This window comes from Lygodium microphyllum, chromosome 19 (assembly GCF_053477565.2).
Source record: "Lygodium microphyllum isolate KBCC chromosome 19, Lygodium_microphyllum_v1.1.10, whole genome shotgun sequence".
Classification (NCBI taxonomy): Eukaryota; Viridiplantae; Streptophyta; class Polypodiopsida; order Schizaeales; family Lygodiaceae; genus Lygodium; species Lygodium microphyllum.
The window spans coordinates 56,726,066-56,870,244 of NC_141153.1; the positions used below are offsets into that span (position 1 = coordinate 56,726,066).

At 40.4% G+C, this 144,179-nt stretch overlaps 1 protein-coding gene across 3 annotated transcripts; it reads right to left on the minus strand.

The window, feature by feature from the left end:
• Window positions 1-11,292: 11,292 nt before the first annotated feature.
• On the minus strand, window positions 11,293-72,447 carry LOC148019904 (uncharacterized). Of its 3 annotated transcripts, XR_015694888.1 has the most exons (5): window positions 72,116-72,447; window positions 59,176-59,230; window positions 45,625-45,714; window positions 12,366-12,583; window positions 12,048-12,182 (listed from the first exon to the last, which is right to left on the minus strand). XR_015694888.1 is itself a non-coding variant. In XM_087700097.1 (4 exons), the coding sequence occupies exons 1-4, from the start codon at window positions 72,227-72,229 to the stop codon at window positions 11,929-11,931; spliced, it is 513 nt and encodes a 170-aa protein (XP_087556223.1). In that variant the 5' UTR covers window positions 72,230-72,426; the 3' UTR covers window positions 11,293-11,928. The 3 variants fall into 3 exon arrangements, 2 of the variants coding, with proteins under 2 accessions (XP_087556223.1, XP_087556224.1); XM_087700097.1 differs by lacking the exon at window positions 12,366-12,583 and having other exon boundaries at window positions 11,293-12,182; window positions 72,116-72,426; XM_087700098.1 differs by lacking the exons at window positions 12,366-12,583; window positions 45,625-45,714 and having other exon boundaries at window positions 11,314-12,182; window positions 72,116-72,401.
• Between the last annotated feature and the right edge of the window lie 71,732 nt (window positions 72,448-144,179).

Here is a 144,179-nt window from a genome sequence, read left to right on the forward strand (position 1 = left end):
TAGGAGGCAAGTGCAAAGGTGCTGAGGAGAGGAGAAGCAATTGGAGAGTCAGAAAATGAAAATGATGCCAAGTTATTTATCTTTATAGGCAATGGACTTAAAACTCTAGTTTTTAAGAAATCCAGTTTTGAGAAGGCTGCAGAAAGCACAAGTGTTGGCTACTATGTTGGATTATGGACATCACTACATTATCAAGGTTATATTACTTTGTGAGAGCCGGGCTCACTCCCATGCACATTTGTATTTATCTCCCGTGGTTGTATATTTAGGCTAAGGTTGAAGCATGCTTCAAGGATTAATCGGCCTAGAGCCCACTAAGTGAGTAGGACACCCAACAGAGGATGCAAAACCTAATTCATAGTTGTGGAAACCCTAAATGCAAAACACAAAAGGGGCGCAAATCCTAAACGCAAACCCTAACCCTAACCCTAATTCTTGGTCTATATAAGGGTGGGAGGTCTCAGTTGTATTCACCCTTTTGGCACATCCATGCCACAGAAGCTCTATCAGTGTGACTACTCAAGCTTTCTATTCTATCATCTTGCTTCCATTGTGTTGAGAGTGACTGAGAGGGAGAGAGTGAGAGGTGTGTTGAGCGAGGGATTGAGGAAAGGTAAAGCTATTCATCGTTGTCTTGCTTTTCTCATCTTCTCTACTAGCTCTTTGACTCGTTGGTGTGCTCGGTGGTGGATGCAAAGGAGCGGCACATTAGATCGTGTTGATCGTGGCCATGGAACCATCTTCAAGCCTTCAAAAGGTAAGTTAGGTGAGTTCACTACAACTCGAGCTAGTCTTGTATTCTTGCTTTCTTGGGTTGGAGAGAAAGATGCTTGGTTAGTTAGAGCGGAGTGTTGAGAGACAAGGTGAGAGATTGTCGCCAACGTGAGTTGCAGCTTCTGAAACAATAGAAGTCCATTCCAAAGTCCCGATTGTTAGTGCGTTTGGCTCAACATTTTGGTTTCGTTGCCGAGACCTACGACGATGCAACTGCTGAGGTTCTCACACACTACTACCGTGTGGAGGAATAGGAGGCTTGTGCATGGGCATGGATGGGATCAATGAGATTCCAATCGTTTGGTTTGTGGCTAGCATTCTGAAACCCATGTGGGTAGGTTAGGAAGACCGAATCAAAAGGAACCGGTTCGTTGGATTAAGATTGTGCAGATAGGCATTGTTAGGGTAGGAAAAAACACAAAACACAAACTTTTAAAAAAACACACACAAAAACTCAAATCTCAAATCTCAAACACAAAATGCAAAATTCAAACTCTTCTTGCTTGGACAACGTGTGTGGTAACATTGCGGATGATGGTTTATGTTGCTTCTCTTGTGATCGATTGCATATGTGCATTTAGGGTTTGCGCCCCTTTTGCATTTAGGGTTTAGTGGGCTCTAGGGTGGTCAATCATCATTGCATGCTTCAACCTTGGCCTAAATAGACCAATCCTATGCTAATCTAATCACAAATCCTTGTGGCAACCCATGCAACACTTACGGGTGGTGCGACAAATACAACTATATGGGAGAAATTACAATGTGCACCGAAAGTGATCCCAGCTCTCACAAAGGAATACAACCATGATAATGTGGTGATGTCCATAATCCAAAATAGTAGCCGACAGTTGTGCTTTCTGTAGCCTTCTTAAAATACCGTTAACACACTTAGACTCAAATAAACCAACACTCAAACTCACATTATAGTAGATTCAGACTATAGAGTTCCACTTGGACTCTAACTATAGAGTTTCATTCAAACTCAAAGGAACCGACACTCAAACTCAGACAAACCAAGGCCACATCGAACATCAATCCACTTGGATTCTCATCCTTCTCATGGATGATCAAATTAGCTGCTCCCTTCCTCAAACTCAAAGGCAGTAGCACTCAAACCTCAGACAAACCAAGGCCACATCGAACATCAATCCACTTGGATTCTCATCCTTCTCATGGATTATCAAATTAGCTATTCCCTCCCTTAAACACACATGCTATAATTAGGCAATGAATTTGTTGAAACTTCAAGCTCAACTACTCATATGTATGTGTGTGTGACCGACATTACCTACAACTGTGTCTAGTTGCACTCATGTGTGGGACATTAAATAAGTCAGTGCTGACCTAACCACAATTAGTCATGGTTAGTGGTAACCTAGTTATACTATCTCTTTCATATTAGTAGATATTGAATAATGAAGATGAATGAGATGAGCTGACTACTCACTCTTTGGATCCACTTTGTCTCTCTTATCTTTGAACATGGTATCAGAGCCAACACGAATGGGCTCTCTAGAGCATGGCATTGAAGGAGTCTAGATCTAGAGCTTGAAGATAAGAGTCTCTACTGAAGAAGAAAGGCTGTCATTGTTCTTGTCAAGGTATGCATCAGGGTTTATGCTTTGTGCTTGTGCAAGAGCTTGTTGTGGCTTGTTTGGGAGCTTCATAAGGCTTCATTGAGCACTTGTGAGTGGCCATTTGACATCAAAGACATCAGATCTGAAAAAAAAAGTCATCAAATGAAACTGTGCCTACATCTCGTTTTTTTGCAGAAGCCATATCTTGCTACAGAAATGGATTTTGGAGAAATGGCCCACTAATTTAGACTGTTTCAACGTGGTCTAAAACTTTGCATAATAATTTTTTTCCAATTCTTCACAAATTTTGAGATATTTAGCACAGACCTATGCAAACATGTTGTTTACTGCAATAAACAGCAGGTGTTTCTGGGACACTTGTGGCTTTCATCCTAACAATGTATATGCCCTTATTCTCATGCATTTAAGAATGGTTCTGGAGTGTCAAATGCTCAACTTTGGAAGGTTTGATGGGCATATGTATGTTGGATGTTGTATGAATTCAAAAGGGCATTGAATAATAACTTTTGGAGCTGAAAATCAATTGTATTGACATGATTATTGGATGTACATGAATAGTACAGGAGTTATACGACATTGGTTCTTGAAGACAAGGCATGTATGAATGTCGGTATGATCATGTCTTGGCCTCTACATGTGTTGGCATATCTATGCTATGATTCGGGAAGCTTTTGAGCTTGGATTACCCTTGTTTTGGCTGTGTACTGGCTGATTATTATTAGCTGGAAAGATGTTGGGCATTTGTACTTGATGTACATATACTATAGTGTGCCCGAAAGGTCATGTATGGACTCCCACATATAGTGGCAAATGTCTAGGATGTTTTGGGACATGTTTGACACATAAATATCTATGTTTTGACTAAGAAAAGGCTATTGGTCATTTACTAGTTGCTAATTGCAGACTGTATGTTTCTCTACTGTTAGTAAGATTGAATGTACACAAGGTATGCAGCAACTACATGCTCTATGAACTGGTTGATGTACCTACATGCTATGCCACTTGATTGTGGATGTATTTGACATGCTTGTGGGTTGAAATATTGTGATTTCAGCAAGGATTTTTTCGCACAAAACTGTCATAAAAGTTGAAAGTTGAAATTGGTCAGTAAGACATCTTAATCATAAAACCAGTTGACTGGCTAACATATAGTGGATATTTAGCCTGTCATTATGCTTACATGACTAGAGTAACAGGTTTCAAAGAACCTATGACGTTTGATGATGCAATTGCAGATGAGAATTGGTGTGCTGCCATGGATGAAGAATATGCAGCGCTGGCTAAAAATAAAACATGGGATTTGGTCAAGTTGCCTGAAGGCAAAGTACCCATTGGCTGCAAATGTGTCTACAAAGTAAAATGCAAGTCAAATGGTTCGCCAAAATGGTATAAAGCCAAGCTAGTTGCAAAGGGATATGCACAGTAGTATGGCTTGGATTATGAAGAGACTTTCAGTCCAGTTGCCAAGATGGCAACAATGAGAATGATCATTGCATTGGCAGCGTCTAAGGGCTAGAAATTGTGGCAGATGGATGTTAAAAATGCTTTTTTGAATGGTAAATTGCTTGAAGAAGTGTATATGGAGTAGGTTGAAGGCTATTTTCATCCTAAAAAAAAGTTGTATATGGGTTGAAACAAGCATCAAGAGCATAGAATGCTCGGATAAGCAGATATTTACCGCAGCATGGATTTCAGATAGCTCATGCAGATCACAGTCTATTCACGAAGAAGACAGATCATGGTTATGTTTTTCTAGTGGTTTATGTAGATGATCTTATCATCACTAGAGATGATGATCAAGGGATTGCTGAAATTAAATCATTGCTACATGTTGAATTTAAAGTTAAAGATCTTGCTGAGCAGAAGTATTTTCTTAGGATTGAAGTTATACCTACACTACAGGGTATATGGATGTTGCAAAAATAGTATGCTCATGATATGTTGCAGAAGTATGGCATGATGAAGTGTAAATCTATGGAGACACCCTTGGATCAAAATGTCAAGCTAGCAATTGATATTGGGACTAAAATAGAGAATGTAACTATGTATAGATAGATGGTGGCCATCTTGATCTACCTTACTATCACTCGTCCTAACTTGAGTTATGCAGTGGGGTTGATCAGTCGATTCATGTAGAAGCCTCGTAAGCCACATCTAGATGCAGTCAGAAGGATTATGCGGTACACATGAAGAGTACTGAAAATTATGGGTTGTTTTGTGAGTATGGGAAATCCCTTGACTTGACAGGTTACACTGATGCTAATTGGGCTAGTTGTGCCTATGACAGAAGGTCAACCAGTGGTTATGCATTTGGTTTGGGCAGTAGTATGATCAGCTGGAGTAGTAAGAAATAGCCTACCGTCGCTTTGTCTAGCACAGAAGCAAAATACAAGGGTGTAGCATTACCGGCATGTGGAGCAATTTGGTTGATGAAACTGTTGAATGACTTGGGGATACACTTGGACAGCAAAGTCAGATTGCATTGTGATAATCACAACAGCATGATGTTAGCTAGCAATCCCGTCTATCATGCTAAATTCAAACATATCGAGGTTCATTACCATTTCATCATAGAAATGATACTTGTAGGGTAGATTGACTTGTCGCATGTGAAGACTGAAGACCAGGTAGTAGATATCTTTACCAAATCACTTGGTAAAGAGAAGTTTACCTACTTTAGATAGCTACTTGGAGTTCCACATTTAGTTTGAGCTTGAGAGGGAGTGTTAAGACTTCAAGCTCAAACTAGTACCTATTTAAAAAAGTAAAAATTCAAGTCAGCATTTTATGACTTTTAAAAAATCTATGGAATTGGTGTTCAAGAGGGAGATTTTTTCATTATAGTGATCCACAAAGTCCTCAATTTCTCAAAGCTATGCAATATATCTATGTAATAGTCTTGCCTAAGCCTTTTCAATGTCTTACCGTCATTTACCTAAAGAAATCTATTTCCAAATATAAAAAGGAGAGATTTGCTTGAGTGAGTAACTAAGTAGTCAAGAAGCACACAAACCAATAATAAAATTCATACAACTTATACTTCACACAACCAATGTTGCTTTAGAATCTTGAGGAAGCTTCTATAGCCTTCTCTTTATAGTCCTTTAAATGTGGAATCTTCCTTGAAATGGATAGTCTATAAAAGTCTAGGATCTTTGAACCAATTTTTTTCATCTCTATTATTTTCTTAAAGCTCTAAAACTCCTCAAGAAATTACAAAATTTATTATAATATTACATGCCATGTGATGAATGGTAAATTATTGGATATCTATCTAAATTATTACAGAAAAAAGTTTTCCAACTTTATAAATGCAAAAAATAATTTGGATCAAGATTGCTCTTCACAAAATATTTCCTCTCCAATATGATTGGCCTATATGATAGGGACCTCCAACACTTTTGCATCAAACTCCTCTCTCTCCAATGTTTGAATAATCTAGAGGCTCTATATCACCAAATAGTGTGGTTGTTATCATGTTCTCCTCTAGGATCTCCATTTCTAATTAAATTATTGACATATGTGCTAATTTTAACTTATTCATCTTCATGATTTCATTCTTTTGATAATTCCGCCAATGTCCTAGGTGGTCAATCCATTTTTTAGCAAGGGAGATTTACATAGCAGCCTAAAGAGTGGGGAGGAGTGAAATACTAAGCCAAATTGAGTCCTAGCCCACCCAGTGGAGGGCTTTAACTTGGTCTTTCAAGGACAAATAGTTTTTAGCCATGTTTCCCATATCCTTATAATAAGGGGGGATGAACCCTTAGCTCTAAATTTGCAAGGGGATAGCAGGATTGTGTGAATTGATAGGTTTTTAATCCAAGTGCAATTTTAGTTTGGAAAGTTTTGAGACTCTCATAAAGCAATATAGCCCACTCCTCGTCCACGTTTTCAAGACTCATAATAATCCACTTGCCAGCAAGTCTATTGGCCAATGCACAATTGTCTAGGACTCCAAGATCTCCTTGTCTATTATGAAGTGTGTAGGCTTGTCAAGCTCCTTTGGGCAGTTTGAACTTGTTTAGGTCACCTCTCCTGACAAAAAGTTCTAGTATAGGCCTTCAAGTTGTCTCAACTTGCACCTTTTAGGGGTCTCCAATAGGTGAGGAAATATACACAACTAGGAATCACAATATGGGTCACTATAACACACTTGAAAGCTAGAGCATCTTTCTAGTTTCTTTTGGATTCTTCCTAGCACCCAACTTCACCTTTATTTTAGTGTGACCCCAAAGCCCATTGGCATGCCCAACAGCCTGAAAAATCTCCCTTTAGGGATTACTTGATAGCCAACTTCTAGGTTCCATTCAAGGGCTCCTTGATCAATGTTTTTATACATGTTTTACCCTGACACTTCATAAAAGGTTTCCAAGCAATCCCAAAAAGTTGCGATGGACTCTAGATCATTATTAAGAGTAGCATTAATGAAAATCTGCAAAAATATTGAGGATCATCTCCTTGTTGCATGTGGGAGGTGGATCCCTCTGATTTTCCCTATATGCACTTGATCTTGTATTAGCCATCCAAGCCCATCTGTAGTAATGGCACAAAGCAAGGGTACTAGGGGGCGCCCTTGCCTAATAGATCTTCTTAGAGGCAAAGCCCTTGTTAGTTCACCATTTATTGCTATTGTAGTGGATGCATTCCCAAAAAGTACTGAGACTTGGATGCCTAGACCCATGTCAAGTATGGACTTGAGTATAAAATCCCATTTGAGTCTATCGTATACCCTGTCAAAGTCAATTTTGGATGACAACGTCTTGATTCTTCTTTTGTGCATATTCAAGTCCCTCCCAAAGCTTTATAATGGCATCCAAGATGTATCTACCTTTTCTAACTCCTTTTTAACCCATTTGTTGAGGTGGATTGTGAGTCTTCTAACAATGGTCTCGATGTATATTTTATATGCTCATGTGAGCAAGTAACTAGACTCCAATTCTCTAAGAGGTCTTTCTCTCCTTTTTTGTGTATGTGTCTCACCACTCCATTAATGGAGGAGGGGAGGGCCCCATACTATGTCGCTTCTCACCATACCTCCATCAAGGGAACAAAATTAAGGCTTAATACTACTACAATAATTTGTTAGGGAGGTCGTATAGGCCTGAGGACTTCCCTTTGGCAAGGAAGTCTATTGTATCAACAAGCTCAATAGGGGAGAGATCCAATTATAGAATGGGTACCAGTTCAAAGGGTACTAGCTTCTTCCTACATCTAGACACCCTACCTTTAGCTATTACATGTTTGTCATTGGTGGAAACCCTAGGCGTGCTAAAAATTTTGAAGAAGTGCTCATAGCTACCCCTAAGTTCTCTTCGTGATTGGCAGTTATGGTCCTATCTTTCTTACATTCAAGGGGAATTCTGTCCTTGGCTTGTTTCGGTCTTAGAGTTTTGAAGCACTCCGTAGTGGTTCTGTGCCCCTTGGCAGCCCACCACTCCCTCATGTACAGATGTAGGCTTTTGGGTTCTAGGAGCTCTTTCTATCTTAGCTTGGCTTTAGCACTCAAGAGTTGGGGTTGTAGAGTCGTTTCCCCTTCTTCCACCCTTTTTCCTAGAGTGGTTAACTCCACATAGGTCTTAGCTTTATGTTCTTGTCTAACCCTAGTCAACATGTTTTTGCCTTATTAAGGAATAGTTGTGATTCCTTGATGGATATTTCCCATGCTCTAGCTAGGGTAACTTTGGCTAGGAATTGTGTTTCCCATATCTCCTTGATACATAGCCAGATATGTCTAGATTTTAAGAGGTTGGGGTCAACATGGAACTAGCCTACCTTGGGAGTCGCAAACACATCCCTAACGAGGGTGGTGAGAATGGGCTTATGGTCTGAGAGGGAGTGGTAAAGCTTTTGGTGAAAGTTCCCATATGCATTCAAAAGCCGAGTTGATATGCAACACTTGTCTAGCCTAGCTTTGTGCAAGTAGGGGGGTTTCTAGTTATTAAACAAGGTGAATTCCAAATGAAGATTGGTATTAGCTAGACCACGAAATCATTTTAGGCTCTCCAAGGCTACCTTTTCCATTCCATTGATAGTTGTTCCCGTCCCTTCCAATCTATTAGTGAGACTCTCTACCATGTTAAAGTCACCTGTAAGGATGATAGGGCAAACTATAGCCTTTAGGGAGTTCCATATCCTAACCCTAGAGTTATAAGGCCAAAGGGCATAGATTGAAACAATAGCTATTTCATCTTCAGTATTCAAGTGCACAACTACCCATTTATTTTCAAGATCTTTACTAATCTCTTTAACCATAAGCTTGATTTTTTTAAAGGTATCCTATTATCATATCCCCACTAGCCCCTTCATGGTCTATTGAGTTCCATTCATATTCTTTAGAGATTAGGTTTAGGTTTTCCTCAAAAAAGGCCTTTGCTACTTTAATCTCTGAATACATATAGTCAATGGCCTAAGATTATCTTGGTAAAACCACAAATTAATTACTCTGGCCCTGGATGGGTCAGTTAGACCCTTCAAGTTATACAACATTATTCTTAATTTGTTGCACATCATTTCTTACTTGATTTAGAGTGAGTGTTTTTACCTATGGAGCCTTTGTTGTTAGCCAAGGGCCGTACTTAAATCCACCTTGGAGTCTCTTCTCTTATTTCCACTTGAGTTGTTAATTGGGTGAGGGGGAGGAGTTAGGAATATCTTACCAACAAGGTTTGCTTTGGGTGGACCTGACCCTACTAGCAATGTTTCCTCTTCCGCCTGCAATTTGTCTATGTCCTCCAGATCTTTTGTTGCATCCTCTTGCATTTTTCTCATATCAAAATCATTAATTTCTTCTTCAAATGAGTCCTCCTACATAAGGGTGTTGTGAAAGAACTGGGTGTCATCGACGAACTCCTCATCAAAACTGAGTCTACCTCTAAATTAAGATTTTGTTAGCCTTTATACTTTTGTTCTCCATGTCCAAATTGATGAGCAACACAACATATCTATTGTTGTTACTCGTCTTGTTTGGGGCCTTTCTTGACCCATTCTCCCTGCTACCATTTCATTTTGTTTCTTATTCTAGACTTTCCTAAAACCCTACTCGTCTACCTTAGGGGAATTTGCTTTCTTTTCTTCCTTTTTATCTAGTTTTCCTCATTTAGGGAAATCCCTAATGAAGTGGCTTTGCTTTATACATTTGAAGCAGGCATTGGATAGGTTCTTATAGACCAATGGTTACGCTCTAATCGATTGACCCTATGATTTCCTAATCATGATTGTTTCTTTGAGTTTGTTGCTACTATCTATTTCTACTAGCACCTATGGGTGCTAACAAGGATTTATGTTAGCAATGGGTGGTTTCCCAAGAACATTGCCTAATGGGGCTGTAATAAAATCCAACACCTGGCAAAAGGGGTTTGGAAGGTCCACGAACTCTACCCAAATAGGCACATTGGTTGGCTTGGGGCAATGTAAATTGAATTGAGGAAGCCATTTGAATAAGGTCAAGGGTGAGTTCTAAAGCGTCCATTAGACATAGGCCAATATATTCACTACTATTTGCTTGGTTTGGAAAAGGAAGATGAAGTTGTTGGAAAAGATACCTAGCCAATTTAACCGTACTCCCCAGAGGCCACCTGTTATCCCTGATCCACCCTCTCAAGACTTCCGTCAAGGGCCTAGCTCCATGACAGAGACCTATCAATGCCTGAAAATGGTATTCTAAAAAGACCTCATCTATTATTTCATCGGAGAGAGTAACGGGGCACATACCTTCATACAATGGAGAATTTTCTTGGTGGTGGTTCAAAGGCTACGCTTCCTTATCGTAGGATAGATTGGTGTTGTGGGGGCCTTCCTTCTGATTTGCGGATGCTTGGGGGGAGCTAGTGTCATGGCGCCGACGTTTGTTACGCAGAGCTTCCGTGCATGCCAATGGTATGTGGGCTATAGCGTGATCCTCCAAGCAAGGGAGGAGAGCCTACGGAGGAGTGGAGTTATTAAGGAACAAAGGATTACCTTGTATCAAGGTGAAGGATTATCGAAGGTTCTCAAGATGGCATGGCAGGCTTGATTTGCACTGCCCCTCGATATGTGATCATGAATCCGTTAGCACTCATTGGAGGATCAAACCGTTCAAGAGATGATGCTGCAATATCGTATGGGTAGTCAAGCATGGATGCGAGGCTGCGCCACTGACACAGGCATGAACGAGAGCGGTGACGATGTGCCCGAGCCAACAAAGGCGGTTGCATTCCGTAGGTTTGGGCTCCCTTTGGAGGGGAAGGGTAGCATGTCAATTTGACGCATGACAAGATCTGTTTTTCCTACTACTACATGTTAGGTAATGCCATCCCAACTAGACGCCACAGAGGTGCTCCTGCCCCCTTCCATGCGCCACACTGTGTGTTTAACTTGCGAGCGAGAGCGCGATTCTGCACATGTTCTTAAAGCTGAAGAAGTCTGGAGTGCACCATGGGCTTCAGGCGATTGTTCAGAAGCTATGGCCACTGAAAAGAGTACATAGTCACACTAGTCCATGCATGCATTTTACATTCCATTTAAGAACATAACTTATATTTATTTCTTGTTGCGAGATTGAGTAAAAGTTGCTACACGAGGATTTTACCATTGTATTAGTCCACCAAAAAGCCACTACACAAGAATGAGATTTTTGTGGAAGGATTTTACCATTCTATTAGTTTTCTTATTAGGGATCTCATAGCCTATGGTTCATGTCTTCTATAACTTAGCTTGTCAGTATGTTTGTACTTCATATTCGGATACCAAATGTAAATTTCATAGGCTCACACAAGTATTTTACTCCTCTTCTTTGTCGTCATATCCTAGACATTGATTCATAGGTATAAGATCTTTTTCTCTCATGAGTTGTTTCAAGTACTATTGCATATTGTTAGTTTTTGTGTCATAATTAATTGGTTCAAGTACTCTTTAAGTGTGCATACGCGTACCTAGGACTTAAGAAACGAGTGCCATGCCACCCGAACAACAATCCATACATATGAGGGAAGGCACCCTTTCAAAAACCCACACAGCATTACAGCTGATGTGACAGCCATTTAGATGGGCAATTTGGTTATTTCTCTAAAACAAGTATCACGATACAAAAGGGCACAACCCATCATATTGTGCAAACTTCATGTAGGGTAAGGTCAATAATGTTTGTGCCTAGAACAGAAGAGCGCCACAATCTGTCTAAAGACCAGTTTGGAATCCCAGTCTTATAGATCTAACTGCACAGCTAAGTTACTACTGGTATGCAAAAAACCAAGTAACTCGGTTGACTATAGGGATAAACCCAACACATCAGCACAGCCTTCAGCTGTCAATAAGTTTTGATTGTCATGCCAATAGGATTGCACTCAAAAGGTCCCCAGAAATATCGCATGTCCATCACAAAAAAGAAATGCATACCCCCTAACATTTCAAACATCGCCTCACCTGCCTTGCCGGCTTCCAAACATTCAGGTTAGCTTCATTGGACGTGCCCAAGCACCTCCTTCATCTATCATAATATAACCTCCTTGCAGAAAGTACTCAAAAGACAATTCCACTGAAGGGTGACGAACTTGCTGCAAAGTTCATCAGAAATAGTTCAAACCGTGTCTTTTCCTGGCAAGTGTCTAATTAGGATGAAGTTCCAGCCAACTGGAGAACAGCCCACCAATGGTGGCCCTGGATCATCAACAGAAATCAGAGTTTCTGCTTGAACTTCCACTTGCTTTGGAACAGCTGACTCTTCCAAATTCTCCTTTACGGAAGGTGGGGCATCACTTCCTTTCTTTTGCTTTGCCAATAGCATGGTCTCTGCTCTCAGCTGCTTGCACAACTCCTTAACCTGCCTCATGCCTGGACATGCATATTACAGAAATTACTGAACTATTTCCACATCTTAAGCTTCCAGAATAACTACATCAATTCTCACAAACCCAAAAACCAAAAAAAGCAAAACCGCCCAAAATTTTATTTATAAATGTGAATAAAACAGGACACAGACAGACAAAACACACACAAGATGTGTCTTCAAAGTACCTGCATAAAATCAAGTCTGATCCGAGCTTCACCTTTGTTTAAAGGTTCACTACTGTTACTTGTATCACATCCGATCAGCTAAAATTCATCCCCTCCATTCCCTACAATGCTACGGCCTTTCATTTCACCCTTGTGCAACTAAGATGTGTTGCAAAAAAAAAAGGCACTGCAATGTTCCTTGATCAACGTGAGGGAACAAATGACTGCATCACTAGGCACTGCACACACCCACCAACAATGCACTCCTTTTATTGTGATAAATAGTACACTGACAAGAGCCCTCAAAGCAAGAATATACATATCGCTAACACAGTAGCTATCATATAGGGATTGCTACAAGAATCGTCTATAAAAATACAGACATCAAAAGGTTGGGCTCCAAGCTGTATGGTTTCTTTCCATACTGTCCAAAGCAAAGATGCCAATATCTAATCCAACAGATGAACTTGGAGAAACTTTTCTAAACTAGAAGAAAATCTACCAAACAGCCAACTGTTTCCAGGAAGCAATCTAGCATGTAACTAACCCAAGCCTTTGTAGACTATAACAAGCAATGAACTCCAAAGAAATAGTCTCTGTTTTAAAGGCATCTTCTTTTCCATATTTTGCCTATATTTGGTTTTCTGCACAATCATACTCTTTGTTTCTTGTAACACCAATGTTCTAATCAAGTTAAATCACAAGGGGTGATGATACTAGAAGGTGAACCCAAGGCACATGCACTCTTTTTGTTGCACTATATTACTAGTGGGAAACCTTCACTAGAGCCTGGAGAGGAAAATTCACAAATTTTGGAATGAAGAAGATTCGAGTAAAATTGCAATGAGGTGTTACAATTTGAGACCATGGGAACCACATGCATGGAAGAGTCTAAGAATACGTCACTTGGAAATAAAACAGAATCACTCTTAAAATTCATGAAGTGATCATGTGCTTCGATCCAACTTCCAAGTTTCACCAGTAAAACCACTCTCCTCAACCAAGTAAGCCCATCATTCAAACAAGACTTGATAAATGCAAGATCACATTCTGCAAGAAGAAGTCACATATTACAACTCTTTACTGTAATAGACCTATATAATCCCTGTAATTGATCAATGAAACCCTAATCAATGCTCTTCAGCTGAAATCTTTGGGTCTTCAATGACTCCACTCATGGTATCTGTGGTGAGGGATATAATGGCATGACAAGCTCCCTGCACGGGCTCCGAATCACCAAGAGGTGGGCAAAGTTCCCCCCAAGTCGGTTGGTTGCACCCCTTTGGGATCTTTAATAGTGGGGAAGGGTCACCTCTCTATTGTCCCACTATCTCCCCTTATATCCACCTTTTTCCTCGGTAAGATTAGCAACATGGCAGGAGCATTCTATTTAAGTAAACAAGGATGAAATGCATAACTGAAAATTTCTTTCAGCCTTCAATGATATGCGAGATTTGATCAATGAAAAATGAAATCAAAAAATAGAGATTGGCTGAGGGTCTTACCAATGCAATTCAATGACTCAGTGATTGCAAGAACTTACCCTTTACAATATTTCTTTCTTGAGTACAAGAGGATCACACAATCAAATCAGAGTTATGCATCAAGACAATGTAAACAGTAATCATGATGAAAGACTGCTTCTTAGAGATGAAACTTGGGTTCTTGGACTTGGGCTTTTGAGATTGCATCATCTTTATACCACAAAAGCAGTAAATGGACTTGAAATGAAAACCATAGACACATCGATCTCCTCACCTTGCCTTACTAGGATAATCTAGTGTGTATATGAAAGTAAATGAAATTGATTCACCACATTGATGATAAGATTCATGCTGGAGATGGAGAGCTGCTGTGAGCAGTTTCCAGCCAGCCAAGAGGAGATTGGGGGCTGTACCAGCTAGTAGAAGACCCAAAAACAGCAAGCAACTGCATCTAGAGGCCGCCTTGAGGCTGGCGACAGCTGATTGTGCAACATGACAAGACAGGGCAATAGGTTTCCTTCTCCACATCAATGAGAGGTGGGGATAGAAGAGGAGGGCTTGCCAGTCACACTTGGGTTTTAACCTCCTTTCAAAGCTACCTCCTTGCTCTTCTATTGAATGATAAGCTTCATGGTCCTGATTATCGCACTTGCAATGCTGCAATGAAAACTTGGTTTGTGCACAAGCCTCTATGGTACATAGTCTCAAGAGCTTTTGTGTATCCTCGAATTTTAGATCCTCTTCCGAGTGATTGGGACTGCCACAACTATGAGGCGACAATTCTTACATGGGAGTCAGATGATGCATGTGCTTATTCTGTCCTTTTCGCTTGCATATCTAAAGAGGTCCTTCTGACAGTTACCTCCTATTAGACAACTTCAGAAGCCTGGGAGAAGTTATAGATGTTGTCCAAGGCTCCATCGACCATGCGAGCTATAACCCTCTATGGTCAGCTCCAACAAATGAAGTTTGAGCCAAAAGATACCATTCCAGCTTTTTTATTTCGTGTTATAGGTGCAAGATCAACTTCAGCACATGCAATTCACTCTTCCAAAAGCTGTTGTGGGGATTGCACTATTAGCTCCCTCCAAAGTTTGATGGAGTAGCCAATGTTCTACAGGCCCAGACATCATCAACACCAATTAGCTTTGATCATATGTCCTCATTGTCATTGCTCAATGCTACTTGAGCATGAGGCATCTTTGAGGCTATAAGGGGGCCTTCCATCTTGGTATGGTGGTCATGAGAAGGCTTTTGCAACTTCAAAGAGGGGTGACAAAAAGAAGAAAAAGGCCCAATGCTATCACTATGGTAAGAAGGGACATTTACACAAGGATTGCAAGGAACTAGTGGCATCCTAGAATAAGAAGACGACAAAGAAAAAGCAAGATATGAACTCTTCTAACAAGAAGTCATCGTTGTCCTCTGACTCCAATTCCGATTCTGACTCTTAGTAAGGGCAAAGTCCAAGGCACAAAAGGGCTCATCTACTGTAGTGAAGGGAAAGGGCATAGCAGCCCCTTCCTCTGCTACCTTCTAGTGCTGGTGATGCAAGTCATCCCTCATGACTCTCATATGCCAAAGGACAGTCTGAGAGGGTGGTAGAGGTGGGGTAGTTGAGCCTCATCCATATGTTCCACATAGGTGCAAAGGAACCAAAAAGGGGCTTCCACTACGCATTGACCAAAGTCTGACAAATTGAAATCCAAGAGGTAGGATTGACATCCAAGCTCATGATGGGTTGCTTCTTGACAAAGAGTGAGATTTGCTCCTAGTCTGAGCTCACATGAGTTGAGAATTTGGCAGTTTGGCTGAAGGCAGGGAATCCATAGTCATGTATGCTACTGCAAAGGCATTGTTGGCAAACATAGAGAGTTGCTATGACTACTTTCTATTTTCAAGGGCTGGTATGATCAACAACGACGACAAGTTTTCTTGGAGGCATCTTGGCATTGGCTTGATCACCCATTGCTTGCATATCCATGGTACATTCCGATGGTTATTATTGTAAGCACTATAATGAGTCATTATCATTGTACATTGTATCATCCCAAATCACCCATGATCTAAGAGACGGTGTTAGCAAATTAGTGAGTTTATGTCCAAGTCTCTACATGTATTTGTGGGCTAGCCATTTTATTTCCACTTGTGATGTAGCCGCCAGTTTATTTGGGTCAAAGTTTGGTTGCATGGTCACTATTTTGGTAGCCAAACTAATCATTTTGTGGCCCACCAACTAGTTGATTTGTTCATTTTCCTTTCTAACTTAAATAAAAAGAAAGCACGAGCAATGATTCTTTTCTGCTTTTTAGGTTGTCAAGGCCAAGGAGAGCTTTTACAAAACCTTTGTAGATTCATATGTCATTGTTCAAATGGATTTTATAAATGGGCTCTTCCTAAATAGACAAGCCAAATGTTCATGGGTTAGCTATCCTTGTGAAACCAAACAAAATAACTAATATTTCATCACTACTTCAGTGGAAAATGCTGCCACAAAATAAAGATTTTCATCTTGCTGATGATGACCGAGGCATTCCAATCTAATGTGAAACCTATTTGTTTAATGTGATGGATAAATATTTGTTCCAAGGGAGAAGTTGGTTCAAATGCCCACACAACTGATGACTCACTATTGTATCTGTATGCTCTCTTGTCATGGTATATGGATTCCGTTTCCCAAGCATCTCCTCCTTGAGTTCTTTTGCAATGTTTATGTTTATTTTCAGTCTCTCTCTTCTCTTGTGTTGTGTGGAACCAAAGAAACCAAAGAAACTAAACCCCTCTGGCAGTAACTCCCTAAAAAGAATAGGTTTTGCATGCACTACTATCTCTCAAGTCATGTCGACGAGGAGAGTTATACTAAGGCCCATGGTCTTCCAACTAAGAAACCACAACAAAACACATCCACAAACAACACTTCACTTGGACAATTGAGTGTGACTACACCTTTAGCTATTGCACAACTTTCTCTTCCTCCTCACACACAACCACCTCAGTGACACACTGCTAGACATCTAGCATATAAACAACCCCTTCTACCCCAACCTTGTAAGTCTCCTAAAGGATTGGATGAGTGGTTTGCTAACCCCTCTCCATTAGATTTTCACCACTATCTACAAGCACTTCTAGCCACCATTTTGGGGTCTCCTATACCCTCACCTAGGACCACTTCTCCACCTCGCTTTGAGATTCATTAGTAGAGACCTACTGATGGAGTCTAGACGTGTGCAATGATAGCTACTCATATCACCAATCGGTGAATATTAGATGCTTTGCTTAGCATTTGATTGAAGCTGTTAATCAATTGTGCAAATGTGAGATATACACGTGATGTGCAAGTTAGTTATTTCAGAATGTTGAGCAAAAGATCTCGAGATATTAACCGGTGCCAAAGGCAAAAGTTCTAGTAAGTTGTTCTTGACAAGTATTAGGTGGTACTTGGTGAGAAATTTTTAGCAGAGAGAATTTTATTAACCATTGTCAATGGTGAGATTGGAAACTAGGTATTAATTAATTATTTAAATGCTACAAGTGAGAGGAGACTGGGCAAGTGAAAGGAGGCTAATTGGAGACTCGAAGAGAGAGGAGAGAGTAATTCTAGAGTAAGGAACTAGAGGAGAGGTTGAATGAGCAAGTCGCTAACAAATCAAGCCCATTTGGAAACCACCAAGAGCATTGACCCTGCGTAGGCAAGAGCAACCCAAGGTGCAAAGAACAACAAGCGACGGTTGGGCAGTGGAGATTTTGGGCAAGCGAAATCCTCCTATCTCAATTTTCTCTCTCCTCAACATTCTCTATTATTCTCCAGTCATCTCTCAAGTTATGTTAGCTTATCTCAATCATTTCAATCATTGGACATGAAGAATTCAAAGATTCACTGCTGAAACTCTAATTTACAACAAAAATTAGGGTTTGACAGCCACCTCGAGAAGCATGCTTAGAATTTAAGGCCTAGTACTTGAAATTCAAAGGCTAAGATTTGTGAAGATTAAAACACTTCAAGAGGCCAGCAAGCCAGCATTAAACTTTGGAAAAAAATCATAATCCAAGGAGCAAATTCAAGGCCAATCTCCAAGCCAATCGAGGAGCAAATTGATTTGAAGGCTTGTTGGTTACTATGGACAACAAGATGTTTTAAAGATTGAAGGAGATCAAGCTGGATCTCAATGTAATTCAACCTTTAGCAATACAAGTTAAAGAAATACTGCAGGGAAAGCCAGTTCTAGAGTTAACAGTGTGAAGAAATACCCTAAACACAGAAAGCACAAAACCAATAGCACAACAAAGCACAAACCGATAACAAAATTTAGGGTTAGGATAACTCAAAGACAATCAACACAATGAATAATGAAGTGAATGACTATTGAATTTACAAGACTCATGCAACAAACACACTATGCAATAAATACTGAACCTCGAACTCTTGCATCTCTAGAATCAAGGCAGAGGTTATGAGTTGGAGAGTTTGTCGCACTCTAAAACGGATCCTGAAATGTAGCAAGGCAACCTCCTGTTCAAAGTCAAAGACAGAGACAGAGAGTTGGAGTAACAGTGTAGAGCAGTGTACTCTCTCCACCTTCCATTATACATTCTCACACATAACTTAAGTGAATAGTACAACCTAAGGTCTCAAGGACCATTCACACCAAAGACTGCTAAGGCCTAAAACACCGACTTATTCAATGTCCGCATAGTGTGGTACAGCTAGACATCCTAAGTGTCGGGTACAATCATAACTAAAGACAAATAGATGAGCTTAAAGTCTAACACTCCCCCTCAAGCTCAAGACAACATCTGGACACCAAGCAGCTATCTAAAAACACTGAACTTATCTTTACCCAGAGACTTGGTAAAGATATCTACAACCTGCTCATCAGTCTTCACATGCATGAGATCAACTCTCCCTGCAAGAACCATCTCTCTGATGAAGTGGTAGTGTACCTCTATGTGTTTTGTCCTGACATGGTAAACTGGATTCATAGCCAGGAGTACACTACTCAGATTATCACATAACAAGGTCACTGGAGCATCCACGTGTATATCCAAATCAGCCATAAGCTTGAGCAACCATGCAATCTCACATGCTGCCAATGTAGCACCCCTATTCTCTGCCTCAGTACTCAATAAAGCAACCATAGGCTGCTTCTTGCTCCTCCAACTGATCATGCCGCTACCAAACCCGAAAGCATAGCCACTAGTAGATCTATGGTCATATGAGCATCCTGCTCAATCTGCATCCGTATATCCAATCAGTTTCAAGGGCTTATCTCTAACATAGAACAAGCCATAATCTACAATGGACTTAACATATCTCATAATGCGTCTAACTGCATCCAAATGCGGCTTTCTGGGCTTCTGCATAAACTGGCTTATGAGCCCTACAGCACAGCTCAAGTCAGGCCTAGTGATGGTCAAGTAAATCAGACTGCCAACCATCTGCCTGTACATAGTCACGTCCTCTACTTCAGCCCTAGTACTCATGTCTAGCTTAACGTTCTGATCAAGAGGTGTATCCAATGGTTTGCATTCAGCCATTCCATACTTCTTCAGCATTTCTATGGCATAGCGCTTCTGCATCAACCATAAACCATTTTCAGCTGGAACTACCTCAATGCCCAAAAAATACTTCAATTCTCCTAGGTCCTTCATGTCAAATTCAGATTTCAACATCTTCAGTACATGCTATATGCCCAAGTCATCATCACCAGTGATTATCAAATCATCAACATATATGACCAGCACTACCAAGCCACTATCAGTCTTTTTTCGTAAATAGGCTGTGATCAGCCCTACCAACAGCAAATCCCAAGCTCTACAAGTAGTTATTGATCCTTGCATGCCACGCTCTCGGAGCCTGCTTCAGCCCATACAATGCCTTTTTCAGCCTGCATACATAATGCTGAAAATCAAGGTGTACATACCCTTCTGACTGAACCATATAGACATTCTCTGCCAAGTCACCGTTAAGAAAGGCATTCTTCACGTCCATCTGCTGCAATTTCCAGGCTCTAGCAGCAGCCAAAGCAATCATAGTGCGTATGGTTGCCATCTTGGCAACAGGGCTGAATGTTTCCTCATAATCAAGTCCATACTGTTGGGCATACCCCTTAGCAACCAGCCTGGCTTTGTATCTTTCAACACTGCCATCCGATTTGCATTTGATCTTGTAGACCCATTTGCAGCCAATAGTCTTTTTCCCTTCAGGCAGTGGCACAAGATCCCATGTCTTATTTTCAGCCAAGGCATTCATTTCTTCATCCATAACTGCACACCAGTTCTCATCTTTCACTGCTTCAGCATATGTACCTGGTTCTTTGATCTCCATCACTTTTGTCATGTAAGCATAATGATTTGCAGAGTAGCCACTGTATGTCAACCTGTTAACAGGATATTTGACTCTCTGCGATCGTCTAGGCTATGGTGCACTGCTCGATTCCCCTCTCTCATGAGGCGGAATGTACCTACTTTGCCTCGTGCCAGGCATATAGACAGTCGAAATACCAAGTTCACTGTCTAAAGTGTCAGCAGACTCATATCCAAAAGTCATTCTACCAAGTATCATCATACCAGATGCATCCTAAATAACTTTCTCTTTTCCTTTACTGTCCAAGACATCATATCTCCCCCTCACTGACATACTGGTGTCAGCGGATGGTGAGCTCCTCAATCTCCCTGTCCATGGGGATATTGTCTAACCACTAGGACTTGTCATAGCAGTGCTCTGCTGCGAATCAACTGTAGATACATGAGTGAAAGGCATATCAGATGGCACTGCAACCGGTGATACATACCAAGAGCCCATCTCATCAAAGATAACATCCCTGCTCACCAAAGTCTCCTTGGTAGAGGGATCATAGCATTTGTATGCCTTCTCCTACGAATATCCAATGAAAACACACTTATGTGCTTTTGGATCCAACTTCTTCCTTTTCTCATCTGGAATGTACACATAAGCAAGACAACCAAAGACTTTCATGTGACTTACATCCGGCTTATAGCCATACAGCTTCTCAAACGGTGTCATCTCATGAATACCTGCAGTGGGAGTCCAATTCAAGATATACATGGCTGTCATAACAGCCTCAGCCCAATAATAGAGCGGCATCTTCTTCTTATTCATCATGGCACGAGCAGCTTCCATCAAGACCCTGTTCTTTCTTTCAACTACCCCATTCTACTGAGGAGTGTAGCTGCAGGTAAGCTGCCTACGTATGCCATTTTCAGCCAGAAAATTATCAAACTCATTTGACACATACTCCCCACTGCTATCTGATCTCAAGCAAGAGATATAGCACTCTAATTCCTTTTCAACTTGCTTTTTAAACTGCTGAAAAATAGCAAACACTTCATCCTTTGTCGTCACAATGTAAACACAAGTATAGCGACTATAATCATCAATAAATGTCACATAATACTTTGAGCCTCCCATAGATGCATTATGGGCTGGCCCCCAAACATCAAAGTGCGCTAACTACAACGAACGTATACTCTATCTTACATGCCTGACAAACGGCAACCTTGATTGCTTACCAAACTGGCAAGCATCGCATACATGACCAATATCTGAGTATTGGAACTTGGGTAAACCTGTAATAACCTGTTTTTCCTCCATAATTTGCAGCCTTTGCAAATTCACATGCCCCACTCTCTTGTGCCAAATTTTCAAATCTTTGATAGTGCCAGAACCATGGGTAAACATAGCTGAATTCAGCTCTGGCAAAGTAGCATCAAGAGTAAACATTCTACCATTCATGTGACCGCGAGCTATTAACTTGCATCCATTGCCAAACTCTTCAATAAAGCAACCATGCTTATTGAATCTAACCTGCAAGTTCTGCTCTGTCAGACAAACAGTATGTTCTTCGTAATCAGTGGAACATGCAGTATATCATGCAAATTTCTCTTTCTGCCATCATGAACCACAAGAGGCACTTTGCCTTTATACTCAATGCTATGTTACGTGTCATCACCTGTACATACATAGCCATGTTTTTCAGCCACCATGTCAGTGAACCAATCACCGTGAGGGGTCATGTGGTTCGATACCCTTGAATCAATATACCAAACTGCATCATCAGTGGATTTTTCAACAGCCCTGTCTTTTACATACTGCATGGCAAACAGTCTATCACCTGAAGCATCATTTGCCTGACTAGACGTAGCAAAATGTCCATGTTGTTTGCCCTTTTGATTGCCCTGCTTCTTCCAGCAGTACTTGGCATATGCCCATATTTCCCACAGTAATGACAATCCTTATCCTTATTCGGATTGTCAGATGGGCACTGCTGCAGCCAAGAGCCTCTATCTCTAGGGCTAGATCTCCCCCTGCCTCTAAAGTTTCCACCACCTCTTGCATTCAATACCTGCTAGTTGTTACATCCATAGAATGCATTCTGCTGGCCTCCTCTGCCAGTCCCATAGCCTCTACCACGGCTGCCACGGCCGTGTTGATTGGAATTAAAACTGCATCCTTTTTTTAAGAACTTCTTGACCCTGTAGCCAAGCCAAGTTTAACCTCCTCGTGGATAAGCAATGCAACTAGCTCATTGAAATCAAGCATTTCAGCCCGCACATACACAGAAGTGTCAAAAGACTTATACTCAGGTCCCAAACCATTCAAAGTCACAGCAACCATGTCTTCATCTTCAACCTGTGAACCAACAGATGCCAGCTGATCTGCAATGGTCCTGATCTCCGTGACATAATCCTATATGGATCTGCTCTTTCTCTCCATGTTGTTGAACTTCTGCTTCAACTGTATCTTTCTGGCACTTGTGGTTGTGCCATAGTACTTGACCAGGATGTCCCAAGCATCCTTAGAAGAGCTGCAATTCATTATCTGCATTACCATGGCATCTGATATACATAGAGACAACCAGTGCAAGACCCTGCAAGCTCTTTCTGTCCAAGCTCGATGTAGTCGTCTCTGATCAGCTGTAGGTCGATCTGGGAGCTTAGGTTCAGCTTCGACTCCAGTCACCAACTCCTAGTATCCTTTACCTATCAGGAAGTTTTCCATTCTGAACTTCCAGATGGCATAGTTATGGCTGCCCAACTTCTCCCCCTCAATCTGGGTAATATTGTCTATCCTTTCTGCATTTGCCATGTTGTAGACCCTGTCTGGCTACCTGCAAACCAATTCTTCTTAACAGTTCAGTTTCAGCCTGCAACTAATTATGACAGTTTTCAGCACTCTATGTGCTCAAACACTCAGTTATTCCAGCCTGAAGACAATGGTACATGTACCTCCTGACACTTGGCAATCACCTAGGTATTGTGTAGGGAAAGGTTAGGCTCGGAGATCGAAGCAGACAATCGTTACACGCAATGAGAGAGACAGAGAGAGTGCGAGAGAGAAGAGTAGAGAGTGAACACGTTTTTCGGTACAATGACGAGTGTACCACTTTAGGTTTTTTTAGATAGATATATGTATGAAAGTACAACGTGCTAAGGGTGTGTTCACACCTGTGCACATATAAAATACACGATGGCCCTTTATTCCCAACAACCTCCCACCTAAAGGCAATGTGTCTTAAGAGGAGAAAAGAATCAGCTAAGTCTAAGTATGTACAAAGCTGAAATAAATATATCTATCCAACTCCCATCATCTATCGGCAATGAGCAAACCGCTCTACTGGAAGACCCTTCGTGAGAAGGTCTGCACGGTTATCATCTGTATGCACTTTGACAAGCTCAATGCCCTTGCTGTCAAGTACATCTCTAATGAAGTGGTACTTCACCTGTATGTGCTTTGTCTTTGCATGAAAGACAGGATTCCGTGCTAGCATGATAGCACTCTGACTATCACAATGGAGAACAGGTAACTCTGAGATGCCAAGTTCTCCTACCAAATGTGAAAGCCATAAAGCCTCCTTGCATGCCTCAGTAGCAGCCACATACTCTGCCTCTGTAGTAGACAATGCAACACACTTTTGTAGCCTGGAGATCCAAGAGACTGCTCCTCCTGTGAAAGTAAACACATACCCGGAAGTGGACTTCCTACAGTCAGCATGACCAGCATAGTCTGCATCTGTAAAGCCAACAACAGATGCCTTCTGCTTTCCAAAGCAGATGCACAACTCCTTTGTGCCTTTGAGGTATCTCATAATACCTTTCACTACATCCCAATGCTTCTTGCCAGGGGTTGCCATGTATCTACTAGCAACTCCCACTGCAAAAGCAATGTCAGGACGTGTAGCAACCATAGCATACATCAAACTGCCAACAGCTGAAGCATATGGTATCTTGGCCATTTAAGCCTTCTCATCATCAGATGTAGGACTATCCTCTGCACTGAGTTTCACATATGGAGACAATGGAACCCCAATTGTTTTTCCCCCTCCATATTAAAACGCTGCAAAACTTTGGAGATATACTCCTGCTGAGACAGATAGAGTAAGCCTTTCGATCTATCTCTGAGTATTCGCATGCCAAAAATGTGATTTGCATCAACCAGATCCTTCATGTCAAAGCTACCATGAAGACTTTGCTTCAATGAATCCAAGGCATGAGTATCCCTGCCAGCAATCAGCATGTCATAAACATACAAAACCAAGACAATCAGGCCGTCATCTGCTGCCTTCTTGGTGTACAAGCAATGATTCACTTGACTTCTATGAAAGCCTTGGGACTGCATGAATGTATCAAACTTATGATACCATTCTCTTGGTGCTTGTTTCAGCCCATACAAACTTCTTTTGAGTTTACATACCATTTTTTCTTTCCCTTGCTCAACAAACCCTTCAGGCTGCTGCATATATGTCTTCATGCAAATCACCATGTAAAAACGCAGTCTTTACATCCATTTGTATGAGTTCCATATCTTCAACTGCAACCAAGCCCAAAATGGTTCTCAATGTAGTCATCTTGACTACAGGAGAGAAAATCTCATCAAAATCAATTCCATGCTCCTGCTTGTACCCTTTTGCAACCAATCTTGCTTTGCACTTTGGTGAGGAACCAGAAGCGACCTTCGTCTTGTAAACCCATTTGCATGGAAGGGTTTTCTGCCCTTTAGGCAACTGCACCAAGTCCCAAGTGCCATTTTTTTCAAGAGATTCCATCTCTGACAGTATGGCTTTATACCATTTCTTGCTGTCATGTCTGTCCATTGCTTCCTTGAAGCAAGACGGTTCACCACAGTCTGTCAACATGACATACTCAGCCATATTAATTGCACCAGGAAGAAATCTGTCAGGTTGTCTAGTAGCCCTAGACGATCTCTTAACCCAATGGTCATTGTTTGCTAGCTGTTCCTGCAAAATTTCATTTTCAGCATGATGTCTTGGTATTTCAGCCTGCAAATCAGCATTAACAACTTGCTGTCCTGGCTGTTCCTGCACATGTAATGGCTCATTTTCATGGGCAATAACTGGCTGATCATTTTCAGCATCATTTTCTGCATTCATAGGTTCATTTACAGCAGGTATTTGCTGCTGTACAACTGACACATTTTGCTATCCAAAAGGTATTTCTTCCCGGAATACAACCCTACGGACCTCCTCAGTCTTTTTGGGCTGTTTGTGCATGCGATCTTCCCGAAAGATAACGTCATTGCTGCGTACTACTTTCCTTTTCTCGGGATCCCACAATTTATAACCCATTTCACCCTTGTCACCATATCCTAGGAAAATGCATTTACAGGACTTTGGCTCAAGTTTGCTGCGTTTTTCTTTACGAATGTGCACAAAAGCCTCACAGCCAAACACTTTCAAATGAGCATATGAAGGTGGCTTGCCCGACCACGCTTCTTCGGGAAACCCCCCCCCCAAGACCTGTTTGGTGACCGATTAATTAGGTGAACGGCTGTCATAACACCCCCTGCCCAAAAACCATGGGGTAATACATCATAAGACAATATCATACGGACCTTATCCTGTATGGTCCGATTCATATGCTCTGCAACTCCATTTTGGGGTGGATTATGAGGGGTAGTAAGGTTCCTCTTTATCCCTTTGCTGTCAAAAAATGCCTGAAAGGCTTGGGACACATATTCCCCACCATTGTCAGAGCGAAGACACTTAAGTGTCTTATATGTCTGATTTTCAACCAATGCCAAGAATTTTTTAAACTCGTCAAACACTTCATCCTTGCTACGAATAGGGTAAACCTATACTTTCCGTGTAGCATCATCGACAAAGGTGATAAAATATTTCTTTCCCCCTAAAGATAATCCTGGCATTTGACATAAATCCGAATGTACCAACTCTAGAGGAGAAGATTTCAAAGAAAGAGACTTTTTGTGATACGTCTGTGCATGTTTGCCATAAATGCAATGATCACAATGCTCAAAATCAGTATAACGAAGACAAGGCAAGTAACCCAAACAAGAGAGCACTTTCATTCATGTTTGACTCATGTGTCTCAACCAGCCATGCCACAAAGAAACGCTTGGCTGCTCGGTCACGGAAACAACATGGTCAGGCACACTAGATACATGAAGTGGATACAAAGTATCACTCTTGTAACCTCTGGTAATAACCCTAGATCCCTTACAGATCTTCCGTTTTCCATCAACAAAGGTGGTATGAAAACCATCATCATCTAGTTGCCCTGTGCTAATCAAGCTCTTCTTAAGCTGAGGTACATGCCGTACATGCTGAAATGTAAAGACAGAGCCATGCTGAAACTGTAACTGCACACTGCCAATACCTATAATCTCACATGCATAGTTGTCCCCAAGATGAACAACACCATGTCGACCCCCTATATAGACAAAAAACCACTCACGATGAGAGGTGACATGAAAGGAAGCACCTGAATCAAGAATCCAAGTATGCATGTCATCATTTGTATCTACAAGTAGAGCATGTGCACCAAAGTGTGAGGAGACAAAGAGTACATCACTCCCACTGTCACTGTCGTGAGTGACTACATTCACCTCTTCAATTTTTACACTGCTCTTCTTAGGCTGACTGTCTTTCTTCTCTTTTTTGCAATCATCTGTCTTCTTGCCTTTTCCTTTCTCTTTCTTCCATTTGTAGCAGTCACGTTTAAAGTAACCCTTCTTGCCACAATGATGGCATTCAACATCTTTGCCACGTGATTTACTGCGTCCCTTGCTATCATATTTGCCATTTTGCTATGATCTACTCCTAGTATACAAAGCACTGGAAGACTTACTGGATGCACTGTTCTGCCGATTCATCTCTTCCATAAGTAGAGCAGTCTCTACATCAGCATACAATCAGCATACAAAAGGATTACATCAGAATTGCTCATAGCAGTCCCGAATGTATCCCAACTCTCTGGTAGAGTGCAAAGCAAGAAAGTAGCCTTAAATTCCTCATCAATCATGAACTTCAAGGCAACGAGCTGGCTGAAAATGGAGTTAAACTTACTCAAGTGAGTAGACATTGCTGTACCTTCTTTCATACGCAAATCCATAAGCTTTTTCAGCCAATACACTTTGCTTGCAGCACTCTTCTGTGCATATAGTTCTTCCAGTCTAGTCCATATAGCATATGCAAAATCCAAACCTTCAATGTTGAACAGCAAGGCATCAGAAATTGATAGCTCTATGGTTGAGCGTGCAAGCTCATTCAGCTCATCCCAATCATCCTAATCCATGTCCGCGGGCTTTGCTCCTTTGGTTTTGATCGACTTTGCTTGCTTCTTTTGTAACAGGATATTGTAGCATTGCTTTTGCCAAACTGCAAAATTCTGTGCGCCTTCAAGCTTCTTTATGTGCATCAGATTACTGCTGTCATTGCTGCCAGCCATGATTTTCAGCCCAAATGTGACCAAAAAACCAGTAAATGCAAGCCCAAACTGTCACCCAAGTGACCAAGGTACAAACAAGTACCAATCAGCAATAAATGACCACGCAGTAGTACAGATTTCAGATCTGTAATTAAATTTTCAGAAGTGCCAAACCAAGTGCTACAGCATTATCCAACTGATTACAGCTGTTCCAAGGACATGTGCATCACATTACATGAGAAATCCCAAAATTTCAGCTGCAATTTCTGTTGTACATGTACCTACGAGCATAAAATTTGACACGAACGGTCAAAAGCCCCAAAATTTTGTGCTCAAAGCATCAAACACACATCTACATTTCCTCTGCCATGCATAGGACAGTCCAATTTTGCCAAAATAGAGCAATTTCAGCAAAAACCCCAAAATCTTACCAAGTGTTAATGTCCAAATTGCGCGGAATTCAACCTGCATGTACATAAAATGACCAAATGCTGCACAAATTTTGCCCAAATCGCAAAAGCCCCAAATTGCACGAGGTCCAAACTGCCTCAATGTCGAGAAATTGGGTTAATTTCAGCCCAATTTGTGCATGTACATGAAAAGCCCCAAATGTTGGGGACAAAATGTCACAAATTCCTGCAATTTCTAAGAGAAATATCATTGTTGCATCTTGCTCACACCAAATCTGGACAAATCCCCAAATTTTCCAAGTCCTGCGTGCATTAATTTCAGTGAAATTGAAAGAATTTCACTGAAATGTAAAAAGCCCCAAATTTCTGGGACAATTTTGCACAAACCTGAGATATTGTGCTTGCGCACGTGAAACCTTGGTTAGAGGGGGGAATTTCAAACGATTTTGAAGAGGAAAAAAAAAATTTGATAACATCGCCTGTTTGTCGTTCGCGCTGGTCGCTCCGCTAGACACGGTGCCTGTCGCAGGTCCCTCACGCCACGTGTCAGCTGGTCACCGTGCAATCGCCCCGTCGTTCTACAAATCGATAGTTCGTGTGGAGCCCCCGTCGTGCAGCCTGTCACCTGTCACGCAGCTCGACTGGTCACACAGCTGTCGCCCGCTCCTCAACAATCCACAAGACTGTTACACGAGACTCTGCTTGTCACGTGCACCTCTCAACAGTCCACAAGACTATTACACCTGTTGATCTACCCCTCAACAGCTTGAGTAAGCCATTGGCTCTGATACCAGTTTGTAGGGAAAGGTTAGGCGCGGAGATCGAGGCAGACAGTCATTACGCGCAGTGAGAGAGACAGAGAAAGTGCGAGAGAGCAGAGTAGAGAGTGAACGCGTTTTTCGGTACAATGACGAGTGTACCACTTAAGGTTTTTTAGATAGATATATGTATGAAAGTACAATGTGCTAAGGGTGTGTTCACACCCGTGCACATATAAAAGGCACGATGGCCCTTTATTCCCAACATATTGCAGCCTGCATGTACGGACTGCATTCAATGCAAAACCAGCATGTATTTGGGCAACCTGTTCATGTACAGACAAGCAGTCTGTAGGCTGAAAAATGACAATAACCAGCAGCTCTTTTTGAGCTCAACACAGAGGGTACGTGCCCCAAGATCACTTACAGCAGTTCAGAGTTATATCTTTGCATATGGGGTTCCAGACATATCAGTCTGACACTGAATGCAACATGAACTGCAAGTACAAAAGCAAGGTACACTTGCTGTAAATTTCAGTCAAGCATAAACAGTCAATGACAATGTATTTCAGTCCAAACTCTTCAAAACATCATAGACATGTACCACCATACATGGGATCCAATACATGAGCCTGACCGCTTCCAAGTTGTCCCGTCTTCAAGAGCAATATCAAACAATGCATTCACACTTCATGACCATCCAATAGAGTGTCAAAGCATTTGTTTTCTGATCCAAATTTCAGTTTCCAAGAGCATCCAATGCTCATGTCAATCCTCAAACAATTTTGCAAACATATCCAATGTCATACATGTCATCAAGACCAACAAAAAAAACATGTAATCTTCCAGTGTAGATGAATGCTTGTTATAGACTGTGAATGACAGTTTTCAGCCTGTCAAGAACTCACAAATCTGAATTCTTTTGACACCAAACTTCAGTTTATAAGCATGGCATTCAATACATATGTCTTCTTTGCATGTACAGAAGCTTGGGTGATTGTTTTGGACATGTTTGAAGGCTCCATCCTCATGTTTGACATGCATACATGCTGTATGTACCCTGTATACAGCAGACTGAACATTTCCAGACCTGCAAATAGTCCTTTCAGCTCATTGATGAGTCCCTAACCAAGTATTGACATGTCCAAGCTTTCAATAACCTCTCAAAGAGCAAAGGCAAGCTCTATATCAGTCTGTGAATGGTGTAAGTGACAGTTTGCAGACATTTATGACAGCAGCAGAACCAGGCGCAATCACGCAGGCAGTAGATCTGATGGCAGCAGCATATGTTGATGATGATGATAAAGATGAACACTTGGATGTGCTCAAGGGTGCTCCCCAAAGCTCCCACAAAAGCCTCAAACACTAACATGAAGCATAGACTCCATCTGACCAAAATGCATACCTTGTTGCACAGACAATGACAGTCAATGGCAGTCAGCCCTCTTCACTTCAAGAACCTGTGTCTTCACTCCCGAATGCTTCACTCCACAGAGCCCAGTCATGGATGCTCTGATACCATGTTCATAGTCAGAGACAGAGACAGAGAGTTGGAGTAACAATGTAGAGCAGTGTGCTCTCTCTACCTTCCATTATACATTCTCACACATAACTAAAGTGAATAGTACAACCTAAGGTCTCAAGGACCATTCACACCAAAGACTGCTAAGTCCTAAAACACCGACTTATTCAATGTTCGCATAGTGTGGTACAGCTGGACATCCTAAGTGTCGGGTACAGTCATAACTGAAGACAGATAGATGAGCTTGAAGTCTAACACCTCCGTGTGTCAAACACTAGTGAACGCAATCTTGGAGGCTGGAACTGATGTAAGCAACAATGAGGAGAGAGAATATGCAGCAAACACAAACAAAAAAGTACCTGGCCACCATGCAAAGGAAAGTAATAAACAAATGCAAGCTGACTAATGTTGAGCGACAGGTGCAAGCTGATGGCAATAGTGCAGATCATGATGATGGCTGCTAGAGGAGAGGGAATAAGTGCAATCGCAAGTATAGACACCAAACACAAGCAAGAAGATGATGGCAATAGATCCTACTGATTGCAACAGGATGCAAATGATAGCGACTATGTGTGGATGCCTTGATAGCAGCAAACACAAGCACTCTGATAATGGCCACAACTCTAGGAGGTAGATGACAGTAAGAAGATGATGAAAGAGCCTGGAATCAGCCACCAGATGGATGCAAATTGCAATGGGAAGCTCTAATTGTGATGTCCGCCGCAATGGAGCATGGGCATCAAGGATACAGGCACTAAAACCTGCAAAAACGACATTGAGGTAGAGTGGTCGATTGCATGCCTATTTATAGAGAGTTTGAGGACACCCAAATTAAAGTTTGGCATGCGGAACATAGTTACTCTCTAGGATTACATTTCTTTTTTTTTAATAAGATTTTTTCATTAATTAAGCATGTTTTGAGACTGTTTGAGTCAAGCTAATGCAATTTTAGCTCAATACCCCCTCTCAAGCCCAAAATTGAGCCATGAGAAATAAGCCCTTTTGTTTATTTTATTTTACCCCAAGGCATCCTATCCCAATGCAATCAAGGTATCAAGCAAAGGATGCACGTCGGCTGCCGAACAACCTACCAAGACTACAAAGGTGATAAGTGATCATCCCAAAGAGGTTAGGGCATTGAACCAAGGGTGCTTGTCGACTGCCCAAGGATCTACCAAGTCCTCTAAAGGCGGATGGAATCAACAATGAACTTAATTCTTCTTTTTTAAGAGCTTTCTTTAGTTTGTCACGAGATTTAGCATTAAGGGTTTTAAAGCAGTGTTTATTCCATTGAGTCACTATGCCCCAAGGTACATGAAATAAAAAATGGTAAGCTACTACCTTCATAAAACAGGCAAACCTATCACACACACTACTAGGATAAGTGCCTAGAAATTACCTAAGAGTTTATGTGTGCCAATCATATGAAAAATATGTGGAGAGAAAATCAATACAACATGCAGAGTTGACCACTCCAAGGGTGATAGAAAAGGGATAAATACACAGATATATATTTACATGAACAAAATGCCAATGCATGGGATAATACAAAGGAAGATGCAAGTTGGCGTCCTCATGCAAATACGATGCAACGGTGCCACTTAGACTAGACAACACCCTCATAGAAAATTTGTTTACTTGTCCAAGCACCCTTTTATAATCATGTCATCCTAGCACTGCAAATGAGGTTACAAATATCCATAATGTAAATTACAAAGTAAATAAATGTGTGAGAGTGAAAAAAAAAACTGTAAGTATCATCACTGTCACTATTAACAGAAAGAAACCACCCCCTCTCAAACTGAAAGGAGAAGTAAGAGGGAAGCATCCTCTTCCCATCAATCTGAAGAAGTAGAGAAGGGTGTACCCAAGCCGATCTAAGGTAGAAGGTACAACCGGCCTATTGACTACCTTCGTCAAAATATCTACAAAATTATCACTAGAAGGCACAAACTCTAGGCGAATAGTGCCTAGCTCAACCTATTCTCTAGTGAAGTGGAAGTAAACCGCCACATGCCCTGTCTAAGGTGTGATGATCAGATTGTCCCCAAGGGCAATGGCACACTTGTTGTCACAGTAGACAACGGTAGGTGCCTCACAAGAAAACTGAAGCACACCCAACAAGCTCCTCAAATATATGGCCTCAATGATACTATCAAAGAGAGCATGATTCTCTGCCTTGGCCGTGGAAACCAACACCATCTCTTGCTTATAGCTAGTCTAAGAGATGGGTGTCATACCCAAGGTAAAGAGGTAGCCACCATGGAAACGCTGGATGTTAGAATCTCTCGTCCAGTCAAAATCAATGTATCCCTACAAGCATAAATTGTGACCATAAGTTAGTCCATAGTTATAAGTATACCTTAAATATCTTAACTCATGAAGTTAAACAATCCAATAAGACATCCTAGGTGCATTAAAATACTAACTAAGCAAACTAACTGAGTATACAAGATCTGGTCTAGTATGTATTAACCAAAGTAGCTTCCCTACAACAAAGCAATAGATGTGAGTCTCAAAGGATTGGCTTGATGTATCCGCAAGCGAAATATCTTATCGTTCCAATTAGTAGAAAAAAAACATGTAGATTGCTCCATATAGACTTCGTCCTCCAAATAACCATTCAGAAAGGCATGAGCAATAGGTGCAAAGGTTTCTTCATAGTCAATGTCGTGTTCTTACCTAAAAACTTATACTACAAGGCGAGGCTTGTATTTGTCTAAAGTACCGTCAACCTTTAGCTTGCTCCTAAAAATCCACTTCATCTTAATGATCGATTTGTGATGACAAGGATAATCCACCAAGTTCAAAGTTCCATTTCAATCAATCAACAGTGATGCATATGAAGCTTGAGGGGCGAGCCAAGCACACCTTCTAAGGCCCTCCAAAGTGGAATTTGATGGAAGGATCCCCAATCCCACATGGTCTACTGGTACCAATGATATAACGGGTCTCGCAAAGGGGCCCTAGGAACAGAGTGTCTGTAGAAAGATCAAGAGCGGGCAATAGGCCCAACTCAAAAGGTATGATCTTATGAGATGTGAGAGAGAGATAAGAACACAAAGTCCAGTGTAAAAGACTGCATGTTGACCCTCTTATCAAAGACAACATCCCTCCACAACAATCACCTTGTTCGTTGGAGAATTGAACAAACGGTAGACTTACGCTTCTGAAAAATAACCCACAAAGATCAACTCGAGGGGTAAGCTTTCCCATCTTATCATCAAGGGTGTGCATATAAGCACAACTATTGAAGACTCTGAAGTGAGAAACAACAGACTAAGAGCTAAAAAATGCCTCGTACGAAGTCCTTTTAGGAACCGCTGGAGTCGGACATCGATTAAGAATGTACACCGAAGTGTTAACAGCCTCAACCCAAAAGCACTCAAGAAGCTCTGCTACGAAACAACATAAAGCCTGCCATATTCATGATTGTTCAGTTCCTACGGTCTACGATTCCATTTTGGGCAGTGGAGTTGATAGAGATAAGCTGGTATACAGTGTCTTGCTCCTATAGAAACTCAAAGAACTCGTGGGAGGTAAACTTGTGAGAGTGCGCTGCGGAAGAGGAAATACGAACACGGAGGGAGAGAGAGAGAGAAAGCAGAAAATAAGGAAGAGAAATCTGCACTGACTGAAATGAATGCTGAATACACTGAAATGAACTGATCAGTCCCTGCACGCAGCCCGAAGCGTCAGTGAGGGCACCAGATCAAGCTGATGATGATGGCAGCACCACCACGGGGGAGGAGGAGTGTGGGAATCTGCAAGAAGACAAGTGATCAAGTGGGGAGGGGGGCTGCCAATAAATAGGCAAAAGGACAAACCCTAACCCTAACCCTAAAATGGGCGCAAACCCTAAAATGCCCTAAAATGGGCGCCCCACAACAGTGACCAAAAAGTGGCCGGGCAGCCAGTGACTGCCCACTAAAAGAGGCCAAAAAGAAATACACATCCTAAGACAGCCAGTCGAGAGTGACTAGCCTCCCCCATCATAACACATGACAGACATGTCAAAGCTCCTAATGTCCTCGTCTGACTCAGACTGAGGCTCACAGGCAGGAGATGACAAGGCATGACAAACATGACTACTAACACCCCCTCTCAGATCCTGGATGTGGCTGAAGGCCGAAGAGGAAATAGATCCTGGGGTGGCAAGAGGAATGCCAATGTCGATGAAGTCCGTCGATGTAGACTGCCGCTGAAGGAGCTCCTCACAATCCTGGGAATCCCCCTCTAAAACACGAGGGGCCAGGGAATCCACAGCCGCATCACCGAGATCGTCCCCCTCTGAAAGGGATAGGGGGTACGAGGGAACCACCGGAGGAGAAGGTGGGGGATGGGAAGGAACCTGTGGAAAAGAGGGTGCACAAGTGGAAACGGGTGTAGCAATAGACTGCTGCGGAGGACCCTGCATCAAAGAAGGGGAATGGAGCCTGTAAAGCCCGCTCTCCTGCCAACCTGTAGATAAGACAGCTCCTGTAGAAGAATCCTCAATAACAACGGCATGCTCGGTGAAGATCACTCGTGTGCCAAGCCTCGTAAGGCCATAAACTGAGAAGAGGGGAAGGCCCAAATCCGGAACATGTAGGGCCTGTGAAAAGGAGCTCGAAGGTCGGTCGGTAAACAAAGGCAATGTGCCAACACCACTAATAGGCACCGATAAAATGTCACCAACAGTGACTGAACCCTCTGATGGACGGAGATCCTGTAACAAATCACCTCGGGGAGTCATATGACTCGAAGCACCACTGTCCACTAACCAAGGCTGCGCAGAAGATACTGCAGCCACGGAAGAAGAATCCTCCTCCAAAGCATGGATATGAAGGAACACTGACTCATGGGTAACAGCTGGTGTAGAGGTAGAAGAAGGCTCCGATGTAGATCCACCCTTCGCTCCCGGACGAAGGTGAGGGTACTTCTGTGAGAGTGCGCAGCGAAAGAAGAACACGAACACAGAGGAGAGGAGAGAGGAAGCAGAGAATGAAGGAAGAAAGTCTGCACTGACTGAGATGAATGCTGAATACACTGGAATGGACAGAACAGTCCCTGCACGCAGCCCGGAGCGTCAGTGAGGGAACCAGGACAGACTGGAAGCAGAGGCAGCACCAATGCCGGAGACGGAGACGGAGGAAGCAGTGCTGTACCTGCAGAGAGTGAATGCTGGACTGACTGGGGGGGCTGCTATAAATAGCCCCCAGCCAGCAAACTGGCCGACCAGCCAAACTGGCCGACCTGGCCAGATTTGGCCGACCAGCCAGATCTGGCCGACTATGGCCAGATCTGGTCCGACTGCCCAAAATAATGGGCAGTCAGCCCAGAAACAGCCCAGATTGGGCTGTAAAATGCCCAAGGCTGCATGCTGACTAAAGCAGCCTAAAAACACACTGACAGAGCTCCTCTGTCTCCTGTCAGACTCTGACAGGAGCTCACAACCAGGAGATGACAGACTGAGACTGAATAAGAGCAGGCTAACACCCCCTCTCAACTCCTGGGAGAGTCTGAAGACCCAAGAACCGCATGTGATGAAGCAAAGAAGCCTGAGGCAACGGCTTCGTAAAGAGATCAGCTGCATTGGCCGCCGTAGGACAATAGACCACCACCAGCTCCGAATCCACGATCCGCTCTCGAACATAGTGATACTGAACCTCAATGTGCTTCGTACGAGCATGAAACACCGGGTTCTTGGCCAGAGCAAGAGCACTCTGGTTATCCACGCGCAGCTCCGTAGGTCCGGTCTGGGAAAAACCAATCTCCGCGAGTAAGCGACGGAGCCAAACGGCCTCCATAGCGGTCGAACATAGGGCCCGATACTCAGCCTCTGTAGAAGAAAGTGCCACAGTAGGCTGCTTCTTGCTGCTCCAAGAGACAGCACCAGATCCAAGGGTGAAAGCATAACCTGTAGTGGATCGTCGCGAATCCACATCACCTGCCCAATCAGAATCACTCCAACCAGAAAGGGTAATTCCATCTCCATACATGATCCCAAAGGATCGAGTCCCCTGCAAATAGCGAAGAACCCGCAAGGCCGCCTGCCAGTGATCCTGGGTAGGAGTCTGCATAAAGGAAGACAATAAAGCCACCACAAAAGAGATATCCGGCCGAGTGTGAAGCAGCCAGATAAGAGAGCCGACAAGGCACCTGTAACGGGTGGGATCGGTAAGAGGAACTCCAGCTGTCAAAAGCTTGGACTCAGGGTCCATAGGGCATGAGATAGGCCGACACTCAGCCATATCAAACTCCGAAAGAAGCTCGGAGATGTACCTGTGCTGCGAGATAAAAATGCCCTGTGCCATCTGATAGATCTCCAGACCTAGAAAGAAGTGAAGGATCCCTAGATCCGTCATGTCAAACTCCTGCTATAGAATGGACCGTGTATGCTCCACCTGCTGAGTGTCGCTCCCTGTAATGATAAGATCATCCACATACAAGATGAGGAACACTGAAAGAGAATCCACAACCCGTAAGTAGAGGTTGGGATCATAAGCGGAGCGCGCAAAGCCACTCTGTAGAAAGAAGCGGTCAATCCACTGGTACCAAGCACGAGGAGCCTGCTTTAGGCCATAAAGAGCCTTCCACAGCCTGTAGACATGATCCTCCTTCCCCTGCACAAGAAAACCAGGAGGCTGTGAAACATAAATCTCCTCCTCAAGAACGCCATTCAAAAAAGCAAACTTGACGTCCATCTGATAGACAGGCCAACGGTGGTGAGCAGCAAGAGCCAAAAGCACTCGGATGGTGGACATCCTAGCTGTAGGAGCAAAAGTCTCAAAGTAATCCAACCCTGCACGCTGGGCAAAACCCTTGGCAACAAGCCTAGCTTTATGCTTGTCCAAGGAGCCATCTGCAAGATATTTGGTCTTAAAGACCCATTTCACACCAATCACCTTCCGCTTCGCGGGACGCGGTACAAGCTCCCACGTATGGTTTCGCTCGATGGAGTCGAGCTCGGCCTGCATAGCCTGTCTCCAAATATCCTGTGCAAGAGCCTCCTCTACAGTGGAAGGCTCGGAATCCTGAAGAATCTGTGACATAAGAGCATAGTTCACACATAGTGAACTGTCCCGCTGGGCCTATAAACGGGCTGATCGACGTGGACCTGAAGAAGAAGCAGGAAAGTGAGTAACACCTGAATCCTGCATGAGCCGGCGATACCATAAAGGAATCCTGAGAGACTCCTTCGGCTGTGAGGGAGACCGGGGGGTCTCCGGAACCTGTAAAGCACCCAAATCGGAGAGGGACTCCCCCTCACCGAGTGAAGGTAGATCCTCCGCATCTGAAGAAGGCTGTATATCCCGTGAAGATCCCGAAGTGGCGGTAGAAGAGCTCGTAGAAGACGAAGGCACATCCACCAAAGGGGAAAGGGAAGCCGAAGGAGGAGGAATAGGGGGGGTGCTAAGGGTGATCCTGGAAGGAAGTGAAGGGAGAGAAGGTGGGGGGGGTCCGTCGATGATGAAGAAACATCTGAAATAGAACCATCAATCGGATCCTCAGAGGCCGAAGCCTCATCAAAGATCACATCCCTGCTCACCTCAACCTGCCGCGTCGTCGGGTCGTAGAGCCGATATCCCTTCGTGGTCGTACTATAACCAACGAAGATAAGCTTTCTCGACTTAGAGTCGAACTTCGTCTTCCTCTTCTTCTTGTCCACATGGACAAAAGCATCGCACCCAAAGATGCGAAAATGGGACACGGAAGGCTTCTTCCCAAAGAAAGCCTCATATGGAGTCATGTCTTGTAACGCCGAAGTCGGAGAGCGGTTGCGTATATGCACCGCTGTAGCCACTGCCTCACCCCAAAGGAAATGAGGAAGACTCCTATGCTCCAGCATAGATCGGGCCATCTCAATCATGGTCCGATTCGCACGCTCCACCACACCATTCTCGGATGGTGTGTTCGGATGGGAATACTCCACCCGAATACCATGATCCCTGCAAAACTGAGAGAAAAGGTGAGAAGTGAACTCTCCACCGTGATCAGCTCGAACACCACGAACCTTGGAAGTTGTTTGGGTCTCCACAAACACCTGCCACTCACAGAAACGGGAGTACGCCTCGCTCTTGTACTCCAAGAAATAAGGCCACACATAACGACTAAAGTCGTCCACAATCAGCATCAAATACTTGGCCTTCCCAAGGGAGGCCGTGCCCATAGGTCCGCAAAGGTCGGTATGAACCAACTCAAGCGGAGAAGTAGCCCGCCTAGAAGCAACCTGCGGGTGAGGCTGCCGGTGCTGCTTGCCCCTCAAGCAGCTAGGGCACAGAGTGTGAAGAGGAGGGAAATCAAGAAGTCCCTCCACCATCGTCCTCCTAGAAGCCCGGCGAAGAGAATCGAGGTTCAAATGACCATACCGAGCATGCCAGAGCAGCCCAAGCTCATGGGAAGTCCGCGCAGCCAAGGCTGTGAGCGTATAAAGCCCACCCTCCTGTGTACCTGTCCAAAGAGCATCACCTGTAGAAGCATCCTCCACTGTGACTGCATCCTGAGTAAAAATGACTCGGGTACCTAACTGAGTAAGACCATGCACAGATAATAGGTTAAAACCCAAATCAGGCACATAGAGAACTTTGGCGGAGGAAGACCGCCTGTCAGAAAACATAGGTAAAGTCCCCACTCCATGAACAGGAACTGTAGAATTGTCACCAATGGTGACTGTACCCCCTCTGGAACGAAGATCCTGAAGCCAATCCTGACGGAAGGTCATATGTGAAGATGCTCCACTGTCGACGAGCCAAGGCTTCTCCTGTGTGGTAGAAGCTAGGGCAGTGTCTTCCTCAACAAAGAGATGCACAAACGCAGATTCTGTTGTGGCTGGGGCCGCCTTCGAGTCCTTCTCCTTAGGCTTCAAATGGGGATACTTCTGCCAACACTTCTCCTCGGGATGAGTGCCCTTCCCACAATGGGGACACTTGGGCTTCTTCTCCTTCGCATCCTTCTTGTCCTCCTCCTTCTTGTCCTTGGCCTTCTCCTTCTTTTGTTTCTTCTTCTTGCCACCACCTGTGCCAGCCGTAAATGCCTTGGTGGAGCCACTGGCTCCCACCTCTTTGAGTCGCTCGTCATACTCCAAGACAAGCGGGGAAAGCTCCTCCCATAGGAGAGTCTCACGGGTCCTCGAAGTGATGAGGCTGGTGTAGAAGACATCATAACGGGGTGATGGCAGCTGAGTCAACAGAATCATCGCCATATCCTCAGACGATATCAAACGACCAAGAGAGGCTAGCTCGCCTCGCATATCCTCCATCTTCGTGATGTGCCCCTTCATAGAAGAAGAACCATCAAGACTGAGCATCCGCAACTTCTTCTCCAGGGAAATCTTGTGGGCAAATGTCTTGTGCTGATATAAAGACGCAAGCTTTGTCCATACTTCCGCCGCGGTCTTTAACCTGTGAACATGTACAAGAACAGAATCATGGAGACTCATAAAAAGAAAGGAACGGGCTCGAGAGTTGAGCCTATCCCATAAGGCTGCACGGTCCATAGAGGTGCCATCGGACGAATCCACGGGGGATCGGTCGACGGGCGAAGAAACAAGCTCCCACAGATCAAAGGTATCAAGGATGCAAGCCACCTTGCATGACCATAGGGAGTAGTTGGAACCATCCAACTTGTCTTCCTTCGGAAAGGAAGGGAGAATCGGCACCTGGATAGAGGGAATCAAGGAAGGCATCCGCACATTTGATGCAGTCTTCACTGAAGAAACCTTCGCAGTAGATGGAACCCTCTAAGATGCATGGACTGAAGAAGGACGAGTGCGAGGAGGGTCTTCCCGATGTCGAACTTCACGATAGTCCCGCCTCCGCTCAGAGGAGTGATGAGAAAGAAGCTCATCCTCTGAGTCTTCAAAGCCTGAAAACTGTTAAGACATCTTCCAATCTGCAAAATACCAAAGAAAGTTGTGCCGCTGACGAAATAGGACCAGCAATGTGGTCACCAACCACCAAGACGCAGGCAGAGAGTGCCTACAAACACCTGGATCTGCAAAACGCAAATAGATCTGATGTCGAACACCAGAATCGAGACCACCAGCACCGGGAACAAGCCCAGACAAAGGTTGCCTGCAGGAAAGGAGCAGCCGGGGGTAGAAGCGACCTGCAGAGCAGCAAAACGCAGGCTGTAGGAAGGTCGCCCTGCAGCAGAAGAGGTCGCCAGGCAGCAAACGCAGGGATGCTGCGTCACTGGATGACGTGGCAGTCCATGTGTACAGCAAACGCAGACTGGACAGCTTCCTGATGCAGTCGCCTGGCTGGGATGGACCTGTTGGCAGCCGCCTGAAGCAATCGCCTGGCTGTTGTGGAACTGTGGGCAGCAGCAGTAAGGTATTTCTCTCGTCCTCCATGCTCTCAATCAGGCGATGATACCATGTGAGAGTGCGCAGCGAAAGAAGAACACGAACACAGAGGAGAGGAGAGAGGAAGCAGAGAATGAAGGAAGAAAGTCTGCACTGACTGAGATGAATGCTGAATACACTGGAATGGACAGAACAGTCCCTGCACGCAGCCCGGAGCGTCAGTGAGGGAACCAGGACAGACTGGAAGCAGAGGCAGCACCAATGCCGGAGACGGAGACGGAGGAAGCAGTGCTGTACCTGCAGAGAGTGAATGCTGGACTGACTGGGGGGGCTGCTATAAATAGCCCCCAGCCAGCAAACTGGCCGACCAGCCAAACTGGCCGACCTGGCCAGATTTGGCCGACCAGCCAGATCTGGCCGACTATGGCCAGATCTGGTCCGACTGCCCAAAATAATGGGCAGTCAGCCCAGAAACAGCCCAGATTGGGCTGTAAAATGCCCAAGGCTGCATGCTGACTAAAGCAGCCTAAAAACACACTGACAGAGCTCCTCTGTCTCCTGTCAGACTCTGACAGGAGCTCACAACCAGGAGATGACAGACTGAGACTGAATAAGAGCAGGCTAACAACTTCTTCCAGCATTTCTCCTCGGGATGTGTCCCTTTCCCACAGTGTGGACACTTCGGTCTCTCTGAATCTGAGTCAGAGCCTGAAGAACTGTCCTTCTGCTTAGCCTTTGACTTCGTCTTCTTCTTCTTCTGTCCTCCCGAACCTGCAACAAAGGCTCTAGTGGAGTCGGATCCACTAGCACTGACCTCTCTGAGTCGCTCATCATGCTCCAAGACAAGCGGGGATAGCTCCTCCCATAGAAGCTGCTCACGGGTCCTCGATGTAAGAAGGCTGGTGTAGAAGACATCAAACTGAGGCGATGGCAGCTGAGTCAAAAGAATCATAGCTATGTCTTCAGAAGATATCGTCCGACCGAGGGATGCAAGCTCATCCCTCATATCCTGTAATCTGTTGATGTGGTCCTTCATGGAAGGACTATCATCAATAGCGAGCATCCGCAACTTCTTTTCGAGAGATATCCGGTGGGCAAACGTCTTCTGTTGATAGAGAGACGCGAGCTTTCTCCACACGTCTGCTGCAGTCTTCAACCTATGAACATGAACAAGGACAAAATCCTGCAAACTCAGAAAGAGGAAAGATCTAGCTCTAGAATTAAGCTGATCCCATAAGGCTGCACGATCCATAGATGTCCCATCTGCGGGATCCACCTTAGGCCGGGGAATAGGAACAGAAACAAGCTCCCAAAGATCGAAGGAGTCCAAGATACACTCCACCTTGCAGGACCATAGAGAAAAGTTGGAGCCATCCAACCGGTCCTCTTTGGGCAGCTGAGGAAGTACGGGTACCTGTACAGGGGGTACCAAAGGCTGCATCGTCAGCCCACTGGAAGGGGATCGCCGAGATACATGAATAGAAGGGGGACGGGAAAGAGGAATAGACTCCGGACGATGGTCCTCGTGATAGAAATCACGCCTCCGTTCAGATGAGTGTCGAGACAAAAGCTCGTCATCTGAGTCATCAAAGCCCGTAAACTGATGAGAAGATATCTTCCAATCTGCAAAACACCAAAACAAAACAAGGGAAGGTTGCCGATGCCGAAACACAAACACCAGAAGCTCCTGCGCTGGCCGCCTTGCACAGAACGCAAGGATGATGTCAAACGCAAATGCTAACAATGCAATCACCACAGAAAAACAGCCTCCTGCCTCAAAACGCAGCCTGGGAATAGGTCGCTAGCAGGAAAAGAGCCGCCTGAAGATGGAACAACAGCCAGAACAGCAAGGCGCAGGCTGGAGGAGTGTCACCCAGCTGGAGGAGGGCCGCCCAGGCTGAAAACGCAAATTTGGGGATGACGCCAACAGCAAACGCAAATAAGTGGACACCAAAACAGGCCGCCTTGATCGAGGAGATGGTGCTGAAGGTGACGCCTCAGCTGTTGGAGACGTCTTGACCAGCAAACGCAAGGTTGTGGGTGTTCTCCCGCGTAAAACTCAGCTCCGTGTACTCTCCTTCGGCTCTGATACCATGTGAGAGTGCGCTGCGGAAGAGGGAACTGATACCATGTGAGAGTGCGCTGCGGAAGAGGGAATACGAACACGGAGGGAGAGAGAGAAAAAGCAGAAAATAAGGAAGAGAAATCTGCACTAACTGAAATGAATGCTGAATACACTGAAATGAACTGATCAGTCCCTGCACGCAGCCCGAAGCGTCAGTGAGGGCACCAGATCAGGCTGATGATGATGGCAGCACCACCACGGGGGAGAAGGAGTGTCGGAATCTGCAAGAAGATAAGTGATCAAGTGGGGAGGGGGGCTGCCAATAAATAGGCAAAAGGACAAACCCTAACCCTAACCCTAAAATGGGCGCAAACCCTAAAATGCCCTAAAATGGGCGCCCCACAACAGTGACCAAAAAGTGGCCGGGCAGCCAGTGGCTGCCCACTAAAAGAGGCCAAAAAGAAATACACATCCTAAGACAGCCAGTCGAGAGTGACTAGCCTCCCCCATCATAACACATGACAGACATGTCAGAGCTCCTAATGTCCTCGTCTGACTCAGACTGAGGCTCACAGGCAGGAGATGACAAGGCATGACAAACATGACTGCTAACAAAACTCACTACCAAAATCACTCCTCATAGTACCCATACGACGATCAGTCTGGTTATGAACCAGTAATACCCAAGCATTGAAATAAGTCAAGGCATCTAACTAATACTTAAGAAAGTACATACACATATACCTAGAGAAATCATCCACTATCAAAAAGAAGTACATCGCACCATTTAAGGCAGCAGTGAATGTAGGACCACAAAGATCTACGTGAATGAGTCTAAGGAAGTCCTCAGTACAGGTGGTAGACTACCAAGAAAAGGATGTGCAATGTTGCTTACCTAGCTGACATGCTTTACAAATCTCTCGGTATTTTAGGCATGGAAGACCCTCAATCATCCCTTGACGCAACAGCTCATAAAGAGAGTCGTAGCCGAGATGGCCTAAGCATAAATGCCAAAGACACTCAGAGTATGTGGGCTCCCGTGTGGTGGTCAAGGGCCTGGAAGCGATGAAACTCCGAATCAGTGGCAATCAACTCAATAAGAAAATGGGTCATGCATTAAAGGCCGTTAGGCTGTGCCTTGCCTCCAGTAATTACTAAACCCGTCTAAGAGTCTAGGACCTCGAGTGTGGTCGCTAGGGAGAAAAATGCTCCCCCCCCCCCCCCCCTTCTAAACAGGCAAAGTTGTTGAACAGACAAGAAGTTCATCCCAAGCTAGGAAACATAATAGACATCATCCAACAAAGCCAAATCTGGAACTATGGTTAGTTATTTCCTATGCGGACTCTCCCCACTACAAGGGTACGACAAATGAAAATATCCTCTATAGGAGTCACGTGATGAGTAGCTCCACTGTCTCCACAAGCCAAACAAGTATTGATCTGCTCGACTCTGACGAGTTGACCTTTGTAGTCACCTCATCAAGAGACAACTCAGAATTGTGAACAAGACTTGTATCCAATGTCTCTAAGGAGACGATGTGGACCTCTACAGACTTATCAGACAAACCCTCTCAAGTTGAGAAGTTCCTCGATTGTGATGGCTAACCGGTGGCAATGTAAATTTGGCCTCGCCACTATCCCTGCTGAGAGTTGCCACCATCCTACTTTCCTTGCTGGGGGTTACCCGACTAGGATGCGAGGGTCTGATTCTTGGATTTTGGCTATGTGCCTCTTGCCTTAGATCGACACTCATCATCAAAATAAGTAGCCTTTTGACAATGTTGATAATACATATTCTTCTTTGATACATTCTATCATCTAGATTTGAGAATTGATTGTGTGGTTCCTTGGGATTCACTAGCCTTGCTCTGATTTTGATTTTGATTTGAGTTCGAATTTTATTTATCCTTGCTCTCTTGCTCCTCCTAAGAAGATGCAACGAGAGCCCCCTCTACTGGGACATTTTTGTGAAATTAATCGAACAATTGCGCATAACACAACAACTGACACTCAAACTCATAAAATGTGGGCATATGAGACTATGAAATCACCTGTTGCACAAAATGAAAATATTTTCTCAACAGCTTGTTAAGAAATTGGGTAACCTGATCGATAGATAACTTAGAAGCCCAATTATTAACTCAACGAGATGCCAATACTCAACCAATTTGACTTTGAAGTCATCCTTGTTTGTGATTTTTAAGTTTTGGAGCTCATGATCCAAATTGATACGATAGATCCTATCGTAAGCCGCATAGCGATCATGTCTCATCAAGTTAGACCAAGTGATATAGTTTGACCTGTTAAAAGGAGTCTTGTCATTAAAAGCATGCTTGGAGGGTGAGGAGCTAGAACCATGAGGCGTCTGTGAAGGTGGATAGGTGGGGTAGAGTTGAGGATAAGATGGTAGTAGTAAGGAGGAGGGGGTAATCATGGAAAGGCAGAAATAGGCTACTAATGTCCAATAAATGTCGATTGATGTAAAGGTACCGAAATTCTCATTATTCCATATGGTACTGAAGGTGGAGGTGGAGGCACTCGGACACAATAGCCCTATCCAAATGTTGGCTAGGGCACAACATAATGACCGGATGGTCCACTAGGTAATGCCATAGAGGCAAACTATGGTACCAAACGATCCACACTCGAGTTATGTCTGGGATACACTCCAAGAAAGATAACCCGAAAGTGTGTGGTATGGGAGGTTTAGTCTCCGTCACAATTATACCACCCAAAAATGGATATATAGATGTCCTAAAGGTTGTGCCTAAGTGTGGAGAACCCCTCCATGTGGTATGTAGTGGTAAATGTGGTGCACTTACTGGAAGCAGAAAGGAAGGTGCAATAGAAGATGAGGGAGGCATGGATGGAAGCCCAAATGAATTAGTAATAGATGTTGTGGGAAACATGATTGGTTCCTTTTGTCCATTAAAAGTATTTAAATTGAGAATTGGATCAAGATGCACCTACTCCAAATTGACCATGAGAAACAAAATTGTTTAAAAGGAAAAAAAAAAAAGGAATACTTACAAGTTCTTCTTTCAGCTTCTTACCTAGTTTTGAGTTTATAAAGAAATGCATGGCTTCGTCATTACTTAGAAACCAAAGGTTATTTTGAAAAGTCCATTCTTCACGAGCATCCCCTGATCCAACAAAAAAGACAATGAGTTGGCATAGAATCCGAAATAAGAGGGTTCATACCTAGCATTGGAGAAAAGAAGTACTGTGGAAGGAGTGTAATCCGAGCTTAGGTTCCACTTGCAGATGGCCAATCTGAAGTGGAGATTTTGAAGACCCTGCAAAATCATTAGTTCTGTGCATCGAATCTAAAGAAAATAACTCTGGCTTACCTTCAACCTCCTGCTGAGCCCTATACATAAGGATGAGACCATACTCGACAACGGAAATCTAATATTGTCTTTAGACTCCATGATCATCCGATGATTCTCCGCCCATGTCTAATCAAGCAATAGCAAGTTGGAGGGCCTGCTCCTAATCGTTTATGTCCATGCTTGACTGTGGAGACTTGAGCAATGATGTGAATGCGTTGGAAGTCATATGACCCTTCTATTATTCCCGCTTTTACATATAAGCTTTCTGATCAAAGACCAAGGTTTCTCAGAGAGCACCTAGCTCTAATACCATGTGAAAAAATGCTCTTAAACACAAAAAACACAAAACCAATCGTACAACAAAGCAAAAACTAATAACACAGAACACGGTTAGGTTAGGATAACTCAAAGATAATAAATACAATGAATAATGAAGTGAATACACAATTTGGAAGATTCTTATGATCGTGTTGAATATATTCAGAGTTAGCAAAGTCTAACATATGCTCCCAATCCAAGTTTGGGAAACCATAGGAATGATTGGTAGCCTACGCATAGGAAAACGGCTAGGAATCCAAAGGGGCAAGACTCTCAGCAATCATCATAGAGGCATCCACTTCATGTTTACTAGGTTTCACTACAGCAGTGCATCCAAACATGGATGCCATCTCCTCAATACGCAGGACCATCTCATCTTCGCCCTCTGAATCCGGCCCCAAAGCGTCAATCACCTGGTCTATGAAAGCTGTATTGAGCTCAGACATGATGATTGCCGATCAATCTTCAGCGTACTGCCCGTCTCTCTCTCTCTCTCTCTCTCTCTCTCTCTCTCTGCCTGCAAGAAAAGGCCAACGTGGGGTCGCTGTTCAGCCCGCAGGGTACTGAAGTAATCTGCAGCCCCAGGTCAGCACAGCCTCAGAGTGAATCAGATGGGGGGGGGGGGTGGGTGGGGGCGCCAGGCAGCAGCATGCACAGAGCAGCCTCTCGATTCCTCTCTCTCTCTCTCTCTCTCTCTCTCTCTCTCTCTCTCTGTGACATTAATGTGACATTAAAAGTGATATTTAATGTCACATTAAGGTCATAAGTGTGGAATGTGACATTAAAAGGGATATTTAATGTCACATTAAGGTAAATTTAGGGGAACATGCACGAGAATGACCGTCCGGGCTCTTGGGCGCCCGAACGGGGTTAAGGGGAGCCTAGAGAGTAAGGGAGTCCAGGAATAGTAGGACTCCAGGAAGTTGACGGCTGGCAAAGAGATTAGCTTGGAGGGCCAGCACTTATCTAGGCGTGGCTGGGAGGATAAACACACTCGTGCTTTCCATCGTTCATCTAACATTGGTATCAGAGCCTATGTTTCTGATCATTAATCGAACAGAAATCCGTCAGGCTGTCAGTCGCTAGTCAGGCCGTCAGTTTTTGTAACGCCGCGTGAGCATCAGGCGACGGGCCGAGAAGAAAAAAAAAGGACGGAAGAAGTGCTACGTCATATCGCGTGAGCATCTGGAACCAGGCGCCGTGAAGACGCGACGGGCCGTCAAAGAAAATTAAAAAGAATTCCAGCGCCACGTCACATTAATGTGACCTTCAACGTTACGGCAGAAACGTTACGGGCAGAAACGTTACGTTACGGGCAGAAAAAATAATAAAAAAAGCGAGGACCAGGGTCGCGAGGACCAACCAGATCAAACGTGGAGCTGCCAGCATCCGCGAGAACCAGATCAGAAGTGGAGCCGCCAGCATCAGACGTGGGTCATATATATAAAAAAACGTGATTCTGTCATGATTACTGCTGACGTGTAAATCCGACTGCTTCTGAGACGGATAGGACTGCGATTGCTGTGAGACAGACAGAAAAATATTATACACGACTGAAGCCACAGCCTGCCATTAAAAATCAGGGAAGTATTTTATCTTGTATGCAAATTTCTTATTTTTGCTTTCCAATTCCAGTGTATTAATGGCAGAAAAAGGGAAAGAAAGACTAATGGAAAGTTCTAGTTCCGGGGATCAACCCATGGTAGATCCCCATGAACCAGACATACAAGAAGAACAATGGGAAGAATTTTTTGCCATGCGAGAGCAATTTGATGATCTTTCTGCTCGTGTGCAAACTCAGGGGGTTCAAATGGAATTTTTAACTCAAACACTTACTGAAATAAAATCTCAGTTAACTTTATTGTTGGAAAAAGATAAAAATAAGATAGAAATCTCAGATGTCCCATCTTCATCGAAAGATTTAGATGTGACTATACGAGATCCTAAAGAACCCCAAACTTATCATAAATTGAGGGATAATCCGGTTTTAAAGGATATGAAACCACCTCAATTTTACGGGGAGGAAAAAGATAGGAATAAAGATACAATCTTTAATTTCCTCCAAAAATGGGAAGATTTACATAAATTGAAAAATACCCCACCACATCTCCAAGCACTGGAGGCCAGTTTAACTTTGGGGCCCAAAGCATATAAGTGGTGGCGAACTTTAAAGGAGGCGAATAAAATACCTGAAACTTGGGCTCAATTTGAATCCGTCTTTTTAAAAGAATTTCTTCCTGAAAATGAAATGGAAAGAAATTGGGAAGATTGGGATTATGTCAGACAAAAGGGACGGCCCCTACTGACATATCTGGAGGAATATCGTGAGATAATCCTCAAACTGGAAGGAATTGATGAATTCCAAAAAACAAGAGGATTCATTAGGGGACTGGATAAAGCCTGTAAAAAGGAAGTAAAACGGAGTTTACCTAAGACGCTTGAAGAGGCAATTAAATTTGCATTAATTTATGAAGATAGTACGCGTCCAGGTACACTCACCAGTCTCACTGATATGGAGCCCAAGTCTAAGGAATTAGAAACCTCAAAATTTGTGGGCAAATTTAAAAGAAAAATGCCATTTTTCAAGGGTAAAAAACAACCTTTTGAAAAGAAACCATATATGAGGCCAAAGTTAAGTCCTGATGACTTTGATAAGGCCAAAAAAGAAAAATTGTGTTTTAATTGCCTATCCCCTAACCATGCTGCTTGGAATTGCCCTCAAAAGAAAAAGGGGGAAGACAAAGGAAAGGACAAGGGCAAGGGAAAAGAAAAACAAATCCATGTAGTGCAGACTTTAGAATTAAAGGGCCATGAAAAGTATAAATCTTTAGAGGTCTTGCACATGGATATACAACATAAGTGTTGTATGTCAACTTCTTTGTGGCAGCCTACTTTTGGGCCACATGATTTACTTAGAGTACATGGATTGATAGCTGGAAAACGGGTTAGAGTCATGATTGATGACTCTGCCACACATAATTTTATAAATTATGCACTTGTCAAAAAATTGAAACTTCCCCAACAAAACAGTGAGCATCAATATGTTGTTCGTATGATGCAAGGCCAAGACAATAAAATATGGGATACAATGGTATCCAATTTGGAAATCGAGATTCAAGGATATAAAGATAAGCTTGATTTCCAAATAATGAACATGGAAAGAGCTGATATTGCTCTAGGGAGGGAGTGGCTATGGGGATTGGAACCATCCTTAAAACGTAGCTATCACCATAATACACTGGAATTTGAAAGGGATGGTAAGACTTTTGTCATTCAAGGTGAACATGAAGTATCTGATAATCCTTTGCTGTGTTCTACTGAAGTTCAGAAGCTGATAAAGAAGGAAGTTTGTGAGGTATATATGCTATGGTCTCTTCCTATACAGAATACTTTTACTTTCTGTAATATAAAGCAACAATTTTCTTATGTTTGCGAATTGAATATTAATAATGAATTGAACAGTTTGTTAGATGATTTTAAAGATGTGTTTCCTTCTGATTTACCAAGTGGCCTTCCACCTGATAGGGGTGAAATAAATCACCCAATTGATATAAATAAGGATACACACCCAATTTCAAAACCACCGTATAGGTTAAGCGAAACACAGCATCAAGAAGTTGAGAGACAAATTAAGGATTACCTGGATAAAGGATTTATTCAACCTAGTAATTCACCTTGGGCTTCACCAATTTTATTGGTAAAGAAAAAAAATGGTTCTATGCGACTTTGTGTTGACTATAGAGCACTTAATAAAATAACGGTGAAGAATAAATTTCCTATGCCCAGAATGGAAGATCTTTTTGATCAATTGCAAGGGGCAAAATTCTTCACAAAGATAGACTTAAGATCAGGTTATCACCAAATAAGAATTAAGGCACAAGATGTTTCCAAGACGGCATTTCGTACTAGATACGGGCATTATGATTTTTTGGTGATGCCTTTTGGCCTCACTAATGCACCAGCTACTTTTATGAAGCTAATGAATAGTGTTTTACGGCCCTATCTAGGACATTTTGTAGTAGTCTTTTTGGATGATATCTTGATCTTTAGTAAATCAAGAGAAGAACATTTGGAACACTTACAATTAGTATTCCAACTGTTAAGAACACATTCCCTTTATGCAAAGAAAACTAAATGTGAATTCTTTGCACAAGAGGTCAAATATTTAGGGCATATAATCTCGAAAGAGGGAATCAACATGGATCCAGAAAAAGTAAGGGCAATTATTGAATGGCCACCTCCACGGAACCTGGAAGAGCTGCAGATCTTCCTAGGTTTATCTGGATTTTATCGTAGATTCATTCGAGATTATGCCAAAATAGCTGTTCCAATGACAGACCAACTTAAAGGGAAAGGGAAAAGTTTTAATTGGGGAACAGACCAAAATGAAAGTTTTCAAAAACTTAAGGTAGCTATTGCTACAGCTCCAGTATTATTAATAGTGGATCCCAATAAACCATTTGTGGTTGAAGCTGATGCCAGTGATAAGGCAATAGGCGCGGTCTTATTACAAGAAGGTCGACCAGTTGCTTTTGAAAGTAAGAAATTAGATCGTGCAAAACAGAATTATTCTGTTTATGAGAGGGAGCTGTATGCAATAGTACATGCAATGAAGAAATGGAGGCACTATTTGTATGGTGCCAAACTTTTGATTTTATCGGATCATGAAAGCATTAAGTGGCTTAATGATCAACCAGATTTACACGGGCGTAAAGCCAGATGGGCCGAACTCCTCCAAGAGTTCGACTATGAGATAAGATATAGAAAAGGAAAGTATAATATAGTAGCTGATGCACTCAGCAGAATGCCCATCATTAATGAATTGAGTTTTACTCAGTTCACTTCCAACTTGCTTGAATCTTTAAAAGGGAAATGCCAGGTTGATCCGGCATATTCCAACATATGGGAAGCAATAAAAAATGGGGATCCAAATGAAAGTGCTTCTACTGAGGAAGGAATATCTGAGGATGTTCAACTAGGAAATGGAGCATCAGGGGTTGCTCAAACTGGATTCAAGTGGAAGAATTTTACCATTGATAATGGTTATTTACTCTACAAGGGTAGGGTATGTGTCCCGAAAGATATAGAAATAAGGCGCCAGATACTCTTTGAGTGTCATGATACCCCTAGTGCGGGACATCCAGGAGTTAATAAGACTTATAGTCTTATTAAAAGGCAGTTCTATTGGCCTGGAATGAATAAGGACGCCCTTGACTATGTGGTCAAATGTAATAAATGCCAGGTTAATAAAGCTGAAAAATTAAAAATGGGAGGACTTCTCCATCCATTAGAAATTCCTTCGGGAAAATGGGAGAGTATCTCCATGGACTTTATTGTTGCTCTACCTAGAACACCGAGGGGGCACGACTCTGTGTGGGTGATTGTGGATAGGTTAACCAAAATGGCTAGGTTTATTCCAACTTCAACTGATGTTAAAACACCAGAATTGGCTAGATTGTTCGTAGAGAACATATACCGATTGTATGGCCTTCCGGCAAATATAGTTTCTGATCGGGATAGAAAATTTGATAGCCATTTTTGACGTGCGGTATTTAGGAAATTGGATACTAAACTTAGCATGAGTACGGCGGATCACCCGCAAACAGATGGGCAAACTGAAAGGGTTAACCAAATTCTTGAAGATATGCTTAGAGCATATGTAAGTAAAAGGCAAACTAATTGGGAAGAGTATTTACCGATAGCAGAGTTTCCATATAACAGTGCCAAACACTCTTCCACTGGATATAATCCATTTATGTTGATGTATGGGTTTCAGCCCAGAGCTCCTTTTGCAGTAGGACTGCATAAGGAAAAGGTTCAGGCAGCTAAAGACTTTTTGGAAGATATGAATAGTATGTTAAAAATTGCTCAAGAAAATATTAAAAAAGCTCAAAATCGAGCTAGAGCATATGCAGATCCTCACCGAAGAGACATCTCCTTTGAAGAAGGAGAATTGGTCTATCTTAAGGTGCCTGAACAAACTAAAACTATGAAAAAGGGACATTGTCCAAAGCTTTCACCAAGGTATTGTGGTCCTTTCATAATACTTAAAAGGGTGGGAGAATTGGCTTACAAGCTCCAACTACCTATTGGTAGTAAAATACATCCAGTTTTTCATGTAAGCAAACTAAGGAAGAAGCTGAGTGATTTGGACAATCTAATCTTAAATGATGATATTGAGGAGTTATTCTATGACCAATCTAATCCACATGAACCAGAAAAAATATTAAATGTTCGTAATAGACGAACGAGGAATACTATTTATCAAGAATATTTGGTTAAGTGGAAAGATTGTTCAGAAGAAAGCTCAACATGGGAGCGAGTAAGTACTTTAAAGAAAAGGTTTCCCGATTTACAGTTAGACCTTCCAAATATCGTTTTCGAGGACGAAACCGATTCTTAAGGGGAAGGAAATGTGACATTAATGTGACATTAAAAGTGATATTTAATGTCACATTAAGGTCATAAGTGTGGAATGTGACATTAAAAGGGATATTTAATGTCACATTAAGGTAAATTTAGGGGAACATGCACGAGAATGACCGTCCGGGCTCTTGGGCGCCCGAACGGGGTTAAGGGGAGCCTAGAGAGTAAGGGAGTCCAGGAATAGTAGGACTCCAGGAAGTTGACGGCTGGCAAAGAGATTAGCTTGGAGGGCCAGCACTTATCTAGGCGTGGCTGGGAGGATAAACACACTCGTGCTTTCCATCGTTCATCTAACACTCTCTCTCTCTCATCTGCAACCCCAGGTCAGCATAGCCTCAGAGAAAATCAGATGGGGGGGCGCCAGGCAGCAACACGCAAAGAGCAGTCTCTCTCTCTCTCTCTCTCTCTCTCTCTCTCTCTCTCTCTCTCTCTCTCTCTCTCTCTCTGTGTGTGTGGTGTGACGAGTCGGGATGCTGGCGTGAGTGACGGGATGTTGGCGTGACGAGACATGCCTGGGGTGACGGATGTGTCTGGCGTGAGTGACAAGATGCTGGCGTGACGAGGCATGTCTAGCGTGACGCACGTGTCTGGCATGAGTGACAAGAGCTGATGTGACTGTCATGTTCGTCCTACAAGAGGCGGCAGTCTGGTGGGAGCAACGGCAATGACAGTAATCTGGCGGGACTGCCATGAGTGCTGACCCGAAGGAGCTGCTCTGCAAGGTCACGTCTCTGCATAGGGAGACAGCCACTGTCCTTCAGGGACACGAATGTACTCAGAATGACATGAATGCAGACCTGGGTGAATGTATTGATGCACTGGCTTGTGGACTAGGCAATGATGCATTGACTTTGATTTTGATCATGTCATGGAGTATCCAGTAATGCACTGATTGGGGCTGCAATTTGTATTTCTGCAGTGACTATAAACAGTGTGAAGGCATTTGGGCTCGTAAAAGATTACTGGGCTTGCAAAAATTTAGTGAGGGGTTAGGGAACCTGGAAATTTGCAGGAATCACAACAATTGCTCTGATTTTGACAGTACAAAGTACAAGCTGAGTGGCTTTGCACACATTGTGTGAGAGATGGATTATGTAGACAAATGCAAGCATCAAACTGTGGAAAATGAATATCTAGGAGATCAAGAACTAACACAACCGTCCATGGAAGCAATGTTCAATACCCCTTCTAAGAACACACGGTACAAGACGTATTGCCGTAGGGTCCGTGATTGGACCGTCTCCCCAACATCTGATAGGCATGGAAAGACCTCACGCACCATGAATGAAAAGAAACACGAAGAAATTCATCTCATGATTCGCTCTGAACTACGAATTATGAGACAAGAATTGGAGAAAGAAATACGAGAGCAGGTCAAAGCCGAACTAACAGTAAATCAAATGGCAGAAATGCAAGACATGCAGATAAAGATTAAGAATGACTTACAGGCACAAATGCTGTCCAAAATGCACATGCTGAAAACTGAAATGCTGAAAGTGGTAGATGCCTACAAATCTGAAATCTTAAAACTAGGTGAAGAATTGAATACATTTAAGAAAAAAGAAATGAACGTGCAAGAAGAACTACAAAAAGAGAAAGAGACTTTGAAGGCATGTGAAAGGGAGGTTCACTCATGGGCAAAAGTGGCAAAGACAACACAAAAGCAGATAGAAGAAGCCAGCCCATGGATTGAGGTAGTAAAAAAGAATAAGGGAACATCCGTGAACAAGACTGAAGTAATGAATGCTACCTTGGAAGAAGAGGCTAGGAGACGGGCTAGGGTTTTACATGTACGGGTAGTAGGATGAGAGGAGAAGAGCAGCCCACAGGAAGATGCTAAGACACTTGCTGACAAAATTGGTGCTTCAAATGTACCTATCGTCAACGCTTGGAGAGTGGGGAAAGAGAACTCTAAGTCCAAGACTCTAATTCTTCGCTTTGGGGACATAGAGAAAAAAAAACCTTCCTCTCCAAGAGGAGACCCCTCAAGGGTGAGAAGATTTATTTGGATGAGGACCTTACCCAAGCACAAATAGCGCATCACAGAGAACACATGCCCAAGGTATTGGAGGCTCCCAAAGAGGGAAAGTGGGTGTTTATAGGGATGGATGAGTTATCATCACTGACAAAAGGACTTCATGACAGTACGAGGCATATGAGACACTTCAGATGTCAATATGGAATTGTACTAGAGCCCTACGTTTGGATGCTAGTTACTTTGAAGATAGCTTCTGAAACATAGATGTAGCAATGTACACAGAAACACACCAATGTAGAGGTAGCCAACTACCAAACGTGTGGGGATATAGGTGGGAAAGTGCATTTCATCCAGCAGCTAAAAAACCAGGAAGCACTAGGGGTTCTGGAGGTGTGGCCATACTATACTGAGAAGACCTCAAAGGGATAGTGCAAGTAATGAAAAGAGATAATGATGCACAATAGTTATGGATTAGGATACATGCAAGAAGACCACGGGATATATTCATCGCAATATGCTACTTTCCTCTTGCAAATTCTACCTGTGCCACACGAGATGGATCTCCCTTTGATGTACTTTATGAGGATATCATGATATATGCTAGCATTGGGGACATATTATTAGTAGGAGATTTCAATGCATGCACTAGATATAGACAGAGTGATTTGTATATGCATGATAATGCCATGTTCAAAGATATCGACATAGATGAAATAGGCCTACGTAGGAGAGCCCAGGATAAAGAAGTGAGTACCTATGGAACACACCTATTGACTTTGGGAAGTGCACATAGACTAGCCATCTTTAATGGTCTGCCACAATGGCCAAGATCTAACAATTTGACATGTTGGAATCACAAAGGAGAGGCAAGTACTATGGACTACTTAATAGACACACCAGCATTGATACCAGACATCCAAATATCTAAGAGACCAATTGGCATAGTAGCAAATCATGCTATTTTGACATTCATGCTCTCTTGTGTACATATGAAACATGAAACACCATGTCTCCCTAGACATCCCGAATACTACTTCACAGAAGACGCCTCACACATCTACAACGGTTCTCTGCAAACCAATTTACATACATTGAACTTGAGTAGATCGTTGGAAGAATGTACAAGGGATTTAGCAGAGGCCATACATGGATCAGCCACGTATGCATTCCCACACACCTTGGCCCAATGTAGACCCACACGATTTATTGCTCCCCAAAATAGCTGGTATAATGATGAGTGTAGAGTCACCCGAGCTCGCTTACAGAGAGAAGTGGAGCTAGGCACTCAGACACATCGCCAAGCAAAGGCATTCTTCAAACATCTTGTGCGGAAGAAGAAACGAGACTACTTGGCGAAAGCATAAGCAGAGATATATCAGCTATTTTTGCAACGGGACAGCAAGAGCGTATGGAAGATGTTTCATGAAAGACAGCCCCCCATACAGATTACATCACCAAATGCTTGGCTTGACTATGGGAGACAATTGTATGACCTGCCAGGACAGCCACCTATTCAGCCTCCACAAGCTTGTAGGCCAACACAGTGGTCTTTCTTCACATGGAAAATGGTTAGGGATGCAATTTATAGATTACAGAATGGGAGGGCACAGGATGAGGATGGACTAGTAGCAGAACATTTCGCAAATGATTGTGACATAATAGCACCCATATTAGCACATATGTTAAATAGAGCAGTATGTGAAGGTTTCCCTATGAGTTGGTCAAACAATACTATAATCCCACTATTTAAAAGTGGTGATCCCCTAATTCCTAGCAACTACACGACTATCATGATCGGTCATACTTTGGCCAAGATATATGGATCTATATTAGAGCATGAACTCAGTGAGTGAGCTGAAATGCAAGGCAAGAGAGTACAAGGACAGGCGGGTTTCAAACGAGGATATACCACGTTGGACCATATTCTCACACTTCGAGCCATTATGGAGGGTCTAGCCCGAGACAAGAGGATCTATTATTGGTTTGTAGACTTTTGCAGAGAGGTTTGACAGTACCATAGGAGTGAAACAAGGATGTCCACTTTCACCCACATTGTTTGGTCTATACATAGATGAAGTGTTTGATTACATAGACCGAGGAGGAGGAGCTGGAGCCAGCCTAGCAGGGGTGCTAATGCCGATATTACTGTATGCAAATGATATTGTTCTCATTTCAGATTCACTGAAGGGATTGCAGTGCCATCTAGATGCTTTGCACATCTTCTGTAGAGATAAAGACCTCACAGTGAACCTTGGGAAGACCAAAACCATGGTTTTCAATACTTCAGTAGCATGGGTGAATAGATCTATGTACCAGTTCACATTTGGGAGAGACATACTAGAGCATGTGAGGGAATGTCTATTTGGGAGTCACCTTCTCTGGCCCACGCTTTTGGTTGAGAGAGGCATCAGAGGCACGTTTGGCACATGGATACGCAGTACTAGGGGCACTCGAGAGTCAATGTGCTCACATACAGTTTTAGGAGCCCCGCACCAAACTCTGGTTGCTTGACACCCTAGTCACACCTACATTACTATATGGAGCAAAGGTATGGGGCTGCAGCTTGTACCACAGGCATCTTAGCCCACTCATTGATCAAATTGGAGTAGAGAGGGATTATTATGATGGTTGGGATAGCATGAAAAGGCCATTGATCATGATGATAGCACGCATAATTAGGAGTAAGCCGTCCACCCCACATCCATTGTCAGAGCAAAGCTAGGGGCAACACCTATAGTTACGGAGGCACTCTTCAAGGCAATGACCTTTTGGCACAAACTATGGGAACTTCCACGCCATAGATACTCTAGATTGGCACTAACCTCATCTAGACAACTAGCAATAGGAGGCAAGAAGAATTGTTGGTTTTCACAGATGGCTATTTGGATGAGCCTACATGGTTTGGATATTAACCGTCTTCCACCTTTGGATTATAGCCTTGACTGCCCTACACTTTCTCTCAACCGATCAAAGCTAAACCAAGTGATCAAAGTTGATATCTTGAGGATTGAGATAGCAAGGACATGGATCCATCCACCACCCTCTAGGATCGAGAATGGAGTTCTACAGGAGTCATTACTTGTGTCTCTCTAATGATGGTTTCTCTAATGATGGTTTCACTATTCGGCCAGCATATATGGACACCCATCTCTCCCATAGCATACGGATTGCTATCGAACGGATTCGCACCTCCTCACATAGGCTTCAGATAGAGACAGGCAGATGGACAAATACCCTAGCAGAGGATAGGACTTGCCAGCTTTGTGGTCGAGAGCCTGAGACGGAGGAGCACTACATATGCAAATGCACAGTATACTATGGCATATGAGGACGGTACCACTGCCTCTTCCGTGATGGATTTGGACCCCTTCGTCGCGTCATGGAGTACGAGGACCAGAGATACCTAGGCCTTTTCCTCCTGGAGCTTGAGAGGCGCCCAACTACACTACTACGAGACAGGAGGCCAGCTCATCCAACAGACTTCTTCTACAGAGCCAACCCTACTGACACTACTAGCCTAGCAGAGACAGAGCCACCCCGCCAGACACCTTACAGGCCACGCCATGGAGTCACATTGGATAGAGCCATTTCCCCTCGTCAAGCATGACGGCCCCGTCTACCAAGACCGCGTCCGAGGAGGCCACACCACAGTCGGATTAGAGCCATTATCACGAGACACTGAAGACTCACCACCAGGCATATCAATGAAGCAGCTAGGGACCGCATCATAGCTGAGATCATGTGCAAATCTTAAGATCAGCTACATCCCATAGTCTCCACCACACTTTTGTACATGGCTCTATCAGATCTAGTTCTCCTTTCCTTTCCTTTTCTTTTCTATCGATGGAACAACACTACACGTGGTTCAATCCTAGTGTAGTCCCATCGTATAGTTATTTTCAGTATTGTTTCATAAGCCACCCACTTATTTGTAATGTTATCTTTACCTTACTGATGAGATGACATTAGACATGGATGTACTCTGGATTTTGTCTCATAGGCCACATTGGCCTTATGTAGACATTAATATCTCTCTCTCTCTCTCTCTCTCTCTCTCTCTCTCTCTCTCTCTCTCTCATATAAAGAGTAGTCATATTAATCTCATAATGATAACTATCTTGCTTTGTATATTTGGCCTACTCAATGGTAACATAGGCATTCACTATGTTACCATATTTTGTCTTTGGGAATAAAGCTATATCATCTTGGATACAAAGCTTTATTTGCCTTTGATTCTTTGATCTAGAATCAACTTATCAGTTTATAATGTTAAATGCCATTGTAATTGGCTCTAATCGTTCAATGTTTAACATGATTGTTTTTTTTGTATAACACAACTAATTAATGACAGTTATTACAGTGTGCATAAAATCTCGATATAGTCTAGACCAACAATTGTTTACAATATCATCATAATATAAAAAACTTTGTGTGATAACAATAAAATGATTATGGACTTTCAATTGTGTGTTGGCACAAGTGCATTTGCAAACTCTACCCTTGTAAAACATGAAATGGAAAGAACAAAACTTAAAAATGCATGACCTTACCTTGTTGTATTACAGGAGTGCTTCTATTGTTATACATATCACCATTCCGTAGCACCTAATAAATGGATAAAGGTAAACAACATAACCAAGAGGCCATCATTCAATGATGTAAAAAACAAAGCTCAACATTTGGATACTTCATGTTAGACCATCGAAATATAGCATACCTAAGGAGAATGCACAATTAAGTCATGTTACAGCTTGTAAAACCTCAGAGTGGATCTAAATCTAGACTAATCTTTTAGTGTAATGCACGACTGCACTCTTGAATTGAGCATGAAGTGCATCATACATGAAATTTGGAACTACATGCATTACTTTTACCATATCAACCAATCATAGTTCATTAAAATAAACAACACAATACAGTCCATTTTAACTAAGATTTGCACTACAGTATTACTTTATGGTTTTCGATTTTCTACATGACTAGTATATTGGTGTTACTTCTTAATGAATTCAAGATGATATGCACATTTAAGAATGTATTGATAATGCAATTAGGGAACAATTATTTCGGGCATCCTGCTCCTCTATTGGAAGTGTGTTACACACTCAATAAAAAGCCAAGACACCTGGTCAGGGATCTCCCAGTTCACTCATTTTTCTTCTTCCAATTCAAAGTGCAGTTTTCAGCCTATCAACAGCGATTGCGATGCGCACGATTTCGTCCAACTTTCTTTTTTATGAAAAATCCAATAACTGGCTGAAAAAGCCACATGCTTTTTACATGCCATCTTAATCTAGAAGCTTTTCTATCTTTTTCAAATTTTCACAATAAATAATATCAAAAATAGTCTAAAATTGTCCAAAAATCTATTATTTTTGGACCATCTATGCCACGGACACTAGCACTAATGACTCAAATCACATTGACTCTCTGCATTAATAAGAAAGTCGGATGATAATGCATTCCAGAGTTTTTCACACCATGTCCGCGTAGTGGTACGACATCCCACCCCTCTGAATATGCACATCCTCCGATATGTGCCAAAATCCTAGTTACCAAATTCTGAGTCCTCCTCATCCTCTGCAACCATATCCTTTACTTCTTCATCTTCCATATCTTCTTGGCTACCCCCTGTATCATGGCCACTATTTTCTTCTAATTCTGGCAACTCATAAGCATTAGATTCCCGCCTCTTAAATAATTTGATTCTTTTCCCTGCTACCGGAAGTTTTATGGCCGTCCCATCCAATTCATTTAATGCATAAGTAGCATTATCAAACACCTGCCTTACCACATAGGATCCAAACCATCTTTTGGAAACTTTACGCATAGCACTATGCTGGTTGTCTAAACTACTATCATAAACCAATACCCAATCCCCATCTTGTATGGTTCTTGGCCTCAATCTATGTCTTTTATCAAACCGTTTCTTGTTCTGTATCCTTGCTGCCCTTAGCTTTGCAATTGTTGTCTCTATGTCTTCTGACTTTCTTTCCAACTGTCTAATGCGTAAGACCAACAACTCCTCTCGATTCAACTCCTCCTCCCAAGGTAGCACACTCCATATGACTATCATCTCTTCTATCGGCATGATAGATTTTTTACCATACATCAATTCTGCAAGCATATATCTTGTAACAGCACTATGAGTTATTCAGCCAGCCCACAAAGCATAAGGGAGCAATCGTACCCACTCTTTTACCTTCTCTCCACATGCTTTTTCCAATGCCTTCACAATAGGTGGATGACCTCTTTCACTTTTGCCATTTTCTTCAAGATTATAGGCTGAAGTTAAAGCAAGCTTTATCCCCAACCGTGCAAAGAAATCATGAGCCTCATCTGCATCTAGCTCACCCCTATTTGCTATAATTTTTCCCACACAGCCATACCGACAAAAGATCTCTTCTAAGAGAAAAGTACACACTACATTTGTTGTCTTAATACGAAGAGCTCTCCCTTCTACTTGATTAGTCAAGCCTTCACGGGCAAGTACAAGATACCTCATTTGCCAAAGACCTGTAGGCATCGTGACTAAATCCACAACCCACTTAAAATGAAAAGACAATGGATATGTGGGCTACAATCCATCTCGATGTCTCACAGATGAATACATTTGTCATGTCGTACATGTTTCCACAAAGTGAGCAACATCCTTACACATACCCTGCCACTAATATCTTTCTTTGATCTTTGTGAAAGTACCCCAAACACCTCTATGACCAGCCCATAAGCTTTCATGAAATTCTTGCATAACATTTACTTGTGAAGCTCTATCACCCAAAACTCGCAATGGCATACCCTGTTTCTTTTTAGCATCTTCCATAAGTATCCATCTTTTAAGAAAAACCCATAGGCTTTCCTCTTTATCTTCTTAAACTTCTCATCTGACAATTCATCTCTTTTTGTTAATGTGCTGAGGTATTGACCAATTCTCAGCCACTCTCCTGCATATTTGTCTTCCAAAAACACTTCTACACAATATGCAAAACATCTTAAGTGTCTTCTCTTTGTTGTCCAAGCTTCTGTTAATGCTGTAGCAACACCTTGCATTGCTAATTCACTCTTACAACATCATTTTCAGCCACAAGAAAGTCCTCTTCTTCCTCCTCATTCATCATCCCTTCTTCATTCTCATAGCGTGCTCGAGATAACATGTATGCCACTGGGTTATCTCTTCCTGCAATATACTGAAATTCAAGGTTTAAAGATTTGATGTACGCAATCCACCGGAGCATAGCAATATTCGGGGTAGCACAACTAGTAATCATACCCAATACTCGCAAACAATCGATCTCAATGCCTACACGAGCACCCATAAAATACTCCTTATCACATTTAAGAGCTGTCACAATTCCCCATAATTCTCTTTTTACCTGTGGATACCTTCTCATTCGTTCAGTCAATACTTTAGCACAAAAGCGAATTGCATATCTTTGCTCTTCCTCATCATCTTGCCCAATTGCCCATCCAATCCCGATTGGGCTTGTATCAACAGTAATAATGATAGGCTTTCCATGTGACTAGTCAACCTTTCTCAATGTAGGAGCAGATTTTAAGAGCTGCTTTAATTTCTTCATTGCTTTTTCATGTTTCCTTTCCCAATGAAATCTCTGACATTTCCTCAGAATTGATATAGAACATCAGCTACTTGTGCAAAGTGAGGAATCCATATCAAATAGAACACACATGCACCCAAGAATCTACGCACCTCTGATACATTCGTGCATACATCTTGCATTCTATCAATCCCATCTATTTTTGCTGATGATGGTCTTCGCCCATAGGGCCCACACATATGCCCAACAATCAAAACCTCTTCAACTCCAAACACAAACTTTTGTCCAAAAAGAATTAAATGCACCTCTTCTAGACGCGTCAAAATCCTCTCACAATCCACAATATCATCTACAACAAACTGTCTACATCCATGAGCATCCATCTCTTCATTCTTTTCATCCACTGCACAACCTTTGATTGGAACATCATCCAAGAAGGACATTGTCAATTGTGGTATAAAATCCCTGAGTACCCTATTCATAGCATTTGTCATGTGTGCCACTGAGTTTGTTGCACCCTGTAGGAAAGTACACATCCGTACTAATCCCAAGGGGGTCTTTATGGTTGTGATGCCCGAGCACATCTCTGAGTTCTCTTTGTTGGCCCAGGCGTGGAGTAATTGTGCAATTAATTTAACGGAAAATGAATGAGAATGAAAGAATTACTCGATGCACAACAATACTCAATCACGAATGAGAAGTAATGAATTAATGAGTGAGAGAGAGTACAACGCTCTAGGTGATCACATTGAATAATGCCACACGTGCAAAATGAGATACTAAGTGTCTTTAAATAATAAAATATGAAACCCTATAGGCTTAATCATCATAGGAAACCCTTAAATAAACAATAACCGTAGTGTCACTTAGTGATAGGACACTAGGGGCAACAACTGCATTTAATGACAGTTTAAATGCTAGGGAGCCCAAATCATGGATCAAAGGGCATCAACACGTAGCCCACAAGATGACCTACAAAACCCCCCCCCCCCCCAATGAAATGGATAGACTAATCTAGAAATAAATAACAAAATCCTAGGAAATAGAGGAAAATATAACGTCATGGTTGCACAAGTTCATCCAAGTGGATATAGCACCCTATGACAATACAAAATATGACAGATCATGAAACAAATGGAATCAAGTTCAAGGCGTGCCGAAAAGCTTGGAACTTTGGTTGAGGAAGAACCTTCATGAAAAGATTTGCCAAGTTGTCTTCGGTGGGTAGGTATGTAAGACAACTCTATTTCTCCAACTAACATCTGCTTACGAACATAATGATAATGAACTTCTATATGCTTTGTGTGAGCATAGAACACTAGGTTCCATGCAATGGCCAAAGCACTCTTACTGTCAATGTAGATAAGTGGCAGAGCCGTCTGGTGCACATAAGGATTTGCAAGTAACTTGCAGAGCCAAACACACTCCACTGTGGCTGTGAACGCTGCTGTGTACTCGGCTTCACAACTGGAAGTAGTAACTATAGTTTGTTTTCTTGCTGAACCAAGAAACAAGGGATGTACCCAAGAAGAAGCAATTGCCACTATAAGAGGGACGAGAATTTGAACATCCAGCCCAATCACTATCCATGCGAAGAGAGTAAAGAATCAGCCTCATAGAAAAGGCCAAGATCTTGGGTGCCTTTAAGATACCGAAAGACATGCTTCACTGCTTGCCAATAAAGTATTGAAGGGTTGTGCATATATCTACTCAACTGGGAGACCACAACGTGAAGATTGGGCCTCGTGTAACATAGATAAATCAAGCATCCAACAGCCTGCTGATATAAAATAGTATCAAAGGATCCACTACCATCATTAGAAATGAATCTTCAACTAGGCTCCAAGGGAGTAGACACGGGCTTACAATCCTCAAACTGAAAACACTGAAGAAGCTGTCCAATATACATGGCTCCCAAGTGTCATTCCGATGGATGGAATCAATCTTTGCCTTCATTGCTTCCACCCAACGATCATCTGAGAAAGCATCTTTATAACATAGAGGTTCTTCATTGCATGTTGTAGCCACCAATGCACATGCAAGAAGATTACCTTGATCCTTGCGAGCAGAGGCTCGTGTGTAGGCAGCCTGTTACGTTAATAAATGCAACATTAGGGGAAACAACACAAGAGACGACCGTCCGAGGGGGCCTTGGGTGCCCGTACGGTGTTCAGGGGAGCTTAGGAAGAAAGTGAGTTAAATTAGTATAACTTACTAGAGATTGACGGCTAGCAGGGGAAGACACGTTTTATTGTTTTTGGTTCCTTCTGGCATCTTCCTAAACGAGGTTGGGTGGTGAATGAAAAAATCTCTCGTATCTGTAAGCGCGACACTGGTATCAAAGCCGTTGACATCCACCAACGATTCCTGGAGGGCACCACGCCGACCGCTATTAAGGGCCGCATCTAGGCACGGCCTTGCTTCCATGTAACGACAACTACCGACATCCACCCAACCATCGCCATCCACCCAAACAACCATTTCCCCTATGGCGTCATAATACTAAGGGCCATGTTCGAGCTTGGCCCGCATTTCAATACACGTGGCTGGTGATATCTGCTACCTGTAAATTTTCCCGTGATTTGCAAACCCAAAAGGGTTATTCTTCTGAAATAGTGAAAAGGGGGATATTTTCACTGCGACTGAGGCCCCACATCGCGGGAGTGTAACGTCCACCTGGTTGGAAGCAACTGATTAACAGAAGCACTTGCGATCTTGCAACTAGAAAGAAGGTGAATTTTCAACTGGCTTACCGTGGAAGTTTTTTACAGCCTTGGACACCAGACCGAATTTCAAGAATTTCCAGTGTGCTGTAAACAAAAATCAAGAGACAAAATACAGGGAAGTGTTCCACCTTTGTCTCTAAATTTCTTATATTTTCTTTCTAATTCCAATGTATAGATGGAGGGGAAAGAGAGAAAGAGGACAACGGAAGGCTCTAGTTCCGAGGACCGCCCTATGGTGAATCCCCATGAAACTGAAATGCAAGAAGAACACTGGGAAGAATTTTTTGCTACACGAGAACAATTTGATGATTTAACTACTCCTGTGCAAGCACAGGGGGTTCAAATGGAGTTGCTAACTCAAGCACTTACCGAAATAAAATCCCAATCAGCCTTATTACTAGAAAGGAATAAAAGTAAAGCAAAGGCCTCAAATATTCCATCTTCATCGAAAGATGTAGATGTGATTATGCGAGACCCAACCGAACCCCACCAAAAACTGAGGGATATTCCAGTGTTAAAAGACATGAAACCCCCTCAGTTTCATGGGGAGGAAAAAGATAGAGATAAAGATACTATATTTAACTTCCTCCAAAAATGGGAGGATTTGCAGAAATTAAAGAATACTCCACCACATCTCCAAGCGCTGGAGGCCAGTTTAACCTTGGGGCCAAAGGCATATAAATGGTGGAGAACTTTAAAGAAGGCAAATAAAACACCTGAAACTTGGGCTCAATTTGATTCGGTCTTTTTGAAAGAATTCCTTCCTGAAAATGAAAAGGAAAGAAATTGGAAAGATTGAGATTTTGTTAGACAAAAGGGAAGACCTTTGCTAACATATCTCAAGGAGTATCGTGAGATAATCCTCAAATTGGAAGGAATAGATGAATTTCAAAAGACAAGACGATTTATAAGGGGACTAGATAAGACCTGTAAAAAGGAAGTGAAAAGGAGTTCACCTAAGACGCTTGGAGAGGAAATTAAATTTGCATTAATCAATGAAGATAATACGCATCCAGGTGCACTCACTAGTCTGACCGATACAGAAACCAAGTTTAAGGAATTTGAGGCCTCAAAATTTGTAGGCAAATCAAAAAGGAAAATGACATTCCTTAAAGGCAAGAAACAACCCTTTGAAAAGAAACCATATGTACGGCCGAAGCTAAGTCAAGATGACTTTGATAAGGCCAAAAAAGAAAGGCTGTGTTTCAATTGCCTATCTCCTAACCATGCTGCTTGGAATTGCTCTCAAAGAAAGAAGGAGGGAGATAAAGAAAAGGATAAGAACAAGGACAAGGAAAAAGAGAAACAAATCCATGTAGTGCAAACCCTGGAATTAAAGGGGCATGAAAGGTATAAGTCTTTAGAGGTCTTGCACAAGGATGTACAACACAGGTGTTGTATGTCAACTTCTATGTGGCAACCTACCTTCGGGCCACATGATTTAGTTAGAATGCATGGATCGATAGATGGGAAGAGGGTTAGAATCATGATCGATGACTCTGCCACCCACAATTTCATAAGTTATGCACTTGTCAAAAAGTTGAAACTTCCCCAACAAAAGAGTGAGCATCAATACATTGTTCGCATGATGCAAGGTCAGGATAACAAAATATGGGATACAATGGTATCCAATTTGGAAATCGAGATCCATGGATATAAAGATAAGCTTGATTTCCAAATTATGAATATGGAAAGAGCCAATATCGCTTTAGGGAGGGAGTGGCTATGGGGATTGGAACCATCCTTAAAGCGTAGTTATCATCATAATACACTGGAATTTGAAAGGGATGGTAAGACTCGTGATTCAAGGTAAACATGAAGTATCTGATAACCCTTTGATGTGTTCCCTTGAAGTACAGAAGTTGGTGAAGAAGGAAGCTTGTGAGGTATACATGTTATGGTCTCTCCCTGTACAAGACATTTTTACTTCTTGTAATATAAAGCAGCAATTTTCTTATGCTTGTGAGTTGAATGTAAATAATGAATTAAGCGGTTTGTTAGATGAATTTAAAGATATGTTTCCATCTGACTTACCTAGTGGCCTTCCACCAAATAGGGGTGATGTAAATCACCCAATTAACATAGATAGAGATACACGCCCTATTTCAAATCCACCTTACAGGCTAAGTGAAACACAGCACCAAGAAGTCAAAAGACAAATCAAGGATTACCTTGATAAGGGGTTTATACAACCCAGCAATTCACCTTGGGCTTCGCCAATTTTATTGGTGAAGAAGAAAGATGGTTCTATGCAGCTTTCTGTTGATTATAGAACACTTAATAAGATAACAGTGAATAATAAATTTCCTATGCCCAAAATGAAAGATCTTTTTGATCAATTACAAGGGGCAAAATTCTTCATAAAGATTGACTTAAGATCAGGCTATCACCAAGTAAGAATTAAGGCCCGAGATGTTCCTAAGATGGCATTTCGTACTAGATACGGGCATTATGATTTTTTGGTGATGCCTTTTGGCCTCACTAACGCACCAGCTACTTTTATGAAGCCGATGAATAGTGTGTTACGGCCCTATCTAGGACGCTTTGTAGTTGTCTTCTTGGATGCTATCTTGATCTTTAGTAAATCAAGAGAACAACATTTGGAACACTTACCGTTAGTATTCCAATTGTTAAGAACCCATTCTCTTTATACGAAGAAAACTAAATGTAAATTCTTCGCATAAGAGGTCGAATATTTGGGGCATATTATCTCGAAAGAGGGAATCAAGATGGATCCAGAAAAAGTAAGGGCAATTATTGAATGGCCATCTCCAAGGAACCTGGAAGAGCTGCAGATCTTCCTAGGTTTATCTGGATTTTATCGTAGATTCATTCAAGATTATGCCAAGATAGTTGTTCCAATGACGGACCAACTTAAAGGAAAAGGGAAGAGCTTTAATTGGGGAACAGACCAAAATGAAAGTTTTGAAAAACTTAAGATAGCTATTACTACAGCTCCAGTACTATTAATTGTGGATCCCAGTAAACCATTTGTGGTTGAAGCTGATGCCAATGACAGGGCAGTAGGTGCAGTCTTATTACAAGAAGGTCAACCAATTGCTTTTGAAAGCAAGAAATTAGACCGTGCAAAACGGAATTATAATGTTTATGAGAGGGACGTATATGGAATAGTACATGCAATGAAGAAATGGAGGCACTATCTGTACGGTGCCAAACTTTTGTGATCTTGTCGGATCATAAAAGCATTAAGTGGCTTAATGACCAACCGGATCTACAAGGGCGTAAAGCCAGATGGGCCAAACTCATTTCTACTAGCCAACTGATACAATTGGACACCCTATTTGGGCTAGCCAACCTGTGCAACTTTTGGGCCTACATAATTTTGACAACAAGTGGCAACCTATTTTGCCACTTGGCAGCCTTTTTAATGTAATTTTCAGTTTCAATTAATTAATTTTCAAATTTTAATTTTTGAAAATTAATTAATTGTCCATTTGACCCTGCTCAATAATTGAGCTAGTGCCCATTTACAATTAATGTGCTGACCCCCATGGGACATTTAATGGTCCCAACATTAATTGGCCTTGGACTAGCATTAATTTATTAAACAATGCCTAGTCCCACAATGGCACCACTAGACATTTAATAGCCCAATTAATGGCCCAAACCCAAACTAACACGAAGTACCCACAAGTGCCTATCTAGCATAACTTTATACAACTTCTGCCAATGTCACCCACTATTTGCTTGGGTTACTTGGGTTGTCACCATGACTTAAATGACTTGCACTTCTCATGTGCATCTCACATGTGCACAACTTAATAATGCCACAGCTAAGCATTGAAAATACACCTCATGACAGTTTTCTGCTGGTGCAGGTCTGCATTTGCCTGATTTGGTGCTGATTCAACCTGCTCCAGACTGCTGCGACTGATTTTCCAGCCTAGGAAACCACCCTTCCTGCTGCTAAATGACCTGTTTACTGCTCCTTAACCTCTGCGTTTTGTGCCCAGTAACCTGCGTTTTCTGTTTCTGATCTGTTGCAGGGCTGGGCAATGGACCTGAGAGCTGCATGACCTGCTTCAGACCTGATAATCCTGCATTGTGTTTTCAGTTTTCTGCCCTCTTTCATGGTAGGCCGCAATGTTTTCAGCCTCCATGTGTGCTCATTTGCCTGCCAAATCTGTGTTTAATCCTCTCCTTGCTGCGCCTTGGTTTGACCTTTTTCATGTTTGATCACTTTGCTTCTTGCAGTTGTCACCTCATGTTTTTTGGCTGGTTACACCTTCGATTTCAATCTTTGCTTTAATTTTTTGCTTTAGAGAGGGTTTGCACATAACTGGTTGTTGTGTTTCCACACTACACTCTGCTTACTTTTGATCTCATCTCTGCTTACTTGAATTGCTTGAACTCTTGAACGTGTGTTTTGGGCTGCACTCTTGGCAGTCACTTCTCTCTCTCATATACCTTGTCTTATTTCATCTTCTCTACAACCACCTCACAATGGCTCCTCCGTGTTCTACTACTAATGACAAGCTTCATGATAGTGTGTACTCATCTAGTGTTCTTCCAAAAGTTTGTTGCATATAGATTCATGCTTAGTTGCAAATGCTGCCTCTTGCTGCTACTCCTAATGCTCAAGTTTTTGTTTCAAAGAGGAGTGCCATGCAAAAGAAGAATGTACGATGCTATCATTGTGGCAAGAAGGGACATCTCAAGAAAGCTTGCAAGGCATTAGGGGCTATACATCAGGACAAGGAACAAATGAAGAAGGGTAATGACACCTTTGATGAGTCATCATCTTCGTGTTCCAGTCATGCAACCAAGATCGCAACTGCACAAGCCTCCTTTTCTATAGTGCAAGCAAAGGCCATGAAGGCCTTCTATTCCTCCTAGCCCTAGTGGTGATCATCATCCCTCAACTCTCCAGTGCCAAAGAGGGAGACTCAAAGAGTAGCTTACCATACGCATTGACAAAGTCTAGCAGTTTGAAACCCTGGAGCTAGGATTTGACATTTGGGGTCATGTAGACCTATTTCATGACAAAGAGCGGGCGCTCCTAGTCAAATGTCACATGAGAGGACACTTTGGCAATTTGGCTAAAGGTGCCAAATCCATGGTCATGATGTGCTTTCCACAAAACTCGTCCATGATAGGCATCAAGAGCTATTGTGACTACTTTCTGTTTTCAGGGCTAGTATAATCGACATAGACATCCGGTTCTCTCCGAGGCACCTTGGTGGTAGCCTGCGTACCCATTGCTTAGGTATCAATGGTCCTATCTAATGGTCATTATTGTATATACTAGGATGTGTCATCATCATTGTATATTGCATCATACCAAATCACCCATGATCTCAGAGAGAGTGTTAGCAGATTAGATGTCTCATGTGTAAGCCTATGTACGTATAGTGGCCTATTTGTATTTTCAGCACCAAATGTAATGTAGATTAGCTGGCTATTTTTGGTACCAATCTATTGGCTGACCAATACAATTGGACGCCCTATTTGGACTGGCCGACCTATGCATCTTTCGGGCCTATATATAGGCAAGCTTCCTCCACACTGCTATTCATTCATCTAGTTGTTTCCTTGGTGGGAGAGAGGGAGCTAATGTCCACAACTAGTGACTCACTATTGGGTTTGTACTTTCTTGTGCCTTGATATATGGATTCCATTTCTTGAGCATACTTCTCTTGACTTCTTTGTTCTTTGCATTGTTTCTCCTTTTGTCTTATGTATGTGCAGTCTGTTGTAGCATGTTCTCAAGCTTCCATTGTTACCCCCACTTCTAACAAAAGCAGCTGTTGGAGCTTGTGTGCCAGCCATGGTGACTTGTTCTCTTAGCCTTTGGTGCAAATGCTCCTCTTTTCTCGCCCTTTTATGGAAAGAAATTGCTTAAATCAAGTTCTCAAGCTTCCATTGTTCTCCCCACCTCTGACAAAAGCTGCCATTGGAGCTTGTGTGTCAGCCATGGCAACTTGTTCTCTTAGCCTCTAGTGCAAATCTTTTCTTTTCTCACCCTTTCACGCGAAGCTATTGCTTAAAGCAGGCTGTTTTGTAAGTGTACAGCAACCATCAATCAAAATTGGATGCATTTGGGGCTTGTTTACTAAGAAATCAAGCAGTGCACTCACAACTGGAGCAATCGTCAGACTTTTGAATGCATTTGCAACTTGTTGGAGCTATTTGGGGCAGTTTTGTTGTGTGCAGTTGTTGGCAGATGCATTAGGTAAAAGGTGGACTACTTTGCATGTGATTGCTCTAAGAAATTGGGTTCAAGCTTTTACTGCCATTTTTTAGGTTTGGCAAGCTACTATCTACTAGATGTCTAGAAAAATTAATTTGAAAATTCAAGAGAAACCCATCAAAAGAAAATCTAAAATGCTTAAAATGTTAATATTTATCTTGTAATTAATCAAATATTGCCAAGTAAGCGTTTAAAAAAGGGTTTGGCAAGCTACAATCTACTAAATGTTTAGAAAATTTAATTTGAAAATTCAAGAGAAACCCACCAAAAGAAGATCTAAAATGCTTAAAATGTTAATATTTATATTGTAATTAATCAACTATTGCCAACTAAGCGTTTAAAAGACTACAGGCAGGACCAAAAAGTAAATGTATGATAGACAAGGACCAATGACTTCAGCCTCGGACCAAAAATTCAATGTATGATAGACAAGAACCAATGACTTCAGCCTCGCATCAAAGCAACTAGAAAGCTACACAGCTTGTTTTGTTAATGCGCGGGGTAAGAAGGAAGGGACAGCTTAACAAAGACGAAGGTAAAGCCAAGAAGAAGCAGATGATAAGAAGAAAGACTGGTACAATCGTGGTGGAGAGCAGGCCAACTCCTCGATCCTGAGGAGGTTGAATTTAAGTAGAAAAATAAAGTAGTAAAGTGGGACTTATTACACCTTGTGACCAGCCTATTCCCTCTCTGAGAAAGTGTTAGCATACAATATTGCCATGTATATTCTTAATGTGAGCCTCAAGTTCTGTCGTATATTACGGCCATGTATATTCTCTGTTTCAGGCTATGAATTGTTGATAAATGCAAACGAGAGCCACAATTTAACCCTAAAACTAGACATAAGCTATCGGAATCATGCGTAGGAAACGCTTGTACGTTTAATATTTTTCTCGTTTTGGACGCGATATCAACCCCCTCCAGCTAGCGGATCATCAGTGCTCTTGCTTGAAACTCGACGAAATAATTTTTGCGAGCTGATGAACAACCGGCTTACCTCGACAATGTAAGGACGCAATTCTCGTAACACTCGCCTCAGATGGCCGAATTTGGTGCCAGCGAGGTCCACAGAGGGATCAGGAAGCCTCTTTCGCTTGCGCGAGGTCTCCATCTCTCTCTCTCTCTCTCTCTCTCTCTCTCTCTCTCTCTCTCTCTCTCTCTCTCTCTCTGAATCGCTCTTTTTCTCTGTTCTGTCTCTGAAGACTCAGAGCACCTGTCTCCGTGCTCAGAGTATCGATCCGGCAAAGTTTTCAAGTAATACCGTGTTCCTACTTCTCACGCTTTTTAAAAGTCGAAAAACCTCGAAGTTTAAGAGCGGTTCCTTACTGACCCACTAAATCTTACACACTGATATGTTTGGTGCGCACATGACCCGATTACTACGGGAAGAGTGTAGTGTTACTCCATGAAGCCACATTCGTTATCAGGAATTGCAACACATGGCATCATGGCATGAAATCCTTTTTCCAAAGCTGGTTTAGGGTATCTCATAGGGTGGTAGAATCAAGCGTGGCCGTTGCAACGTGCTAGCCTTATCACAACATGCGCAAACAAGCAATGCCTCTTGCTCTCGCCATCATCAACCTCGTCTCAAATTACAGAAGATGTGGTCAAGTGAAGATTGGCCATTTGGAGATTGTTGATAGCACCCTTCCACAAAGGCACATTGATTAATTGGTTACTTTGTGTCTTCTTGGTAGGCAATGCTTATCAGTACCTAGATTGTAGACACCACTTGTCACACTCAAACTTTTTTGTAAACAATCGCAACAAACATGCCACTAGTTCCTAGTAACGTCAAACTTATTGTAGCTTGCCAAGTGCATTCGCATAAAAACAACCTTGCTTTATGTCGTGTGGTAGATGCCCTAATGATTGGTTGCTTGTTTTGTGTCTCCTTTGTTTTCCAGGCAACACTTATCTCACTGGACACTTTGTAGACACAACACAAATAGAAACACCATCACTATTAGATTGCAAGGTGTGCTTCAATTGTCAAATCGCTGCCACTCTTCGATTGCTTGCCTACTAATCCTTCTGTATGACATGATTGTGTCTTCATCTTCTTCTTCATGCAATGCATGTTGACAACTCTAATTTTGTCTAGATGCTCTATTTGGGAATAGCGATCATGCATCATTGGGTGCTTTACAAGCAATTTGCTTCACTTCTATCAAAACATGTATGCATTCTCACTTGAATATGCATGTTGGAAGCTTTATATTGTCGCTAAATGCTTCACTTATTGGCAAAGCATGATTGAATTCTTACTTGGATACGTATGACGAAATATGAATGAATTATTACTTTCATAAACATGATGGAAGCTTTATGTTATCATCAAAACAATTGCACTAGAAGGTCGTCTTCTTTGGGAATAGGAGCCTCTTTGATTGAATATTTAATTGTTTGCATTTTGTTCTTCAACATCCTTTGCATCTTCATGACAACATATCTATAGGCTCTCTTGCGTGTTGCTCGATCTTGCGTGCAATAAACTGGCTTTGTCATTTGTCTTGGAGCCCCAAGATAAGAACACCAATAAAATGGGGAATCTACTGCAAGAAAATCTATCTTGTATCACCAACAAGCATATTCTTCATATTTTATATGACCACAACAAGGAAAACAACATAAATCTTCTCAAATCTTCACGTAGCTTATTCTCCCACGGATTTATCACAACAAAACTTCAACACATTCTTCATATTTTTCATCAAAGAACAAGAGAACACAAAGGAATACTCCACTTTAAATGGAGATCATCGCATAGCATTCATCTTCAATAGTTTCATAGCTTTCTCTCACAACCTCTCCCTCGCATAGATTTGGCTCTCTCTCTCTCTCACACTCAAAATGGTAGCTATGAGGGGCTAAAAGAACAAGGCCACCTCATTAGGATAAGTAGGAGGGTTATCAGGAGCAATAGTCAAAGCCTTATCAATCGACGAGCAAGGAATGAAGGGGCTATCAGCATGATAGGATCCCCAGGGAGGGTAATAATTCTTTAGGCGATAGCCATTAATTAAGAAAGGATCATAAAAAAGCATCGATTCCATGTACTTGGATAGAGCCATTAGGGTCGATAGCAAGTACCTTATAGGGGCCCATCCATCGTTGTTGAAGCTTGCTAGAATGTGAATCATAAGCAAGAACTAAGTCACCTTTCTAAAACTCCTTTTGCTTGATGAAGTTATTATGATAGGCCTTTCTTCGAGCTTGGCTGACTTCCATGCACTGTAGGGCCATCCTGGGTGCAAGTCTAATCCAAACATTCCAAGTGTAAGAGACAACATTGCAGGGACTCGTCATCTCCTAGGCATTCTTTGATTGCTACACGCAAAGAGGGTAACTCTAGTTCAACATGAAAGATAGCCTCTATACCATACACTAGCTGGAAAGGGGTCTGTCCTTTGTAGCAGCCTTATAGGAGGTTATGTATACCCAGGGGGTCTCTGTAAGTCGATCATCCCAATCTCCATGATGTGAAATAATAATCCTTGTTAGGATTGAGTAAAGGATGCGATTGATAACTTCGACTTGGCTGTTGGCTTTGGGATAGTAAGATGTGGACTTGTGATGGGCAGATCTTGTATAGCTCAGTCAATTCTTCCATAATCTTATTGAGGAAGTGAATACCTCTGTCACTTACTAGCTCTAAGGGATTGCCAAAACGGGTAATGATGTTCTCTTACAAGAATAGGGCCACATTGTAACCATTACCCCGCTTCAGAGCTTTGGCTTCACACCACTTGGTAATATAATCTGTATAGACCAAAATGTATCGGTTCTACTTCCGTCTGGTTGGCAGATCAATGGGATCCATGAAGTCAATTTCCCACTTCTCGAATGGATTTAGGAGAAGGATGGGATGTAGGGGCATAGCGCTGGATTTGGTTGGCTTTCCCATTCTCTAACAAGCATCACAATGTTTATAGTAGTCATAAGCATCCTTGTGGAGGGTTGGCCCAATATCCTGCGAGCAAGGCCTTTTTGGTTGTTGTCTCTCCCGCAAAGTGTCCTTCATGGGCTTCTTGTGGCATGCTTTCAAAACGATCCCAATCTTGTCTCTTGCAATACATCTTTGTAGTACTTTATCTTTGCCTTTCTTATACAGAGCACCCCGTAACAAGGTATAAGGGGCTGATTCCAACATGAGCTTCTTCTTATCATAGATGGAGATACTAGGAAGATATTGTTGTGTTGCCAAGAGGTTGGCTATGTTTGCATACCATGGGGTAACAGTTTCAACTAGAAAGAGGAAAGCATTAGGAAGGTTTGGGTCATCTTGCTATTCTTCGTTGCTTTGAGAAATCCGCGATAGATGATCAACGGGAGGACATGGGAGTGAGCAAGAGTCGAACTTCTAAAATAGAAGGAGCCCTCTCATAATTCTTCCCTTCACATATGCTTTATTCATTAAAAAGGATAGAACCTCATGATCCAGATAGAATTTTAAGGTCATCGATAGAAGCATGAGTCGAAATTTCTTCAAGGCAAACACCATTGCCAAGCATTCAAGCTTTGTCACTATATAGTTTCGTTCTCTATTAGTTACTTTTCAGCTGGCATAGTAAATGGGTTGATCTAAATTTGAGGAGCCTTTTTTGTATAAGATTGTGCCTAGGCCTTCAATTGATGCATTAGTGTACAAATGGAACTCCTTCGTTCAATCAGGAGGCTGTGGGATTGGTGCTTCAATCAGACACTACTTTAGGGTGTTGAATGCTTTGTCACAATCAATAGTCCACATAAACTCTACATCTCTCCTCATGAGCTTATGCAATGGGATTTCTTTTATTGCAAATTGTGCAATGAACCTTCTGTAATAGCCCACATGGCCAAGGAATCCCCTCAAATGTTTGAGGTTGGTTAGCATTTTTTAGGCTGTAACTTTCTCGATCTTGGTAGGGTTTGTTGTTGTCCCCTGTGCAAAGACAATGTGGCCCAAAAGAACTCGTAAAGAGACTCCAAAGACACATTTGTTGGGGTTGAGATAGTTCCCATACTCTCGACATTTGTCAAACCACTACTCCAGGTATCCCCAATGCTTACAAATTAGGTTATAAACATAGAAGTCATCTAGGTATACCTCAATAAAATCATGCATATGATTTTGGAATGTGACTATCATTACTCGTTGTTGGAAGGTAGCTAGAGCATTACAAAGCCCAAATGGTATCACTCTGTAAGTATAGGTTCCCCATTCTATTATGAAGGTTGTTTTGGATTGATCTTCTTTTGCAATCTGGACTTGATTGTACCCACTGAATCCATCCAAGAGAGAATAAAGTTCATGGCCTTCAAAAACTTACAGTAGGAAGCCTCGTTATTATGCAAAGAGGTTATAGGTATTGGATGTGATAGATAGTATTTGAATACTATGAGTCATTACAGGCATTGCTTAGGGTATGCTTATATATTGAGAATAATAGAGGTAACAATTTACGTGAAACAAGAAGTTGTTGATAAAATAAAAGATGTGGATTCTCTTACACAATGTCTAAGAGATTTTTATCAAATTGTAAGTGAACAAGCTTGACAAGCATGACTTCCATGCTTAGAAGTTTAGATTGACCGATTTCCTTATGGGAAAAGGTAATTAGGATTATATTAAAGGAGATAATGCTAAGGCTCTAGTATTATTGGAGAAAAATGCCACACTTGAGTAGTCCAAGATATTTAAGGAATGAAACTAGGGTGCTTGAAAAGTTATGCATTGATTATTAAGAGTATTCTTAAAGATCATTGGTCTATTAAAGTGCAGGTTGATGATGACAATATAGTGGCTACATGTTTGGATGGTTTCGGTAAGGAGTACAAGTAGTTCCAAACCTCCATCTACTGAAGAGATACCTTTCCAGATTTTGTAGATCTAATATCTATGTTGATATTAAAAGAGAACAAAATTGGACCTTAGTGCATCTTTCTCACAAAGTAAGAATAGTTTAGAATAGGGACTCTACTTTAACACAAGTAGAGGTAGAGGTCGTAGTGGTAGAGGCTGTGGTGGTGGTCCTTATGGGCAAAATTAAGGGCAATCTCACGACTCACAGGAGTAGTCACATGCATGTGATAGAAGCTAGTCTTGAGGTATAGGGAGCCATAGAGGATGTGAAAGATAGAATGTAAGCTATAAAAATAGAGAATGATATAATTATGGTTACAAAGGTCATATTTTATATGACTATCTAGAAAAAAGAAGAAGTGGAATCAACAAAAATGGAAGAAGACAACACAACAATTACTAGTAATCAGGTTGATAATGAGAATTTATTTGTTATGTAACATATGATGAATGCAATAAATGTGCATGTATCAATAGCAATAACCGAGGATGTGTGGTATGTGGATTTAGGTACCTGTAACAATATGACTTCTCATAGAGAATGGTTTAGAGAAATGAGAAATCCTAAAATGCATGGTTATATGAAAACACTTAATAATACAATGCATCCTATTGCTCATGTTGAGAGTGTTACATTATCTATACAAAATGAAAAATTTGTGTTTGGTTGATGTATTGTATGTGTCTAACATCACAAAGAACTTGGTTTCTATTGGGAAGATGGTTGAGTATGGATTGCAAAGTAAAGTTTAATCAAAATGATTACTTTATAGAAGATTTCAAGAATGGATGTAAATTGGTTGCGAAATGCAAGCATGTGGAAATCATGTTTACCTTAGATGTAAATGTACCCCAGCTAAAGGCTACTATATTTGCACAAGATGTAGGAGTTGTGGCTCGTATTGACACTTGACATAAACATATTGGCCATGTAAATGTGTAGTGTTTAAAGAAGATGTAGTGATATGAAATTGTGATAGGCTTGCATAACTTCAAAGTGGTTGATATGCAAAAAGTGTGTGAAGCATGTTAATTTGGGAAACAAACAAGGTATGCATTTTCTTATGATAAAAATGCAAGTAAGCATTTACTAGATATTGTACATTTTGATGTATAGGGTCCTAAAAATATTGCATCAATAGATGAATGTAAGTGTTACATTTAATCTTTATTAATGATCATACAAGGAAAGTATGGATGTACTTCACGAAGGAGAAAAGTGAGGTGTTCTCTCACTTCCAAGATATAAAAAATTTGATTGAGAAACAAACAAGTATATATATTAAGTACTTGAGGTTCAATGGACGGGGAAAGCACCTCTCCAATCAATTTAGTAATTTTTTGAAACATTATGGAATTCAAAGGTAGTTTACATGTAGGCACACTCCACAACAAAATGCTATTGCTAAAAAAAAGAATAGGAACATTGTAAAAATTGCATAAGCGAGCTTGATGGATGTAAAGAACATGCCTCATTATTATTGGGTTGAAGTTGTCTCTATAGTTATGTATATTATAAATAGGACTCCTATTGTTACAGTACATAATGTGACACCAAAGGAGAAGTTTATTGGGGAGGCAAAAAATGAGATTTGTCACTTATTAAGGTATTTAGATGCATTGTATATGTATATGTCCTTGATGAGCTAAGAAAGAAGTTGGATTTGAAAGTTGAAAAGTATGCATTTGCAAACTATTCCCTTGAGCAAAAGGATTACAAATACTATAATACAATTACACCAAGAGCAAAGATGTTGTGCTTGATAAGATAAGTAGTTGGTATGCTATTTTAAAAAAATTGTTGGAGAAGATGTAAAAGAAAAGGTGATTACAGAAGATGTGGATCCACAATCACAAACAATTAGTGGGCTAGAAGAGTTCTCTTCTCGTAGGTCTATTGAGAGACCATGGAACGGCTGGTTGCATACAAAAAACACTCCTACAAGTATAAAACAATGTATCACACAAGGGAAAATAAAAGATGATTGAGTCACTTGGTGTACCAAATTTTTCTTCAAGCTATTTACATTTAAATGTTGAGCTTAATGGCTCGCTTGGTGTAAGGAAAAGCAAGGCTAAAATAAAGGGTTCATAGAGTGCTTTGCAAATGCAATGCCAATAAGAGTAAGGTATCTCGTAAACAAGTTGACATATGATGATTATGTTCTCTCCATTATATGTGTATATATAGCAAAGGTTATAAACTCGTTTGAGAACACTTTTTTTGAAAAGGCTATTGGTCATGTGCACTAGGAGAAAGCTATGGATGAAGAAATGGCTACATTGAATATAAATGAGACTTGGGATTTGGTACCATTGCTTAGGGAAAGAAACCTGTAGGTTACACTATGGATTTACAAAGTAAGATATAATGTAGATGGAAGTGTGAGTTGGTATAAAGTAACAATGTTTTCCAAAGGCTATAAATAGACTTAGGAGATTGATTATGATGAGATATTTTCTTGAGTGAAAAAGTTTGCAATTGTAAGAGTTGTCATTACAATTGTTGTAGCAAAAGGTTATATTTTACATCAAATGGATATAAAGAATGCATTATTGCATGGTAAGTTATAAGAAGAAGTGTACATGAAGCAGCCATAGGGTTATGAGAGCATGAATCACCCCAATTATGTGTGTAGACTACACAAAGCTTTGTATGGGGGCTGAAATAGACATCAAGAGAATGGCATCACAAAATAGTATTTGGGAGAGGTGAAGTACTTTATTGGCATTAAGGTGATGAAAACATCTAAGGGGATAGGGCTCTCAAAAAGAGAATACATCCTAGATATGTTGATAAAATATGGTATGGATAATTGTAAGCCAATGTGAGTGCCATTGGATCAAAATGTGAAAAAAGTGCTAATGTGGGTGAGATATTAGAGGATCCCATTGGATCAAAATGTGAAACAAAGTGCTGATGTGGGTGAGATATTAGAGGATCCCATTGGATCAAAATGTGAGATATTGAAGGATACCATAATGTACAAGAAGATTTTATTTTTTTCAAAGCTTACTTGCAATAGAGGTCATGGAGTCGAGCTTAAGGGGGAGTGTTGAGATATCAAGCTCAATATGAGCTAACACTCACATACCTCAATGATTGTTTCTGCATTCACATCAATGATGTGGTTGGTACTTGTATTTGCATATCATTCCATTGATACTTTATAGCTTAAAATCAATTAGTCTATCTACCCTAGTTACGGCATATGTATCTAGTCATCTTTCTACTTAGTGTGTTCACACTATAGACTTCTTGTATATTATGTGTGTTGTACTCTCTCTTATCCTTGGTAGACTCATATACTAAAGAAGAAGAAAAAGAAGAAGAAGAAGAAGAATACTAGGGTTTTGTAGCTTTCTATCTTATGTGCATTCTCTCTGTGTGTTGTGTGTCTTGCAAGAGCTCAAACTCTCTCAGTCTCCCCTTATCTTTTCAACAATAACATTCCACCCTAGGTTTCTACCAAGAAAGGAAACCTGATCCTTAGCTTGCAAGTTCTTGGATATTATAAAGTCAAGAATATGAATGTATATCTCAATCCATTAGTGAAGAGCTTAACATGTTGTGGGAGGAGAGATTTACAATGAAAGATCTAAGCATGCATTCTGTGAACTAGTTTGCTAATAAAAGGGCCATTATTATTTAGACCATGCATGAATTTTTGCATTATTAGGAGTGCTTAGATGAATGAGTCTCCATTCTTATTCCTTTCTCTAATATCATATAACGATTATTGTAGGGCTAGTCACCTTAGGTTACTATGTGTGTCCCGTATGTGGACCAAAGTTAGACTCTTGAAGGTCTTGGATGATGTGAAGAAGATAGTTTATCCATGGTACATAACATCCTTGCTAAAGAGCCATGGTTTGAGAGAAGGATTCCTTGGATGATCTCCTACAAGGATGAATGCCCATCGCTAGTATGAGTGGAAGATGGTCCATGAAGAGTTGCTTCCAAATGGAATGTGATCGCTCTTAGTTTTCTATGAGTTGCCATATTGGACTCATTTGCAAATCAATAATCTTTGGGATCCCATGCATATTTTTAAGAATATTGGTAGCCTTTTTTGGGACCATATCACAAGAGAGTGAGAAACTTTGGGGGTAAGGATGACTTGAAAGAGATAGGTAAGATGGAAAAATATTGGGCACAAACAAGCTCTAATATTAGAGGATCCCATTGGATCAAAATGTGAAACAAAGTGCTAATGTGGGTGAGATATTAGAGGATCCCATTGGATCCCATTGGATCAAAATGTGAAACAAAGTGTTGATGTGGGTGAGATATTAGAGGATCCCATTGGATCAAAATGTGAGATATTGAAGGATACCATAATATACAAGAAGATTTTATTTTTTTCAAAGCTTACTTGCAATAGAGGTCATGGAGTCGAGCTTAAGGGGGAGTGTTGAGATATCAAGCTCAATATGAGCTAACACTCACATACCTCAATGATTGTTTCTGCATTCACATCACTGATGGGGTTGGTACTTGTATTTGCATATCATTCCATTGATACTTTACAGCTTAAAATCAATTAGTCTATGTACCCTAGTTATGGCATATGTATCTAGTCATCTTTCTACTTAGTGTGTTCACACTATGGACTTCTTGTATATTATGTGTGTTGTACTCTCTCTTATCCTTGGTAGACTCATATACTAAAGAAGAAGAAAAAGAAGAAGAAGAAGAATACTAGGGTTTTGTAGCTTTCTATCTTACGTGCATTCTCTCTGTGTGTTGTGTGTCTTGTAAGAGCTCAAACTCTCTCTGTCTCCCCTTATCTTTTTAACAATAACATTCCACCCTAAGTTTCTACCAAGAAAGGAAACTTGATCCTTAGCTTGCAAGTTCTTAGATATTATAAAGTCAAGAATATGAATGTATATCTCAATCAGTTAGTGAAGAGCTTAACATGTTGTGGGAGGAGAGATTTACAATGAAAGATCTAAGCATGCATTCTGTGAACTAGTTGTCAAGATTGTGGGAGAGAAGGAAGAAGTCTCACTTGTAGCTTTCATGCTTGCACAATGGGGGAATACACACAAAGGTGGAGGCTGAAAACAGTTTTCCTCTTCTTAGTTGTGTAAGCCAAAAGAACTCTAGTACATAGAAATAGAAGAACCCTATATATGGGTCTCAAACCAAACTCAACTAACTAAGGTGGCATACTAACTGAGCTAGAACTAGAGTAGATAAGGATAGCTGTCATCTAGCTATTATTCATGGGCGGTGTACCAACCGCATCTGCAGCTGACAAGTCGGTGACATAAATGCACAATGGTCACCCTGGCATATCACGAGTGGAGCTCGATATCTCAACACTCCCCCTCGAGCTCAATCCCAATTCCTGCACAAGCAGGTCTCTGAACTTGCGCAGCTTCTCTATGCCCAATGCCTTCGTGAATATGTCAGCTACCTGATCCTCTGTGCTGACATAAACTAGATCAATAAGACCTAGTAAAACCTTCTCCCGCACATAGTGATAATGCACCTCAATGTGCTTTGTTCTAGCATGATAGACTGGGTTATTTGCCAAGTGTATACTACTCATGTTGTCACAATAAATGACACATGGCCCATCTGTAGACTGATGCATATCATAAAGTAGCTTATACAACCAAGCTACCTCACATGCAGCCATTGCTGCACCCCTGTACTCAGCCTCTGTGCTTGACAAGGCAACTGTAGGTTGTTTCTTGCTGCTCCAAGTGACTGCAGCACTCCCAAAAGAGAACACATATCCATTGGTAGATCGTCTATCAGAAATACTACCAGCCCAATCAGCATTAGTGTATCCATGCAACTGTATCTGAATCCCAGTCTCATAAAATAGTCCATACTGCAATGTGGACTTCACATACCCGAGTATGGGTCTAGCCGCATCCAAATGCGGTTTCCTTAGAGCCTGCATAAACTGACTTACCAATCCAACAGCATAGCTCAAATCTGGCCTGGTAATAGTCATATAAATCAAACTTCCTACTATGCGTCTATACATAGTAGGGTCTTCCAGAAGCTCACCTGCATCTGCGCTCAGCTTCACATTCTGCTCCAAAGGAATTGAAATAGGCTTACAGCCTGTCATCCCATATTTGGACAGCATGTCCAATCCATACTGCCTCTGCAAGAGCCATATCCCACTTGGTAATCTAATCACCTCAATGCCCAAGAAATAACGTAGCTCTCCCAAATCCTTCATCTCAAACTTCTGCTTCAATAGCATTTTCACATGAAGGATATCTTCATCACTATCACCTGTGATAATCAAATCATCAACATAAATGACAAGTAGCATAATACCTTTCTATGTTTTTCTCACATAAAGTGAGAAATCTACCTTGGAAATCTGAAAGCCAATAGTGACAAGATACTGTCCTATCTTGTCAGATCATGCTCTAGGTGCTTGCTGCAATCCATACAAGGCTTTCTTCAACCTGCAAACAAACTCAGGATGAACAACATGCACATAACCTGGTGGCTGCTCCATATAGACCTCTTCTTGCAAATCACCATACAAGAAGGCATTCTTTACATCCATCTGATGTAAAGACCATTCCTTTGATGCAACCATAGCAATGACTGCTCTTACGGTTGCCATCCTTGCAACCGGACTGAATGTTTCTTCATAATCAATGCCATATGTTTGTGCATACCCCTTGACTACTAATCTTGCCTTGTATCTGTTCATAGAACCATCTGCATTGTGCTTCACCTTATAAACCCACTTACAACCAATTGCATTCTTATCTTTAGGCAAAGGTACCAATTCCCATATAGCATTTGCTTCCAAAGCATCCATTTCTTCATCCATGGCTTTCTCCCATTTTTCTTTTCCCATGTCTTGCTCAAAAGAAGTGGCTTCTGGTTCCTGTATTACTTTGACCATATATGCATAGTGAATGGCTGTAAATCCATCATATTTTAGCCTATCCATAGGATACCTAGCTCTAGTAGACCTGTGCAAAGTAGGTTCACTCCCAGGTGCTCTCAAAACATCCTTGGTTTTCCTTACTCCAGGTATAACAATAGAAGGAATACCCTCATCATCAATACTCTGTTCTGAGCCACTGGATTCACCATCCACATAAGAGTGACCTGCATTCACATCAAATATGGGCTGATCTACCTTCTCTTTTCCTTTTCGTGAAACCTGCATACCACTATCTGCATTTTTTGAGGAGATTCTCCTGAACTCAATCTGCTTGTCCATGGCGAAGAATGTGAACCACTGCTAGAGGACACTCCAGGTCCACTAATATTTTGTGACTGCTGCTGTGAATTCTGTGCAGCATTACCATTTTGTGCATCAACATCATCAATCACATTTACTGGTTTATACCAGCTACTCATCTCATAAAAAACAACATCTCTGCTCATTGTAAACTTATGAGTAGAAGGGTTATAGCATCTATACCCTTTCTACTGCAGAGAGTAACCAATAAAGATGCACTTCTCAGCTTTTGAATCCAACTTGGATCTCAGCTCATCTGGCACATGAACATAGGCAATGCAACCAAAAATCTTGAAATGAGAAATATCTGGTTTCCTACCAGTATACCTCTCCTCTGGAGTCATCCCATGTATTGCTGCAGTGGGAGTCCTGTTCATTATGTAGACTGCTATAGCAACTGCTTCAGCCCATTAAAAATCTGGCAAGTCTTTTTCGTTAAGCATGGCACGAGATACCTCTCCAATATGCCTATTTTTCCTTTCTGCAATTCCATTTTGTTGTGGGGTATGACTGCATGAATATTGCTGCTTTATGCCATGCTCCTGCAGGAACCTTGCAAACTCATTTGAGAGGTACTCTCCCCCTCCATCTGACCTTAGGCATTTTATTTGCAGGCCTGTTTCTTTTTCAACCATAGCTTTAAGAGTTTTGAAATGCCTAAAAACTTCACTTTTCTTTTTCATAAAATACACCCAAACTTTTTTGCTATAGTCATCAATAAAAGTGACAAAATAATGACAGCCTCCAAGAGATGCAGCTTTAGTAGTCCACACATCAGAGTGGATTAATTCCAATGGCTTCTTACTCTCTTGAACATGTCTAGGAAATGGTTTCCTTGCCTGTTTTTCAAATTGACAGGCTTCACATACCTTATGCATTTTGAGTAGAAGACAGCTTCTTTTGAAGTTTCTCCTAAAAAAGATGCACCACCATTTCTCTGCTCCTCAGAAATTAGAAGAGCAATTAACTCCTCAAAATCAGGAAATCTTTCACGGACGGAAATGGATGTTCGGAACTGTGCATAATCCTTTCCTAGACCATTCAAGGTCACAGAAACTAAATCATCATCTTCCACTAGCGACCCAATGGAAGCAAGTGCATATGCAATCTTCTTCACCTTCATGTGGTAGTCATTGATGCTCATACTTTCTCTTTGCACATTGTGCAACTCTTGCTTGAGCTGCATTTTCCTGGCTTGCGTATTTGTGCTATACATTTTTGATAAAGTATCCCATGCCTCCTTTGGCGTACTTGCATCTTGAATATGCACAATCATAGAGTCTGAAATGCTGATAGACAGCCAGTACATAACTTTCCTGGCTCTCTCATGCCATGCTTTAAATGCCTGTATTTGCTGTTGATTGGGAACATCAGGAAGAACTGGTTCTTCTTCATTTCCTGCAACGAATTCCCAATATCCTTTTCCCATAAGGAAATTCGTCATTCTGAACTTCCATGCTTGGAAGTTGTTATTGTCAAGCTTTTCAGTGACAATCTGTGAAAGAGAATCAAACGCCATTATAGAACACTGTAAAAAATTCTGTCACTGCAAAGAACACAGCTTGCCTCACAAGGGCAAATCTGCAAAACTGACAAAAGTGGTATTTGACCACACAGTCACTTCCTAGTGACGATTTTGTATCAACAGGCAACAAGGATGATTCTGTAACTCCCAATGTCTCTGTGCATAAGCATACGATGCAATTTCTACAGTAACTTTTCACCGACCTGTAGAACAGTGGTCACACAACATAAAACAGGGCCTTTTCCTGAGTGCGTGCAGAAAACTTCCGCCTCCAAAACAGGCCCCGAAATGGCCTCAAATAAAAAAACCAGAGTAACCAAGGGCTAAAGCCCTTACCCGTAGCATATATTGCCCTCTTGCTACACCGCGAAGGGCGTCTCAATCTGAGACAATGCACTCTTGCACTTTTCGGCTGTGCTACCTGCAGAGACTTGCTCCCAAAACAGAAAAATGAAAGCAACACTGGTCCTCTTACCAGAACACCGTGAACTTGGCTTGATTTCTTGAGCTCCTTACCACGAACAAGGCTCTGATACCATGTCAAGATTGTGGGAGAGAAGTGGACTGAGATTTTTGAGAATCTCGTCCACGGCCACTGCCATTTTTGGACTGAGATTTTTGAGAATCTCGTCCACGGCCACCGCCATTGCCATGCTTTTCATACCCATCATTCTTGCCTCTAACTGTTATAGCATGTGACAGACGAGAGGCATCCAAATTCTTACGGTTAACCTCTTCCTGCAGAAGAGTACTCTCAACATCAGATAATTTCAAGGTAGTAGTAGAGGCACATAATGCAATGCAGAATACATCCCATGACTCATTAAGAGTACTGAGCAAGAAAAGAGAAGTGACATCCTCTGCAAAAGTGATGTTCTGCGAAGTCAAGTTCTTGAGTATAGCATGGAACTGGCTCAAGTGAACAGACATAGTCACATTCTCCTTCATGCACAGATCCATAAGCTGCTTCAGCCAATACATCTGACTCGTTGAACTTTTCTTGTCATAGAGATTCTTGATTTTATCCGACAACTGCCATGCACTCTGTTCTTCCTCAAATACATTGTAATGAACCTGTTCTGTGAGAGATAATACAATAGTGGACTTGCATAACTCATTAAGCTCAAGCCATTCCTCATCTGGCATAGTTACAGACAGATGCCTGCTCAACCTCAATGGTTTGATCTGCGATTTCTGCACCAACACCGGCCAAATCTGGCTCTTTCAATAAGAGTAATTTGTACCATCAAGCTTAGTGATGTTGAAAATAGTATGATCAGTGGACAAACTTGCCATAATGCAGGCTAGAAGATTGTAGACAGTTCAAAACTGCTTATTGTTTACTGCAGAAAATGACCAAAAAATCACCAAAATCGAGAGAAAATGGCAAGAAAAGTGTAACCAAAGCTGCTGCCCACCAAGTACTAGTGAAAGTACATCATTTCAGAATATTTCAGCATGAAAAATCCATGTCAGTCCGGAGTTATATGCTTGCTGTAATAAATGATACAGGGTACTGTGAGAGGTAATTGCTGACCAAATCACTGCACCAAGTCAAGAAATGACAGCCAAGACATGACCAGCCATAAATAGGCATAAATTAGCACCAAACAGTCATCAAGACCCTGAGCAAATATCCAAACATGTCACCAAAGCATCCGTCAATGAGTAGGCATACCCCCTGGAACAATAGAGCAAAGTATACATAACACTGGCAAGACCTCACACTAGTAGGTGTATGTTCACAAGAGTGCAAAGCCCAAGCTCAGGTCAAAAGCAACTCCAAGATATCAGTGCATGAACCATGCAACATTTAAGTGTAAGAGATCCCAAAGCCTCAAGTATCTACAAAATGCTCAAAATAGCATAAACCTCCTACTCAATGTCAGTCAAGCATACAAGATGCTCCCACTGGCTCAAAAGGCGGATAAATGAGCTCAACAGCTCAAGCAAACCAAGTTAAAGTACCAAAGACAGGTAACCAAGACAATGCCTCAATAGCATCCAAGGTCGTAATGGAAAAAGCCAAGTCGTAACGGAAAAATCCAAGTTAATGTCTAGCTGCTCAAGGGAATACTCAAATGAATGTCGAGACGAGCTCAAACAACTGCCATCCATAGCCAAAGCATAAAGCATTCACCAAGACATCATAACCCATACTGGGTAGCCTAGGCATAAACCATGTCATATATGAAATACTAGCTACAAAGAAGTGACATTCAAAGCCAAATCGAGCTCTAATCTCAGCTCAAAAGCATTTTGGAGCATAAATAAGACATGTGGCATAGTCCAAATACATCATGACATCATACTGAGTAGTCGGGAGCACCCCGTGACCAATAGGCATAACCCAACTAGAGCATAAATAGCTTCAACCCTGAAGTTTCTAGTAGTATATAACCTCTGTAAACTGAGCAAATCAGTGCTCAAACAATCCAAGCTCAAATCCATAGGCAAACCATAAGCATACATTCCCGTATGTATAGGCACCAATCGGGCATCAAATGCCAAGACGTGTAAGCATAAAATTGAAGTAACAAGTGGCTGCCCTGTTTTGGACAGATCTAGGATTGTTCAAAACAGTCAATGGCTGAGCTAAATCAGCTCCAAATGCGTCTCACATAAGAGGCATAACATCCACAAGTGATCCGGTATCAATAGACATCAGCAGAAGCATCACATAAGCCATAGGCATACAAATACATGCTGTCTCAGACTTGAAATCTGTTGTAGAATATTTTGCCATCAGAATTTGGAAAATCCGACATCACCATCGCGTTTGGAGCGTGCCAAAACCCCAACTTAGACTCTTATCTTGCCTGAATCGGGTTCCGAATGCGCGAGATATGACAAAAAGAGTGATTTTTGGGCCAAATTTTGAAACATGCGCAAACAAAAAGGTGAGCTGGTTGGGGGGCCTATTGTCCCATGTGTCAACAATGGGGCCCAAAGGGGGCACAAATGGGGGCCAAAGAAGGCCTACACCAAGCCTCAGCAAGCCTTGATAGGCTGGAAGCAAGATCCAAGTGAAGGAAGCTCCAAGAGGTGTGAGTTATGGCTGCCCACAACCTGTGAAAACCCTGTTTACCTAGACATGTGGACTGAAGTAAAACTCTGAAATAATGAAGCAATACCTTAATATCAACACCCTGATGGTGCCTCAATTGGCCGGGAAGAAGCTCGGGAAGCCGGGGAGTGACGGGAGCTCAAGAGAATGAGCTATCGCTACTAGGAAGGAGACCCAATGTGAGTGGGGAGTCAATGGGAAGTTGAGAATGCCACAAGCCAAGCTCAAGAGTCGGAAGTCGTGCTCTGATACCAGTTGAAAGGTGAGAAGGATCGAAGCTTGCACTCGAGAGCTATGGCGGGAGAGCAAGAACAAGAAAGAGAGAGACAAGAAATGGGAACTCCAACAGTCACAATGTGTGACCGGGCCTTCCTTTATTCAAACTGTCACTAAAAGAATAAATAATAAAGTGACAGTGACAGGTGCCCACCACTTGTAGTGTGTAGTGGCGGTGACTATCAATGTAGTAGTACACAGGCTGCTAGGTGGAGGCGCCTTTATCCCCAACACTATGTAGTGATTATACAAGCTTCCCAAAACCCTACTACGAGTACTCTAGGAGGAGAAAATTTAAAGGACTACTTGTCCAATTTAGTTGCAAGCATCAAGAAAGAGTTGATGGATGTGATTACAAAACAACTATAGACATTGAAAGTGAATATTACTAGCCTATTCAATACTGCAAGAGACGGAAGAGCTGTGATGCAATTGAACACATGGTGCGGAAAGTGCCATCACAGGTGAGACATTTAACCATTGAATGCACCCAAAAACCAACTATTCCTCAACCTTCTATTTATCTTACCTAAGAAAGAACCACACATAGGATTTCTACTCTCTGAAGGAGATGCATGACAAAAGGAAGAAAGATGAGGAAGCAAGGTTCAACCTAATGGAATTGAAGATGACAACCCAAGATATCAGCTCAAAGCCTAGAGAAAATTTGGCCCAAGGAGGTTTCTTGCCCAATCTTTATCCCATAAAGCCTCTCATGAGGAGTCACCTCATGTATACCTACTATTGGTGTACGATTCATGACATACACTGCACTCATTACAGCCTCTGCCCAATATGCATTTGTTGGTAGGCTCTTCTCATTCAACATGGCTCTTGCCAATTCCATGATTACCCTGTTTTTCCATTCTACCACACCATTTTGTTGTGGTGTGTATCTGCATTTCAATTGCCTTTTAATCCCATGAGCTTCCAAGAAGTGATCAAAGTCTTTAGAAACATATTCTCCACCATTATCAGATCTCAAGCATGAGATGTAGCAAGCCAATTATTTCTCCACATGTCTCTTAAAATCCTGAAAAGCATCCATGACATCACTCTTGTGCTTCATCACATACAATCATGTGTACCTTCTATAGTCATCTATGAATGACACATAGTAACTTGATCCCCCAATAGATGCATTCTGTGCGGGTTCCCATACATCAGAATGTACAAGCTATAACGGTCTAGTAGTAATGCTCACATGCCTCATAAATGGAAGCCTTGATTGCTTCCCAAATTGACAAGACTGACATACATGTCCCAATTCCACATGCTTGAACTTAGGAAGGCCGAGTACAACTTGCTTATGTAGCATATTCTTTAGCTTTTGAACAGTTACATGACCGATCCTTTTATGCCATATCTCAATGTCCCTTATTGCAACATTGTTATGTGAGTACATAGTAGCATTCAATGCTGGAATTTTTGTATCCAATGTAAACATCTTGCCATTTCTTTTGCCTTTAGCAATGAGTTTTCATCCTTGACTATACTCTTCAATGTAGCATCCATCTCTATTAAATCTAACTTCTAGATTCTGTTCAGCCATTTGTCCCACAGAAAGCAAGTTTTTGGTTATGGAGGGTACATGTAACACATCATAGAGAATCGTTTTCCTGTCATCATGCATCATCAAGGGAACAATACCTGTGTGCATAATGTCATGCTGCATATTATCCCTTGTGCAAACATATCCATGAGCACCTTCTCCCAATGTGTCAAACCACTCTCCATGAGGAGTCATGTGGTTAGATGCCCTTGAGTCTATATACCATACATCATTTGCTTTGCCTTGTGTAGGTAGCCCTTTCTTCACGTGTTGCATAGCAAACAACCTGTCATCCTCCTGCATACCACTAGAAGAAGCATAATTACCATGTTGCTTCCCTCTTGCTCTCTGATCATTCTACTTTTTGTAGCAATCCTTAACTACATGCCCGTATTTGCCACAATAATGGCATTCCTTATTTGCATTTGATTGCTGTCCATGACGCATTTGAGGCTGCTGCCAAGTGCCTCTTCCTCTAGCTGAATAACCCCCTCTTCCACGAGTATTTGAGGTAACTCTATTTGCTTGAGGCTGCCTATTTTTCCATCCAGTAGCTTGCTGTCCATGGGCTGCATATGGATTTCTAGCACCTCTTCCTCTAAAATTTGATCTTTCTCTTCCACCTCTACCTCTTTGATTGGAGTAGAAGACACTATCCCTGCTATTTTTAGACTCACTGGAACTTGTATTGAGTCCAAGTTTCACTTCATGCAATAGAAGTGCCACAAGTTCATCAAAGTCAAGCTGCTCTTGACATACTGATATGAAAGTATTAAACTGCTTATATTCCTATCCAAGTCCGTGGAGGGCAGTAGCCACCAAATCATCATCCTCAACTTTAGCTCCAATTGAGCCTAGTTGTTCTACAATGAATCTCTCCTATGTTTGCCATTTCAAAGTCTTAAGCTTTGCAAAACTAGTCCATGGATAGTAAGCAGAACAACTGAAGTATTTTGCCATTTCAAAGCCTTAAGCTTTGCAAAACCAGTCAATTTCTCAAAATGCAAGCGGGCAATATACTTCAATGACCTATAGTACAATCAGTTTTTATTGCAATGAGTAGTTTGTCAAATCAGCCTTATAGAAGTCAAGCTTGAGCATACAATGCTCTTGAATATGCACATGTCTATCACTGACCATTTTGTGCCACACTACCGGCATCTGTAATCAGCACCCTTGAACTCCACAAAGACATTCAATTTTGAAATTGCACAGATTTTAGTTTATATGATGCATGAGATCCAATACATGCAGGAAATAGACCCTCAGTATTTCTTTAACTGACTTCTAAGAGACATGTTGTACAAGGTAAACATGACCAGTAGATTTTGTTTCCAGCAAAGCTTTTACATGCATCAACAATAGGTTTGTAGCTAGTGCACCTGCAGATATTACCTACTATGGCATATTGGATTTGTTATGACAATAGAGAGCAAGTGCGCAGCTAGCACACATATGATGTCCACAATCCTGAACTTGAATTGTGCAAGCATGCTCAAAACAAATACAGCATAACTCTATCTCCTCTTCATCATTCTCTGCTTGAATAGCTGATCCATCCAACTCTTCAGAAGTATCGACTGCACCAGAGTCACCTCGAGTTGAAAATATTTTCTTTTCCCAGGCATCATTGGCCTGCACCAAAGCAGCCTCTAATAACCATTTGGCTTCTAGATCAAGGCCACTCATAAACTTCCATGGAGACGGCGAGACTAAGGGCTCAGTAGAAAGCGGATTCAAAAAGTGCTGCACTAGTTGTATTGTTGTACTTCATGGCTATGTAGAATGGAGTGTGGCCTTGTGAATTTCTTTGCATTTGATCTGCACATACAAGTTCCCCTTGGTTTAGAAGTAGCTGGGTGGCTGGATCAGGTAGCTAGATGTAAAGGAGTAGCACCATTCTCATCACCAACATTCACAAATTGAGCAAAACCCTAAGTTTTTGCTACTGCAAGAGATTAGGCAGCATCTAGAATTCTTAGAACACAATTAGATGCCCACTTTTATTTGATGTCCATCAAAGCAAAGCATGAGGAAGATCAGGTCTCATGCTAATGGATATATCGTGATACACCATGGGCTTCTCAAACTATGCCTCAGTGCTGAACCTATTTATGCTTCATGGGAAGGAGGTCCACTATTGCTCCCTGAAAATCTGCATGACTGTGACTCTCCAAGAAAGCTCTGCAATTCAAACTGGAAAATCGAATGTCCATAGCACAAGAGGAGACATTTGAATCGCATTTCTGAAAGTATTAGATTCAAGATCATGGAAGGAAATGATTACAAATCTTATAAGGTGAAGTATACATTAACAGGGCACAGGAAGGTTGTCTCTAGTGTGAAATTCTCTCCAGATGGCAAGCTGCTTGGAAGCTCATCTGCTGATAAGACAGTTTGGATATGCAGTGCCACTGACTGCACCAATCTGAACAAACTCGAGGGCCACAACAAAGGCATTTCAAACTTTTCCTATTCATATGATTCATGGTACATTTACATGGCTTCTGATGATGAGACCTTGCATATTTGGAACGTTGTGAAAGGAGAGTATGTGAAGACCTTGAGAAGCCATACGAATTTTGTGTTCTGTGTCAACTTCAATCCTCAGTCCAACTTGATAGCATCATCTTTGATACCATATTAGAATTTAGAGAGAAAGAGATGGACAAAGGCACAGGCAAGAAGGGTAGTAGACAGCACCCTTCTCAGTTCATTCCATTTCTTCAACATAGTAAAGTCAACTGTATGTACAACACACATACACTAAGCAAGTAACCTAGTACTGACCATGGTTAAGTTAGTGTGACTTAACCTTATTAAACTAAGGTAGAACACTGATAGAAGACTGCGACCTTGAATCTCAACACTATAAGCCCTTATGCGATCGATACAAAGGATAATGCCACACTACCAAAGACTATCCTAGTCCAACCCCTATGAAGGCCAACACCACTGACAACCAATAGAAGGCCCAGGAACCTACCTCCAATCTGGTAGAACTAGAAGTTGCTGCACTAATGCATGCCAAGAAAAGAGAACCAATAGTTTCAGGAGAGAAGTTTCCCCTACCAAAGCTATGAAGTTCAGGCTCCCAACAAAACCATAGACTAGTATAGTATAGAGCAGTCTAGTGCTATAAAATGATACAAAGATAGTTATAGAAGTAGGATCATAGGTCTAGGAGATAGAAGAGGTGGATGCACCTCTCATGATTGAAGAAGTGGTGATGCAACCCTTGCTTGAAGAAAGTGGGTATAGCACCATTCCCTAATCAGTTGGAAAAGCTAATGGATCCAATAAAGGAATATGATTTGGTCAAGGACCTAGATACCTTCCATCCTAACTTGACATTCCATCAATTACTAATATTGTTCCCTGGTTGCAAAACATGTTTAAAAGTATTCTTAGGTGATGACCTAGTCTAAGGATTTCCAATCTTGCAATTGTTACAAAAACCAACAAAGTTTGAGAGCCTATGAAAGAAGTACAGGTGGCCAATGCCTTCCTAGATATTGGCACACTAGAGATTGGTTGTAAAGAAGCTAATTCCCATAGTAAGCCATTAAATTGAAAATATAAAGAAAGAGACTATTTAACCAAGAAACCATAGCCAAGGTGGCTAGGCATGAAATGATATTGCCAGTGTTGGCTGAGAATCAAATGATCAAAGTGTCTCAGCATGGTATGCACCTCAAGATATGGTGGTCAAGAGTATGCACCCTCTTAGATGGTGGGAGGTAGAGACCTCAAATATGAAATTTTGTAAAATGAAAAAAAGATCCTAGGATAATTACAACTTATCCTTTTATACTTAACCCTAATAGGGTAAATATTGGCTAAGGCATTTAGGCACTTTTACTCTATTACAAGCCATCCCGGCCTAGAAGAGCTTTGTCCTCAAAGTTGAATTTGGGAACAAGATACAAGGATGAGTACAAGAATAGCTTGAAATAGATGAAGTCATGCTAAAATAGGAGTCCATGTTGAAGAATACCAAATAAGTCAATGAAGAAAGACTATGTAACTGGAACAAACTGTTGTAGGTTGTCCAAAACACAGGATGTAGTACAAATCTGGCCATATCTTGAAGTAGAAGTGTCCAATTTCCATGTGTGAGGTATAGAAATGTAGAGGACAATATGTAGTATCCATCTATGCCATCAAAATGAATTTTGATGAAGATAAAGCATTTAACTTCAAAACAAAAATTTATTATAGAAAGCTGATTACTGTTCAGCGAATGAACTATCCTCTTGAAGAAGTGATGGAAATTGTTCCAAATATGAAGCATGTTGCCAAGAAGATTCTTCCATAGGCAAACCCTTCCACTTAATAAGATACTCTACAAGCATGCGGTTCCTTAGAACTTTCTCCCATGCTTACCAATAATCTTTTCAAGTCCATAAATGATCAATCCATCTTCATCAAGGGGAGGTAGTTCTTCAAGAGCTTGGATTTTAGGGCCAACATGTTGAGATGGCAAACTCAACATGTGTGAACATTGATGATGGATCGCCTGGCTAGATGGGTTCGCATGTCAACACTTAGCACGTTGGTGGTCATTATGATACTCACATGACCACTGAATTATCACTTATTATATTTAGTTTGTTACACCTACCTATAGCTGGCAAAGACATAGTGCCAGTCGATTAGTGTAGTCAGTTATGCACTGTTTGACTGGTAGGCCACTTTCCTTTATGTTGTATCTTATCTATACTTTGTGTACATTGTATACTGTGTGAAAGAAGAAGAAAAAACTAGCAAGAAAATGTTTTTGGCCTCCATCTCTCTTTTTGTGTTCTTGAGTGAGCTTCCTCTTGTGTATATAGTGTGTGTTTGGCGCAGCAGCTCAAGCAAGTCCTCCCACCATGTGATTCTTGACATGGTATCAGAGCCGCGCCACTAAGAGAGGCTGATTTCGGAGGCTGAAGTGAAGGAGAAGAAGCAAGGTTCGAGCAAGCAAGCAACGGGTAAGAAGCTCTCCCATTCTTCCACTCTCTCTCTCTTGGATAGTGCCTGTGGAGGCACCAGAAGCAGGGTCGAGCAAAAATCTCAGATTGCCGTGAGATTTGGTGTGCGAGTAGAGCACTGTATATTCTGTAGATAGGCCCTTGAGGGCTTTCCCGTAGTTATTTTGGGCGTCTGAGGCCGTTTCAGGCCCTGGTTTAGAGCCGTAAGGTTGCAAACAACAGTTTTAGGGTACACTGTGATTTCGATTGTATTGACCAAAAGTGGGTGCATAGGTTACATATTATGAATCTGTAATTTTTGAGGTGTTTGCAGGAAGCAAACATAAGGTTTATCTACAAACATGTTGTAGATTACATGTACTATTGAGCAATCAGAAAGGTTGCTTAGTGTATTACTGCGCACGTATTGTGGAAGATTGCAGAAGACTAGCTTGCTATGTTATATTCTTGTTTGTGATAATGGCAGAGAACAGTGGAAATTCCATTATTGAGAAGCTCGACAAGAATAACTACCCTTCATGGAAGTTCCGTGTGATGAACTTCCTCATTGGAAAGGGCCTTTATGAGTTTGTCTCAGGTGAAGAAAAGGAGCCAGAGCTAGGTATCCCTCCGACTGCAAATGAGTTAAAAGCATGAAAAGAGTGGAATGCGAAAGACAAAAAGGTGATGTACTAGCTATCTGTAGTAATTGATAATACTCTGCTGGGACATATCAGGAATGCAGAAACTTCATATGCAGCTTGGATAATTTTTGAGAGCATGTTTTCAGTAAATACAAAGTCAATATGCAGGGTGATTCGTTTGAAAGAAATGGTGAACATGTCCAAGCATTTTACTCAAGTTCAAGAAGGGGATGTGGTAGATCCTCTTCGAGAGGCCGTGGTATGGGATGTGCTAGCGATAACCAACAAAACAGGTTCAATCAATAGTTTGGTAAAATGGAGGTTTTTGGAGGCAGAGGAAACTTTAGAGGTAGGGGGAGCTCTAGAGGAAGAGGTGGATGGCAGAATAGAGGTTCTGGAAATTCTGCTATTGTTTGCCATTATTGTGGCAAAACATGCCATATTGTAGCCCATTGCTATGCAAAGAAGGATGATATTCGCAGTGGTAAATTGCGGCAAGAAAACTATGCATCGTCTTCATGACAGAATGAAGACAAAAATGAGTGTCTGTTTGTTATGCAACATATGATGAATGCAGCTACAGGAAAGGGGACACATGATGATGTATGGTATATCAATTCAGGTGCATCTAATTATATGACCAATCATGTTGAATGGTTTGGAGAGATGCAAGACTTACAAAACCCAGGTTATATGCAGACGGGTGATGATTCATGCCACCCAATTTCACACATTGGAAAGGTTCCCTTGTCCTTGTATGATGGCCAGACAAAGAGTCTGACAGATGTATTATGTACAGGTGATGAGGCTGAACTTGAAATGCATGAAAGGAATCTGACAAATGATTAGAAAAGGGCTCATAAGCTATGGACTAAGAGAGCATGCAAGGTGTTACATTGGTTTTCTTTATGTATATCAGATGCTATGGTTATACAGATTACTGGATGCAGTTCCCCAAAGGATGCATGAGACATACTCATGATGAATTATGAAAATGTAACACATGCAAGAAAGATTTAGCTAAAGAAAAAGTTCAATAACATGTCTAGGAATGGCAGAAGCATTCATGCCTATACTACAAAGATCAAGAACATAGCAGATCAACTTGCCACCATTGGATCTTCAATGTCTAAGGATAATATGATTGCAGTGACATTGAATGGACTTGGCAAAGAGTATAAAGCATTTGATATGTCTATTTCTGTGAGAGTTGAATCCCTTGATTGGGATGAGTTGATTGGTTTGCTGCCTCATGATGAAGTAAAGCTTGGGCTGAATACAGGTTCTAGTTCGTCTCAAAGCAGAGACACTGTTCTTTACTCTAGCTAGTGTGGTAGAGGTAGTAAAGGCCGTGGCTCTTTTTGAGGTCGAGGAGATACTCGAAATGGTTATGGACAGCATCGGCAGAATGCCTAGCAGGGGGAGATCACCCCATGGTAGAGGTGGTGGATCTGGCTCATGGCAGTCAAATGATTAGTCAAACAGAGATAAGGACTGTCATTACTGCGGCAGATATGGACACATTGCAAAGGATTGTTACAAGAAGTAGGGAGATATGAAGGCAAAGGGCAAACAACATGGACACTATGCATCTTTTAGCGGTGCTCATGATGAGTAGGTTGACAGACTGTTTGCCATGCAGCATGTGTCTAAGAATGCATCTAGGCAGAATAGAGATGAGAGATGGTACATTGATTGAGGGGCTTCAAATCATATGACACCCCATGGAGAATGGTTTGATGGGATGGTTGCAGGTTCACATGGTTATGTGTGTACTCGGGATGACACCCAACATGACATTCAGCACACAAGAATTGTTCCATTGTTGATTCCTGATGGCAAGAAAAAGAGCCTGCATGATGTACTACATGTACCTACAATAACCAAGAATCTTTTGTCAGTTAGATAGATGGCAGAACAGAATCTGTAGGTGAGATTTAATAGAGATGGATGCTTTGTTGAAGAATATGGTAATGGTTGCAAATTGATTGCTAGAGGCCGAAGAGATGGCAGAATGTTTACTCTTGATGCGTCAATTCTAGAATTGAAAGCAACCATGTATGCACATGATGATCGTGCTATACGGGATGTTGAGATACAGCATAGGCGGATTGGCCATGTGAATATACAAAAGCTCAAATCTATGCAATAGAAGGAGATTGTGCTTGGACTATCTAAGTTCAAGTATCATGACTTTGGACATGCATGTGATGCATGTCAATTTGGAAAGCAAGCACGGTTTCCATTTATGAGACATGTACAAAATAGCTCACGACCCTTGCAATTGGTACATTTAGATGTATGGGGTCCGTCTCATAATGCTTCATTTGGTGGTGCTCGTTACTATGTATCCTCCATTGATGATTTCAACAGGTACACCTGGCTTTACATATTGAAACATAAGGATGATGTGTTTGATGCATTCAAGCATTTTAAGAAGCATGTTAAAAATGAGTTGAGCTATAAAATTTCATGTCTTAGATCAGATGGAGGTGGAGAATATGTCTCTAATTACTTTGACATGTACCTTGCTAAACATGGGATCAGAAGACAATTAACTTGCAACTATACACCGCAGCAAAATGGTGTAACAGAAAGGAAAAACAGGCTACTGATGGAATTGGCAAGAGCTATGCTGAATGAGAAGAGTTTGCCAAATGGTTATTGGGCTGAAGCAGTAGCGATTGCTGTTTATGTGTTGAATAGAACCCCTACAGCAGGGATTCATGATGTAACTCCATATGAGAAGTTGTATGGTCATAAGCCTGACATTTATTACTTGAAGGTATTTGGCAAAATTGCATATGTACATGTTCCTGATGAAAAGAGGAAGAAATTGGATCCTAAAGCAGTCCTCAAGAGTGTGTTCCTTGGTGTGCACAAGACCGAAAAGCTTACAAGTGTTATGTACTGTCTACACATGAGACATTGATTAGTAGAGATGTTGTTTTAGGTGAGCTGGCATTGTGGTATGGTAATCCTATTGTAGTGGCTATTGATGGATGAGCCAGCACTAGTAATGTTGAAAATACACCTACAGTGAGTACATCTATGAGTGGTCCTACAAGTGATGGGTCACCTATAGTAAGTCCTTGGTCAGGACGCTTGCAGAGTCCTACTCCTATGCCCACTGACATGGATATGTCAGTGAGGGGGAGATTGGATAAGGGAAAATAAAAGATGCTTGAGGATAAGATAGGTCCACTTACAACAGGTTATGAGTCATCTAACAGCAACAGTTTGGATAGTGAGTTGGGCATTCCATCTATTATGACGCCTGGAGCAAGGCAGAGTCGTTATGTACCGCCTCATGAGAGGGAAGTTCAGAGTGAGCCACAGTTACGAAGATCTGAGAGAGTCAGAAAACTAGTTGACAGGTTTACATACACTGGTTATTTTGGCCCACCATTATGCATATATGGCTAGTGTGAGAGGTTACAAAGAACCTACAAAGTTTGATGATGTAGTTACAAATGATAAGTAGTGTATTGCCATGGATAAGGAATATTTCAAATTTATCATGTCTTCCTCATCTCTAGATCTCCTCTCCCAAAGAGTCTTGGGGAACCCCACACAAAGGATTTAGTTGGTAGTACAGATGTGATTGGGGTTCTGCCTCCCTCTCTTCATGCTGTCGAGAGGGGCTCCAATCACCACTAAAACAACCTCTACCAAAGCAACCTTTGCCTTGGTAGTTACTCTCATCATGGATGCTACTACTACCACTCTCATGAGACGTCCCATCCTCAGGGTTCTCTTGCGGGTTTGCACCTTGTAAGGCAAAGCTAACACTACTGGAGTGATTAGCAATTGTGTGGCCACTCGTTGTATAGGTGGTCAAGGAGTTGTTATATAGTCATTCAACTTGGTTGGGGTAGGAGGGTGCCTTAAGTAGGTCTCTACCTTAGCCATCATATTCGCTCTCTCTCATCCTCAAGGTTGAGATCTTGTGATGATGATCCCCACACATTGAAACTTACATCGAGAGGAATAGAAGCATCTAAAAAACATAGTATAACGAGATTATTTGCATAATATAACATACAGATATACAGATACATATACGTATAGTCACATGTATATGTATAGGTGCATATGTATCCTATGGGTAATGGTGTCCCTATAATATACATGTATAACACAATAAAAAAGATCAATAGCATAACATGACTACATGTATGTAGGCCTATGTATATCCATACATATACATATATAAATAAGTATAAGTATAGGCACTTTTGTAGGCACGTGTATACATATAGGCATATCCATAGCTTGTACTTATGCATGTGCCTGTACCTATGCATAGCCTCTCTGCATATATATACACATAGACATACATATGCTACACATATGCACATGCATAAGTATAGGCATCAACTATGCATACATAATATAAGCTATGCATAAGCATATACAAAGGCCATTCATATACATATCTATAGGCTACACAAACACACACATATAGGTACATGTCTTTTGTCCTAGACCTATAAGTCAAAATATTAAGGTGATAATGCATAGATTATTGCTATCTTATTTACTATGTTTCACTCTAATATGACTGTAACATGCCTCATTGATGAGGGACCCTTAGTGGCATGATTTAGTGGTCCATCAAGAGATTTTCTAAGCAATACTTCCTAGTAATCCTTAGAATAATACGAGGTTTTTCACCTAGGCTTCTCTTGAGAGTCCACTTTGTAAGAGAAGTGTTGTAGTTGAACCTACTAGGATCAAATTGAATCTAGATTCTGAATTCGATAGTAGAGTCACCTAACACCTTATCTAGCATCGGTCTTCTTAAGCCACCACATTTGCAAGTAAACTTGAACCGAACAAATCAATACCGTAGTTAGTTCAAAGAGAGTGAGAAAGGAGGGAGAGCAATACACATTGATCTCTCTATCCATAGGGAGTAGTCTCAAATCTGGTCCCCCTAGAACAGCATTGATTGGGATTTAAGACAATGCACTAAGTAGTTAAGTACTCAGCCCTTTTTTAATTACATCACCTTGAAGAAAAATTCCTAGCTCATCAAGACCACCCATCCATAGGATGTGATTTAGTTATCTAATTATCTTAATGTATTTATGTTTGACATGCAAAGATAGCTTTCTTAATTAACTATTAAACATTGGTTCCTTCATGTAATATATGGTCAGACACAAAGACAATGCCAAATAATAATTTGAAAGCACTTGCAAAATAATATATTTTTATCCCATACCTTCTCCAAGGTGCAATGCCAACCTAAAATTATGTCTCTAATTTAGGGTTCGTGTCCAAATCTTAGGCACATGATTAGACCCAAAGGATTTACGGCCAAAGCCTCCTTGGCACCCTTGTTTCCTTCTAGCCTAATGTCTTTCCTATAGAGAGAACTCTCATATCTTGAGCACATCCTAGCCTCTAGCATAGTCAAATCAACCCCTCAGTGAAGGGCTTCCATTGCTAACCTTTGGGGAGGTTTAGTGCGTAACTTGAAATTTTCCCATAAAGGTGCAAGAACTTTTGTACAAATACGTAACCAAGGCAATCCACTTATCATCATCAACTACTAGGAAGACATTCCTTTTTCATAACATCAATCCAAACAACCATTTTGAATATTCCATACAAATAAGACAACCTTGGTTGCGAAATGCATCTCTTTTCTATAATATAAACCTTAGACATAGGTATCCCATTCTATTGTGAAGGTCATCTTGGACTAGTATTCTTCTACAATCTGTACCTAATTGTATGCACTAAAACTATGTAAGAAATAATGTGCATGACCTGCCATTATGTCCAACAATTGGCTTGTGAAGGAGATAGGGAAATCTTTCCATTCTTCTTAAGTATGACCACAATGGGTGAAACCCATTCACTATTGGCCATTGGATAGATGAAGTTGACTTCTAGGAGCTTCAATAACTCTACTTTTACTAGGATAGAGGAATTTGGATTCATGCACCTCTATCGTTTCCATATAGACTTAGCATCAAGATCTAGGTTGATGTGATATTGACATATAGTGGGATCAATCCCTTTTAAGTCTTTGTAAGACTAAGCAAAAACATCAAGGTTCTCCTTCAATAGGTTACGAAGGGTCAACAGCTCCTCTCCTTGAAGGTTTCTGTCCACTTTGAGATAACTTTTCGTGCCATCTACATCAATGAAAGTCAACTACTTTTCACCTTTCACTTCTTGAATGAAGGTCCCATGGACTTCTTCAGGATACAAGTCAGACTCATTCAAGGGAGTGGTGTCCTCATCTGATACTCCGTTAGAACTAGCTTTGATCTTTAGGGGGGAGTCATCTAGCTCCTTGGAATGCTAAAATGGTATCAAGGTTATTTTGGATTTTGTTGGAGAGTTAATTACTTCTTGACTCAAGAACTCATCTTTTGAGGATGCATTCAGGAATGCTACATAATAGGGATCTTCTAAATTCTATTTGGGTAGCAGGACTGTTGCTTATTGGCAAGATGCATCATCCTCATCCTTTATTGAGAAGTGTAGTTTAGGGTGACAAGAGCCACTACTAATAAAGGAAGACTTATATTTCTTAATCCACTTCTTATAACTCTTTTGCATATGATGAGATCCGTTTACCAGTTTGAAGAAGGGTACTGTAGTCATTCTATCCAACAGCATGGGATCTTTAGCTTCTGTAGTCTCTGGGTCATCCTCCTCATTAGTGTCCTCTTCTAGATGGATAGCTTCTTCCACATTGCTTTCATAATCAGCATTTTTACTCTCATCATCGTCCACTTTAGACTTTGTCTTTGCCTTTGTAGAGGCTCTATAGGAGAAGAATAGGCTCTTTGTTGCATCTTCTGCTTCTATTTTGGCCATGTAGCACAGGGACTAGTACATCCATGCTTCTATCTAACTATCAGAGGTAATTTTGGAAGTCATTCATGGTTTTCGTAGGAGGTATTCACCCATCAACAATGATTTTGCATCTTTTGGGAGTTGGCTTTTAGTTCCCATTGTTAGGGATTGTGCTTCTGATTTCTTTGGGAAAATTTACTTGACAATGGCATCTTATTCTACCGATATTCTATCTGTAGCCTTGTTAAAAGAGTTTGATGAAATTTGTATGGAGATAGATCCATGTCCTTTTTGAGAACCATAGAGTTTCAACACCACTTTAATTGGTCCCCTGCCTAGGGTTAGGGTTCCTTTGAACCAATCTGTCCTTGCTGTTGCCTCAAATAGCCACGATCTTCCCAGCAACAGGAGGGCAAGATGTACCATAAGAGTTTGGCTTCACCACCAAGTAAGTGAGCCATTAATCTCGTCGCCATTGTGGTCTTGATATATGGGAGGATGCCTAAGGGCTTAATTTGGCTCTAGTCTTTCTGTCAAATGAGCCAGGGAGTGGGTTGCATGCCTTAAGAGATGGAGAGAGACAGAGTGGAGTGGAAGATGAGCCTCAGCTCATTGTTGTTCTTCTTTCATTATTCTTCCATCACACTAACTAAAAGAGACTTACACACATAGATACGACTAACCAAGTCTAATTGTGGTTAAGTCACTGACTACACTGACTTATTGAATGTCACACACGTGTATAGCTGTATCCAGCTAATGTCGGTCACACACATAAAGATAGACTAACTGAAGAGTAATGGGAGTTTGATATTCTAACACTCCCCCTCAAGATCAAACCATCTGATAAACTCCAAGTAGCTATCTAAAGTATATGAACTTTTCTTTACCAAGAGACTTGGTAAATATCTCTACTACCTCATCTTCAATCTTCACATGAATTAAGTCAAATTGCCCTGAAAGAACCATTTCTCTAATGAAATGGTAGTGAACCTCAATATGTTTGGACCTAGCATGGTTGACATGATTGCTAGCCAACATAACACTGCTGAGATTCTCACAATGCAATCTCACTCTGCTTTCTAGCTGTATTCCCAAGACTTTCAGCAGTTTCATTAACCAAACTACTTTGCAAGCCGCTAAGGCAGCTCCTCTGTACTCAGCTTCTGTACTAGACAATGCAATAGTAGGATGTTTCTTACTCTGCCAATTGATCATATTGCTGCCCAATCCAAATGCATAACCACTGGTTGACCTCCTATCATAAGCATAACAAGCCCAATCAGCATCAGTAAACCCTGTTAAGTCAAGGGATTTTCCATATGCATAAAACAACCCATATATTGTAGTACCCTTTACATATCTCATGATCCTCATGACTACATCTAAATGTGGTTTGTGAGGCTCCTGCATGAATTGACTAATCACCTCCACTACATAACATAAGTCAAGACGGCAGGTAATAGTCAAGTATATCAAGCTGCCCACCATCTGTGAATACATCGTCACATTCTCTATGTCATTCCCAACATCAATCTGTAGCTTGACATTCTGATCAAGAGGTGTCTCCATAGGCTTGCATTCAGTCATACCATACTTTTGTAACATGTCATGAGCATACTGCTTCTGTAGCAGCCATATACCTTGAGGCATAGAGACTACTTCAATCCCAAGAAAATACTTTAGTTCACCAAGGTCTTTGACTCTGAATTCAGCATGTAAACATGATTTAATTTTAGCAATGCCCTCTTCATCATCTCGAGTGATGATAAGATCATCTACATAAACCACTAGAAACACATATCCATGATCTGTCTTCTTCGTGAACAGACTGTGATATGCATCACCCAATCTAAATCCATGTTTCTGTAAATAACTATTGATCTGAGTATTCCATGGTCTAGGTGCCTATTTTAGTCCATATAATGTGTGTAATATTTTTCTAATTTACACTTATGAGTTGTAAATTTGATGATTAGCCTAATGAATATGCAAGAAGGGTTGAAAACAAAACTAGGAAGTTACTGGTTACAAAAGTATGTCTACAAGGCATAGCTTTGATAGCTTTGCAAACTAACAACTCCCTGCTCCTTTTTTAAAGCACAAAGCACGTTTATAGTAGCATTAAAATGTACAAGAAAATTGCAAGTTCAAGGGAATTAAAAAATACATTTAAATTCACATGAATATTGCAAGTTATCGTATATTTAAAAATATTTAAAATCATGTTTATATGTCACAAAATAAACACAATTTTGGATGCAGGTCTCCTCATGTGCTTGTTTACACGATCATAGATACATCTGTAGGTTTTCTTTCTTAGTTAAGAAAATGCATCAATGTGGTTGTCCATGGGCCTAATCTCTTATAGTAGGGAAGAAAAAGAAAGGAAAGAAAATAAAAATGATGAGATCAAGAGAGAGGACACACATTTATGGGACTAGACAAATAGATATATATGTATTAAACACACATACACATATACATGCGAATATACATAGAGTATAGAGAAATAAAGAAGAGAAAAGAAGGAAATAATATGTGTGTGTACCATTCATTCATACATACACATACACATAAATTTACATGTATTACACACACACACACACACACACACACACACACACACACACACACACACACACACACACACACACACACACACACACACACACACACACACACACACACACACACACACACACACACACACACACACACACACACACACACACACACACACACACACACACACACACACACACACACACACACACACACACACACACACACACATGTATATTCTATACTTATTATTCAAAGTTTTTGGGGTGCCTCATGATAGCCTCTCATCATCCCTTAAACCCTCTCTTTTTCTCTCTATTTTTCTATATTTTTTTCCACTTGTTCTCTATCTCCTCGATATATAAGGAGGAAGCTCACTCACACACACTCTCTCTCTATTATAATTGAATATTGTGGCATAAATTACACTTCATCTATAATTAATAGGTATATTTATCATTAATATCTATATTATGTATTAATATTTTATTATTATGTATCAATTTAATTAATATATTATTTGTATTAAGTGTAATTATAACATACATGAATATGTATATGTAAATGTACAATTATACTTATATGTAGTATTATATTTAATGTGCGTAATGCTCATGATGATACATATGATATAATTATATAGTAATTCAATAATATACATATTCATTATATTTATTAATATATTAATGTAATTAATTATGTATCAATAATTAACTTATATATATTAATATAAAAATTATAATTAATGTATAATTAACATGTATATTTACATTATATATTAATGCCTAATTATTATGAATAATTAGTATTACTTTATAATTATATAGATATATAACTTTACTTGATGATTATTATGTGTAGTTATTTTTCATGTATTATTTTTATTAATAATCATTGTAGTATTATAATCATTCATACTTTAATGTGCTTGATTACATGAATAAAAATGAATATGTATAATGATACAATAATCTAATCGATTAGGTACTAATCATTAGTCATTAGTTATTAATACACCAATTAATTATTAACAAGAGATTAATAATTTCATTTTAATTAATGTATTATACATATATAATTATATATATATGTTATTAATTATTGAGAGAGAGAGAGAGAGAGAGAGAGAGAGAGAGAGAGAGAGAGAGAGAGAGAGAGAGAGAGAGAGAGAGAGAGAGAGAGAGAGAGAGAGAGAGAGAGAGAGAGAGAGAGAGAGAGAGAGAGAGAGAGAGAGAGAGAGAGAGAGAGAGAGAGAGAGAGAGAGAGAGAGAGAGAAGAAAAAGCAATTCTCAATATAGTTATCACATTTATGTAATGTTGTAGGCTCAGGATGTGAGGATCATATGCATGCCATGATAGGCTCTATGTGAATAGAAGTCACCATTGAATAATAGGCTCAATGTGTAAGGATAAGATGCATTCTAGGATAGGCTCAAAGTGAATAGAAATCACCACTAAATGGGTTTGTCTTTGAGAAACTTTAAGAAATAGTCATAAGGGTTTTTTGGAGTTATTGTTTATGCTCGATCCTATTAATGTTGGTCTTTCACTCCCTATATATCAATGAGAGCCATATTCCCATATATTACATTTTTTGTGCATTCAACATTGTGTTAGGTTTAAGTTACCAAGCTTTCAAAGTTTGGATAATGTTCCTCATATCAACCTCCTATGAACCCTCTTGCCACATGAAATGTGCTTTCAAATCTTGATGCAAAGAACTAAGAGAACACTAGCTCAAAGCATTGAGAGAATCTAGGCGTGAAGCGCCTAGTTAAGAGAAGACAATACCAAATCACCCTTGGTTTACCTTCCCACCTTTATAGAGACCACAAATTCAGTAAGAGATATTTGCTTTGGATCATGCACCATTCCCTTTCAAGGATGCCCACCTAAGCTTGTAAGGGGAATGAATCACTTAGATTCATACAAGATATACAGCCAGTGAACAAGGTGACAATCAGAAATGTTGGTACAAGTCCAACTGTGGATGAATTTATTGAGGCATTTGCAAGTCGTGCCATCTATTCTCTTGGTGATTTGTACTCTAGCTCTGATCAGTTCGAACTTGCCTTGGTAAATAGAGATCTTACTACTATGTGGACTCCAATAGGCCTTGTCAGGATGCGTTCCTTACCTCAATGTGCTACTAACTTTGTTGCACATATGATAAATGCTATGGATAAGTTTCTATGCGAGTATATCCCTCAGCTTACCATGCCTTTCTTGGATGATGTACCCATAAAGGAATGTGTAGAAGAGGAGAAGGATGAAAGTCTAAATGAGCAAGGATGTAGATATTTTGCAGTAGAGCATATTGTAGATTGTGAGAAGATTTTCACCAAGCTTGAGGAGGTGAATTTAATGCTCTTAGGACGAAAATCCTTCTTTGGTGTGAATGAGGTCATCGTTCTTGGGCAGATGTGTGGCTATTATGGTAGGAGACCTTCGCCTACGAAGGTAGATGTCACTAGAGAGATTGTGGAGTATTGTTGAACTACATCACAGGTGAGAAGATTCATTGGTGCTTGTGTGTTTAATATGATTTGGATACCCCCATGTTGCACATATTGCGGATGTTTTGTACAAGCTGCTTCGGAAGGGGAAAAAATTATTTTGGAATGAGAAACATACAAAATCCATGCAAAATTTGAAGAGATTGTTACAAGCTCCTTCTCTTAAGAAAGCAAACTACACTTGTGGAAGGCCTATAGTGCTGACTATTGACACTAGTCTTATTGGTATAGGTTGGGATATTGGTCAAGATGATGAGGAAGGTCACAAGTATATCATTCAATTTGGAGAAAAAGTCCTAAATGAGAGCCAAAGGAGGTATCGACAGATTAAGAGGGAACTATGGGGAGTTGTAATAGCTTTCAAGTGTGTCAAGGAGTATTTTATTGGAGCCCCAATTGTGGTTGAGAGACAGATTGCTTGCCTTTATATCTCTCATTTTGTGGAAACTAGTAGAGAGTGCTAGGTGTATTCCTCAATATGTCATATGGACGATCTGTATCCTACATACTTGCTTAGTATGCGCTATAAGTGGGTAATTGACTAGTCACTATGCCAATGGATCTTTGTCATATGTGATATATAGTTTCAGCTAGAGAAGATCTTACAAATCAAGTAGAGAGTAGAGCACTAGAGGCTAAAACTACTAGTGTTATATGTAAGTTTCTTCTTGAAGAGATTCTCTACATGTATGGATGTGTTAGAAAAATTACCATAGATCATGGTGAACTAGATGCATAAGAAGCTAGAGAATTCTTCTCTGAACTCAATATTAAACTAGCTTTGACTACCACTTATAATCCAAAAGGAAATGGGAAGAGTGAGGGAGGACATCCACCCATAGGGAAGGCATTGACTAAATCTTGTGGTGATCGGATGGGAGATTGACCAAGGTTGCTACCTTTTCATTATGGACTGATCATATGACTCACAATACAACTATAGGATTTATGCCAATAGAGTTGATATATGGAAAAAAACTAGTTATGCCCACTGAGACTTGTGCCTTCACTTGGAGTGTGTTTCCTTGGTAGGAGAATTTATCTAAAGAGGAGCTTCTAGCTCTTTGCATTAGGCACCTAGATCAAAGATTATAAGATGTGTAGTTAGTAGTGGAGAGGTTAAAGGTAGCCAGATTGAGGAATAAGGATAGATTTGATAGCAATCATCATCTATGGCCTAGAGCTACGGAAGAGGGTGACTAGGTGTTGGTGTATGATAGCAGCTTGGAGAATCAACATAGCACCATTCGCAAGATGGTGAGAAGGTGGTTTGGACCCTATGTAGTGTATTGACTGAGCTTGATGGGACAATGTCACAGATACATATTGCAAGGAAAATGATAAAGATCTTTAAGAGGAGAGAGGATGAGGGCTATACAATTGAAGAGTTTCTAGACAATGAACAACACAGATGTAGTAGAAGATGAGGAGGATATTGATGATTTAGTAGATAATGTAGAAGATGGACTGGATGTAGAGAATGAGGAGATCGAGTTATTTGTGGATCTCAACGGTAAATGAGAATGAATAATGTTGGCCCATCTAGAGGATGTGTAGGTTCAGAGGGGGTGGATGTCGTAAGACTTCAGATTTAGTGAAGAAAAAGCAAGGAAAGGCATCCATACAAGTATTTTGAATATGTGCTTATGGTATACTTGAACATGATCTTTACAAGATTTTCATGTAGTAGGAATTGCCAACCAAAATATTCTAAATTTCCAATATTAAGTTCTAATGACTTATTGAGAACATTGGATGGATTCAAATACATATAAGGATATATTATGAATAGTACAATTCATCCAAGATCAAAACTATCAAAAAGCAATATATTTTACAAAAAGATATATTTTTGGATACTTGAAGAAGATTTTTGCAATTCTATCCAAGTTGGCTTGTAGACCAAGGTCAACCATTTTGAGTACCTAGATGACTATATTTTCAGGGTTGTATGACAAAGTTATGGTCAAAACAAGTTACAAACTTAAGACCTATAGAAAAACAAAAATAGAGAAAGCAAAAAGTAAAATCAAGAAAGGAAAAAGCAAGCTTTTTTGTGTGAAAAGAAAGATTTTAAGTTTGTAAACAAGGGATAGTGTTCTGTAAATAGAAACATGGACGAAGGAGAAGTCCCTAGTAATTTTTGAATTGAATTGACTTGTGTCTTTGGCATCAAGGACACAAAAATCAAGTGCTTAGCTCAGAAGGCCACTCGAAATAAGAGTTTCTTAGTTCTTAACAAGAGAGAGAGAACTCATTGTATTAATTTTTGTTATCAGAAATACAAAGATATTTGGTATCTAGTAACATTGTTGCTTGATTCTCATCTTGTTGATCAAGAACCCTTGTGGATTGCCACTAAACATGCTACCACACTACCCCTAGATAACATTTACACACGGATCTAATAGTGCATCCTCAATGTGTCCATCACAAACAACATCCAAACTCATTTCTAATCTGCGTTCTTCCCATTTGGAATTTTCTATACCTTCATTTCTAATACCTTAATCTTCTAGATTGTAGCCACCCATGGGGACTATGCATTATTGTCCTTGACTATCTTGACTGTGGATAGTTGTATGGCATCCATCATCCCCTCAAGCATCTATATCACAATGGTATACAAAGTCTTGCACTAGGTCCTCCTTTCACATAGACGTATGTGGTAGGTCCATCCACTGGTCAAGAATGTCAAAGGATTAGGAAGAGTGCAGAAGGTGGAGGATCCTAAGGGTAGAAGGGAGGCCAAATATTCATTTACAACTAGTATAGCCCCCTAGGAAAGGTAAGGTGTAGTATGACATAGATGAGAAGGGTGGCCTCAAGAGGGATGTGCATGGAAGGGAAGAGTGAAAGGAAGCAAAGAGGTTGGCAATAGCAGGGATTACCAGTCATAGAAACACAAAGTAGTATGTTGCAACTTGATGGAATAAAATAGGAATTTACATTTTGGATCAAGAGAATGAGCATTATGGGGGCTAGATTTTGTAAGTATAAACACTTGAACTCATTAAGCTTGTGTATTTCTAAAATTACTTATATATTCTAGCACCTTTTTATGTTATTTTGTAGATAGATATTGTGGATCAACTTTTGATAAAGTTGGAGATAGCATATCAGTGTCGGTATAATAGGTGAGATATGTGGGATCACCTCTTTAGAGAGGGAACAATCAATCAGTAACAATATTGTCATGCCACATGAGCATTAATGCAACAAGAGGTACTTATTATTTGTTTATGATTTGCTATGTTTTTTGTCAGGTGAGGCATTGCAATCATTTTCTTATTGTAATATTTTTATTTTTTCTATATACACAAGAGAATTGAGAGGGAGAAGGTAAAAGAACATCATGCAAGTCAAATTATTTGAAAGAGGGTCATGAAGCCAATGATAGTGGATCCGATGAGGGTTTACCCATATGTCAAACAAACCATTTTAGATAGCATTTTTTCTATATTGTAATACAAGCCAAAAACTTGGCTATCAAATTTTCATGTACATGGCACACTTATAATACAACAAACAATATTATTTGGAATTTTGGAATCGTCTTATCTTTATGGTTTAAGGCAAATTTTAACTTCCAAATATTCATATGCACCCTTATATTTTGTAGTAATATAGCAAGATCTACCATAAACATTCTCAATTATTCTTATATATTTGGAGTACAAATTTCATTTTTCTTCAATTATATTTTCATCCTACATTTCCATGTGTCAAGCTTTATTCTTACTTGTACTTTATTTTTAATGGGTTCAATATATATAAGTGATTCTTACTTTATAGTTGGAAAGGGAAAGAGGGAGAGGGGGAAATATGGAGCTACTTGTTCCAAAACTATTTTAGATTTTAGAACTCCACAATAGTTGCTTACAAGCACATGTACAACAAGAAGGACTGCAATTAACTCCAGCTTTTTGGAGCAAGCAGGAGCTATGGCTGGAGACTCAGACATATCTGGAGGTAAAACGGTTAAAGTAGTAGGTTGTCACTTCTTTTCATGAAAATTTTAGGAGTCCCAGGACAAGTTGGGGGTTCAACAGTTTAGAGAAGGGAAAAACCATAGTTACTTTTTATTCCAGACTTCTCTCTCTTCCCCATCAAGTTGTTCCCTCAAGCTCCCATGGTGGACTACCCCCAAATCCCTTCTTCCTGCTGCACCCAGCCCTCAACCTCAACATTCAGCCCTCCCATAAGCTTTCTAGGTCCATTTCCTACCTGGCAAGCACCCTGGTGACTAGCCCATCAGGGACAACAACCCGTAGCCTGCAAAATGCGACGCATTTTGCGCTGAGTTGCTTGCCTCTTCCAGCACCCGTGCCCACCTTCTCCTCCTACTTTGCCACCTCCCCAGCACTCTTGGGCACTGATTTCATCATAGCCCTTCCTCTTCCCCTTAGCATTTTGACCCAGGAATCATCTTCCATGGTGGACAACAGCTGGGACTGTTTGAAATAGTTTGGGGCAGCCATTGATTCTTCTAACTGAAGCTTTCCCTGACCCAGAGAGCTCAACCCCACAAGCCCTTTACCCCGTGAAGGATTTCTCTCGCTCGGATGAAAACATTGAGCTCAGCATGTATGGGAGCTTTGCGGGCAACCATGAAAGCTTCACTTGAAGCTTCCCATTCTTGAAGCTCAAGCTCGGGGATAAGAGCCTTCTTCATCAGCAAGAGCACTCAAATGCTGAAGCACTCTTCTACGGACCAACAACCGGAATTGATTAATGGAGCAAGCAGCATCATGATGATTCGGGCTTCAACGGTCGTCAGAAGCATTAAAGAGGTATGCCACTCTGATCTTAATCTCTCAATTTAGCCACTTGCTGAGCTTAATCCATTGTTGGAGAGATTCAAGATTGCACACAAGCATCATACCTCTTCTCGAATTTCATTGTAATGGCTGACATTAACCCCTACTTTGTCTTATGATCTTGGATGAATATTAGCCATTGTAAATTGGGTAAGTAGCAGCCAGTGAGTCATTGGACTGCCAAGGTAACCCCTACCCCAACCTTCATCATTCCTTGCATCTCATGAAAAGGCCCAATGTCTTCTTTCCAATGCATGTCATGCTGATTGCTAATAAAAAATGTTTGCCATGTATACTCCGATTGAGGAAAAAGGCTGATGCCAGGCGAGGTGGTAAGACAAAAGAGAGGTGACCCTCCCTTACCACTTAAGACCTTGAAGGGGTGCACAACCCGGCCCGAGGGGAACTTTGCCCACCTCTCGGTGATCCGGAGCCCAATACTTGTTTGCAGGTGCATATAATTCCATAAGCCCCACTTCCCTGCCCCAATGATCCCTCTCGGATACCCCACAATGATAATGGCACCCATGTATGCCACTTGAGGTACATGCAGTCAATGGAGATGCATGGTAGTGAATGTATTTATGCATGAATGATAGAGTTGATGGGTATGCAATGATGCTCGGGATTATGTTCAGTATGCTCAATATGCTATTGATGTGTCAGATCAGGCCCCTTGATCTATGCTCTATCCATGTCAGACATTGGCACTAAGGGACAGGCAGTGTTTTTGGTCACAGTCATGTTGAACTGTCACAAATATCCCATTGCAGAAAATTCTACCCTAAATATAGGGGTAAACCCTATAGCTCATCTTGAAGAGGGATTCGCCCCCTCTGGTTTGAATCAAAAACTCCCCAATCGGAGTTACGGTGTGAAAGTTATGCCCATTTTTGTGCACTAGGGTCATTGTGGACAGGTTGCAGACCGCTCCAGGATAGGCACTGTAAAACCCCTACAGAAAATTCTGATCATTTTTGGTCATAAAGGTTAATAGCTCATCTCAAAGAGGTCATTTTCCCCTCCGACTTGAGCCCAAAAACTCAACAATCGGAGTTTCCTACTAAGAGTTACACCCTTTTTACTGACAGCAAGTCCTGTGGACTGCATCCAGATGGCTAGCCAGAAAGGCAAAAGCAAGGCCCAAGAGGAACTCTAGAGGGAGATTAGAGACTCCCGGACCTCCATGAATGAGGAACCAAGCTCATCACAAGATTACCATGGTGACATACAGGAGGAAATTCCTGAAATGGACCCATATGCCCTTCTTAATCACATCCTCTATCAACATGAGCTCCGTCATATGGAACACCACAATGATAATTATATATTAAATTTTACTTTTTATACTCATGTTTAATCATGCATAAATCTAAAAAATTGCTAAAAATTCACTTTTCTTCAATGGAAACACTTATTTGATACCTTTTACCTGCCCTTAGAGAAATCAAGATATCATCTTGAGAGGAACTAGGGATATTCTTTTTGAAGGATGGCCTAATCTATCCATGTAGTATCCTCCTTAGGATACTCCTTGCATTGTATAAGGTGTTCCCTCAAGGTTTGACTTCTCAACGGTTTCTTTCTTGCATAAAAAATCCTCTCTAGTTGTATTTCAATAATCCCTTATGATGGCATTACTCTTTATTCATCATCTAGCACATCATCAAGGTTATGTACATATGACTTTAGTAGACATGTATGGAATGCATTGTGTGTTGAGATGTGATATGTGGTGGTAATATGAGTTTATAGGCTTGTTTTTCCATCATCTTCATTATTTCATAAGGGTACATAATACCATAGACTAAGCTTCTAATACTTTCCTAGGATAATGAGCTCTTCCTTAAGAAAACCATGTCTCCTTCCTTGAAGGTATGTATAGTCCTTTGAGAATATGAGTAGTAATTCTACTAGTCTTGCATAGCTTTAATATCATGAAAAATGTATTGAACCTATTGGTCCATTTTTTCAAGCATAACTTTAGAAGTGTCCACCTTGAGAGTAAGGTTTGAAGGTTTCAATGGTGTTTAGCATTCTTGATCATATAGAGTTTGAAATGGGAACATCTTAATAGTCTCTTGGTATACAACATCATAGAAAATTTCCATAAGGTGTAGTCACTCAATCCATGTTCTTAGTTCTTTGCCATGATAGGATCTTAGGATATCTTCAATGATTTGGTTCTCTCTCCATGTGACCATTAGTTTGTAGATGATAACTACTAATAAAGCATAACTCTTTTGATGGCTTGGAATAGGCAAGTCCAAAACTTTGAGAAAAATTTGCAGTTTCTATCATTGATTATCCTTTGGTAGTTCATGTAGTTGGATATGTTCTTGATAAATCTTCCCATTATATTGGACGATTTATACATAGTCTTGATTGCAATCATGTGAGTGACTTTGTTCAACCTATCTAACAGTGTCATGCTATGGTTATATCCACTGCTAGTGGTGTAGGATAATCCAACTATTAGGTCCATGCTTATAGATTTTCACTTCATTTGGAGAGAATGATCAAGGATCGAACTTCTTCCAACATCGTGATTCCCTCTTCCTTGACCCTTTTGCAAGTTAGGCACTAGGTCACATACAACAATATATCCCCTTTCAGCCTTGTCCATAATAGCTCTTACAAATAGTCTTAAGTGTCTTTGCATAGCCGAGATGTCTAGTTATTGAGTTATCATGAGCTTTCCATAAGATTTTAGTAGTATCTGAGGTGACCTTGGGGATGACATCACATTTCAATCCTGTCCGACTTTGCTAAAGACACTAATGTAGTTAGAATATTTTCCATAAATTTAATGCAACCACAATTAGTCAAACATTTATTGACCACCATTTATTTCCAATTAAGGATTAAACTAAACTTTTCAATGAATTATTTATAAATTTAGAGCTTTCTAATTGAATTTCTCCCAATTATTTCCATTAGTGATTTCCATTCAACCACTAAAATCCAGCTCATAAATTGAGTTTAACACTATGCACATGAACGTACTTTAATGTAACTTAACAAATCCAAATTTATTTTTGGATCATCTTGAAAATAAAAATAAGAATTAATTAGTATTTATTGCATTTTTCTTAAGAAAAATATAAATGCAACATGCAAATCTATAAGAATATTACTACTGTTTAACAAAATTTCTAGGCTATGACTAAAAATATACTAATTTCTATTGACCATTTGAAGATAATGCTAACAAAAAACTTGTCTAAGAGTTTAGTCATTTCAAATGATTTTTGGTAGATTGAAGGCTAAAATATAAATTTTCATTGTAATTCTAAATATTTCTAACATGAGAGCTTAGCAAGGGGCTCAACATTGATGGTTGGTATGTGGTAGAACAGAAAACTAGGCCAAGCAACAGTGAGAGGAAAGAAAAAAAGAAGCAACATGTTAAGAAGTGAATTGGGAGAGAGAAAGACAGGAGAAAGAAGACCGATGAAGGAGAGAGAAAGAGGGGAGAGGTGAGAGAAACACTAGAAGAAGAGAGAGAAACACATGAAATGAAGGAAGAAGGCAGGCATGAAAGCTCAAGGAGAGAGATGAAGCAAGAAAAAAACTTTCACTATATTTAAATTTTTGAAAATTAACTATTCCATACACCTTTTATACTCACCCCTACTTCCCATCCTTCACATTCCAACCCCACTCATCAAAAGAAGTTTTTAAAAAATAAGTTGAGACTTATTACAATGGTTGAATGTAAGGGAGGTCAAAGTACTACTCTCTTAAAATGGAAAATAAAGTAGTCCATACATATGTCTAATTAAGCTAATAAAGCATAGAACTTGGCCACTATAGCTTTATAAAAAGGCACTTGCAAATAATGGACAACATGTTGTTTACTACAAGACCTTGCTATAGTAAATCTTATATAACTTTTTGTAGAAAATTTTGATCAAGGCATCCCACACATAAAAATGGAACTCTTTGCAAGTGCTCTCAACCCATATAGGTTGTGTTTTACTATCCATAGATCATAGTAAAATTTGGTTTAAAAAAATGAGCTATCTACAATCTCTTTATGCTAAATTAGAGACATAATTGACTAATCCTCAACCAAAAGCGCCTCCTAAAGATAAGAAATTTCCCCCAAGATGGATGCTAATATAAATGAGGTCCCCATGCAATCCACTAATCTCTTTGATTAAAAGATATTTCAGAATAATGATTATCCAAGTGAAGAGAAATGCTTTTAGTCATATACTCCCAGCCACCTGGATCAAATGGATATAAGGAAGTATCCCCATAATCATATCCATAATCTCCCGAGTCATAGGGAAGCACAATGCCATCATCATATTCATGTATATACCCACATTATGCACTAGATCATCATCATACACATGCCAACCATCATAACCATGATTAAGGTACTATATGCATTCAATGGGCTATTGTAAACCCTAGTTAAGTGTAAGCTGATTAAGATCATCATGATGTTGCTCTAAGCCCTCAGCATAACGATCTACATTTGTAAGTGGTTCATGTGGTTCTTCAACTATTATGTCATCAACTTGTACATATTGCTCTTCATTGCCACCTTCTTGTTCACCTATTTGATCATTGTCTTCTTGTTGTTTGTCTTGCTGATGATCTTGGTCATCTTCTTCATCTTCTTGATGATAATCTTTCTTTTCATGTTGCTCATTATCCTCTTCTTGTTGTTTAACTTTCTCATTTCCCTATTCTTCATCATTAGTGCCTCGAAAAGAATTCAACATTACATGTGGGTGACCATGCTATTCAAACTAATTGGGATGTAGGATACTAGTCATGATGGTTGCATGATTAAAAATTTTTGGCATGTATACTTTGACTGAGGGAAAAGGCCGATGCCAGGCAAGATGGTAAGCCAAAAGAGAGATGATCCTCCCTTACCACTTAGACCTTGAAGGGGTACACAACCCGGCCTAGGGGAAACTTTGCCAACCTCCTAGTGATCTCGAGCCCAATACTTGTATGCAAGTGCAAGTACACTCCATGGTCAACCCATTTTCAATGAGATACACCCTAATTGGAAAAACTCTCAGTGATCAAGACACCCATGTATGACACTTGATATGTATGTAGCCAATGTAATATGTATGACATGGAGGCTTTCTTATGCAGTGATGGAAAAGCATATGGATACTTCAATATACTCAGGATCATGCTCAATATATGCTCATGATGTTGGTTATTATGATGCTTGGGCTCCTCAACTCATGAGCCACTCATATAGTGCATGTTGAGATTGGGATAGTTAGTGTTTTAGTCACACTGTCAGGCACTCAAGAACAGTCATAGAAAGCTTGCTACAATAAATTTAATATTATACTTGGGAGCAAATCATATAGCTCATCTCAAAGAGAAATATTTTTTCTTTGATTTGAATAAAAAATCTCCCCAATTGGAGCTACATTCTAAAAGATATGGCCATTTTTGTGCATTGAGATCACTTTGGACTTTGTCGCTCCAGGATAGGAACAGAAATCCAATTGCACAATTCTTTGATCATTTTCTATCTCAAATATTCATAGCTCATCTTGAAGAGGGCTTCCTTCCCTTTGATTTGAATAAAAAATCTCCTTAATTAGAGTTTCCTATCGGAAGTTACGTCCTTTTTACTAATAGTGGGTCCTGTGGGTTGCACTTAGATGGTAGGACAAAAAGAAAAGGCAAGGCCCATGAGGAGGTCCAGAGGGAGATTAGGGACTCCATAGCCTCAATGAAGGATGAACCTAGCTTGGCACAAGATTTCAATGGTGATATGCATGAAGAAACACATGATATGGACCCTTATAGCATGCTCAATTGCACCCCTTGTCAGCATGAGATCCACTATATGGAAATACACAATTATGTGGTTGTCAATTATCATAATATGCTCTCAAAATTAGATATTGCAATAAAAAAAATGGCCCTTTCCAACTCTTGGAATCAATATACATTGGAACACCTCATTACCCTTGTAGCCCAGTTGGCCACCACCTCGACACAAGGCAAACGAGTCCAAGCGTGAATCACGACGACCTCCACCGACTCCATGGCCCACAAGGTATTCTTAGAACTAAGGGTACCCCTCCTCCTTCCACATTCAATATTGCTAAGCCTTCTCACAGTTTGGATGAGCTCCTATTGAGCTCTCCCATCATCCATGCAGCCAATCCCCCCATAAGACCCTCGCTCCACACTAGCCAGAACCACACCCACTCTCTCCACAAGCCCCAATGGGCCTTATCGGGCTCAGCTCCATCATGGATAGCATGGTATTAATGGCAAGCATGGCAACAATAGGCAACATGAGTTTAATGCACAACATGGCATGTATAGACAGCATGTCAACAATGGAAAACATGGATTCAATGCACATCATGGCATATATGGATAGCATGGTATGTGTGGGTAGCATGGTATGCATGGACAACAAGGCTATCATGGGCAACAAGGCCCCAATGAGCTCCATGAAAAGATCATTCTGACCAAGTATAATGGGCAATCACCATCCCCATAAGATTTGGAAGAATGGACCTCAAAATTAAGGTCCTACCTCAATATTTACCCATGCATTGATGATCAGAAAATTCTCTTTGCTTCTCTCCATCTAGAGGGATTTGTCCACGCATGGTGGCGCTACATCTACCATAAGAATGATCAATTCATTGATTGGGAAGACTTAAGATGCATATGGTTCAGGTCTTTATATCCCCAGTGGAAAAAGAACTATTGGCAAGACAATGGCATCAGCTTAACCAATGTAATCTCACAGTACAGTCAATTCATGAACTTGACCATGTATGTTGAAACAATTTATAGTGATAATGAAAAAGTGCACAAATACATCTATGGCTTACAACCTACTTTGTTGGCTAATATAATGGCTCAAGAGCCTTCCACTTTATTGGATGCAATTGAGTTGGCTAAAAGATATGCAAGAAAGTACCATAAAAATGAGAATTTTTAGCAAGGTTATGGACAACCCCGCACCCCATTGAGGTTAGCGCCACATGGGAGTGTTTTTAGAGGCAATCCCAAAATACCTAGTTACCCCCCTTCCATACTAAAAGAAAACATGGTACTTTTGGGATAGCACTTGACTCTAATGGCGAGCGTAAATATTATGGAAATGGACCTTGAATTGCATCAGTCTCGAATGGTCCAAGTAGTCAAAATTTCATCCCCCCAAATGTGGTGAAGGAGTAGAAAGAAAACTGCCTATGTTTTAAATGCGGTGACAAGTACATGGCCAACCACACCTCAAAATTCCCCTACAAGACAACCAAGGTCAAATTTCATAGCATGTATGTGATGGAAGATTGGAACAATGAGGATGAGGAGGAATTGCATGCTGAAAATGAGGAGTACATTGAGGATTTGGACTAGGAGCAATTCTATGATCCAAAGGATGGGTTTCCCTTTGACCCAGTGGTTGCCCATCCCATGCTATTGATTCGACTACCCTACTACAACCCACTTGACTACCACTTTCCTTTGCTCCATCTCCTTGAATGCTTGGACCGGCCCTAGGAGCCCTAGCACTCTACTCATTCAAGGCAATATTAATGGAAAGCATGTATTTATCCTTGTGGATAGTGGTAGTACACATAGTTTTGTCAATAAATCATTTATTGATCGACTGAAATGCATTGTTATGCAGTTACAATACCTTCAAAAGTTTAGGTAGAAAACGATGAAGAAGAAATTAGCACACATACATGCTCCAAAGTTTTCCTTTGTTAAAAATAATGTGGCATCATTTGATCTATTTGCATTAGACATGGACCCCATTGATGTTGTCTTGGGTTGTGAGATTGGCTAAAATGTTTGGGTAAAATTGTTATGGACTTCTCTAAGTTCTACATGGAGTTTGCGATACATGGACACCTCATCTACTTAGAGAGAGTTCATGATAATGTTGATTTTCAGCATGGTAGTTATCAAGGTCTTATTATTCAAAGCTAAAGAGTGCTCATAAGCATGTCCATTATCATCATGCCTAGAAGAATTAGGCTACTAAATTAATGAATGCTCATAAGTATAATCATGACTATGCTATGGATTAGATGGATGCTCATAAGCATAATCATGTTGCCGATAATAGCCATACTACTGTCCAAGTTCATTGGAATGATGCTCTTCATCATGACATTGTATATCATATCCATAAGCATTAACATGTTGTCCAAATGCATTTGCATACTACTGATATTCATTTGCATGTTGCAGCCCATGTACATACTGCTACTCTCATTCAAAAGATAAATGCAAACCATAATGTGTACCATAAGCATATACATGTTGACCATAAGCATAAGCATGAGATGTATAATGTCCATAAGAACTCATCCTCACCATATACTCATCATGCTATTGATAATACTTGCAGTGATGGCAAGCCATAATTGATTAAAGTCTCACTCTATTCTCTCTATCCGCCTTCATAAGAGCAATATATCGATCAATTTAAAGCTCCAAGTTTATCAATGTTAGGTTGAGTTTGAAGCCAAAATTGAGAAGGGAAGTTGGGGCTATGAGCCATGACTTTTTGATGGCCTAAGAACCCTAGGAATTTGACAACTCTTTATTTTGATTAGTTGGAATAAAACTTGGATCTCGAAACATTAACACCTTAGCATTTTGTTATAGAGCAGTGACATGATGAAGGTGATTCCAAAATCCACAACTAATCTAAATATAAAGGTTGAAGTAATTAAGTAAAGAATATAAAATTACAATATACATAAAACCATATAGATAATTGGAATTTTCTCAAAATCAGTCATTCAATGCACCAATGCCAAAGCCACTAGCATTAGTGCACAACTAGAGAGAATGATATATTGAAATTAGGGAGTTGTAAAACAGGTGTGTGAGTTAATGTATGCTTTAGTAAGTCAAAGGATCATTGTTGGTTGTCGCCCCAATGAAATACAAAACCTTTCATTAATAAAAAATTTAATGGCAAAGCAAGTAATGAAAAGTTTTTAACAAATTTATGATAAAAATTGGCTAGTCCTAAAAATGGGTGGACTTCATGCACATTTTTGGATGTAGGCCATATACTGATAGGTGAATTGCTAGGTCAGAAGAATTTTCCATTTAATAGTTCTTCAACTTGGTTGTTTTGGATTTCTTTTTGTTCTACTTGATTATGACGATAGAGAGCTTTATAGGGAGGTTGACTACTAGGTATAAGGTCGATTTGATGATCCTTGGGTCGTGATGGAGGAAGTTGAAGAGGAAAGTTAGAAGAAAAACAATAAAAAAATTTGTTAATAAAATTTGTTGTCTTATGGTTAACTTAGAGGCTTTGACTTCATTAATTAATACAAGAAAAGCTTTAGATTATTTTTGAATGGCACGCTTCACTTGAGTGTGACTAATTAATGGGTATAGCTCAGCGTCCGTTAGTGCTTCTCAAGAAAAAGAATTTTACCTTCATGTTGAATATGGATTAAATGCATGCCATAATCAATGTTAGGATTAAATTGATGCTACCACCAAGGCATACCTAAAATTACATTATCAGATTGTAATGGTGCTACTAATTTTTTTTATTTTTTCTTATAGGGTCAAATGCAAATTTCTAATCCATGTACTTCTTTAGTTTTATTATATCGTTGCTCTTAAAATACATCCTTAATTTTATAAGTGTACACAATATTTTTTAGTTGCAATTTTCTAACTACCTTTTTCAAAACAAAATCATACGTACTGTCTTCATCATGCAAGATAGTCATTTTATTATTATGGATTTTACATCTCATTTTCAAATAAAGTGTGGATAGAAATTTTACCAATAAGTTTGTCAGCATCATTAGAAGTTTCTTCAATGGGCGTGGCTTCATCGAAATCAAGCATCACTTCAAGGTCTTCGGTTGCTTTGTTAGCTCCAAGATAATTTAAATGTACACTAGGCTTTTTCCAATCATGAGTATTGCCCATAGAACAATGACTCACAATGTGACTAGAGCAATTGCATTTATAACAAATTACATTCTTAGAATTGGTATTTGAGACACTAGAATTAACATTTTTAGGTGTAGACGACTTATGCAAATTACAAGGTAGATTAGAAATCTTGGAATTAGAGTTTGAAGTAGGATGGCCTACATTCTTATAAAAATTTCTCATCTAGGGGTCAGCAATTAGGAAGATTCTTTCCAAATTGAAAGTTGGAGGCACGAAAAGAATTAAAATGAGAGTTGTTATACCCATATTATTTTCTATGGAAGCTAGAAGTGGTCACCGATCTTTAGCTTGTTTCTTTTTGGCATCATGCACCAACATAGAGATAGCCTCATCCAACGTGTTGGGTTTAAACACGTTGACTTTAGCTTGAAAAAACGAAAGAAGGTCGGACATATACTTCCTTTTAAAAGTTGATTGGACTATAGTCTTGACCATTTGAAGTTGTATTAGAGTGCTCTAGGATCTTTCGGTGTACTAAGGAATGGTCTATCACTCCTCTCCCTGCATAAAGACATCCCATTGTTGTTGCACACGAAGCTCGAATTGGGCAAGAAGAAAATTAGTGAGAATCTTCTTATGGAATTCCTCCCAAATAAGAGGACGATCAATACTCTTGCGTGTGACATCCCACCATAAAGAAGCTTTGTCAATAAAATAATGTGAAGCACACTTGACTTTATCATTTTCAGCATAACTTTCATTATCAAAATATGAGTCAAATTGACTTAGCCAAGAGAGAACCTTATGAATATCTTTAATACCATCGTAAGTAGTAAATTTAAAGGTGCGTTTGCTTATCTTTATCTCTTTGTGGATGGATTGCACTTCAAGGGTGGCATTTGATTGTGCCAACCATATCATCATTGGCAAAGGAAATTTGGGACGTAGGACGCTTGAGAGATTGCAGCTCTTGCTCCAATTGCGCTCGATGTTGGCGCTTTTCTTCCAGTTGCATGGCCAATAAATCCATGTGTTGCTCCATAGTTGGTTCAAGAAGCGGTGATATGGAATCAAAATTTGTTGTGATGGATGGTCCTTCATGAGACATGGTGATTGCTTATGGCTTGGTGAAAAGATCCAAATAATAAAGATGCCTTGTAGTTAAAGAGACACTTTGCTCGTGGCGAGAAAATTTTAGCATATAGGCACCAAAATAAAGAACGGCTTCTTGTAGTTAAAGAGACGCTTTGCCCATGGCAAGAAAATTTTGGCATACATGCATCAAAATAAAGAGCTGATTCCTGACAAAATTATGAGATGGAATAGGCAAGAAAGACCAAAATTTTGATGGTAATAATGAAGTTTCGTAGTCCTATAGTGACTGTGTAGGAATCCCCTCTTGAGGATTGTAAGTCAACTGTGATTTAGGTAGATCAGTGAAGTCTACAAAAGTGACTTGGTGTAGGAGAGGATGGAGTTTCTGGAGTAGTGGATAGGTAACTAAGGCTTGTATGCCTTAGTTTGTAAAAAAATTGACTTTATAGGCCAAAAGGATGCCGTCAACTTGCTCAACGATGGCAAAAAAAGGTCCCCTCATGAAATTCATAAAGAAGATTTAAGCTTCTTAAAGCTTAAATTAAGCTTAACACATAAAGATTAATTAAGCTCTTCTTAACCTTCTTTGGGCAACAGAAACTCCAAAATGATGGCCCCATGGTAGGGGGTGTGATTTTTCAATGTTGGACTGGACTGAGAAATTTTTGGGTAGAGATAGGGGGTTTGGGGTTTTGAAGCCTTGGGAATCTAGTTATGAAGTCGGTTTGGGTTGAGATGTGGATCGTAGATCTCATTTACTCCAAAGAGCTTGCCTTCATGCAAGAGGATAGGCGATTGGAAGCCCCAAATGTAGGCTGGGCTCTGATACCACTGTTGTGCAGATCGGATACAAGGCTTGCACGTAATGAGCAGAAGAAGCTCTCCCTTACTCTCTTTTACTTATAAAAATGAAAGCACAACTCATAAAAATCAAAATAGACTTTTTAAGAAGAGTAAATCAAAATTAGATGACACACTATTGGGTACAATCTTCCCCCGTACATAGAGTGGGCATCTCCTCCATGTTGTATTTATAATATTAAAATGAATCTTGCTTTGCCCAAATTCAATCCCTTTACAATCACTCTTTTCATAAAAGAGTTTGAGTTCACTGAATAGATGGTTGCAATCTATTGCACAATCCCCAATGCTGAGAGCCATAAAATATTTCTAGAATATCTATGATATATCTCTTGAAATCTCAAATATCAATAATGATTTACAAAGTGGGTGCATGCATGCTGCCTTAGAGTAAATAGCAATGTGTCTATTTAAATAGTTCAATAAAGAAGCTTATGGATTAAATTGCACTTGCCACGTGTATCCAATTCATCTTGCTCTACACATCACTCTCAAAAATTCAAAAAATCATATTAGAAAAATAATTAACTGAATAAAGACAACTAGCCATAATAAATCAAATAATCACATCACATAGATATTAGCAATTGAGATATGAATATTGTGGCATCACCCACGTAGGCTTCACCTGTGTTCACACCTGCAAGTCTCATGGTCAGAAAGGATAGGCATCGCCATTGACCTTCTGCCCAAGACAAAAAGTAATTTTCTCTTAGGAACGTGTCTCGTACTAACGGAAAACCATTCAAGGCACTCATCCCATCAATGTGCACACAAGGGAGAACAAATGAAGGTGCACATCCCCTTGTGTAGGTGTCACCTGGAAATATCTTTACTGGAATAGCATAAGCTACTTCGATAAGCATATCTATTATTACCAATATAGAATCATAGCATCCTTGAATGGTGGGTAAACCAACTATAAAATCCATACTAATGTATTTTCATTTCATTTATGGAATATCAAGAGGATGTAGTCACTAGGAAGCTTGATCCGCCTAGCCTTGACCCTTTGAGAGCTTAGACATTGAGTCACATATCTAAGGATGTCTGTTTTCACTCCAGTCAAGTAGTAACTTCTTTTGACTATATTCGGGGTTTTGGCACACCCTTGATGTTTAGCTACTAGGCTTATTTTCTTCTTCAACTCCCAACTTTTTGGCACATAAAATCTTTGCTGATAATAGAGTAGTCCATTTTGTATGATGTAATCCTTGAATTTGGCTTTCTCTTTCTTTAGGATTTTTTCTTTCTAAGAATATAATCCTTTTTATTTGGAGGATGTCTGGATCTTTAGATCCTTCTCTAGCTAGATATTCCAAAATTAGGTTATTGGGCATTGAGATGAGGCTTCCAAGCCTTGTCTACAAGGATCTTCCATAATCATAAAGTTTAGAAAGGCATTGTGGTTGAGAGCATCCACCCCAACATTTTCCTTGCCATGGCAATACCAAGATCTCAAAGTCAAATTCTTGTATGACTTCTATCCACCTTCTTTGCATCATATTAAGTTATGGTTGGGTAAAGATCCATTTAAGGCTTTTGTGGTTGGTGATGAGGGTGAATCTTCATCCAAGTGGATAATGATGCCATAGTTTAAGGGCATGAATGACCACCAAAGTCCACATCATGTGTAGCATAATTCTTCTCATAGGGTTTGAGATTTTGAGAAGAATATGATATGGGTCTGCCTTCTTGAGAAAGAAGACATCCTACTATAATGATGTTGGCATTAGTGACTACCTCAAATTCTTATGAGAAGTCAGGAGCTTTAGTATTGGTGTAGTAGTAAGGCATTCCTTCAGTTTTTCAAAGCTTTCCTAATCCATAGGATTCCATACTATCCTTTTTGCTTTTTGATAAAAATGTAATATCACCCTGTGAGTCCTAGGAATCCTTGGATTTCTTGAACAATTTTGGGAGAAGGCCATTCTTGGACATCATTTACTTTGTAGGATCAATGGAGATCCCTTCGGTTGAAACAATCAATCCAATATACTAACATCTTTCTTGAAGAAGATGTACTTGCTCTGCTTTGCATAAAGCTTGTTTTCCCTCAAGGTATTAAGGATGACTTTGAGGTGGGTAGGGTGATCTTCTTATTCTTTGGAATAGGTTGAGATGCCATAAAAGAATATGAGGACAAACTCATTGAGGTAAGGTCTAAAAATGTCTTGGACTAATTTGTTGAAAGTAGCTAGTGCAATAGTCAATCCAAAGGACATTACAGTAAATTTGAAATGGCCATACCTCATGTTAAATTTTTTTTGGAAATATTCTCATTCTTGATCCATATTTGATAGTAGCCCAGTCTTAGGTCAAATTTTTAGAATAGTTTTACCCCTTGAAGCATGTTAGGCAACTCATCAATCTGAGGGATTAGATATTTATTTTTCATGATATTACGTGATTTAGCCCATGATAATCGATGCAAAGCCTTAAGGTTCTGTCCTTTTTCTTTTGAAAAAGTACAAGAACACACCATAGCAAATTGCTTGATTGGATGAATCCTTGTTTTAGGAGTTATTTAAGTTGTTTCTATAATTCAATGGCTTTAGGAATTGACATTTTGTAAGGCCTCTTTGCTATAGGTTCATAGGTGATAAGTTGGTTAAATCTTCTAGAAACACCTCGGCATAGTCACTAAGGAATAAGGATTCTTCAAGATCTCTAGAGGGATCTAATTTGCTCAATTTGAGTAAATAAATAGGTAATGCCTTCCTTATACTCTACATTAGCATACTTGCTTTTGCTAATTGAAGTCTAGATATCCCTATCTTTTCCTAGGCTTGAACTAAGGTTCCATTTAGGTCACTGAAAGTAATTGTCCCTTTTTTTCCTAGAACAGTGATTTCCTAAGTGTAAATCAACATTTCTAATGATTTGATTTGAGTATGCTTCTTTTCCATTTGCTAGTTTGACAATGGGTTCCAAGCAAGTTCAACATTCAATTGTAGCTTCATAATACACTTAGAAGACATAAATGAATGAGTAGCACCACAATAAATAGGGATTCAAAAAGTTTTACCTTGGTGCTCTGCAAGTACTTGTAGAACGGTGAGCTATGGCTTCTTGATTGTTGTTAATGACCACATGAATATTTTCTCTTTCCATTTCCTCATAGAGGGCATGATCCTCTTCTCCTTTTTGTCTTGCAAGGAAACAAGCACAACCACCTATTCCTCATCTTGCTCCTCGTTCTTGCCCTTGGTTGTTGAAGTTACCCCTTGTTGGTAAATTGTGAGGAGGGTTAGCATTATTTGTACGAATGGGACATTGAGCCTTGAAGTGGCCTGATTGGCCACATTTAAAGCATTGTGGATGAGCTCCATGATTGGGATTTGTAGGATTGAGGTTTTTAATATTTTTGTTTTGACCATTGGGCCTGTTGTTGACAATATTGAGGCAGCCCCAATTCTGATTTTCCATTTGAAGATTAGCTCAAGCCCTCCTTGGTGGATATGGAAATCCATAGTTCGAGTAGAAGGGGGTAGGGTGGAAGTTTCTTCTTAGAAGAGATTCCATCAAAGGCTAATCTCGAAGCAACATGTGTTTTGGGTCAAAAGGTCTCATGGCCTTAAGTTGCCCATTCAAAGGTGGGTTTAGGCCTTGAAAAAAACACACTACTTGTTGTGTCATAGTCATCTTGGGGAGGTACTTTAGAAAGGAGAAAATGAGAGCAATACCATTCCACTATTAGGCCATGTTGCCTTAGGTTAAAAAACTCATCCATTTTGTGGATCTGACAAGATGAAGACATGTATCTTCCTTGGATAGCTGTCTTGATTTGTTCCTAAGTTTGGAATGCGGGTTTGTCTCAACACCATTGTTTCCACCATAATCGGGTTTCACTAGTGAGGCATAACCAGGCAATCTTGGGGAGGTACTTTAGAAAGGAGAAAATGAGAGCAATACCATTCCACTATTAGGCCATGTTGCCTTAGGTTAAAAAACTCATCCATTTTGTGGATCTGACAAGATGAAGACATGTATCTTCCTTGGATAGCTGTCTTGATTTGTTCCTAAGTTTGGAATGCGGGTTTGTCTCAACACCATTGTTTCCACCATAATCGGGTTTCACTAGTGAGGCATAACCAGGCAATCATAGCTTGATTGGCTATACTTGTTTCGGCTATAGAAAAAGAATCTTCCATTTGTTTAATCTAAGTTTTAGCATTTGTTTTTACATCTATGCCTTCATTGTTAAACTCTGGTGGTTTAATTTTTTTTGATAGAAATTTCTTTTCTTGTTGATCGATTGAAGAAACTAGTGGCAGGGGTACTTGAAAGATGTAGGATAACCTTGGATAAGATTATTCATGACAATATATATTTACAATATCCAAAGCTTGAGTTTTGTTGCTTTACTATGCATAACATGTAGCTTTATGAAGGGAGCTTTTCAATACATTCTAAAAAAAAAGGCCTTAGTCATGAAATTTGAACACCCGTATTTGTTTGTACACATGGGGTTTTTCATGGACTAGAAGGAGGTGATAATGGCTTGATTGTTCAGGAAATCCTTTTGTGATGAAGTCATTCCTTTTTAGTCTTCCTAGGTGAGCTATCCTATCTGGGGATAGAACATCGGTAACTCACTTCTAGATATAACAATCTTGATGGATACTTTTATTATCCCCTATTATAATAGTTTTTAGACATGGCTCTTCAAACAAAAATATTTTAACAAGATTGAGCTCTTCCATCCCCATCATATTCTTTTGAAGTTTGTATTAAGATACATTAATATTTCAACATCGATGAAGCAATAGTCACCATAATGAGTCCATCTCCTTTCTTGATAGTATCCAAGGGGACAATATAATTTTTCTAGGATTTTCATGAAATCTTCCACCAAGCATAATCCAATGAGTGTATGGTGGATTGATACACTGTGCAAAAGATCAAGAAGTCATGCTAGGGCTCAATTTGAACCTATATGTGATAAGGTAGATTAATCTAACACAATTTAACAAGTCAAGGAAAGCAAAGACACACACACACACACACACACACACACACACACACACACACACACACACACACACACACACAATGCTTTGTTTGACTAAAAAGTCACATGATATAAAGATATATAATCAACCATAGTATCACTAAATAGCAAGAGTCTCAAATTTGGGTGGCTCACTAAGCATATCTAAAGCTAGATACTTAGTGGGGAGATGAGGAAATCCCTCCACCTGGTAACTGGAGAACAAGATCTATGTGCAAATACAATATAGCTAGGTTGTATAACCTAGATAATCATACAATATACCCACTTGGATTGAGTCATCTCCTCGCCCTCATGAATCTCAACAGGCCTTAGTGGACTAAGGTAGAAAGTAAAAAGTCAAATTATGTTGAGCCTCATGACCCAATGTATCCTCCACAACCCATATTTGTCAGAGAGAGAACCAGGGAGAGAGAAAGAGGAGAGAGAAAGACTGCAGAGGAGAGAGAAAGACTGTAGAAAGAGAGAGAATAAGAGTGACAAGGAGAGAGAAAGACTAGAATTGGAGAGAGAAAGACAAGAAAGATGAAGAAGCCATGGAAGCTTGGAACTAGAAGGGAGAGAAAGATTGTAAATGTATTGATTTGTCAAAAGATGTGGGTTACAACTTCTCTCCTTATATACCTATGTCTATGTGACATGGCATATTATTAACATTCTAACTATTCCCAGCTTCTTACAATCCATCCCTTCCCAAAAGTTTTTGTCCTAAAAAACAAACCTAGAAAGAACTAAAAAAGAGATGGATAGAACAGAGTACTACTCTATTTTACAGTTTTACAAATGGGAAACGAATGAAGAATTATCATTACAAGGGCTGAATTTGAAGAACGGAAAGAGGACCCACTATATACATGATATGAAGAACTTCAGAAGCAAATGGAGCCATAGAATCTTCAACAAATAGTTCCAGAAGAAAGTAGACAGCTTGCTGAAATAACAGTCCCTGCTGGACCAAATCTGCCATAACTTTTGATAGAAGTGTCCAAATGAAATGTACCACATATCAAAACGAAGCTCTTGAAGAGTACTTTAAGCTCATGTAGATAGCTCAATCTGAAAATGAAGTACGACAAAAACTGTTCTATAACAGCGTGCTGTCCTGAACCAGTCTGCATCAATACTAGCTCCATAAGCAATAGGCTTCAGCCACCAATGTATCCCTCAAGTATGGATACTCATCCAATATTGAATCAGGTCTCCAAGAAGCCTCTTCAGAGGGTAAACCTCTCCATTTAATCAAATATTTCACAATAGAACGTGATCGAAGCTTCTTTTCACGCTGACCTATAACAGCCTCTGGGATGTACTGAACAAGACCATCTTCATCAATAGGTGGCAGCTCATCAACTAAATCCACTGGATCACCATAATAGGGCTTGAGCTGACTAACATGGAAGAGGTTATGAATCTTTGTAGAAGAGGGAAGCTCTAGTCTGTATGCCAAATCTCCAATCCGCTTAAGGATCCTGTAAGGGCCATAGAATCTGTGGGCAAGCTTATTACTGGATCCATCTTTCAATGTAGAGTACTTGGATTTGGGCACCTTCAACAAAACCAGCTCTCCTTCCTGGAACTCTAAAGGCCTCCTCTTCTCATCAACATACATCTTCATCTGATCTTGAGCCTTCCTTAGATTCACCTTACATTGTTGAAGAAGGGTCTGCATTCTTTCCAACTCTTCCTTCCCATGAGGGTTGATCTTTTCATTAAAAATGACTGTGGGTAAGGGCACCTTGTAACCATACAAAGCCTCAAAGGGTGAAACTCCTATGCTTGCATGAGTGGAATTGTTATAAGCAAACTCAGCCAGGTGTAACCAAGAATCCCATGAGGTTTGGACATCATAGCAAAAATGGCGAAGATAAGTCTCCAACCATTTATTAACTCTCTCTGTCTGTCCATCAGTTTGGGGATGATAAGCCGTAGATGGAGCCAACTTAGTACCCATAGATGTAAATACCGCTTGCCAAAAGTTACTCATAAACTTTGAGTCCCTATCATGGACAATCACCTGCGGTAATCCATGTAATCTGAAAATATGCTCCATAAACTGGTTGGCCACTTGAGAAGTAGTAAACCGAATTTTTGTTGGGATAAAATGAGCTGCTTTGGTGAGTCTGTCAACCACCACATAAATACTATTCCACCCCTTCTTGGTAGTAGGTAAGCCAGTGATAAAGTCCATAGTAATATGAGTCCATTTACCCGTAGGAATAGGCAATGGCTGCAACAAACCTCCGGGCTTATGGGTGCTATCCTTATTTTGCTGACAAGGCATACACTTCATAACGAAGTCCTTGACATCTTTCCACAGTCATTTCCAATAAAAGCTCTTGCTGATCCTATCATAAGTCTTGAAAACTCCCAAATGTCCAGCTAAAGGGGAAGAATGTAACTCCTCCATAATTTTCCGCTTGAAAGAAGAAGTAGAGGGAATAACAATCTTGCCTTCCACCAAATAAGACCATTTTTAAGCTGGTAATGTGAGTTTTCTTCCATAAGACCTTGCTGTAATTTCTGAAAGATTTGGCTGAATTCCTCATCTAAGAGATATGCCTCTTGTAGCTCTTCAATCCAATCACTATGTAATTCTGTCATGGCTGACACTTTGCAGGCCCACATACGAGAGAGAGAATCAGCCACTATGTTATCTTTGGCCCTTGTATGAGTGATGTCAAAGTCATAATTTTGTAATGTTGCTACCCATTGTCGTTGCTTTGGAGTGAGATTTGATTGAGTAAGGAAATACTTGAGTACCCGATGATCACTATGTACTCTGAATCGGCTGCCATATAAGTAATGGTGCCATTTCTTGATTGCATGCAGAATAGCCAACATTTCCTGGTCATAAACATTCATGGCCATCTCCTTATCAGTAAGCTTATGGCTTTCAAATGCAATTACTCCATGCTCCTGAAGCAAAATAGCCTCGATGCCACGGCCACTTGCATCACACTATATAGTAAACTCTTTAGAGAAATCTGGGCATACAAGAATAGGAGCAGAGGTAAGTAATTCCTTTAACTGGTTGAAGCTGCTATCTGCAAGAGCATCCCAAAAGAAAGCCTCTTTCTTCTTGTCAGTTAAAGGGGCTGCAATTGCAGCATAATTCTTTATAAATCTGCGATAGAATGAAGATAGACCAAGAAATCCTCTAAGAGAGGTAGTAGTAGTAGGCGTTGGCCAATCTTTTATGCATTGCACCTTCTTGGGATCAGCCTGTATTCCTTTTTCACTGACTATATGTCCCAAGTATTCCACTTCAGTCTGCATGAAAGAACACTTCTTCTCCTTAGCAAAAAGCCTATGATGTCTCAACACATCAAAAACCTTCCTCATATGCAACAAATGATCCTGTAAAGTCTTGCTGTAGATCAAAACGTCGTCAAAGAACACCAAGACAAACTGAAAGAGGAAAGGTTGCAGAATCTTATTCATCAGGCTTTGAAAGGTAGCTGGAGCGTTTGTAAGGCCAAATGGCATCACCAAGAAATGGTAGAGCCCACGATCAGTCCTAAAAGCAGTCTTGACCTCATCACCCTCTCTCATGCGAATCTGATGATACCCTGATCTCAAATCAATCTTCGTGAAGAATCGAGCCCCCTTAAGCTCATCAAGCAAATCATCTATCCTGGGTATAGGATACCTGTTCTTCACTGTTATCTTATTGAAATCCCTGTAGTCAATGCACATTCTGAAAGATCCATCTTTCTTTTTGACCAACAGGACTGGAGATGCATACGGTGAAGAACTTGGTTCAATGAATCCCATTTCAAGAAGCTCTTTGATTTGCTTGGCTACTTCCTCTCGTTCACATTTTGATAGTCTGTAAGGTGGCTTATTAATTGTCTTTGAGTTGGGTTCCAAATCAATGGGGTGATCCACCGCTCTCTTAGGAGGCAATGAAGTAGGTACTTCAAATAAATCTCTATACTCCTCAAGAAGAGCTGTCAAGGCTAGATGGTTTGCTGAATTATTGGGCTGACCCTGTGTTTCTTTGTTCAAATGCAATACAAATATCTGTGAGCGCTTTTTGTACTCTTTCTTGAGTTGTTGAATGGTGATAAGCTGAAAATCAGATCTACTAGGGATTCCCTGTAAACGGATGAGCTGTCCATTGGAGAAAAACTCCATATATAACTGTGAGAAATCCATAATAATCCTACCTAAGGTCATCAACCAATCACAACCAAGTACAATATCTATGGGCCCCATTTCCAAAGTGATCAAGTTTACGTTGACTTCAAAATTTTCAGCCATCTGCAAAGAAACCTATGGGCAAATCTGTGTGCTTGTTTCCTCTTCACCATTAGCCACTTGTACTCGAATGGGCTGCTATAAGTCGGTGGGAACACAATTCAACTTGTACATAATAGATTTATTGACAAAATTGTGAGTACTGCCACTATCTATCAGGATGAACACTGGCTTTCCACATATGCTTCCCTTCATACGAAGTGTATTAGGGCTCTTAGATCCCGTCCAAGCATCCATAGAGATAGAACAATTAGTGGCAGCAGGCAACTCATTGCAAAATCCACCAGGATCAAATAGAATATCACCGCCTGGATCAAAAGGAAAAGAGTCAGATGGATCATAAAAGTACTCCTGTCCACCGTCATCCTCGAAATCTTCATTTTCAGCATTGATTGTGACTGCATTAGCTTCATCTATGTCACTTTCAAAGTCCTCAAGAACTAGCATACTCTGAATCTTTGGCTTGGCATTTTTATATACACATTTTGAAGCATGGTCAGGAGTATACTTTTCTCCGTACTTGAAGCATAAGCCTTTGTCCTTTCTTTCCTTGTAAAGATCCATGGGAATATTTTTGGAATTTGTATTGGCTGAAGTGGACTTAGGCTTATTGTCACCTTGCTTAAATTCAACCTTTGGACTGTTTGCTGTCCTGAAATTGCTTTGAAGCCTAGAAGCATTAAATGGAGGATAAGTTGGTATCCGTAAGCTCCCACTAGGCATATGATTGCTGCCATAATTGTTACCAACTTGCCCTTGCTTTAAAATAGTCCTTGGCTATCCATAACTTGACTGAAATGAAGACTCTTTCCTATACTTCCTTCCATAGCGCTCTGCAAGCTCAATAGCCTTGAAAAGTGAAGTAGGATTCTGCGCCATAACATCAGCTGACAAGGATGGTTCTAAACCATACATAAACTTGTGTAACTTGGCCTCATCACTGATGTTTTCCACATACATGGTCAAGTTGAGGAATTGGTTTGTGTATTCTCTTACACTTAGGCTCCTTTGTTCCAAACCATACCATCTTCGTTCTAACTTCTCTTTTTCAAGAGGTGAAACAAAGACTTCAGCCATAAGTGCCTTGAAAGATTCCCAATTCTCAATAAGTACATTCTCTTTTTTGATGAAATATGTCAAAATAGGACTCCATCTTAGAGGTCCATTCCTCTAATTCTGATGGTGAAGATGACTGGCCATTGAATTTGGATAAAACAATTTTAACCTTAAATTCTCTATCATGAAAGGGTTGCTGTCCCAAAACTGGCTGATCAGGATTTCTAAGTACAGAACCCCCAAATTGAGACTGAAATCTTCCAACAGGTGGCTGAGAATTACCATGTAATCTTCCTGTTGGTAAGGCACCCCTGGAACTCTGATTATGCGTCCAAACGTTTGATTATTGGCTCCATTCAAACTGCCCAAATAGTCATCATACCTTTGTGAAGCTTCACCTACTTCATACTGACTATTTGGAATGCCTCTTCTTCCAATGATCCCATCTCCATAACCATTTTGGTTGGATGGCTGAAGTGGGACTAAAGGGTCACTGTTTGAACAAGCCTTCTCATTGGCTTCTTTTGATCCCGTTTGCGACGGCATTAATTGAGAAAATTTTGCCATAAGTTGAGCATTGGATTCTACTAATTTATCAATGGAAGCCTTGGTTTGGGTAGTTGATTCCATCAACTTATCAACGGTAGACTTCGTTTGACCATGAGATAAAATCATTTGCTCCATTGTAGACTTCGTTTGACCAAATGATAAAATCATATGCTCCATTGCTGACAAAATAGCCTCATGACGTTCCTTATGTCTTAGTTCATGGGCACACAAAGTATCATTGAGTATACTAATTTCTCCTTGTTGTTGAGGCTCTTCAGGGTTCTCTTGAAGTGTGCTTTCCATCATGGAATCCCTGATTTGTTGTGCATAATCCTCCTGGACCTTATTTTTGCCTTTATGTCCTGCCATACTAGTGCAGTCCTGCAGTACCCCCTGTCAGTAAAACGGCTTTTTTGTGCGAATCGAAGCTAACAATGCCCTCTTCGAAATGACCTATAGCACGCTATAACAGGTTTAGGACAGAAAATTCTATAACTGAATTTCAGAGTCTGAACTGTCCAGTCCTGCACCCTGTTTAGACCTGTAAGTGCCCTGTTTTGACCCTGTAATGCAAGAGAGTAACCTCAAATGGCTACCAAACCCTGCACAGGGGTATATAGGACCTGTGGGTACCCTGTAGTACCTGCACCTATGCTTCAGTAATGAAGGGTGTACCTGTATCCACCTGTAAATACCCTGTGGGTGGCCTGTAAATTCCCTGTTTTACCTTGTTTTAATCCAGTAGGTACTTGAGTCGTTGGAAAGTCTTCAATCTTCAATCCTCCACTCGCTGTACCTGCGTGAGGGATAAAACGGCAGGACAGGCTCCCTACACGGGCTCCGAATCACTGGGAGGTGGGCAAAGTTCCCCCGGGTCGGTTGGTTGCACCCCTTCGGGATCTTCGATAGTGAGGGAGGGTCACCTCTCTTTTGTCCCACTATCTCCCCCGGCATCCACCTTTTTCCTCGGTGGGAATATCAACATGGTAGAGGCTAGTGTGCTAAGCAATCATCATGATATGCAATTCAAAAATATCCATTCAGCCTTTCATGAGATGCAATTGATTGAGATAAGAAAACTTGAGATGGGAGAAGGGTTTTACCGATGCAATTCAGTGACTCACTGATTGCTAGTACTTACCCTTTTACAATTTTTCAATTTAGGCAAAAGAGAATCAACCAATCAATTGGATTAGAGTAAACAAAGGCATCAATCAATGTATTCAGTCAATAAGATTCAAATGTTATGTTGAAATCTCAGATTGAGGCCTTTAATTCACTGATTGAAGCTAATATGCATTAGGCAAGCATTGCATTCATGAGTAGGTGAATTCAAGCAATGTTTGGCTGAGAATTTGATGAAAATGTTCAATTCTTTAATCTCTCAGTCAAATGGCTTAAGCTCAGCAATTGGATTAATGAGAGAGATTAAAAATTGAAGAGAAATACCTTGACATGGCTGAAAATGACTTGCCAAATGCTTGATAGGGCTCCCGGTTGTCCAATGTTAGCAAAATAATCCATAAGGCTTGCTTATCTGATTGTTGAGATCAGTCTTGAAGCTTCAAATGCTTGAAATTGAAGCGTTAAACCCGTTTCCCCCAAATTTTTGCTCCATAGAAGCTCTTGATCCTCAATCTTTAGCCATCCCGTGCTTAATCCTTGCAATTTGTTGAAGAATCCTTGCTGAAATGATTCCACGGGCCAAAAGGATGAAGAATCTTCAAGAAATTGTCAAGAAATGGAAGCTTGGGCTGAAGCTTTCATGGCTGCCCATGGACTGCTCACCTAGGGTTCAAGAGAGCTGAGGAATCCTTGAATGTGGCTGAGAATCTCACTATTGCTGAGGATTTATGTTTGAAATGGATCAAGAAGAGTGCCAGAGCTGAGGAGAAGCAAGCTTGAAGCAGGGCAAGGCTGGAATCAGCCCAAAAATTGCGCCGCAATTTTCGGGGCTGCTTCTGGCTCCATGGCAGTGGCAAGCTTGAGCAACCATATGCTCATTCTAAAGGTCTTGAGCTGAGGAATCATTTCCATGTGGTATTTGACCAAGAAACTCAGGGTTAAGAGAGATATGAACTGATCTTCAGGGCTGAACTTTCATGAAACCTGCAGGAAACTCTAGGAAAGGGGAAAGAGAAACCCCTCTTTTCAAAGTAACCACAGTTTGTTCCCAAACTAGGCCCGGTTAACCATCCTTTACCCTAGTTACCTTCAAATTTGCATAAAATTTGGTGACATCCAACCATTTAAGCCTTTATCCGCCATATCTGACCTTGGATATCTCCAGATGTAGTCATTTGCTAACTGTACTTGTCCTGCAGCACTCCACTAGCACTGTCTTGTACCATTTTTGTCTGAAATTGGTTTTGAAATAGGAAAATAGGAGTGAAAATGGAAGAAAATAATGGATCAAAGACTGAAGCTCTGATACCACTTGTCAGAGAGAGAACCAGGGAGAGAGAAAGAGGAGAGAGAAAGACTGCAGAGGAGAGAGAAAGGCTACAAGAAGAGAGAGAATAAGAGTGACGAGGAGAGAGAAAGACTAGAATTGGAGAGAGAAAGACATGAAAGATGAAGAAGCCATGGAAGCTTGGAACTAGAAGGGAGAGAAAGATTGTAAATGTATTGATTTGTCAAAAGATGTGGAAAATTACAACTTCTCTCCTTATATACCTATGTCTATGTGACATGGCATATTATTAACATTCTAACTATTCCCAGCTTCTTACAATATTCTAGGTTTTTGATGTGGTTCAATGTACATGCAGTAGTTGATAGATGTCTGGTACCAACCCATATACTTTGTCCATTATTGCATGTGAAAGAACTAGTATCATGGAGGTGTACAAATCCAATCCATCAAGCAAAATATATGCTCTCTCAAAGGTAAGCTGCACTATGAGCCAATCTAGTAGACCAAAGGAAACATCATATGAAAACTCTCTTGCACAAAATAACAAGAGTAAGAGAATATCCTAATTTTCTAGTTCATTATAACTTTTAGTGATTATAATGCTTATGAATTAATTTAATTCCATTCCCTTATTGAGTGCTAGCCATAAAAAAATCTTGAATTCCATAAGTTGTTTATTCTTTTGTTGTTGGCTGGTTTAAACTTATATTCATCTAGTAAACTGAGAGTAGCCTTGCTAGGCTTGACTATATATTTTCCAAGTGGACTCTTATATGCATCATTGGCCAAGAGAGGATAATCAAGATGGCTTGTTACCTTTAGGTTAGGAACAAAGGAGTTGTGAGGCCACAATCCAATGCAACTAGGGCTTGTGATTCTTGTGAGCTTAGAGTAAACATATTGATTTTGATTAATGAGTTGCTCATTTACAATAGTATAGGCTCCAGAATTCTTGGTTTCAAAGAATGAGAAAGCTTTGATCAACTTGAGTTCCTGAAGGATTCAAGCCCTTAAAATATCATTTTCAATGTGTTTGACTTTTTTGACATCCACTAGGTACAATTTATTTTGTAATCTCCAAATTTCCTCTAAGATTTTATGCCAATTTTCTCCAAGAACAATCTTGGGGGTATTTAGGACAACATCATGTCTAAATCAAAAGTTGTTGGATCCACAAGTCTTAGTGAATAAGGCTTGAAATATCTCATATGCCATGTTGATTGAAATTTTTTCTAAAAATAAGACCAAATTTTAGTCCATTGATCATAGTGTTGAATAGCTTAAGAAAAATCTCATTTCAATTTTAATATAATGATAGAGCATGATTTAGAATTAATGCTTTGATACTATGTGAAATGTATCCATACCTAAATTTCTTTAAGATGGGTAGTCTTTGGTAGTCATCTAGGAATCAATCCTACTCATCACCATCTGTGCCAAAACTTTTAGTATTCAGATTTAGATGACTATGCAATTTCTAGGTTTATCTCATATATGAAGCATCTGGCCTCATCCCATGAGGATCAACCTATAGGTTCTTAGTACATAACTACAATCATTATCAATAGTCTTACATCAAACTTAAGATGAATGCATTTCGTGAATCACCCTAGTTCAAGGTAAGCAAGAAGCTCACTTAGTTCAATGAGAGTATGAAACAAGGGGGAGCTAAGCATCAACCCTTTGCCCATAAAGCATAGTCTCACACCAGCCCTTAGTTCTAAGACTAACTCATAGAAAGATCTTGATTTAATGGTCCTTATTCTAAGTTAGGGGAAAATCCACCCAGCTAACCATGTCCACCCAACCATAGGATTCTATCAGAGTCCCCACCCGCTTTCCTCTAAGGCATATTTTATTATTCTAAGCAAGACATGCTACCACACTATTTATAACATATTAAGACAACTTTCTTCATTAATATTCACACTTGGTTCCTTGTCACATCCTCACTTTATGTACATTAAGAAATCCATTTAAAAATGAATTGCTTAGGCCATGGATGTAATTAGTATTAATTTATCACATTTAAAAGCAATCACAAAAAATTGATAATTTCTCAACCAATCAATCTTTTTAGAGTAAGACTAAAAATAGAAATTTGTCATAAATTCAAGATACAAGCTTGCGTGTGTTTGCACGCATTTAGTTTTCTATATGTGTGAATGCACCCTTCTTTTTTCTTTTTCATTTAGAATTTAAACATATATCCTAAAGTTTCTTTTCTATACGTGTGAATGCATCCTTCTTTTTTCTTTTTCATTGAGAATTTAAACATATATCCTAAATTTTCTTTTCCATCCATGCAAGTAAACGCCCTTTATTCTCTATTTCACTATTTTGTGGAAATAAACTAAACATTGTTGATACTTGTGAATGATCCCTTAATGAATGTACTTAGAACTCGTGCATGTGAACACACCTTATTTAAATACCAAGATCTAAGAATAAACAAATAATTCATCATTAAAGGATCTTCTTGAGGAATATAGTGACTTATTACAACTGCCTACAATATACCTCCTAATAGAGTGATCGATCACCCTATAGACTTGGAGCCTCACTCAAAGTCAATGAATAGGCAACCACCCTACAAGTTATCCATATGTGAACACGAGAAAGTTTCCAAGAAGATCTAAGAAATAACTAGAATAGGATTTATTGATTCTCGCTCTTCACCTTATGCACAATTGGTGTTGTTGGTCAAGAAGAAAGATGGTTCCTTTAGGATATACATTGGTTACAAGGACCTCAACAAGATCACAATAAGGGAACATGTATCCCATCCCTAGAGTAGATGATTTACTTGATGAGCTTAAGGGGAAAAAATATTTTAAAAAGATAGACTTGAGATCAGGATACCACAAGATTTCTATGAGAATGAGTGATGAAGTAAAAATAGCATTTACAATCATTGAACTACCATTTCTTGGTTATTCCATTTGGTTTGACTAACATCTTAGCCACTTTCTTAGAGCCTCATGAATAAGATACTACGTCCATCCCTCTTCAAGTTTCTTGTCTTGGTAACACCCTAGCGCAGAGCCTCGTGAATAAGATACTACATCCATCCCTCTTCAAGTTTTTTTGTATTGGTAACACCCTAGCAGAGATTCATGAATAAGATGCTACAACCATTCCTCTTCAAGTTTTTCTTGGTACTCTTCGATATAATATCCTTATTTACACCATATCCATTAACATCCTAGCCACTTTTTAGAGCTTTATGAATAAGATACTGAAGCCATTCCTCTTCAAGTTTATATTGGTATTCTTCAATAATATCCTTATTTATAGAAAATCATTGGAGAATCATCTATTGCACATGATGAAGGTATTTAATGTATTGAGGTATCACAAGCTCTTTGTTAAGGAGACCAAGTGTTCGTTCATGTAGATGGAGGTGGAATACTTAGGACATATTGTTAATGAGGAGGGAATTAAGGATGATTCTAAAAAGGTGCATTGTGTTAAAGATTAGCCAACTCCCAAAATACTACTTTCCTTCATAGATTTCTTAGTTTGTCATCATTCTATTGAAGATTCATTCAACATTATGCAACTATTGTAGCTCCTTTGATTGATAGATTGAATAAGGAAACTTTCTTTTGGGATGCCATTTCTGATTAGAGCTTCAATTAGAGGAAGAACTTTCTCATTTCTACTCCTATTTTTGTTTGTCTAGACTTCTCTAAGGAATTAACCATTCTATGTGACATCAATGGTGGAAAATGCATAGGCGTTACAAGAGCATAGAGTTATTGCATTTGAAAGTCACAAGCTCACCAAAAAAGAGATGGGATTGAATATTTATGACCAAGAAATGTTGGCTATCCTCCATGCAATTAAATAATGGCACATTATTTACATGGCAACCAATTCAAAGTTAAAAGGGATCACATTGTCCTTAAGTATTTTCTCTCCTAATCAAATCTTACTCCCAAGTAGCATAGCTAGGTGGCTACACTACAAACGTATGATTTTGGCATTACTCATATGAGGGGAAAATATAATATAGTGGTTGATTCTCTGTCTAGAAGATGGGGCATGTAAGATTTCATCCATCACTGAATTTCATAGTGACTAGATTGAAGAGTTGTAAAAAGCCTATCTGTTGGGTGAATGACTCAACCATGTATTTCAAAAATTACAACAACGAATTATGGAGGAAAACTCTCATTTTTTAGTTTAGAAATTTCCTCATTTGGTTCAATGACAAGATAGTTATCCCTTATACTTCTTATTTCAAGCAGAACATCATGAAGGAGATGCATTCTTTACCTATAGCTAGACACATATATATTTTTAAGCTTTATGACAAGATTTCCATGATCTTTCACTAGAACGGCTCATGGAAGGATGTGAAAATTTATGTTTCTATGTGTGTATCATGCCAATAGAATAAGGTCAACACAACCCATATAACCAAGAAGCAATCCAATGGTAGGTAAGCCAATAAAACACAACCCTTTTTTATTCAATATGTAAATAATTCCTTTATTTAAAAACCTTTTGTATGTCAAGGATGTATAAAAATGGCATTTTAAAGATCCCTTAATTTGAACCCACATGATACATACATGTATTCATGAGTGCCAAACCCCCCCCCCCCCCCCCCCCCCCCCCAAAAAAGCATGCATGGGACTCATAGCTACATTTGGCTAAGTTTGCCTATAATAGTTCTACCCATTCCAACATTGGTGTTTCTCCCTTTGAGGCCTTTTATGGTTATAAGGTGCCACTTCCTACAGTCTTATTTAATGAAAAGAAGAGTTGGATCTCATGCATACCCTTCTTTAGTAGTGCAAGTTGAATCTTAAGAAATCCCAATAGAAAATGAAGTTGTATGTTGATGAGAAAAGGTGCCCCATGGAGTTTCGAGAATGAAAGTTATTGTTGAAAGTGCCTAAGTCTCAATACTCACTCTGAAGGAGGATGGCTCAAGAAACAATCTTACACACATGTTTTATGGGCCATAGAGGATTCTCAATTGCATAGGAGACTTAGCTTACTGTTTGGAACCTCCTTCCTCCACAAAGGTTCATAATGTCTTCCATATAAGCCAAATTAAGCATTTTTTTGTCACTCGGGTGGATTATGTGGAAGAGTTGCCACTTGTAAATGAAGAGGGTATTATACGATACATCCTTGATGATGTCATAGGGAAGCAAGAAAACAATATTTGATCTTTGTTGATCATTGAGTAACTTATTGAATGGAATGGTTTATCACTTTTGGAAGCTTCTTGGAAGTCATCATCCAGTTTGGAAGAGTTTTTTATCTTTAGGATGCACTTTTGATTTAGAGCTAGTTATAGATGGCCCTGTTTTACTATAGATAGCTCCTAGATAGCCTTCTATTTTTGAGCAAAGTTTACTCTACCATAATTACAGTGAGGTTCAACCTATATACACTAAAATTACTTCAAAAGAACTCGGTTTTGGTACATAGGATGCCCCATTCAGACCAACATATGAAATGTTATTTTAGATTTTGTTCAACGGGGTTTGTACTAGACAACCAAGATGTCTACTAGTTGCATGAATCTTTTAAAGAATTTTTTGTGGCCAAGAACTCATGAAGAAGACATCCAAATGTTGTGCATAAAAGAGTCTCATTCTTCACTCTTCATTTCAACCAAAGCTCTTGATATTATCCAATTTTTTTTGTTTTTGTAGTGTGAAAATATAGTACTCCGTCTTGCCTATCATTCCAGCCATCGTAATAAGTCCCTATTTAGTTTTCAAGGGGAAAAACCTTTGGATAGAGATAGAATGTAAAGGATTCTCAATATCTAATAATTTAGGAAAACTTAAACACCATCCACATTGGCTAGATATAAGATCTAAGGGACTTTCATTTTTTTCATCATTTAGTTGGTGTAATAACCAAGATATTCTCTTTTGTATCACCTTCTCTTGCAGCTTCCATGGATTCTCTCTCTTTCTCTCTCCATTTTTAGTCTTTATCTCTTCTCATCAAACTTTCTCTCTCCTCTTTCTCTCTCTTTTGCACTCTTTTCTCTTCTCTTAGGTCCCCTTCTTGACATTTAAGATGTTTAGAAAAGCTC

Coding starts and splice junctions, on each gene's coding strand:
- LOC148019904 (XM_087700097.1), bottom strand. CDS start 72,229: ATGGAGACCTCGCGCAAGCGAAAGAGGCTTCCTGATCCCTCTGTGGAC. Junction 45,715..59,175: donor CACTCCTGTAATACAACAAG/GTAAGGTCATGC, acceptor TTGTTGGATCAG/GGGATGCTCGTGAAGAATGG. Junction 12,183..45,624: donor CTTTATAAACTCAAAACTAG/GTAAGAAGCTGA, acceptor ATGCATGTCCAG/GCATGAGGCAGGTTAAGGAG.